This window comes from Columba livia, chromosome 1 (genome assembly GCF_036013475.1).
Source record: "Columba livia isolate bColLiv1 breed racing homer chromosome 1, bColLiv1.pat.W.v2, whole genome shotgun sequence".
Classification (NCBI taxonomy): Eukaryota; Metazoa; Chordata; class Aves; order Columbiformes; family Columbidae; genus Columba; species Columba livia.
The window spans coordinates 189,047,803-189,191,981 of NC_088602.1; positions in this window are offsets into that span (position 1 = coordinate 189,047,803).

The window sequence follows — 144,179 nt, forward strand, 5'->3', positions numbered from 1 at the left end:
CTTCAAGACTAAGGCAGCTCTAGGCAAAGACAAAATGAGCACTTGTCTAGAATGCTATATGACTGAGAGGCAGAACATCACACCTCCACAGACTACCTGTGCTCCTGGAGAAGAAGGTGTTACTCTGGAGGATGGTGGAACAGTGGTACTGGAGTGAGGGCCAGGTGGTATCAACTGCAACTAGCTGCTGCTGCCCCCTTCCTCCATTTACTCATCTTCCCACACCATCTTTGCTCCTTGTCTCTCCACCTCTAGCTTCTCACTCAGTGAAGATGGGTCCAGATGGGATGCATCCGCGGCTGCTGAGGGAGCTGGCTGAAGTCATTGCTGGACCGCTCTCCATCATCTTTGCCAAGTCTTGGGAAATGGGAGAGGTGCCTGAGGATTGGAGGAAAGCAAATGTCACTCCAGTCTTCAAAAAGGGCAAGAAGGAGGACCCGGGTAATTATAGACCGGTCAGCCTCACCTCTGTCCCTGGGAAAATAATGGAACAGCTTATCCTTGGTGCCATCTCAAGGCATATCAAGGATAAGAGGGTTATTAGGGGAAGTCAGCATGGCTTTACCAAGGGTAAGTCATGCTTGACCAACCTCATAGCCTTTTATGAGAATGTAACAAGGTGGATGGATGATGGCAGAGCGGTGGATGTGGTCTACCTTGACTTCAGTAAAGCCTTTGACACAGTCTCCCACAGCATCCTCACAGCTAAGTTGAGGAGGTGTGGTGTAGACAATAGAGTAGTGAGGTGGGTTGCAAACTGGCTTCAGGAGAGAAGCCAGAGAGTGGTAGTCAATGGTGCGGAGTCTAGTTGGAGGCCAGTATTTAGTGGAGTGCCTCAGGGGTCAGTACTGGGGCCAATATTATTCAATATATTCATTAACGATTTAGACGAGGGAATAGAGTGTACTATCAGCAAGTTTGCTGATGACACTAAGCTGGGAGGAGTGGCTGACACGCCAGAAGGCTGTGCTGCCATCCAGCGAGACCTGGACAGGCTGGAGAGTTGGGCGGGGATTAACCTAATGAAATTTAACAAGGGCAAGTGTAGAGTCCCGCATCTGGGCAGGAACAACCCCAGGTTCCAGTATAGGTTGGGAAATTACATATTAGAGAGCAGTGTAGGGGAAAGGGACCTGGGGGTCCTGGTGGACAACAGGATGACCATGAGCCAGCACTGTGCCCTTGTGTCCAGGAAGGCCAATGGCATCCTGGGGTGTATTAGAAGGGAGGTGGCTAGTAGATCGAGAGAGGTCCTCCTTCCACTCTACTCCGCCCTGGTGAGACCCCACCTGGAATATTGTGTCCAGTTCTGGGCCCCTCAGTTCAAGAAGGACAGGGAACTGCTGGAGAGGGTCCAGCGTAGGGCAACAAAGATGATTAAGGGAGTGGAACACCTCCCTTATGAAGAAAGGCTGAGGGAGCTGGGTCTCTTTAGTTTGGAGAAGAGGAGACTAAGGGGGGACCTTATCAATGTTTATGAATATATAAAGGGTGAGTGCCATGAGGATGGAGCCAGCCTCTTCTCGGTGGCAAACAATGATAGGACAAGGGGTAATGGGATCAAGCTGGAACACAAGAGGTTCCACTTAAATTTGAGAAAAAACTTCTTCTCAGTAAGGGTGACAGAGCACTGGAACAGGCTGCCCAGGGAGGTTGTGGAGTCTCCTTCTCTGGAGACATTCAAAACCCGCCTGGACATGTTCCTGTGCGACCTCACCTAGGCGTTCCTGCTCCAGCAGGGGGATTGGACTAGATGATCTTTTGAGGTCCCTTCCAATCCCAAACATACTGTGATACTGTGAAAAGAAAAAGTCATTGTTCTCTACACATCTGAGTAGCCTTGAGCTGTCTCTGTTCATGACTGTGTCATAGATTTAATTTTGTATTGTTTTTCTCTGGGATTTTGGAGCATGCTTGTTTTCAGTTCAAGCTTTGTTCAGCTTCAGTTGATGCAATTAAGTTGCTGATGGAATGAAAACAAAATCCGACTCAGAATAAAATTCTTACTTCTTTGCCAAAAAAGAAGCTGGTGTTGGACTATGTATGTCATCTTCTTTTGTTATTCCGTAGTGTCTGTGCATCCTTTCCATCTGCAGCTGAAAAGAACTAAATAGTCAGTGAAGTAAGGTTTTATCACTTTTAGATATTATAGACATAGATATATAGATATTTACAAAATTATTTATCCCATCTACATACAGACACTGTGTGTTATTTTGATTTGGAAATCTCTCAGAACTGTAAGTGGAGAAGAAACTTTGTGTATACAGAAAATATTATTTTTCAGTCATTACAGCCATTAAATATATCTTACAGTATAATAGTAAAATACAGAGTGTGTTTGTCTAGAACATGTGGCAAAATTTCCCATAGACTTCAAAGAAAACATGGCAAAATGATGGAGCAATAAGAAAAAGATTTTAAGGATATAGGAATAATGTTTCATTATGTCACACTGAACATGTTTGTACTTGCCAAACCGGAAAAGATTTTTTCCCAGTTGTAGGAAATTTTCAAGACTTCAGAATATTTTGTTCTCTGAGTAAGAAATAATGACTACAATTTTGACTTTCCATAAATATATCAAAAAGGGTAGCATTTTTTTCTTAAGTAATCTTATACAACTTAAAACATTTTTTTGGTATAGTGAACAAATATAAGGGCTGTTTATTTATATATACCAAACCAAAAACAGCGTGGCAAGACATACCTATTAATTATCTACAACAGATTTTTACATTATAAGAACATATTCTACCCTGTGTTTCTATGTTATATCGAACTATGCAAATAACAAATTATGTCCAACTGCACAACATAAAACATTTAATAGGGAGATTTTATACTGATGATAGAAACTTCAGAGTTGAAATTTGATTTTTTCGCACCTCACTTTTTTCCAGAAACTTGAGTTAAAATCAAGTTTCCAATCTCCTTCCCTTCCCTGTAAACCTCAACGTACTATACATCTATAATGCGCTTGTTGTAGACACTGAAGAGAAACAAGGCTGTTGCTGATTTAGATATCCTGCTATTTCATCTCATGCAGAAATACATCTTTTGACAAGAACTATGCTATCCATACATTTTACAGTAACCAAAAGGTAAGAGATCTTATGTCTTAACAGTACCTTCGGCTTTTGTAAAGGTCTCAGTGATTTTCTCAGTTAGGAGTAGGATGTATATCATGATCAGCTCTGACAATGAACAGGGTGATCATAATAGGCTTTTTACCTTGTGCTGGGAAGGTGAATTATGTACCTTTCTAGAACTAAAGCTTATACAGCTGGCATTTCTTATTCCCTGCTGCTTATCTTGTTACATTCCAATTCTGTTTTTCAGCAGCTATGCATATCTGGTTTTGTTAAATTTGTTAAAGGAGGTAATATCACATTTGATTGTGATCTAGGGTATGCTGAGAATGAAATACTGTAAATTAAATGAAAAATAATTTAGAATTGGTCAATTAGTTTATGCATATCTCCAAACTAACCACAGTATGTCTTGATATCTCCTTAGTCAAAAAAGCAGGGGACATTAAATACATTTATCATTACATGAGAAAGTTTAGGGGATGTAGTACACAAAGTCAGAGGAAACACATCTTTATTAGTGCCCCTGGATAACAAATACCTGCTCAGAGAAAATTAGAAAACACTAAGATGAACAGATGGAACTAATTACTCCCCCCTTACCAATTGTCAGATGACCACAGCATGAGCATTGCATCCAGTTTTCCTCCCCCTCAGTCAAAGACAGACATTCTCCTATGAAGAAAGGCTGATAGAGTTGGGGTTGTTTATCCTGGAGAAGAGAAAGCTCTGGGGAAAGTTTATTGTGGTCTTTCTGTACTTACTGTGTCTTACATGAAAGACAGAGAGCAACTACCAGGACCTGTAGTGACAAGACAAGGGGTAAAAGTTTTAAGCTAAAAGAGAGTAAATTTAGGTTGAACATTAGGAAGAAATTTTTTATGACAAGGGTGGTGAGACACTGGAACAGGTTGCCTAGAGAAGCTGTGATTGCTCCATCATTGGAAGTTTTGAAAGTCATATCAATCTAGTGGAAGAAGTTTCCGCCCACAACAGGGGGCTGGAACTAGATTATCTTCAGAGGTTCCTTCCAACACAAACTGTTTTGTGATTCCATGATAAATGGCAGCAAGTTCAGGACAGGGTCAAAATGATGTTTGGATGCTGAAGCTCCTGGCCTGTGAGAGGAGGCTGAGTGAGTTAAGCTTGTTCAGCACGGAGTAGAGATGGCTTCTGGTGGACCAAACAGCAGCCCAAAATAACCTATGGGAAGTTTATCAAGAAGTTGGATCCAGCATCTTCACAGTGAGTCATGGCAGAAGGATGTGAGACAATAGACATAAATTGAAACAAGGCAGGTTAGACTGATACAAGGAGAAACTTCTTCCTGATGAGGACAGCCAGGGTGTGTAAAAGGCTGTCCAGAGAGCTGGTGCAGTCTCTCCATTCTTGAAGGTTTTCAAGATGTGAATCAAATCCTGAGAATTCTGGTCTGATCTCATAGCCGACCCTACTTTGGATATGAGCTTGGACTAAAAAACTTCTGATGTCTCTTCCAACCTGACTCGTCCAACGACTCCATGCGTGAATACATTTTTGTTGAGTAGCAGAAGGCAACGTAATTTCTATTGGTTCATCTTTCCTTTTCGACAGTGTTGGACTGACCCGTAAGTCCTGTTGGCTGAGCAGATTAATTTTCCTTTATTGTATACGGTTTCATGCTACTAGAGAAGTAAAATTACTGTCTTCTGTTTGTTCTTTGAAGATGTAGGTAAATGACAGTCAGGTTACCAAATACTCTGAGGAAAAGAACTAAGATCTTAATCTATATGGAATGTTTGTAAAGCTAGTCCAAACAATGGAAGAAAAATTAAATATTTTAGTAATCATATGTGTTAACAAGATATGCCTCAGTAGTCCCTCCTAACTGGATAATTCCCATTCTAAATATTTCATATCCAAGCATCAGTGCAGTCTGGCTGGAAAATGAAGATGGTATTAATAGAGCTGACTATTAATAATGATTGCTTTTAGTAAAAGCATGCTGACATGAAATAAAGGAAAATCCTAACTGGACTGAATCACCACTTTTGGATGCACACTTTACTCTGTACTCAGCATTTATAATTAACGACAAGAATGTTCTCAAGGATACGTACTCAGCTTGAATGAATATATGATCAATTAAATTATTATTATATCAATAAATAATCTATGGTCTAAAGAACATAGGCAATTTACCTTAGAAAAAATGTAATGATGAACTTTTCAAACCCACGGAGTAGAAACAGAGTAGGTTAGAAAAGAACAGGATCTGCTGTTGTTGGAATTTTTTTTTTAAGCTGATTCCCTGAATCTGCAGGATCAATGGGAAATTGTGACAACAACTTCCTCAAAGAAACAGATACAAATGTAGTATATGTTGATCTGTATATTTTTGCTTATGCTACTCTGTAAAATAATTATTATTATAGCACTTCAAACAATTTATATCAGAATATTAATTTGAACATTGTTACAATGTTATCACACTGAGAACTTTGACTATATAATAATTTAATTTCATATTTTGAAGAACATAGCAGTAGGAAAAGAGTTTTCAGTCAGTTTAAATCTGAAAACAGAATGTTTTTCTGAACATCAAATTAATTCAGCTATACAAAAATTATTGTAAATAACAACAACAAAACAAACAAACAAAGATAAAAAATATATTAAGGTCTCAGGAGCAGATAAAACCACAAAGAAATAGAGGCTTTAGGAGAACACAGTACTGGCATTCATAGGATTTTACTTCCTCACTTTGTTTTCTTGGGTTGCTGCTTTATTGAAATACAGCCAGTCACTAACAACATAAAACTTGCTTTACAAGTTGTTTTCTTGCAAAATAGACATTTCTAAAAGAATTACAGATGGAAAAGTATACCTAATGGGATTCCTCCTTCATTATAAAATTATCCTGATCTTAGCATTTTGCAATCACATCATGATGATTGTAGAACACATAGAAAAATCAAGTGTAGCTATTATGATAGCTATCTTTAGTAACATTTGCTCCTTCAGAACAAAGTTGATGGATTATCTCTCTCTATAAGAAGCACTATTATGGAAAGATTTACTGAAGTAAATTATCAGACAGAAATTCTCCTCACTGCCTGTTCCATTTAGTAAAAAATATATTCAGTAGAGTTAGCTGCGCACGGAGACTCCGTAACCTCAGACCTCCTGTCAAATTTAACATTTCAGTTTTGTCAGTGGCAGAACATTCTGGAGGTGAGTAAAGGTAACACAGTGCAAATTCTTCCTCAACCTGCTCTTTGTCCTACCGATTTATATTATACCCATGCAATTCTAGGACTCTACAGATACCATGATCAGTCCTGTAGAGAACAGCGTCAAGCATGTTGGCACTCAAATCTACCAGTCTCTAATGTCTTTACTGTTACACGTAGTTTTCTATCTTCTTACTTTGTCCTCTGTCCCTAGCAGTGCTGGGATATCCAGTCCTTGATGAGGTGAGACAAAATGAAGTACTTTCTCTAGCTGGCTGCCCAACATGAACCCATGTACTGGCAAGGAGGATCACACCAGTGCGCTGAAGTACAGGGGGCTGTGCAATAATGCTATGGGAATGCTAACATCTTCCTGGGTATCACGTTTAACTAATTAACAGCACACCAACAGAAATGCTGCTTCTTGACATCACTGGCTAGATGTAGGATGAGGCAAGTTAATATTACATATAAGCATGCATTCAGTAGATAGGAGTTATCCCTGCAACAATGCAGTTAACCTTTTTATGTTTCAATGTTTTCCTCTCAAGGGTGGTATTCATTTCCAAGCCTTTTTAATAAAATGCAATCTGGTAAAGTCTGATTACATGTAGCTTTTCATAGTCTGAATTGGACAAACACAATGCTCTTGGAAATTACCACTCACCTGTTGAGGTTAGCTAGAAAGAGTTATGTTATGAATTTTACAGAAGCTTAGAAACCCTTATGTTCTCTTAGTGTTATCTGTCAGGTTTATCTGTCTGCCATAAAATAGCTGTGTATCTCAATAATAAGCTTTTGAATCAGATACTGAAAAAAAAGGTCATAGGTAGGCGCTGGGTAGAGACTCGAACTCTTGTGGGTTACTCTGAGCAGTATTTATTGTAGAAGATTCACAGGAACAGCAGCGTTGGGTCACCTCCTCAGAGAGTGACAATCATACGGCAGTATAACTAGTCATTATATAGGGTTCTAACAGGTATTATGCAACTAAACAAAATCTATCACTGTCTATCACTGTCGATATCTATCACTGTCGATATCCTCAGGTTCCTTCCGTTCCAGTGGTCTGCAGGTTCCACTTCTTTCTTGGCAAGTACAGAACAACAGGTCATCAGGTAGCAGGGCTAGCTTCTTTTGAAGTTCCACCTGTCTCATTTGTTATCCATAGTTCACCAGTCTAGCATAGAAATCAGCAACCCTAAGAATAGCATTTATCAATGTCTTAACTAAGGGTACAAAGCAAGCATAAGGTAACCACGCTCGTGGTTCTGGGTAAGGACTGTACAGGGGACAAGCTGAGACTTTCAGCCTTAGCAGCACAGCTTATAACACTGATATAGGCCTAAAATCCTAATTTCCTATTTTCCTACAACAGATACACGATGGAGAGGATCTAGTCTACCATACCTGTAGAAGAGCTGTTTGATGCAAATAATAGAATCATAGAATACAACATTTTTTTTTTTTATTAGGGGACTTCTCAGGTCTACTCACCAAGGTACAGTACAAATCTCCTCTCAGTTCCTGATTCATCCCCAGAATGTAACTCATTAAACAGGGAGATGAGTTATAAAGACAGTCATCTGAGACCTGCAAGGGATATACTGTTGCAGCTACTGCTCACTCTCCAGAACAGTATATGGTCTTTCTCACCAGAAGTTACAGCAAAGTGAAGGACTATCATAATGGTTATAGTCCTTACTAGTTTCTTTGAAAAACTTCAATTCCTTTCTCTGTCATAGACTTTTTTTTTTGTGGCAGCAGCAAATCAATTTACATATTTTGGCCTCAGTTTTCTAGCTAACAATTTGTATATAATAAAAACTGATAAACAGCCAACCAGTATTGTTTTAACAGGTGTATTAAATTGTTGAAGAACTCCAATGTTGTGTTGATGGAAGACCATAAAATAGTCTAAGTAGATGCTTTGTTTTATTGCAATCTGTCTGCACTATCATTTTATGACAGCACTGACTGTGGAAGTCAAGCTCTCAGATGATGTCCGTTTAGTTTGATCAAGTCTAGAGCATTTCTGAAAGTCATTTTGTATAAATGGAGTAATGATGTATTCGTAATCTGGGCACTAGCACTTTCTTTCTTGCTGTGTTTGTAATGGGACAAAAGATTTAATATTTTAAACCTGAATAAGACTTTTAAACCTATGTCATAGACAGTTCAAGTTTTATTGTGGCTTAAAGAATTTAGGGATTCTTTCAGCAGCCTTCCCAATGTCAACACTTCAAAGCTTATTAGTTTCATATTCACATCTCTTTACTCTTGTACAAAATCTTTTATCTTTATTTTTCTTAGCTTTGATTATTCAATAGAGCAGAAACCGAATCGCTGTAATGAAACCTGAAATCATGAGTATGAGGCAGGAAATCAAACTTGACATCACTGTGTAAGGTACATAGGAACTGAAAGCAAATGTTATGCAAGGGGCAATTCCAGACAAGCAATCTTAAACAAAAATTTTACTACTATAGATATGTGTTATTCCGTGCAATACAGATTTACATGGGATTTTTCTTATCTACCCAGAGGTCATCAGGCTTGCTGTTGTAATTGCTACACAAGTACCTTTACCACATGGCAGTGCACGCCTCACGGCAAGGACAGATTGGACCAGAATCCCTGGAACCTGTGCTCCTTTGACTCATTTTACCTCCTCTCAAAACGAGTTGTAAGAGGTATATAAAGCTGTATACCTTAACTGCTTATCTCTTTGAGGCTATGCAGAACTTTTTTACTAAGAGATGCTATTAATAATTAATATGTCATTGTGCATATCTTAGTAACAACAGCAGTAGCCATATATTGTTAAACACTCTATTAAAGCATGGTATAGGACAAATTCTGTATAACTCTGAATATCAATTCTGAATACAAAGGATGGACATTTTTTTTCTATTTTTACAGAAAAGGAAAATGAATACTATAAGATTATATGGTTTACTAGAATCAGAAAAAAAGATGAAAAAAAGTCAAGTCAGTAGGTTTCCAGCCTTTCTCAGATTTCAGTCTTTTACTTAAAGTCTTTTACTTAAAAAACATTTACTTAAATATTGTTCTGTCTTTCTAAACACACATAAGGCAGCAATTTTTTTTTTTTTAACAGACAGTTACATATATGGTATCTATTACAATATTAGTAATTAGTTGGACAACCTTGAACAATTAGCTATTCTCTGTGTGTGGAACACTGCTTTCAACATGAAAATGTAGCTATGGATTGCTATGATTACCATCCATCTAGATGTAAAACAAGTTCATTCAATTTTTTAATTCTGTTTTTAGCATTGTAAAGAATATAACCTGAAAGATTAACAAATTATTCTGTTAGACTATTACATTTCTTCTTCAAAGCCAATTAACTCCTTTTTATTCAATATTCAGGGCCCACAGTTCTTGTTTGTAGATGTGAATGACTGTGTTGTTTTTATCCATAATTCTCTCTCACTGGGTGAACTTATTGCCTTTTTTTATTTGAAATTTTAAATATAATGTTTGTAACTTTCACATGTTTCTACATGACTGACATTAGTTAACTAGGCTATATTGGTTTGTGTGATTGACAGATCACATTGGACTTGTGCAAACTTGGTAAGAATGAGCAGCTGCATACTACAGAGCAATAAAGAAATGCCATGTAAATGAGTAAGTCCCTGGATATTCTCACAGATTTTTGCATTTCTTCTTATTTGAAGAACTCAACAAGAATGTTGGGTTTACTTTGAGCTTGTGGTGGGGCTTTAAAAAAGACAGTCTACTTTTCTCACTCAGCTATTTGCTGTTTATAGAAGCCTCACACTGTTTCATTATAAAATCCTGCTTTCTTATTCAGCTTTGTCACCAGATGCCTTATATTGGATTATTTGTTCCATTGTCAACATCCAGCTGAGTAGCAATCTCAGCTCTTTTGTGACTGATTCCTACGCCCAGTACAGAGATACAGCACAAATACCTAAAGAACTTGAGAAGCACTTCAGTCTGTACCATGACTTCGGGTAATCCCTTCCAAAAACACAGGCTGGGAACTGACTGGCTGGGAAGAAGCTTTGTGGAAAAGGCCCCAGCGGTCTTGGTTGACAGCAAGCTGAGAATGAGCCAGCAGGCAGCATGCCTGCATGCATCCTTCATCTGGCAGCAAGGAAGGTCGATCCAGTGCTGTATTAATAGGAGCATAGCCAGAAGGTCAAGTGAAGGGATTATCCCCTACAAGCAACATCTGTTAAACTGCATCTGGAGTTTTGCACTCTCCTTCCTGCCCCCATACAGCAAAGACATTGATAAACTGGAGCAAGTTCAGTGCAGGATCACCAGGACAGGACAGTCAGGAGCCAGAATGCTTTCACCTATGAAGAGAGATTGAAGGAACTGGGCTTGTTTAGTATAGAGAAGAGCTCAAGGTCCTCCCTTTACAGGAGCAGGCTCCTTACAGTGGTGTACATTGAGAGGGTGAGACACAATGGGCAGAAAAGAAGGTAAGTTTAGTCTAAGGGGAAACTTTTGCCCCATGAAAACAGCCAGACAGTTGGAAGAGAAAATTTGTCCAGCATCTTTCCATCGCTCAGGGTTTTCAAAGACCCAGTTGCACAGCCCTGAACAACCTGTCTGACTTCATAGCTAACTCTGCTTTGAGCAAGCAGTTATCCTAGAGACATCTTCAGGTCCCTTCTGAATTGCCCAGTAGTTTTAGTGTGGAGTAACAACTCCATGGATTGAAAGCAGAGAAGGTAGCTGATGCAGGCTGAACTGTTTCAGTAAAAAGGAACATGTGAGAGATCCTAGAGCTACAGCACTGTGACAAGAACAAAATTCCATCTTCAGTCTGTTTGCATCTGTGTGAGCAGCACATGATTGCTATCTTTGCGCTCAAACCAAATGATTTCAGTCTTGGGAACAATGGAAATTCAACTCGCATCTACCCCAAGATTCTGCAACACTTCAAAAGTGATAGAAGCCATATCAAGTTGTCTCTTTACAACGAATAAGAGTAGGGAAATTCACATAGTTTATTTAAGGTCTTCCTGCCAGTTGTGATACTTCCAAGAATAGATGCATACATGTCAAGTGTTTCTATTGTAATGATACATCACCGAGTAGACCTTTAAATCAAACTATTGACATCAATCAATATCACTGAAGTTCAAACTATTTACATTAAAGTGAAAAAAATAAAAGAGAAAGAGAAGGTCTATAATATATTGTGCCTTTAAAAGAAAATGGCCTTGTTATTATGCATGCAGAAAGCTTGCAAAATGTACTATATGTTAAATATTAAAAAGTAAGTAAACCCCATAACCATATATTCCATTGTCCAGCACTTTGGATATTAACTCACAGTGAGAACAGCAATTTAAACTCTAAAGATCAAGAATAGTGTTAATATTTCTGTAACATGCCTTTTCCAGTGTCTGGGGAATAAAAGATTAATTTTTCATTATTACATTGTTAGATTTTGTCCTTTGAAAACATTTGTATTCCGACAAAAAGAAATTACTTAATGCAACATACACGCATAAATTCAGCATGAGTACTTAGAGCTAATAGGCTAAATAGTGCCTCAAGATGCAGAAAATATTTTTGCCAGTGGACAAAACTTTTTCCAGTTGGAGATCAACCACATAAAGAAGGATTTATTCAAAACATAACTCAAAATGCTCTCTGTCATGCAAATTTAGGAAACAATGTGATTTATTGTTTGCCTTACCTTTTTTCTTTTCTTTTTTTTTAATAAATTAAATGAAATAAACAAAATTATACCAAGTTTAAACTGTTTTGACTTAGAAAAACCACATGGATTCAGATTCCAATTTTTTTTTTACATGTATATGTGCAAATATGTTTAATTAAATCAGGGAAGGAAAGTGATGGTTGGTATGTCCTCTGATTTTATCACTTGTTAAGTTTATTTATTTCAATGCATTTAAAAATGTGGAAGCTAGAACTAGACTGGGATATGAGAGGCCTTTTCTTCACTCTTATTTGATATGAGCTGCTATACAACTGAGAGTGTGCCTTTGAGCATAAAAGAGAGAGGTATACTTTGTGTTAAATTGCTATCTGTTAAAATATACCTATTTGCAGTCTTGCATGCAGATGTAGACGTTAACTCTCCTCCTCTCCTTCATCTGTGTCATGGCTGTAAAATGGGTGCCTAATTGTGTACGGGGGATTCAGGACACACATTTTCTTTCACACATATATTCTTATAGGTTCAATTCTGAAGCTGCATGCTATGGCAAGCTCCACATTTAGAACTGTGAATTGTGTTATTACAACCAAGCTTAGACATTGTTGTCAGTTCCTTTGTCCTGTTTTTGATCAGGTCCTGCAGTGTGTTCTCATTTAAAAAATATTTGTGCTCAGAAAATGTATGGATACTACAAATGCACTGTGGCAAATTTGTCTACTGTTGATACTTTCCAGCATGGAATAATTAACAGTAGTTAAAGAAATAAGCAGTAACTTAAGAAGTACAAATATAACACAATGTTTCCTGCAAGAAATATCTGGATTTTTAGATTTAACTGGGAAATACTTACTACTTGATATATTTCTAAGATCTAGCAACCTTCCTATCTTAGTAAGTTAATAAATAGACTTATATAACTAATCAATATAGCAAGTATTTGGAGTTAGCCATGAAATAGATATCTACTAGTCCCGTCTTCCTAAGAAGTCAATGTGGGGAATAACAGAAAATTTGATTAATTCTGTTATTAAGAAATTTATCTTTTTTTTTTTTCTTGTTCACTGAAACTAGAACAATTATATCTAATTTTCTTCTTTTTTAAGGTACTTTACATATTTGTTCACTTTCCCAGTGTTTTTCTATGGTATATGTACATTTTGGATTTCACATGTGTACTTAAACTATAGTAGTTGTATTTTCTTATTATTTTTAATATATTTATTTGAAGACATGCATAACTAGAAAAAATACATGGAGATCGGAACTGACATCAAATGGATCTGTGATACATATTTTCACTATATAATCAACATAATTAAAATTACAAATATAAACAGGTACGCATATTCTATATACATGCAAATACACATGGTTATGGTTCAAGACGTTGGAAAAGTACACGGAAGTGTATTACATGTTTTAAAATGCAAGAAAATGAAAGATTAGTTGCCTTGTGGAGGATTTAAAGTTAAGTCTGAGAGAAAATAATATTAAGCACACCACCCAATCTGAGTTTGTTGTTTCGGGCAATAGGCTCAATGCTGAAATTAAGATGTACATCTTTCCTTTTGTCCTAAAAAAGCAACTGGTTGTAATAACTCTCACACAAAGGCATTTAAATGTTTCAGATAGCATTATCTCCTCTTCATAAGATACTAGATAAATGTGTCTGTTCTTCACTGGCATACCTATCATGAATTATTACCTCCAGTTCATTCCGTGCTGTATTCACTGATTATTGAATGGATTGAGTATTTTCACATGTTCAATTCCACCACTAAATAATCAGTCCTTCAAGAAATTGCTCCAAATTTAGTAGTCATTCTTAGTCCTGAATATACATTTTTCAAATCAACCTTGCTTCGGTAGTTAAAATAGGTTACGTTCAACCAGCTAGGTGTCCTTACCACGTAACATTTACTTTTTAATTTATGTTCTTGTTGGGTAATGACAGGTAGACATGTTAGCATGGGAAAGAAATTATAATCTGTTGTCTAAGAGCAGGATGTTACACTGTGAGTAAAAGTTGAACTGTTTGTTTCATGCTCAGAGTAAATACAGAAAAAAATTATATATGGGATTTTTTTTTAAAGTAAAATGCTCAAGAATACTTTTAGTGATTCAAAATAAAGGGAAAGTGAATATGTTGTGATAGCAGGCTCGTAGTTCTTTGCTATAATTCCCAACTATAGATCCAAACCATTCCATGAACTACAGCTGAATATTGTCTGGTGAAAGCTCAAGTATTTATGGATATTTGATTATTAATTAATAAGTGCCTGAAAATTATAATAACTGTGTAATTTCTTAACTGTCTGCAAATATAGATATTTAAGCACAAGCATTAAAAGATGTCTAACTGCAAGAAACAGCTTGAACTGGACTTTTCAATCCTACAAAGGACTGAAAATCCTTTCTTCAGCAAATTTGGGCTTTTCTATAAGTAACATCTTTATCTAGTTGGGTTTGAAACTTGTTGGGGTATTGAAGTGTGAAGGGTGTGCGTAATTCTTCTACATGCCTCTTCAAGCTCTGACTACCTGATTTCCAGGAAAGAACCTCCTGTGTCAAAAAAACCAAGCATTTGATCAGGAAAGTTGTGATCTGAAGTCCTTTTGAGAAAACACATTATCCAGCCATTGCTGTTTGTTTCAATTCACCTCAAGATCACCCAATTGTGTAAATATATAACAGTCATGAGTGATGACATTGAAGATTGCTAACTGCAACAGAAAGAACTAAATAAAGCTGTGTTAAAAAAGTATGTTTTAGATATTGCAGGGCATTTCAGTGCTAAAGTGGGAGAACAGGTTATTGACTAGAATGGAATAGAGAGGCATAATTTGAGAAAGATCAATGAACTCATTCAATTCAGTTTAGTTCGTCCTTGAAATGAGTGCGTTTTAATACCACACCCTGAGAAAGTAGATTTGGAGCTTTCTAGATCAGAGGCAGTTGAATCGCGTTGCTGATATCACTGTATCAAAACAGGATGTAAACTCATGTTTAACAAATCAAGAAGATGGCCATTAACAGATGCTGATCTGTGGGAAACTGCAGCGGGTCTGTGGAATCCTTGACAGAAAATATGAGAATAGAAATCAGCCTTGAGATATTAAGATTTATCCTTGAGAAGGATGGGAGTAAAGGAGTATCCGGAGAGAAGAGAGATGTACCCGTGAGAAAGAAGGGGATAGAAGAATAACATGGATGATAGAAAAATTAACCAATGAGATGTTAGTGCTGTAACTTGTAACCAATAGTGAAAAGACACATGAACTGGTAGAATTGTATAAAAATGCACTTGTAGCAATAAATGGCATCCATTGCTTTCATCTTGAAAGAACTTGGTCCATGTCGTTTGTCCATCTCAACCGCGACACTGATCATAGAATAGAATCATAGAATAGTTTGGGTCAGAAGGGACCTTCAATGGTCATAGTTCAAACCCCTTGCAATGAGCAGGAACATCTTCAACTAAGTCAGGTTGCTCAGAGCCCCATCCAGCCTGGCCTTGTATGTTTCCAGGGACGCGGCACCTACCACCTCTATGGGCAACCTGGGCCAGTGTTTTACAACCCTCATTTTACACAATTTCTACCTCATGTCTAGCCTGAATCTCCCCTCTTTTAGTTATTATCTCTTGTCCTATTGCAACAGACCCTGCTAAAAAGTCTGTCTCCATCTTTCTTGTAGACCCCTTTTATGAGCTGAAATATCTAGTATAGGTTGCAAGTAGATTGATCATTGCTCAAATACGTAATTGAATCCTATTATCTAACCTAATAAAACTCTGATAGTGTCAAGTATGTTATCAAGAGGCACAAGAGGAGACAAAAAAAAATGAGCAAGTAGATGAAGTAGATGACACAGATGGATGTCAGAGACAAAAGCTAGCAAATGAGCTGTGGGAACAGATGAAGTGCGAATGGCTGCTGTTATAAGGACTTGCATTCCAAGGAAAATATGAGTAGAAATAAAAACAATGGATTTCACATAAAATTTTACAGCCTGTAAAAAAAGTGCAAAAAGAACAAAGACAGTATAAGAAAAATACAAGAAGAATAAAGTGTTGAACATATGCATAATGACAGGAAAAGCATAATGTCCAACAAGGATGAAAAGGAATTATTTTTCTTGCTAAAGGTTGAGCAGGCTCTGAAGTGCTTTTGGCAGTCTGAACAAGTTGTAGGCATCTTTGTGTCAGCTAGCTGTAATGTGGGAATATGTAGCTGTGGACTTTAATAACGGATTTGTACGGTTTATACCTAGGCTAGAAGTAATTAACCACATCATTAAAAGAAGACATTAAGAATAAATAATGCTAATAGACCTTTTTTTTTGGTTTAACTTGTTGCTGATATTAAATGTACTGAAACTTACTCTCCAGCTTTTCAAGTATCTTTGTGTATTTGACTTTTTTGCTTTAAATAGGTTGATCAAGACAGAGGTTTTCTTTCTTCTGTGTTTTACAGTTTACGTAAATGGATTCTGACCTGATGGGAATCTGTGAATTCCACAATAAATAATATGAAATTCCATGATAAATCACATATGGCGAGTAACAACTACCATCTACCAACAACAATGGGCAGAAATTTAGTTAATAAGTTATTAATACAGTGCAATAAATTCAGAAATGATCTGTTGATAATTTGCTTACTAAGTATCTGATGTGACATCCTGTAAAGCATGTGGTAAATCATGGTCTGTACTAAAAAGTCATTGAGTCCTAAACAATTGTCAGTTTCTAAGGGCAAGAATTCCAAATACGTAATACAAGTAACCAAGAAACCACAAGTGTATGCTGAGCTTTTAGTAGAACTCTAAGGGAGCTCTGATAGGACTTGTAATGACAATTCCATACAATTTTTCAGGTAGTCTTTCAGCAAGATTTTATAAAATGCAATAATACCTCATGGATTAATATTAGATCCACATTCAGATTACAAATATGGTTTTGATATCATTTTTCTCTCTATCGTGACATCACATTGCAAACTGTATCTTTAGTTTATCATCATTGATGAACTCCTTTTTATTGTAACTTGCTATTTTCCAAAACTTCATTCCCCTCTTCATCAACTTTGTTATATCTTGTCTCCCATCTTCAGGATCAGGATTTAACAAGCAATAGTACATTATATTTTCTTAAATGTAATCTATTATTATTTTGATATCTCCAGATCATTTGCAGTGTGGATCTGTCTTATTAGGTATTTGTGGATTTATGTGTACTGATGTCTTTCACATGTTACAATGCAGTTATCATTAACAAAATTGATCAAAGTTGACTATTTACACATGCCTAGATCAATAATAAAAATAATCTGCATTTCAAGATACCAACTTCAGAGAATAACATTTTTTTTCCAGTCTTAGAAATTGTACAGGAATTACCATTCTAATATAAGGGAGTTTTTATTTTTCACTGATATTTTTCTCTGATTCATATTAGTTTACTATGTTAATGGACAACAATATCAGATGACTAGTTACTTTAAAAATATATCTATAGCAAAAAGTATGAACTACAAATAAACCATTTCAGTCTTCACTCTGAAAGTCACTGCCCTTATTGATTACTCATCTGACAAGGTTCACAAAGGACTTACTTCTAACACACTGATAAAAATAAGCCCAAAATATTAATTTGCTGCAATCATTTGAGTAGGAGTTCACATTTTCTGAATTATCGTGCCTTTTTCTTCATTAAACTTGTAAAATTAGATGCCTTACTAGCATTCTTTGCATACTTTATTTTCTCTAGACATAATTCCCTAGGAGGTCTTCGGGTCTATTATGTGAATGCGAATAGCTGAAATAAGCTTGTCATCAATGAATATGGTTAAAATTAATATTATCAGGAGAAGAAGATAATGTGTCTAACCAAGGACACTGTACGCTACATTGAAAAGAAAAGGGGATCAATACTGAGGACTATTTTAAATGGTACAGATCATGTTAAATGGAATGAGATACCAAAACATGTTACAGTGATTATTACATTTTAATAGAAACCTTGAGACATCAGTTTCAGAGGTATTGAAACAAATGACTGAAGCCAAAACAGGTTCATGAAATCTGATCATGATTAAAACAAACAAACAAACAAACAAAATGAGCCAGCAAAGTAGTGGGTATTTAGGACTAAATATTTTGTTGACTGGCCTAGAGATAGCAAAAAATACAATGGAGATGAATTCACCAGGAAAAAAAAAAAAAAAAAAAAAAAGAAAAAAGGCCCACACTGTATTTTACCTGTATTTTATATTATTAAATTGTATGTCATTTGGAGAGAGAAGATGTTTTAGTTACCACAAAAGGCAGGTGCAAACGTAAATTAAAAAAAAAACAAGACTAGGAAAGCATAATAGTATAATGAAGATGGGAATGTCCAAATAATTCTCAGGACATCTTACTTGACACAAAAGGCTACTATCTTAATAGAGGAAAATGCTTTTTGGGGAAAATGAGGTAAAAACAACTGTATTATTTTGTTGATACAAAATCTCCTTTCACCTATGAGTAGCTTTTAACAGAAAGTAACTGATATTGTATTTCTATGTATTCAATAATCTGATATTCATTATTGAAATAACATATATAAAGGAGAAAAAAATAAATAAAATTTAGCTGCATTGCATTTCATTAAATGGAAAACATTTAAATGATCTTCAAGAAGATTGTTATGATAATAAAAATTGTACTTAACTATACAAAGGTATTCCCACCTAACACTTGTAAGAAATACAGTGTGTTCTTAATTTTCATTGCAAACCTGGAATAAAATGTAATTCCTGTACTGTGGCTAGCTTAACTTTTTCCTTTTCCTGTTCCAGAAGATAAAATACTTTCTTATTTTCTTAATCTAAAACCTTCTCCCCTCTGCCACCCCTGAGACCCCCTAAGTATGAGACCGCCTGAGATATTAAAAAAGAAAAAAGAAGGCCAGGCCCTTCTTATGATGATTCACTCTGAAAAAAATGAACATATTTTAAACAGTTCTTCTTAGGAATGAGAATCTCTCACTCTGTAGTACTCTATGTTTACTTGTGTTCTAGAGTTTCAGGTGAAAAATATCAGCAGTTGTGAAATCTTTACAATGGAGTAGGCAGAACTGGGTTTTCAGGTTTTGTGTGTCTCTAGGGGCTTCAGGGTGCAGGGAGAGGATACTTCCCTAAATTACGGTTGTTTTGATATTAATGGAGGAGCAAGATATTTGAATATGCTTTAGTGTTGTGACTTATTGACACTGTTAGGATTTAAAATAAAATAAACACTTCTTCCACTTTGCTCAAACTTTGTCCCCAGTTTATAGTCAAAATCACATTTCTTCTTCTCAGTGAGGGTAACAGAACACTGGAACAGGCTGCCTAGGGAGGTTGTGGAGTCTCCTTCTCTGGAGACATTCAAAACCCAACTGGATATCTTCCTGTGTAACTTCATCTGGGTGTTCCTGCTCTGGCAGGGGAATTGGACTAGATGATCTTTTGAGGTCCCCTCCAATCCCCAACATTCTATGATTCTGTGATTCTGTGATATTTGGGAAGGAGACACACATGACTGAACATATTCTAATTTAATGTATAGTAACACAAATCCAGAATTTTTCTAACTTCAGCATGGTATTTGATTTACTTTTTGCCTTGAGGATATCTTGAGGCCCCATACTGTTAGCACATTGTTTGATCCTAAATATATGTGATAGGTGTTGGAAAAATTACAGCATACTTTTCTTTCCATGTATGATAAAGGTTTTTGTTATATGTCATGTATGCAGCAAATAGGTTTTGTGTCAAGTAGATTATTGGACAGAATACAGAATGAAAGAGCACAGAAAAAATTAAGCTGATGACATATGCCTTTGTTAATGGGATGTGGCTGTTAGTGTTATTAATATTACTATTAATATTACTATTGTTATATTGCTATATTGCTATAACCGTTACTATTACTATATATTATTATTACTAATTAAAATGCAGCTATGTGCTCAAGCAATTAATGTTTCCTAATTTTTTTTTCTTTTTGTTTCTCCTTCTTACTTAAAAAGTTTTGATAATTATTTAAAACTTCAGAGCTGGATTTCAAAACTGCTTAAGCTCCCATTTAATCACTTAAGCAAACAGCTAAGTCTTTGAAAGAACTGCAAAATAGGAACAATGGGAGGAACTGCATCATGCCAAAAACGGTGGTGAGCTCAGGCAGAAGAAAGGATGAGGCCCTCTCTGAAACACCTTTTCAGCCTTATTCTCTATATATTTAGAAAATATATTTAGAAGAGGAAAAAAAAAATTCTGTGTTTTACATATTTTCAAGGAAGCAACAGAATTATGGATTAAAAACTCTAAGAGGAAGGAAAAACTCAGATACCAAGTGATTCAGAAAATGTATTCCAAACCAGCTATTTCACTAAATGTTTCACTATTTCTATACTCACCCAAAGACTGCAATAAAACAAGTACTTTATTTAAAAAATATAAAACTCAATAGAAGTGCAATAAATTATAATTCTGGAGGAATTACCCTAACACATATAGATTTTTTTAAAGCTAACTCTTTCATATGGATGCCTTACAGAACTTTAAAACTAATGTCCCCAGGAACTCAATTCCATAGATTTGTTAAAAACATGAAGCAAAATGGTATAACTCTCTAAGAGACAATATCGAATATTTCAGAAAAAGTTTGTCTATTTTTGAAGATCTTGCTAATATTCTATACCTGTCAGTAATTGTGCCAGTTTTCAGAATAAATGGTCAAATATTTCCTGTCATCAGTCTTTTGAACTGCAGTCTGCTTTTCTTTCCAACAGCTTCATATTATAACATCAAAGGACTAATTTTAAATTATTCCTTTATGTTCAAGATTAAGCTAACTTTTTTAAACAACTTATTTTTGCACACCAGATGCCAGCCAAAAGGAACAATGTTTTTAGGGATATAGGTAGTTTCCTTTAGAAGAAAGTACAAAAATAATTTTAACTCACTTTAATTTCCTCAGTTCTCTAATTCAGGTTTTTGACTGACGATTTTTGAATTATTGTATAATGACATGCAAGCATAGATGTGGCTTCTCTTCTCAGCTAAACCCTAGCTTCATTGTATGATCTTTAAAAAGATTTTGCATTATGTATTAATTTCCTAATCTGTTTGAATTTCTTCGGGAGCTGAAGACAATGAAGAACTGTGTAATGAAAAACATTATTATAATTTAATCAACACATGCTGTAAAAAAGTATTCATACTTGAAATGTTTTTAATATTAAATGAAATAGTAAGTATCTTTAATCCTCTAATCAAATTTATATCAGTGACTAATATTCCATAAATTATCAAGGCTTTCCATTTATTTGCTGATACTTTGGAAGAACTTACTTTGGAAATTCATGTTCCTAATGAGTAATTTCAGGCAGTCTTGTCCTAATACCATCTGAATTATCACAATTTGTGGATCACAGTCTGCTCTCCAGAATTCTTTGTGCCCTCTTGTTAATTTCTTAAAACAAGTTAGGAGCTGATAGATATTGGTTGATACATAAAAAGTGTTTCCACTATACTTGATGGCAGTATTTAATTTATTTCTACACTACAAATTCTTCTAAGTTCGAAACCTGTTCTTTTATGGTATTTGAATCTACTTAAATTTGTCTTGATTTGTATATTAAGATCTCTTGCTTGTTTGATTTTTATGATAAGACTTCTGCATATAGTCATGATTGTACTTGAATGATACAATGAAAGACAGACAAGTGCTCTGTGAGAAACAAAAATTCCTTGGTATATTTTAAATACTGGGAAATGACAAAAGACAATCTTCTGAGACTTCTCACTTTTTAACTAAATTCCATGCTGAAACTTTAGTCAAGAATGTGCTTTTTCAAACTAGATTATGGAACATTTAATCTCAAACCTGTTGTGATTAAAACAGGTGTTAATGCTCTAATTCAAATTAAAAAAAAAAAAAAGAGTATTAGTTTCTTAGAAGAGAAAACACTTCATTGACACAAACCAAATAAAATACTCTTCTAAAGATGAAAGCAGAAACATATGCAGAAAAAGATGAATGTGGGTCTCCAGAATGATTTTGGGAGGAAAAGAAAGCAAAAAAATATTGTTGTGCAGAATTGAAACCCAGGAACAGGAACAAGGAAAGAGCACACCAAGATGCATAAATCATGGCAGTTTTTAAATGGCCTGGAGAGTGTGGATAGGTACTAATACTCAGCTCATAAGCCAAACTCAATAGAGAAAGCTGTGAATCAAATCAACTTAACATTTCAGATGTATGAATTCTAAAGCAAAAAGTCATGAAGTAAGCAGGAACAAGTTTTAGTACATGACTCCAATTATTTACTGTATTTTGTAACTGAGTTGCGGTTGATTCATTCATGTAACTAGAGCACTGATATAGAAGACTGCTGTTTGTTCAAGGAGAATGAAGCGGTAAAAAAACACAAGGTAACTTTTTTCATGGTAAGGGAGGATGATGTGTTCTCATCTGCTGAATGTCTGATGATTATGACAAAAAGAAGAAACAAAATCACAAGCCATGTGTTTTTGCAGTCCACAAGACAAGTTTTATTTAGGATCAATTATTTTCTGAAATATTAGTAGAATCTAGAGCATGGGACTTGGTGAAAAAAGAGATCTCAAATAGGTGGTTATCCATGGAGAAAGGAATAGAGAAATAAAAATACATCCATAAAGTTTTTAGAAAGTTTGGGGATAGGCTTTTAGGTGGAAGAGATGGATAAGCTCTTGTCTTGTTTTCTGTGACTCTAGCAGTCTGCTATTAATTGGCAAGAAATTGAATTAATTTCCCAAAATCAAGCCTGGTTTGCCTATGGCAGTAATTAGTGAGTGATCTCGCTGTCCTTATGTCAACTTGCGAGCTTTTCCATTGTGTTTTCTCCCCTTGTCCTGCTGAGGAGAAGTGATAGAGAACCTTGGTGCATACCTGGCAGCCAACCAAGGTCAACCCACCACACCTGTATTGAACATTACACCAAAGAAACAAAGGCTTTATTTTTACATTAAGGTCAGAAGACAAATAAAGTTGGAAACTGGTTTTCTGAACAAGTTATAAGTTCTTGGATTGTTCTAGTTTCAGTTGTGATCACTGCTATATTAGTGAGACAATGAAATATAATGTTTGATACTAAAACAGTGACATAAGCACTTGCATCTTATAAGGGAAGTTGCAGTCTGCTATATTAATTTTAATTTCATCAAAGTGTAGAAGGAAAAAAAAAATGTATCGTCTTTGACTTGTGAGGCATCATATTTTCTATGCAACTTTCTGCACTGGAACAATTCAGCTTTTTTTCTGCAACATACTTTTACAGAAATGTGTGAATTATTGTAGTAGACCCTAAGCTTGGGAATTGATCAGTAAAGAATTTAATATTAACATTTTACATCTATTTGGCATTTCTAGAAAATGAACTAAAGGATACAAATAATATTTAACAGGGATAAAGGATTTTCCAAGGCCAGGGAAAATACAAACAAAACAAAACCCAACAGATATCTGAAATTAAGGAAAAACATATTTTAGACATTTGGAACGATTTTAACATGATTTCCATCTTTCCATCATCTTGGTTAAAACAAAATATCTGACCAATAAATGTTTCAATGTTTTGCTCCAATGTTATGATTATAATATGAAAAAACCTAATTGTAGTACAAGCATATTTCCATTGCTTCTGCAGCATGTGTGGTGATTGTGTGCATATGCAAGCCAAGCCTGATATCTCTCAGGACTAGAAACAGCTGGGTTTGGGATAGATCAAATTTAGGCTTTGCTTCTCACTAAGGGAAAAAAATTAATTAACTTTTGGACTTAATGTTTTTGAATGAATGTGTAAATTGATTGTGTGACAGTCACATCTGACAGTTTTATATGTAATCTTTGTGAGTGTGGTTTAGGTAAAATGAATCACTGCAGTAAATTTGTTTTCCTGGGTTAACAGAAAAGGTTTTCATTTTAATTCATCCTATAGTCATAACTGAAGTCATGTTCAAAATGATACCTATGTTTTATTACAAGATTTAAAGAAAATTTTAAGTTTACATAAGAAGAGTATGAGAAAAAATGATATATATATATTATTTTTAATGTTAGAGTTTGAGAAAAAGGGATATCAAATTAGTTCTAATTTCACGTAATTCAAATTTAAGAACCTATATTCCAATGGGAATCACTGTTTTTTCTGTTCTCCAACAAAAAATGGATAAACCCAGACTTGATGCCAAGAGAATACTTTAATATACATCTTAAAAAAAAACAGTAAATAAAAATAAGCTTTTTGCCATAAATGTCATAAAGACTCTTCTCAAATAAAGTTCTTCAAAAACTGTAGGTTTCTAAAATTACTTCACACTTGATGAACTGGCATTTTTTTGACATTTTCAGATGAAAAATATTTTGTCCAGTTCTAATTACTGTGCTGCTGCATAAATCAGATTTCTTGGTTTGAGATGCAGCACACCCTGTGAAATTCCTTGTGTTCCACTTCTTCTAGTCAGTGGAGAGTAGAATGTCAATTAAGATTAACAATTATTGTTATATATCTTTTTCAAAGACACTCTATCTTTTCTTGAGAGTTGTTACAATATGATTGCTCTGAGGCACAAAATGCAGGGCTAGTCTCTTTCCTCAGATGTTAAAAAATGCTTTAACATTAAAAATCATTGAGTAAGTCTATTCATAAGACTATCCAACCAGGACCATTTAGTATCTGATGAGGGTTTCAAAAGAAAAAAAAAAAAAAACAACCAAGCAACCAACAAACAAAACAAAACAAAATAAACTCTCAATGTAATGCCTTGACAAATGACAAGGCTCAGACTGTTGACAGGGTGGATATTTATTGTTATCAAGATTTTTTTGCTGGAGATATTTATTTCCATTTTCACCTCTCTACCATGAACAGTGGAAGACAGCTTATGCCTTCTATGACATTTTATTTACAATGCTGATTCATGGTACTCTTGTTCAGAAGCTCTATGAAGACAACACAGAATATCAGAACATTTTGAGTTGGAAAATACTTCTGGAGGCCACCTGGCCCAAATCCCTGCCCAAATCAGGCTAACTTCAAAGTAGGTACAACAGAAGGTTATGAAGGTCAATAATGGGAGGATCTCCATCTGGGACCAGCTTAGTATGCCATTTCATTCTTATCAACACACATATTTCAAAGTTCAAGTATAAACACGAAGACATAAATATATAACACATATAATCAGAATATTTTTCACTGTTCTCAAAGTATAACTTACAGATACAAGATGATTGTCTTTTATTAAATTGTCTCTAATTAAATTGTCTCTAATGGAAAGTTAATTACTAGTGTATTTCAGAGAAACTGGAAGATTTAACAGACTTTTTTTAATCAATATAAGTGTATTTTGTCACTAGATGTGATACAATTACTTGAGGAATGATTCTGCGGCATGTCCAGCAACTAGGGCAGACCACAAACCAGACTGAAAGCAAAAGCAAGATCATCAGTTACTTTAGTGGTTTCACAAAGATGTTTGATTCAGCATGGTAAAATGGTCACAAGTCAGAAACTGTTAATTTTGCTAAAAACCATATACGAATAGTTGGATACAGCAGTCTTGTTCAACAACAACCTGACGATTAATTGAAGCTGATAAGTAGCATGCAGGCAATTCCACTCAGAATACCCTAACACCTGCCTGATTGCTAGCACTGAGAACCTGCTCAATAAAGCTGTGATGGCCATAAGCTTTAGACCACAGGTTAAGAGCAAGCGAGTTAGAGTAGCAACCTTAAAACAATAGTAGACAGAAGAAAATAATTCAGATTCTTACTCTTGTAATCCCCCCAAAATGAGAGGTGTACCCTACAGAAAATCTGAAGTGACACGACAAAGCAGGTCACAGGAAGCTGAAATCTCCCATACATTACAATATAATACAAAGTTAGAAAGAAACATGGTTTTCAGATCACAGAGCAAAAGAAGAAATATCATCATCAACCTATGTAATTCCAGATCATGTTTTAGGAATAGTGCTTCTCTGGTGATTTTTTTCAGATAAATTCTGGTATGTGTTGGTGGATATGAATAACTTATTTTCTTTTTTCTCACTCTGGGAATTTTCTGAAAAATTTTCATGTCAGATCAGAGCCATTCCATGAAAACCTTTTCATGAGGATCCACTTTATTTTGGTGTTCAGAACCCAGTGGCTTCATTTGATTGCCTTTTCTTCTTGTATTGGAAGAGGTGGCAAGCAGATACTCCCTATACACTCTCTTCATCTCTTTCACAACTTACTGTGATGGATTTGAAAGCCAGAAGGCTACTGTTATATCAGGTGCTAAATAAGCATAAACCAAAAAGAAATCCTGTCCTTACACAGAGAAAAATATGCTGTGATACAAATAATGAATATGTTCAAACTCAGATGCATGGGTTAATTTTAATATGAACATTTCTTGTGCTCCAGAAAACAATATAGGGGAGAGACAGGAGGGAGGTAATGCTCTAAAAACCACTAAACTATTATTTAAAGAATTCATGCAGCAGTTTCAAATTGCATATGCTTTTTAACCTAATTAAGCATAAGCTTAAGCAATTATTGATTTGATGTGCTCACTCCAGGGCTCAGAATACAGAAAGTATTTTGTGACACTGGGAAATATGTTGCTATGTAATTCCAGGAAAACTCTGGAGGCAGCTGAGTAGAGTTTATCTTATTAATGTTGTTTGTAAGAGCAGATTCTTTTCTGTCAATTCTACCAAGGGAATCAGTCCAGATACATGAGAGCGTATGTGTAGAATATAGACCAAAGAAAACAAAGATATATAATACTTAACCCATTTCCTAACCTCTGCATAAAACATCTCATACACAGTTGTACTCAATGACAGTTGAATCAATTGACCTCCAACCAAGTAACTCAAACCAAGTACCAGCTATTTTTCACCTAATTTGAGATTCAGTTCCCCTTTGAATTCCCCATTAGGAGTGAAAAAGAAGGTAGGCCTTCTCAGGATCATTTGATTTTTATTCTTTTTGATGAAACATCCTCTTTATCATCTCTGAGAAAGATTTTCAGAGCAAAGGATGTTCCCACAATCATCCTGTAAAGGGCATATTGGAAAGGTGTTTTTTCTTGCTGGACTGTTGAACTGAAACAATTTCTAAATATTTCATCCATCTTTTGAAACAAAGTCTATTTTTTTTCAAACTAAATAACTTATTGCTACAGTTTGACGTATGCAAATAATTTAAGAACATCACATATTGTATGTGCCCAGAAAAGCCAGTCCATTTCTACATGAAAGCACTTGCAAATACTTCATTTTCAGTGGTTAAAATTCCCATATGTTGTACATTATAGTAGCAATAACAATAATAATAATAATCTTGAAGTAAAGGTGATCTCATTTGACTACCAAATTTTAAATGTGACAGTACTAAGAACAAAAGTGTTTTGGAGACTCAGAAATAAAATGTTTACTTCATTTGTGCAGTTTATATTCTGATAATGTGCTATCTTGAATTCCTTGGGATATTTCTTGAGTGCTTGCAAATTTACACCAGTGATACCGTCTGGCACAGCAATTTCATGTCAACTATTATCTGTGAAAATAGATTAAAGCATCCCTGAAGCTTTTTTCCTTCATTTGAAGAGAATTTTCCATCCATTAAAAGCATTCAGAGTAGGCAAAGGAATAGAAAACAAACTATTTTCCAGTTCAAGCATACTCTGGCTCTTGATTATGGACACCATATAGATAATAGCACAGTGTTAATCAGTACTGTTTGGCAAAAATTTACATCAGCATTGAATTTGGAGGTAATGAACATGGAGTGGCATCAACAACAATATCCATTGTTACCAGCATGTCAGAAGGTTATTTTGCAGGTAAGAGAGAAGGTTAAAATAAATACTCAGTAGAGATGGTCATCTCTTCTGGAAACACGTTAAATGTGCTGTGTTCTGATCATGAACAGGGGTCTAAATGGTCTAAGCAGTCTATGTGTTTGTAAGTCAAATACAGAGAAATAAATCTTATTTTACTTAACAATTTCATATTTGTTCTCTATTTTCAGAATGTCTGAATATACAGGTACATAAACAAGTTTCTTCATGATAAAGGTAGGGTGTTAAATTCACATTTGGCATGAAGGAATATTCCCTCCATGATTCTTTAAAAGCATAGACCTTCCAAACAAAATGCAGATTCTGAAGTTGGGCTGATAAGAATTATTGGATTTGAAAAGAGAATTGAAAAAATATGCTTTGGGAGGTCATGAAGGTGCTAGAATCACTGAAGATACCACAAGTATCTGAAAGAAGCAGGAAAGCTGGGGAGGAGAGTGAAAGAGAGTTTGGAAGGCTTGGAAAGGGAGAAGTCTGACAGGTAGTAGGTGTAAGAAGATATGGAAGCATTTTAGGGGAGGATTAGCTCCTGTGGATGAATGCGAGAAAATCCCATGAGTCAGAATCATATGGCACACATGTTTGAAGACAATAGGAAGCAAAAATATACCATTAAACTCCAACAGTGGAATTGTTTAATGTATTTTTCCTTACTTGATAAAGAAACAGAAACTGAACAGTGATTGACTCATGTCTGGGATGAAATACAAGCCAATTAATCAGAATACATGTGGTATGTCTAGAAAGAGGAATATTATTTAGGATTTCAAGAACAGCCTCAGAAAGAAAGAGATATGCTTTGCATCACTAGCCACCTGAAGGAACTTGTCAGGATATTTTGAGATAAAGCAAGGTGTCTGTGAAGGAAACCTTAAGCTCTGAAGTGTTCCAGAATGGTCTAAAATGTCTCTTTAGCCAGCAAAGGAAAAAGTAGGAGTATTTTTTAATTATATAAGCGAAACTCTGAAAGCCCTCTAGCTTTTAAAATTACATATATTTTGCAGACCTAGGTACAGGTTCTCTGAACCTATTGATTTTCAAATATTTTGCCTTAGTAAATGCTGACCAATAACCTTCTTAGGATAGGTATTTCATGGTTTTCAGATAATGTGAGTACATAATGGCTTTTTCAAATGGGTGCAGGTTTTTTTTTTCCTTCTGCCTACCACATTATTAGCAATTTGATGATTCCCATGAGTTAAAACAAGCAGAAGATCCCATGATGACTCACGTCATCTCTTATTTTAGATTTCAAAGACATTTTAGAATCTTCTAAGTCTCCAAATGAAAATCTTCTAAAACTCTTGATCCTCTGGGAAGCTAAAGATATCTGGTTACAAAAAAAGCTTCTTTTCTTAGTAGGTTTTTACTGACTCTGAAAACATTGTATTGCAAACTCATTAGCAGGGGAAGACATTTTGTTATTGGATTCTCACCAAAGCTGTGAACAAAAGAACTTTCTATATTCTCTCTTGATCACTCAAATTGTACCTCTGACAACATCGAGTATGATTGGCTTTTTCTTAAGATCATTATCTGAGCACACAAGAACTTTTATAGCTGAGTCTACTTAGCAACAGTTTTTTTCCCAATGTTGATTTAAAACATTTTGATTTTGTAGACTCTCTGTATCTAATCTCAGAGGCCACACATCAATCTTTTGATTTTTTTTCTACTGTCTTTTAAACTTTTATGTTTAGTGTGCGCTTATGTGTTTCATTTTTTCTAATATTAACTCAAAATATATTACAACTGGTACTCTATAGCATGTATTATTTCAGGCACAGAGTAGGTTTTATCCCTTTAGGGGAAAAACCATGCACACAATTTTGGATTTAGCAGCCTTGCTAGTATCAATAGGAAGAATTATATGTTAACAGGCATCAAGATGTCACTTTCCGTAAATGTTAATGTTATAATTCATAAATAAAAATTAAAGACCTCTAATATGGTCTTGAAATGTACCTATGGCATCTCCTCACCAACTGTATACATAAAATAATGCAAAATCAAGCTAAGTCAATATGAAAGTAACATTGACTTAGTACCTCTAGAATATATTTAATGTAACTGTGCATGCTAAGAAAAAGAAGCAGGTGAAAAAACGTGCACACGTTGTAATGATATATTACCCCCCTGGGCTCTAAATAAGCCCTTACAAGAGACCAAGAACAGTTAAATCCCCCTAAGAATTTTAGAGATGTGGAAATAAGGAATTTAAATAAAGCTACATCTGTGCTACATGGGGAATTAGTCCTTGTGTGGACATTCTTTGAGTGCCAGGTAAATAACCTCCTCTTTGGGAAAGGAAGGAAAAACAGTCCATTAAATTGTCTGTGTGGTAGGGTTTACAGAACTTTTTAAAAAGAAGAATAAAGAGGTAGAATGACTGTGGTTTTTCAAAGTGATTATTGCCAGTGAACCAGTTGCTATTTAACAGCTGTAGGAAGAGGCAGTGTTTTTATTCATTTACTTCCTATTCTCCTTAATGATTTTGCAAATGGCAGTGAGCTGTAAAGAGTCTGTAGATGATACAAAATGTTCAGGATAGTTGAACCTAAAACTTCCAATACTAGCAATAAAATGATGGATGTGACACTGTGAGCAATGCGAAGTAATGTGCAAGGGGGAAAACCAACCTTAACTATGTCTGCACATCCACAGGCTCTAAATTAACTATTACCTCTTGGGAACAAGGTCTTTGAGCCACTGTGAATGCTTCCCTGAAAACATCTGTTCTCTGAACATTAGCAGTTGAAAATGGCAGAGATATTTCAAATTACAAGAAATGGAGACAAATCAGGTTGTTTTATTTTACTGCATAAAAATCCCTGAAGCACCTACAGCAAATGTAATGGTGTGCAGTGCTGGTCAATATTTAAAACCAACTACAACATGTATACATTGTAACTCCCTGTACAGTGAGTGAAGATACCAAGTAAAATAATTAGGGCTCAAGCTCTCATAAAAATGGGAAGACATTACAAGAGAGACGCTCTTGATTTGGTTTATTTTATTGTCTGGAGGTGTTTTTTGTTTGTTTGTTTGGTCAGTTGGTTGGTTTGGTTTGTTTTGTTTGTTTGTGTGTTGCAGACTGCTGTGAAAAGCAAAAGATCAGGAAAAGATGACATACATTCATGCAGGATGGGTTCTTTTATGATCATTTTGAAGATTAACTGTTCAGCACTGCAGTCCTCCTCTATCATAAGATGACAGGAGCCTCAACAGCACTTCGTGCCAACTGGGGTGCCACAGGATCTCACAAAAATAGCCCTGGATTTTTGGATATCTCCTAGGTTTCCTTTACCATCCTTCATTACCAGTGGAGCAAAATAAGAATTTCTGTTTCAGAAGTCTGGTTCAGAGTCTGGTGAATTGCATCCTAAATTATAAGGCTGTGGCAAGAATCTGGATAGATAGTCCTGATGCATATGTCTGCATATACATTCATTACCACAGGACTTTCAGGACTACAGGATGTTTAGAAGGCCAAACATTCAAAAAAGATATTGAATATATGCATCAAAAGTAAACTCCTTAGTGGTTTTCTCAGGTCAACATATCTACGTAGCTGATATTTACTTTGGTTATTATATGATCTAGTAGTGATGTCTGGGTAAATCAAGTAAGAAAACTGATCATATATGGTTGCCATATATCTAGGTAACTGAGGACTGAAGAGAAAATTGGTTTTGAATATATTGCTGTACAGAATTATTGCTTTGTTACTTTCTATTACAGAGGCAGATAACTGACCTGGAAGCATAACACAGTTGTACACAAGACATATATAGAAACACTACTGTGGCAAACTGGGTTGATGACCTTGTGGAAGAGTATTATTTTTACTCAGTAAGAGCAAGTCCTTCAAGGTAGGATCAAAGCTTGAAGGTTTCCTGTTTAAAGAAACCTCAAAACCAACAACAACTCTGTATTTTGAGATACCTACTCTACCTTTTCAATATCCTTCCTTCTCACTGTGCAAACAACTTTCTTATTCATGCAATCCAAGTAATATCTGAGGATCTGTTGCTTTCTGCTTGCTAAATTAGAGGCTCTGTGTCCACTGCAATTCACAAAGCAGACGTGTTCCTCTGGCATACAACAGTCATCCTCTACTACAAATGGCTTTAGTAGGCTCTGATAGAATGATATGTCTTATCCACAGCTTAATGACTTCAATTTGGCTGATAGGACTTCACACTTAAAAATTACCTCATGAATTTTGTATTTTATCTTGCATTACTTCTGGTGTGACACCTTCCAGTACCGCTGAGGTAAGTTTTAAGTTTCTGCTACCAAAATGCTGTCTGTAACATTTGAATGACTCACCTCCAAAAAACTGTCTCAGCTGCTTCTTCCAGCTCCCCCCACCCTAACAGAAGTTTTCACAAGCAGGAGATTTCTTTCATCACTACAGAATTGCCTCACTGGGCTCTGGTCCATTGCGTATTGAAGTAGATTTGTATACTAAATTGAAATCTTAGGAAACAAAATCACTCAGAGTCTCCTTCTTTATAGAATGGGTTACTGACGGACTAAATTTAAACTCACATAAAAACATGTTTCTTTGAAGTTTTCCCAACATCATCACTACCTTGGCACTTTTTTTTTTTTTTTTTTAAGATAATGTATACCATTACATTTTTGGGATTGAGATATAGGGGGAAAGTACTGCTCCTTCCTTTAACTATCCTGCTCCTACAGTCTGGTGTTTGGTTTTTGTTGTGTGTTCATTTGTTTATAAAAGGACAGACTGAGCCCTTAAGGTCAAACCTTGTAATCTTGAAACTGGTGAAAAGTCTGAAAGAACAGGCAGAGAAAAATCCCATTTTCGCATTTTTTGAACATTTACAAAGAATAACTGTTCCTAACAACTGGACGAACTGTAAAAAAATAGTGAGCATGCAAGATCCTGTCAAACTAACAGTATGGTGAATGGAAGAGAATATTGAGAATTTTAAAACATGTATTTTGAAACCTTCCCTCTTTAGACATTTGTTAAATGTTTAAATGGGCTACATCTTGAGACATATTTTTGATTGCTTCCTATTGGCGGTTGATTTGAAAGCTGATCACAAAACCAGATTGCGCTGCAATTAGAAAAACCCTCCACAAATATTTACATAAGCAAACAAAAATATTTGCATAAGTCAAATATATATTCATGTAGTAAATTTTGTCTCAGGCAAAAATCAACTAAAGCAAGTATAATAACAACATTGTATTTAAAATATGATTTAATCACATTATACATATGCAAAGCATCACAAATATACTTTTGAATATTTAAATTTCAAACAAAGCTGCTTTTATTTGGGAAGTCAGTATGATTACGTTACAATTTTTGTGGCTTTTCTATGTACTCTGAATGATAAGATTATTTTCTGTAAGCTGGATTTAATTTGTTTATGTTAATCAGAAACAGCAGTAGAGTGTTATTACTACTTACACAACAAGAAGCTATCAATGAAATCAGATGAAGCCCTCATGATGATTAAATTTGGAGTTCTATTGACATCTAATTTAGATTTAAATTTAATATGCTAATATGTTACAGTGTAATGGGGTAAGATCAAAGTGTTGATGATAATTACTTTGAAAATTTTGGCATCATATTGCATTCATTTGACTAGTTCACATGACTTGTAGATGACACTGGGAGATTTCTTCTTAAACACTTTATAAACGAAACAGTCAACAAGGTTACTTCACTTGTTAAATGAGACTCGGCACAGAATGATGGTATATAGACTGCACATCAAGTGTAAGTGTTATAAGTAGCAAGAAGATGGGCTTCAAACAAACTGAAAATTCTTATTTGGACAATTTTAATTTGGATTATATATTATTGTTCTTCAGTGGGCACCAATAAATAAATTTAAAAAAAACAACCAACAAAAAACAACACATCACCCTTTTTGCTGTGACATGATTTGCTATATAGAAATATAAAACGACATGCAGTCTCTTAAATGCATCTGTAAGTAGCAAATTCTCTCTTATATGTTCCTCACTGTAAAGAGACATCATCAGTGATACAGAGGAAGAGACACTCTGATGTGGCCACCATCTGCTTCCTGAAACAAAATCACAAGGCTTCTATCCCATGGAGTTTATTATCTCAATTTGATAATGCAACAAACAATGTAAAACATAATACAGACATTAGCTGCTTTAGCTGCTTGTAGTGAGCAGCTGAAGAAGAAGAAAAATATTTGAACATGGGAAGTCTGGCTGACGAAATTACATAATTGTTTACATGTAATTAAATCAGGCAGAATCTTCTTGTCTTGTTGCAATATACAGCAAAAATATGTTTTATGAAAAATTTAGCTTGGCTATTTCCTTTGCCTCCAACAGAATTTGTCTTTTAGACTTCTGACAAACTTCACTTTAAGACTGGAATTACTTAGTTTTAATTTCAGAGATGCAATTGCAGGAAATGTATGTATCTGAGGTCCTGTTCCAGTACTTATTGAGTGTTATTCTGATTTGGGTCAGGATTAATTGCCTAGTGAAGTGTCTGCCTCCCTCCTTCCATTAAAACAGGAGCCAGTAACACTCATATTTCTTACTTAAATGACAGGGATGATCCTGGACCTGCAATCAGGGCTACAACTGTCCTTATGACACCATAGATTAAGATGAATTTAGTCAGACCACAGTGTCAAGGAAGAGAGCAGAGAGCAGGATCCATGGGATCTGAGTTTGTCTCAAGGTGGGAGAAAAATTAATAAATCTAACTTTTCTGGTGTGTCAGGTAACTGGTGCAGAAAGTGAAAGAACCCGCTAGTGACATAACCAAAGAGCAGTCTATTTGCAGGTGGTAAGGAATGTCTGTCCTTTCATTACTCACTTGCCAGAGTTTTTGGTTTGGGAGGTAATTAATAATTATGTCTTTTGGGTGTTATAGAATTAAACTGGTGGGCTACAGAACATTTTTAGAAATGGAAATGTGTGAAGTGTTGTCATAAGTGCCATATTGCATCCTCTAAATGCCGTTTTATGTCTTGCCTTCATACACTTTTATAATATGGTGAAAAAGATTGTGCGTAACAAATATGCAGGGCTGTTACTCTTATACTGTATATCTATTCTGTGAAATATAGTGTTTCCTGTTTCAATAATGCTCCTAAGGATATGTCTGTATCAAGAAATAAAGAACTTTTCAAGCCAGACTAATGCTGTATTGAGACCATTCCTTGGTCCTGCAAGCAATAAGACTGTATTAGCACAATATGACACCCAAGTTTTAGCCCAAATACAGCGTAAAATAATTTACTTTCAGTTCCAGTGCTAGTTCAGATACATCCCTTCTATTCTCCATGTGCAGCATAGAAATGTTCTCAGATTTTCTTTCTTTCTTCTGCAGGTACCAATATCTTTCCATATCTTGGTTTCACTGATATATTCATCTCACACCTGGAATGTTTGGATGGCTGAGGCTTGGATAACGGTGTGAAAATGCTTGTTTCATGAATACAGGAAAGGAATATGGGTTAAAAAACATGAAGCAGACTAATATAGTCTGTGTGGAAATCATCAGGGAATGTAGCACGCTGCACTGGTAGAGGGAAATTCAGGTCTCCAAATCATTGAACTCCATTATTTTATGAAGACGGTGACCTTCTTCCTCTTCTGGTGAATCCCTTTCATGGTATAAGAAATCTGAACTCTGCACTTAATAGGGGACAGGGGAAGCATGGTCTGTGGGTTCACCCTCCTTTGGGCAAGCTGTTTACTCTGTACCTCTTTCACTCAGCCAGACTGGATCAGGAATTATGCTGTGTTAAGCTGAGTGAGAATTAACCAATTCATTTTTGCTGGAATGGACTAGGAGACTTCTCACAGGAACAGGTCAGTGAACAGATGTAAGGGGTCAATAGCCCCTGGTAATACAGCAGTGGGAAGCAAGCAGGAGACCGAGAACAACAATCTCTTTCATTGGCGCATTCACAGATGGAAGATATGTCCACAGTTTGAAAGGAAAACCACCCCAATTATCCAGACTTTTTACAACAGGGATCCAAACTGGCAGAAAAGAGCTTGGTATTTGTTTACCCCACATTTTCAAGTGAATATGCCTAACACTGTGATATGGGCATAAAATAATAAAGGTCCTTTAAAAACTCAAAAAACTCATATAATCTTCTTGTTGGTCACATATCCCAAGTCTGTTTTAGTTGCACTCTGTCTAAAGTCTATTAGCAGTGGCTGCCTGGGGTAGCATTGCCTTCTGATCTCCTGCCCAAAAATGTGTTTCCAGGATGCAATGTGGTTAACAACCTATCTCTGATTCTTTCCAGTGCACATCTAAACCATTACAGGAGGGTAGATGTAGTTCAGATCTCATCTAGTAGCGCTTTCAAGTAAGCCTCCCTCATGATAATTATCTGTGCTGCTTTGCCTTTCCAGTGCATACCAGAATCACTAAATCAGGTGGAGCTACATAGATATAGACCTTGTTTTATGTTAGCTGTGCTTTTGGGTGGTTTCATCCTGCGACAAGGTTATTGACTTTTTAATGTATAAAACATTTCAAATGGAAGACTTTAGATACATCAACATATAGAAAACACAAATTGTTGTGTGTGATGCATTCTTGCTCAATCCCAGAAGAACTGTTTTCTCTCCCTCTGTTTTGCTTTAGCAGGGAATGTGACAACTACAACTGAAAAATCCTTACTCTTAGATTCCAGTTCAGCTCAGTTTGTCAGTCCACTGACTTTTGATTTCCCACTTCTGCTTTCCACTCTTTGGTTAGCAGCATACAGAACCCACTTATTTGGTCATATCTGGACCAATTTCGCTGTAATTAGAGTACTTATCCCAAAACAAAAGGTATATTTTATATAACTAAGACAGTTGATTTATTTGATCAGGGCAGGAAATACTACTGGGAAGATGCATAGAACTAGCTTCTCCTCATTTTTTCCTTCAAGCTTTGAAGATATGGTTTAGATACTATCCCTGAATAACTTCATGAATGTGTGCAGAGTAGACATCAAGACACGTGATAGAAAAATACGGATGTCGAATGTCAGATGCCTTGAGAAAGATTAAGTTCTCTATGACAATCTGTGAAGCAGTTTTGTCTTCACAATCAAGTGACACCTTTGCTTGCATATCTTGTAGAATATTCCAAATATTATTAGTGTGTCATCTGTGCTGTTGCCAAACAAAATGCTGATAGAAAATGTGTTACAATGAACAATGTGAAATATACCACATGGCTGTCCATCTGCTTCCAGTCTTACAACTATGAATTGTAATCACTGTTTTTCATTTATAATTTCATACTGAGATTTGAAGTGTCATCTTCATTAATGTTTGCAAAAGCACATATTCATGTATATATGAAATTGTATCTCCTTATGGAAATGTTGTTTTTAAGATTTTAGAGTGCAAGAAAAGTTAAAGAAAAAAATTCTGCTGAAGTTTTGTCAATTTTATGATAAGTTATTTGCTTTTGTTTCATCAACACTGCTTTGTGTCTTAAATATCTCAGAACCATATAAGAATTTAGGTGACAGCACATTTTGCTGTGCAGTCCTAAAATGTGTTTTAACTACTTTGGTAATGTTAGCCTCTAATTGAGGTTCTATAGAATTGTTCATGTGCTGTGGAAGAAGAGGAGCAACAAAGAAAAATGATAGTGAAGAGTGCTGGTTTCATCTGACAAGGACAGAAAAGGCAAGATTCATCAATAAAGGAGGCAGAAGAACACTTAACTGGGAAGCTGAATAAAAGATGTCAAAGGAGAAAGAAGAAAAATTGTAGAGAAATATGAGAGCATATGCATTAGATAGATGTTTAAATTTGAGCTTATATAATTTTAATACACAATATTGAAATTATTTAAAACTATTAGAGGATTAGAATAGTGATGACAAGGTTAGAAATAAAATAGATCATCTGATTTCAAACCTATATAGCAACTACCATTCAGGAAGAAAACTTTCTCAGTTTTCTAGGTAAAAATACCATAAATGACTCACTAAGTATTTATTAATCCTGCTCAATGCATGTGTATTTCTTTTTAAATATTCCTTCTGATGGAACCTTCTGTAGTTTTCTCCTTTCTTCTAAAATTGGTTCCTCTTTATCATTCTCTATCCCACCCTTGGAAGCACACAGAAACACCAAAGCACAAATACTCACAGGATTTTAATTTATTGATATTCTTGTCTTGTGTAGAGTGCTTGGTGTTGAAATGGTCCAAACTATGCCACTAGCATAACCTCATCACAACAGTTGTTTATTCATGGTCATGAGTCCTTTGGCACCAGTCTAAATTGAAACAACAATTTCTAGTCAGGCCTAATTGACATCAATTTTTTTATCATGAACCGTGAAACAAGTCAAGCACCTCATCATATCTTCTCCGTAGTTACAATGTATCATGCAGCATGTCAGCCTACAATGAGGAGAGGTTAATCAGGGGTTCTTTGACAAGATACAGAAATCTAGCTTGTGCCACTGAGATGTTAGCAAGTGGATGTGTGAGATTATGTTCAAAGCTTACTTTAGTGAAAAATCACTGAACTCTGTGGAATTTAAATGAATTTTAACACGATAGTGAAAGTGCATTATATGAGGTTACTGGGATTTTCCTGGGAGTAAATTTCTGCTAATGATTAAAATACTGACTGAAGGACATATTGTGTATCAGGTTGGAACTGATCAATTTGTTTGACTGTTATTTCAAGGCCCATGTTTCTATGCATCAGATTTTTCTTTCCAGTTTCTTTCTCATGCAAAATCTTACCCAGCAAAATGATGCTTAGAATACACACCAAGTTATGCTGACCAATGTCAGTTACAAAATTAATGCTGCAAGTTATTTATTAACTATTATCTGCAAGGCAGAAAAGCTCACTTCACCATGAAAGCATGAGAGCATTCAAGACATCTTCTTCAGGATGGAAACACGGACAGTTCTGGAGTTGAGAGGCTGGACTAACGCTGTAAAACAGTTCCTGAGATGTCAGATTTTCCCCTACATTTGATGAGTTAGCATACAGCAAGCCTCTCCTGTAACCATGCTGTGACACAGTCACTAGCAGCAGAGGAGTAGTAAAGAGCATGTTCTAAAAATGTTTTGGTGCTTTAGGCACCAGTTCAGAGATCCTAGGTACATGTGTATATTCTTTTCCAGCATAAGCCATGAAGTCCAACATGAATCCCAGATACAAGGCTGTAGGGACAGGCAAATATCACTGCTACAGTGTGTTGTCTCTGCTCTGTCAGGATTAATTACATCCGTAGGGAAAGTGCTTGTCACCACTTTGCCATAAGCCAACTCTGCAACAGAGTGAAGGAAAATTTATTCTTTATACAGAGGCTTCAGGGAGGAAAAAGTGAACTATACAACACTGGTAAATAGGAATTCAGCTATCTGCCTTAGCTGAAACAGCTGATTTTCTGGAGAAGACATAACATTGATGCTGGAGGACACTGGTTCTTAGGTGGCATTTGACAGGTAGCAGTGGTGAAGCAGCGAAAATGGCTTTGTCAAACAGGAGACAGTATGAGAAACTTAATTTTAGAACACAGACAAACACATGAATTCAGGCTGCAAATAAATAAGTTTGATTTTAACACTACCACTTCATCTGCTCAGGAATGCTCACATTATCAGTTAACTACTGAGGTGTGGTTCAGGCAGATGTGCCTTGCTGCCTGTCAGCTCTTACTTGGCTGGTCATGTGAAAACTTGGAGTATTCCCGTCCTAAATAGAGATTTATTTCAGTATTTTACTCTGCACAAGAAATGGTATGGGCTTATTTTTGAAAGAAGTGCTTGTGACCACTCTTACTGTACCATCATGGTGCTTGTTCTTCAATAAAACTTGCAGCAAAGTGATTGACAAGACTGTCATAAAGCTGGCAATCTCAAAATCTCAATAAACAATTTCTGAATCTGTAGTGCCCAAAGCAAGCTTCAAAATGCATGACATAGTTTTTCTGGATATTTCTATCTGCATTTTGCAATAGACTTTGGCACCAATACCGGATTAAGCAGATACTACTATTACTACTACTTCCACTGTTACTACTAAAGTACGTATGTCTTTCAATATCCATGTTTTTCTTCTCTATTCATTCCCTGCAACTACTGCCTACTACCTCGACACGCAAGGACTCAGTTGCAATAAGGGCACGAATGTTTTGTAAGACAGGCTGTTCATACCAACCAGTCTTACAACTGGCTACACCTGCTGGCACATACAGATTGTTGAGCTATACTTGGCATAATGAACATGGGAAGGTGAGTTTCAAATTTCTGCCACAAGAGAAAGAAAAATAAAATATGAAGCTCTGCCTGTACCACTTCAAAAACTATCAAACATGGGCAAAATAGCTGAAACTCTATGTAATTTTTGAATTGATAATGTTACTTTACAAAGGCAGGCTAAATATATTATTTCTTTAATAAGGCGTGTGCTTTTTTGTTTTGTTTTGTTTTTTTTTCCCAGTGAAGTAGTGCCAAAATGGGTAACAAAATAATTAAACCAGAGTTAAAATTTGATTAAGCAGAACTGGAGGAGGAGAAGAGGGAAATGAGGATGGCAGTCAGCATTCATAATTAACATTTATCCCTCTAACAACCATACAATTAAGATGTGGCAGGAAGGTTCAGGAAAATCTAATCATTTCCCAAAATGTCAGGATCAGATGAAGCAGTAAATTGCAGATTCTTGTTTGGGATCCAGATGAACACATGGGTTGCATAAACCAAATCCTAAAATGAGTTTTCCTGTCTGTGTGAAGCTCAGCTGGCTGCAAACAAGATTGATGCAGTGACATTCTCATTCATCTTTCTTTTTTTTTAACTTTTTCATTTATTTGCTGCCTTTGATGTTGTGCAGCAGGCTATGTCAGGGAAAATTAGCAGCTTATGCCCATCAATAATGACACTAACTTTCTTGCAAGCTGTACATTATAATCTCTCCTAGGACCAGATCTAAAAAAAAAATAAAAAAAAAAAAAAAATCAGGCTAGTGAATTGACACTTAGGTAGATACTAAGTGCTTAAATCAGAAGCTTTAACCCTGAAAATCCCATTCTAGCTGCTATGTCACCCTAGTACAGGCATCTTATTTTTACTTTCTTAACCCATAAAACTGCTTCTGTGTTTTCAGGAGGCAGATACATAAGGGAGAAAGCACCTCCCAAGTAATCTGCATAACTGTAGTGTGCAAATTTTAACACCTCAACTACCCTTACAGGCTAGCTATGTAAATACTTCACTGCATTCAAAATAATAAAGCTGAAATCCAGAGCTCCTTAAATGAAAACGAATATCACACTACTCCCAGGACAATGAAGTTAATACTCTCAGAATTGAGCAAGTGGTCTGTCCAGTGCTGAACTGTGCCACTGTCTTTTTATAGGGACCTAAGTATCCATAAGAAATTATTGCTTGGGTTGCTGAGTAGAGTGCTTATGATGGGTGTAGAATATGGGCACAGGTGAAATGTACGTAAGTTTGTGAAGAAAGTGGTATGGAACAGTAATAGGGACAAGGGACCTATGTCCCTCAGAAAATGAAAGGAGAGGTTAACCAGCTCATGTTTTTTTCATGTTTAGATGCTCTTGATGAAAAATATGTTTAGAGCCTTATATGATATATTTGAAAACCTACAATTCTGTCCACTTCCCTCCCACATTAGATTTTCACTCGTATGTCTCCAATGGTATGTGTAGAGACAATAAAGCAGGTTTTGTCCATTACGATCCCTGAAAAAGGAACTAGGAGAAGTGCAGTGAAAAGACATGGATTTTATCACACAAGTCACCTCTACATAGCAAAGCTAGGCTAAAAGCCCTTCTTTAGCCTTTGCCTCTCTTTCAGATGAATTTCCTTGTGTTTTAAAGGACTATTACGGCATTTTCCTGCTTTGCACAGGAGCACAGTCTCAATGTATTCAAATGCAGGGTGTGTTCAGGTTCTACAGGTGTGAGGGCCACATGGTTAAATGAGAGGAGTCACAGTACCTGCAATCAAAAAGTACGTTAATTTGAAGACAGTCTATAGCATGAAAGGTTACATGTGAACTCACAAAATCATACAGGATCACACAGAAATGACTGGGTTGGAAAAGACCTGAAGTCCAACCCTTGGTCCAACTCCAGTCCATTTACTAGATGTCCAATCTCAGTTTAAAAACCTCCAGGGATGGTGAGTCCACCACCTCCCTGGGCAGGCCATTCCAATGCCTGACCACTCTCTCTGTAAAGAATTTCTTTCTAATATCCAGCCTAAATTTCTCCTGGCGGATTTTAAGCCCATGCCCCCTTGTCCTATTGCTAACAGCCTGGGAGAAGAGACCAATCCCCACCTGGCTATAACTTCCCTTCAGGTAGTTATAGAGAGTGATGAGGTCACCTCTAAGCCTCCGCTTCTCCAGACTAAACAACCCCAGCTGTCTCAGCCTCTCCCCATAGGTCTTGTGTTCAAGTCCCTTCACCAGTCTTGTTGCTCTTCTCTGGACCCGCTCCAGCACTTCAATATTGTTCCTGAACTGAGGGGCCCAGAACTGAACACAATACTCCGTGTGGTGCCTCACCAATGCAGAGTACAGGGGAAAGAAAGATCACTTCCCTTGTCCTGCTGACCACGCTATTTTTGATACTCTGATAACTTGAGACAAGGAAATTTTGTTGTAGAATGAGAAGCCATTCATTTCACACTGATCCCACTCTTTTCAGCCCTGAATAAAGGGAAGACATTATGTCACAGACTTTTTTGTTGTTGTTGTGGGTTTTTTTTGTGTTTGTTTGTTTGTTTGTTTGTTTTTTGTTTGTTTTTGTTTTTTTTTTTTAAGAGATTATATTTAAAGAGCTGCAAGGCTGCTTCATTTAGCTATAATGGCAGCTATAATTTTAATTCCATAATATTTTGTATGTTTTTCTACATACTCATTTATCCCATTCATTATCTGAAGGTTGTATTTGGTTATTAAAACTTAAATGTGACAAATAAGATGGTATTTTATAGGGAGTTATTTCAAATCAATGAGTCATTTTACTAGGCTTTAGCCTGCTTCAAGAGACTTGATGCCATAAATGTTGAATTATAAACATTTTGGTTGTATGTAATACCAGTCTGATTTACTACTAAGTCCTCCATTTGAGCATATGCTCTTGTTAACTGCTCTTGTACTTTCCCAGTACAAAAATGAGAAACTATTTATAACTAAAAAAGTATTTCAAGAACTTCAGAATGAATACTAATAAAAAACCAACCAACTAACAAAACAAACAAATCCTACGATAATTTTTAAAAAACAAATATTAAAAAACAACAACAACAACAACAAAAAAAACACCAGAGGATATGAAATGACATTTTACATTTCGCAGCCTTTTCAGAAGCGGTATTGGCACTATTACTGAAATTGAGAGCTTTTATGTGTATACTTCCCCACATGCTAAGCAGAAGTTAGCATACAGCAGAATAGCATATACTTGATTTGTTCCCATTACTTCCATATTCCATATCCCATAAAAGCTAATTCACTATCAATTAGCAGTGTATTATGTTTCATTATTAAAATGATTTGTATCATTGTTTTAACATCAAATAATTGCATTATACAACATGTTTCTCATGTCATCATGGTCTGTTAAAAGTCTTGCTGTCTGTTTGCAAAGGCTCATAAAAGCTACTGGACACAGGGGAGCAGTTTTGTGGCTTCTGAAGTACAATTTTCACTAAGTTCTTCTACACTGCCTTTAGTGCTCTTATAGCAATATCACTTGTCTGTAAGTGGGTGAAAATAAGCCTTGTTGACGACTAAATGTGCCACGGAATTGCGTATGCACGAATGCCTGTTGTCATGCAAACTAAGAGAAAAAATCAAGTATAAAATATGGCAATGTATAAGAGCCAGCAGAAGTATTTGATGTGAAAACTGAGCACTAAAAGTACTTCAGTTCTTCCTCTCCCTCATGGGTAAACATGTTGTTTGTCTAGGTGCTCTTAAAATCTGGCAGTATACAGAGTTAAACAGCAGAGTTTCTTTTCTTTGTGCTACATTATATAGATGTCATTGTTTTACAGTAATTTTGTTAGATCGTAACCTTACTTGTTCTTCATTCCCAACTACAATAGTTTAAGATTATTTTTCAACAAGGTAAATTCAACATTCAAGATATATGTATGCTGGCTATCTATAAATCATAATATACAGAGCAACCAAAATCCATCAGCTGCATATATCAATGAAACTCTTCTGTTTGAATTAGTTCCAGTTCTGTGAAGTTTGTTGCTCACTTCTCAGCAGAGAATAAATCAGGACAGTTTCATGAGATTTACTTTGTTTCTCCTGACATTATGGTTTTAGGACAAATGTTCTCAGTGTTTGTGCAAATGTACCTATACATTTCCCTGGGCTGTAGGAACATATGGGAGAATTTGGAAATGTGTTTCTAAATAATTTTCAAATATTTTCTACAACAATTTATGACATTGGTCTTGGACCAATGGTCTGCAGATCACTAGATAAGGGAGAATCAGAGGGGAGAAAGATGGAAAAAACTTTATACATTGAAACAAAAGGTGTTTTCTTCTCTGTTGTCTGGCAGTTTTTCAAGTCGTCTACCACTCTTTAGTCTAAAACAAGCGGGAACGAATTACTAATGTTTGCAATCTAAATAGTTTACTCAAAAAAGACCCTGCACAAACAGAAAAGGTACAATTTTATAGATTTGTATTCCTCCTTTTCTGACTGGGGATGAGACTGATGTGCTACTGGGAGTATATAAGTAGTCCAAAAGGCAGATCCTTTTATGAGTCTCCAAGCAGATGATTCTGTAATACTTGAGCACATCAACATGTGTGCTGTAAACTGTAAATTTGTCCTCAAACGAATTATTTATAAATTCAAGGTTAGGCTCTATATCTTAAGATTTTTTTCAGCTTCATCCCTACTTTTCCTCCTTTCACCTATATACAAATAACTACCTTGATATTTTGGTCAATTTATCAGATTTTATCTGATAAAACAAAGTGGTCACTGTCATCTAGTCCAACCGCCTAAACAACTCAGGGCTGAGCAAATGTTAAAGCATGTTATTAAGGGCATCATCCAAATGCCTCTTAAACAGCATCAGGCCTGGGACATCAACCACCTCTCTAGAAAGCCTGTTCCAGTAACCACCGTTTCAGTAAATAAATGCTTCCTGACGTCCAGTCTAAACCTCCTGTGTTGCAGCTTTGAACCATTTCTATGTGTCTTATCCCTGAATACCAGGGAGAAGAGATCAGCACCTTCCTCCCCACTTTCCTCCTCAGGAAGCTGTAGAGAGCCATGAGGTGGCACCTCGGCCTCCTTTGTTCAAAACTAGACAAGCCCAAAGTCCTCAGCCACTCCACACAGGACATTCCTTCCAGCCTTTTCACCAGCTCTGTCGCCCTCCTCTGGGCACACTCAAGGACCGTCACATCCTTCTTAAATTATGGGAACCAGAACTGGACACAGTGCTCAAGATGAGGCCACACCAACACTGCATGGAATGGAATAATCACCTATTTTGACCAGCTAGTTGTGCTGTGTTTGATGCACCCCAGGATGCAGTTTGCCCTCTTGGCTACCATGGCCAACACTGCTGACTCACATTGAGCTGCAGTCAACCAGCCTCCCCAGGTGCCTTCCTACAGGGCTGCTCTCCAGACACTCTTCTCTCTGTTTACACTTGTGCTCAGTGTTAGCATGTCGTAAGTGCAGAATCCAACATTTGAACTTGTTAAATTTCATCCCATTGATCATAACCCAATGGTCCAATCTATCTAGATCCCTCTGCAAGGCATCTTGTCCCTCAAGAGAGTCAACAGCACCTCCAAGTTTGGTTCAGGTCCAGCATCCAGATAGTTCATAAATATATAGAACAGAACTGGCCCTAGAATTGAACCCTAAGAAACATCTCTGGTGTCCAGGTGCCAGTCAGATGCAGCTTCATTCACTAACCCTTTGAGCTCTGCCGTTTAGCCAGTTAAACCAAAACCATTCTGTGATTCTATGATTCTGTGAAACATTCACAGCATTTTTGGGTCCCTACTTCTGTTACTATTTAACAAGCATCCCACTATAATTTGCTTCTTGAGTTCATCCTGCTGTTTGAGGATTTAGACATGGTGACCATGAAGTTCACATTATGATCAGTTTTTCTTCCTGTTTGTGATGTAAATATTCTCTAGCCAAGCTATATGTGAATCCTGAGACGTCTAGGCTGCCATCATGAGATATCTAGGCCCAAAATCTTTATAAAGCTTAGAAGCATATTTGTTAAACAAATTAAGAAAGAAATTAGATCAAATACCAGCATTGCTTTGCTATATGGAGTATGAAGTTCTTTAAGCTTGTATACATTAGCTTGTTCAAACATAGTTTTAATTACCAGGAGGCAGCTGCATCTTATCAGATATCAGTGTAAATCCAGAGCATTTTTACATAATTTCCTCACTGTCTTTTACAACGTTCCTCCATGTAATTGTAGAAGAATGTTTTCTTTTATCTTCTTGTTATAGCTAGTTATAGCTAGTGAGGCAAAGAAAGTTTGGTTTCCCCGGCTGTGTATACAGTTGCTGTTCAGAAGATCCTAGTTCACAAAATAAATTGAGTACCACAGAATACATATAAACATGGAAAATACTACTTTTGTTTTCATGGTCACCATGCATAAAAGAAACCAAATTTTGATGTCATATATGTGCACGATATTCCTACTGAAAACAAGTGAAACAGGATCCAATAAACTCTCTACTGTAAATAAGAAGACGTTTAAACCACTAGAAGATCTATTCCTGCTTTTCTTTAGCAATGCTCAGCAGCAGTGTATAATCTGAGGTATATTTCTAGTTTGGCACTTTCGCATTATTTGTCATTAACCCACAACAATCACTTATTTCAGCCTGAATTTGTATTTTAGTTCACTGTTAATTTGCATATTTAAGATCTCTGTCCCGGATTTTCATTTGGGTCCTGAAGTACTATAGATAACAAGTATCAGGAAAAACTGATATGTCAGAGCAAGGCAGTGTGAAAGATAATGTTCTCAGTCCTTTCCTACAAGCTGAGAGTGATGATAACCAGTGAATGCTTCTCCTCGTCTCAATGCAAAAATCTTGAAAATCAGCTGAAACCACAGGCATTAAGACAACCTATTTGACTTTGGGTTTTAAAAAAAGATAGTAAAATACTCACACAAATGGCTGAGACACATAGTGTTAATTAGTATGTTAAGACCAGTACTGCTTGTGAAACTTTCTCTGTTCCCAGTCAAAACTAAATGGTTTAGCTTTACTCCTCTTATTAGCTAAATTGTCAGGTGGGTATAACAATGCCTCTCACTTCACATTGGGAATGACTGTGGAGAAGCAGCGATGGTGTGGTCTCAGAAGCTAAATGGTGAATCACTTGCCAGCTGATGATACTCTTGCATCTGTATGTCCTAATTTTGTTAGGAGTCTGTCTAGGTCAAAGTCCTACATTACAGTCTAAAGGACACATGCTGTATGTTAGAATCAGATCTGATCTATCCAGTGCAGGTACCAAACTAAGCACTGCACTCAATGAGAATGCTGTGAAAATGACTTATATGCGTACTTCGGTGTTGTGGGCTTTTTTGTAAGTGAACATTTACTTTGTGATATTATACTTGAAAGAGTGACCCATTAATGTAGGAAAGTGATTTCCTACATTAAAATCCAGAAGAAGAATCATTAAATGTGGAAAGCTCAACAACTTATTGGAACTTAGCACTTTCAATTCTATGGAGGTTAGTTCAGGCTGAATAAAATATATGCAGGACCAATGTCTGGAAAACAATGAACTCATAAGGACTAAGCATTTGATTTTGTAAAATATTTTAATTATGTTGTGATTTTTGACATTAAATGCATATATTATTTCTTTAATATTGTGATGAACTGGTTGGACACACTGAATTAGATTTAATTTCTTAGTATATGTTGATCTTAGAAGATCACCTGCCATTTTAGCAACTTATTGCCTTTGTACTTTCCCTTTCAGATTTTTCTTTATACAGATGCTTTTGTGGATCTTCATAGAGTAGCTCTTGCAAGGATTCTATAGTTGCTTTCCAAAAATTTCCTTGGCTACAGAGACCATAAAGCAGTCAGGTTTAAAATCTTTGCTAATGGGTGGAAAAATTCCAGCAAGACCTTGCCACTAGATATGAGGAGAGCAGACTTCAGGCTTCTCAGAGAAGTACTTTGTAAGATTCCCTGGGAAGAAACTTTTGAAGGTGTTTGGATCCATCAGTGTCGGTAGTTTTTTAAGTACCACCTACTAAAATCACAGGACGAGGCAATTCTAAAATGCTGAAAATCTAGCAGGTGAGGCAAAAAGCCAGCTTGGTTGAGCAAGGATCTTATTCTTGAAATACAGTGAAAAAATAAATTACATGGCTAGTGGAAGCACAGTGAGGCAACATGGGAGGACTACAGAGTTGCTGCTCACTGCTATAGGGAGGAAATTCATGCTGCCAAAGTTCAATTAGAATTGAAGCTAGCCAGCGGTGTGAAGGACAATAAAAAAAAGGCTTTTTAAAATATATTAATGGCAAAAGGCAGACTAGAAATAACACTGACCCATTACTTTATGGGCATGGTCACCTTATTAACACGGACATAGAAAAAGCCGGGACATTTAAGCCTTTCTTCACCTCAGTCTTCAGTGCTGATGATGGACCTGGGGGCCCCCATAACCCTGCATTAGAAAACCATGGCTGCGAGAACCATAAACTCTCTATAAATCCTGAACTTGTACAGGATTCACTACTCCAGCTAGACCCCTATAAGTCGATGGGGCCTGGTGGGATTCATCCAAGGGTGCTTAAAGAGCTGGTTGATGTCATAGCAAGACCTCTCTCCATGATTTTTCAATGGTCTAGGGAATCTGGAGAGGTTCCAGAGACTGAAAGTTGGCAAATGTTGTCCCAATCTACAAGAAAGGCAACAGGGATGATGCTGGCAATTACAGGCCTGTCAGTCTCTCTTCTGTTCCTGGCAAAATCACAGAGAAGATCATTCTGGAAGTTATTGAAAAACATCTGAACGACAACACAGTCATTGGTCCCAGCCAGCATGGGTTCATGAGGGGAAAGTCTTGCTTGACAAACCTAATTTCATTCTGTGACAAGGTTATCCACCTAGTTGACCAAGAGAAGCCTATTGATGTGATTTTTTTGGATTTCAGTAAAGTCTTCGATACTGTCATTCACAGTAGCCTCCTAGACAGGATATGCAGCATACAGCTGGATAAACACACAGTGCAATGGGTGAGCAATTGGCTGATGGGCCAGGGTCAAAGGGTTCTAGTAAATGGGGCTATGTTGGGCTGGAAACCAGTCACTAGCAGGACTCCATAGGGATTCATCTTAGGGCCAGCACTCTTCTGTGTCTTTATAAATCACTTAGGACGTGAGGGACTGCATAGTAAATTTGCTGATGACACAAAACTGGGAGTGGCTGTTGACACTCTTGAGGGCAGAGAAGCCCTGCAGAGGGTTCTGGACGAATTGGAGAACTGGGCAATCACCAACCTCATGAAGTTCAACGAGGGCGAGTGCCGGATTTTGCTCCTGGGACACGGCAATCCTGGCTGTACATACAGACTGGGGAACGAGATGCTGGAAACCAGCTCTGCAGAGAGGGATCTGGGGGTTCTGGTCGATGACAAGTTGAACATGAGCCAATAGTGTCCCTGGCAGCCAAGGGGGCAACTGTGTCCTGGGGTGCATCAAGCACAGCATTGCTAGCCAGGCGAGGGAGGGGATTGTCCTGCTCTACTCTGCACTGGTGTGGCCTCACTGTGTGCAGTTCTGGGCACCACTGTATAAAAAAGGTATTAAGCTACTAGAGAGTGTCCAGAATAGGGCTACAAAGATGGTGAAGGATTTGGAGGGGAAGCCATATGAGGAGCAGCTAAAGTCACTTGCTTTGTTCAGCCTAGAGAGACTGAGGGGAGACCTCATTGCAGCCTACAGTTTCCTCACAAAGGGAGGAGGCGGGGAAGGTGCTGAACTCTTCAGTGACCAATGACAGAACCTAAAGGAATGTCAGGAACATGTGCCAGGGGAGATTCAGGCTAGACATTAGGAAAAGATTCTTCACCCAGAGGGTAGTGGAGCACCAGAACAGGCTCTCCAGGTAGGCAGTCACAGCCCTAAGCCTGATAGTATTGATAAAGAGACTGGACAACACCCTCCGACACATGGTGTGAACTATGGAGTTGTCATATGCAGGGACAGGAGTTGGACTCAATCACCCTTATGGGTTCGTTTCAACTCACAACATTCTATGGTTCTATGATTCTATGTGTTAAGGCAGAGTCATGATGTTTCTAACTGCCTTATTCTAAATAACATAGTTCTATTCTAAATAAATGTAAAGAAACACCACCATTGATTTATTTGTTTTTGTGCCTTGTGGCCTGAATAGCTGTTTGAAAAGACTTTGTATAGTGTCTAAAATATATTGCCTTAGACATTTTAGCCATTAGGTTTGTTGTTGCTGGACTCTTATTCACCAGTATTCTTAATAGGATGTTTAGGTTGATAGCTTTGATACTGTGATTTTTTTCCTTTTAATTTCCTTTGCTCTTCAGAGTCACTAAGGCTTAAGCATTCATATGCTTATCGAACCTCTAGATGCTCAATCACTATCTGGGTCTTGGTGGGAAACTGATTTGGTGCAAATAAACAGAGTAATAAATCATTTCATCCTCTTCCTTGAAACCCTTTTGAGATATATATATATACATTATCTTTAAGCATAGGTCTTGATCAGCTTTAAAAAAAATGGTAAGACCACAATCAGAGCTCTCCACAGGCTTCCTAGGTCCTTGAACATTGGAGTGTAAATGATCAGATCATCTTATTTCAGTGCTCAGTTGCTAATACACTGTTCTAAAGGACAGTGAATACTGAAAATTTTGAATTATTGACAGAAAGAAAATGTTTACAGGTACATGATAATGTCCACCTATTTAAATAAGGTGTTTTGATGAAATTGTAAAGCTCTTGAAGAAATGCTATAAAGAAGTAAAGATTTTTTTGCTGTCACTCTGTGGGCTTAAGGAACTTGGATTGTCTGAAATCCAAAAACTGGAAAAAAACTAAAACAAAATTATATGTATATTGTAAAAATAAAAGAAGGGAGGAATTAATCTTCCTCAAGTCTAGCTATCTAAAATGTTATATTCTCATAGGAGTTATATGACTAGGCTCTCTACAGACAAGAGAGACTTTTGGAAGAGTGTCTAATATTTGTGGGAGCAATAATTTTCCAAATGCACCTATTTTTATCCTTTGATTGAAGAGGACATCAAGATGGTTAGGTTATACTAGGCATTGAACTTACAAAAGAATATACAAAAATCACTCAAAAAGATAATGATGTTACATTACACCATAAATAAACTTGGGTGCAGATTACGTTTATTTTATAACTCCTCAGAAAAGAAAGATGTATGTGTATGTGAAAAAGTGTTCCCAAAATACAAGGTTATCTCCAGGGATAAAATTATGCCAAGATCCATACTTTTCTGTACTCTCTCTCTCCTACTGTCTGGCTGTTCTCAGCTGCTAGATATTGTAGATGAAGTCATTAAACTACATGCAGACATATCTGATGAGGACATGAACCACCACTCATGTGCACCCTGCAGGTCTCCCAGGCAAACAGAAATGAATGGGCACTTCAGGATTGTGAACCACTTCATTCTAAAGCAGATTTCTAGAATAAACTGGATCTGTTACTATATTTCTCTACATTTGACTACAAAGACAGTGTCAGGTAGCTAGTTCAAATGCAGACATTTACAGTATAGGCATTTAAAGTTAGGCAATATTATTCATCTCCAGTGAGACATTATTTCTGATAAACGGTTTATTTATGATATACTAAAGATTTCTTTATATCTTCTCTTGGTGTATCAAAGACAGGTTTAACCTGGTTGTGTGAAATACTAATAGCTGTGTTCCCATGGCAAAGATCTCAGCAGAAAGCTGTTTTCCCAACTTCTAAGTTTGGCTTTGAACCTGAGGTCTGCTGTGCTAGCTGTCAATGCTGTTTACTAAAAAGTTAGTCTCAGGAGTTTTAATCTTGTCTTAGGCTGCATGCACACATAAAGCATTAAAGTTTACCAGTGCTCTGGGCAACATTCATTTCAGCAATTCTTGTTTCATGTGAACTTTCTAATAACAAACCATTTTTAATCTCCTCCATCCAGGTGATTTGGCTTGAGGAGTGCCTAAGGCCTACCAGGGTTAGCAATTTTTTTTTGCTGGAGCATTCTTTAGAAATTGAAGTGAAAAATACTTTGTAAAGAAGTGAATCTGAGACTTCATGTAGAAAGTGTTTCTGCTGAGCTTCGAGACTGCAAAAGTTTTCTTACTCTGTGGACTTTGAACATTTGTAACCATCTAACTATTTAACAGAGTTTTTATTTTTTTTTCAGAACACCAAAATGAAGTATTCCAGTAAGAAGTTGAATTTAAAAAGTAATTTTATGTATTTGAATAAATCATCCGAAACAGAATCTTAAATTCAACTTTATGTGTAACGTATTCAAGATAATTACTCCTTTACAGTAGTGTAATACATTTGTAAGCCTCAAAGAATTTATTTCTGAAAGAAACAAAACCTACCATGTCACTTAAAATACCACTGTATCAAAGTCAAAAATCCAAGCAAACTCAGAAAAATCAATGGAAAAATAAATGATCTTGCCTTATGCTGTGACAGTGTTTCCAGTGTCTGCAGGTGCTCTTCTGTCTATTCTGAGGTGGAGAGAGTACCACAGGAATGTAGCTTATTTCCTGTGTGGTGCAAGGAACACCACTAATGGAGGAAAAACTTCAGTGAACCTTTCCAGATAGTCAGCCTAAAGCTTGAATAGATATTGTCCTTATTGATTGCTTTCATTTGTGCCACCAACCTTCCATTCATCTGTCATCATGGAAGACAGGCAGGAAGCTTCTGCAACTCTGAATAAGTATAGAGTTTTTATGAGCAAATGACAATGCTGTGATTTGTATTATAGACTCATATTCTGTCCATAGAGCTCTGAACATCTCTTTGTGGGTTTAAATGACTGTTTTGAAAATAATTATCTCATTTAATGCCTATTTGCACAGGTCTTGTCTGCAGAGGCAAAAAAATATATACACACTAAACTGAAAAAATAAACCTCAGAAATTATCATAAGGATCAAATCCCAAATCCATCTAGTCCAAAATAGTAATTTTGCAGTGACAACAACCATTATCAGATCATGCAGAAAGGCACAAGCCTCTGGCTGTAATGACTAGAGATTGGTTTATGCCACAGAGCACAAGATCTTATCCTTTTTTACTTTTTTTTCTTTTTTTTCCTTTTTTTTTAATGTAAGCTATGACTGTCTGCTGTCTGTTGATGATTCACCTTTTGACAAATGCTGCACTTTAATCCAATGTGGTCTGAGAGAAAGTCTTTCCTTTTAGTCATGAATTTAATATTATTCACAACTGAAAGGAAATTGGTTTAGAAATTGAATTTATAAATCAGCTGGTCAAACCACCTAAAATCAACTTGTTCAAAAGTAGAGTGTTATTATTAAAATAAGTATCTACCCTATTTTCTTTCTCAATACTATAAGTTTAAGAAGGAACAAAATTGAACTCCTCTGTTTCTTTTTTTTTCTAGTGTGCCCACTTGAATAACCTGCTAGGAAAGTAGTTTCAGAGCAGTCATGTTCATTCTTCCCTGTGAAAAATAAATTTTAGTTTGTTTTTTTTTTTTTTTCCTGTCTTGGAAAGGCAATGCCTTTCCTCAGCCTACAAAAACTGGAGTTTTCAAAAGGATGTTTTTTGGTAGGATAGAGGACACCTAGCGAAAAATCCAGTGACCTCTATTTCAGCTCCTCTCTGCATCGTTTATAATTCCTCTATTTCTTTAACTTGTCTGTTGTGTGTCACTGTAATGCCTTGATGTTAAAATACCTTATATTGGGAACCTCAGAGAACTGACTTTCCCAACAAACTAGCTAACCATGAATCAATCACAAATGTGTTAAAACATAAACCATGAAACCATACATAGGTGACCGGAATTCTCTGTTCTACAGCGAGGTGATTGAATTGAGGTGAAAGTCTGAAATTAAAAGTGACCTTAAGGGAAGGTGTGAAAAGCTCATGTGTGTGAGTAGTTGAGTTGGCTATGAGGCTTTTTTGAGGATGTTCAGTAGAAAATTTTTCCGCTCCTTTGGGAAATGCAACATTAATTACTTTTACTAGCATCACACTAGTCATCTTTGTAAAGGATAGGTTTCCCACTTATCCTACTTTGCTCAGATGTGATCCCTTGAGATCCTCAGGCCATTTGTTATCTTATTAATATCCTACTCCTTACATTCAAAAATCAGAAGCATCAAGTGCTCTGGATTGCTTCTATTTTAATTGGTGCTCAGTTTGCAGGAGTTATTTTTTCTTTAACACAACAGTTTTGCAAAGAAAAGCTAGGAATGAAAAACAGGAGTGACTAAGTTAGTTGTTGAAAAATGAATATGATTCTAGGATTTTGTTTTTATAGAAGTATTATCTTTACTTATAGAATCAAGTTACAATGAATGCAAAACATATTATATGAAATGAGGAGTGATTACTACGTATATGATCACAATTACTATATGGGAAATTATACAGGAATTAAAACTGACCCATTTCTCAGATATCTCAGTGTAATAATTTTGGAAGTGTATAACTTCATAATCTATCAGACCAATAAAGAAGTTGAGATTATGATGTTGCCATGGAAAGGCACAGTGTGCTGATACACGTGAATACTGACAAGTTCTCTTCACAAACCTGAGGGAAAATAGCTGAGTATAAAGGGAGGTATCACAGCACTCAATAGATAACAAATTTTTGTCTGGAGCCTTTGTTTTCCCTGCCTGTGATTTCAATAAATGACTTCCTCCAAAGACTCTGGAACTCAGTGACTCCCACTGACTTCACAGGAGTTGATTAATCTCTGAACAAATCAAATGGCAGTTGTCCTGTTGTGTTTGGCTGGAGCAGGGAAAAAAGAAGCTGGACCTGTGCTAAATTGCAGTGAATACATTGCTGATTGACAGTCAATTTGCTTTTGTACTTCACAATTGATTTAAGTTTCTATGTGTGCAGCTCCCACTCCTATATGATGTAGCCATCAAAGGTCTCTTACACTACTGTTAGGTGTCAATCACTTTATAACTCTCCTTTCTCCTGTACTGTTCATAATCAAAAATATAGAAAAACTAGCTATTATCAATTCATGTTTCCTTGCAGATGTTTTAATGATCAGTGATCTCCGCTCCACCTGATGAACAGTAGCCAAGAGGGAGAGGGAAAGGGCACAAACGTACTAGTACAGACCTAGAGGTTGTTTCCCCTTTCACCCTCCTGCCATGTCCAATCCAAGCCTTTTCCACATGAGTAGTTCAGGGCATTTCTTACCTCTCGTGATTGTGTCCATGAATCATTTCCCTCCCACCTATATTGCACCTTTTTCTCCATCTCTCCCTTTTTCCAGTTCTTCTTATAGCTTTTTAGTCCTTCCTTAGTCCTTCTCTGGGCAATTTTTTGCGGCAAATACCAAGACCCGGTGAATTACATTTTGCCTGAGAGCCAGCAGAATCCACAACACAGTACAAACAGCTCTACATTTTCATTGTGTGCCTTCATTAATATTCCATTTACTCTCTTCAGTCGTTGATGGAGATGTCAAATAAGGCTTGGGACTGATCTCCAGGCCTGCTGCAACACACGCAAAACTCCCATCATGTGTACTGCAGTTGACTATTACCCTACAGGCTTTCTTAAGGTTTATAGTCCACTGGACAGCAGCTTTTGTGGAACTAAGCTTTTCAACTAAGACGTCATGTGACAATGTGTCATGCTGAAGCTCATGAACAATTTAGCTTTTTCTAAAAACTATTTATTGAAAGTTGAAACATTGCAAGACACATTTTGTTTTCAGAGAAACCTATCTGAAGTGCTGCAGTAGAACACCCACTTGTTTATCATCTTTGTACATATGCATGTTGGCAAGTACTGAAATTTCTTCTCATAATCAGCCAAATTTCCTTACTTCTTTGTTTTGTTGTGCTTGTTGTTTTTTTTTTTTTTTTCCTTCCCCTTTCTTCCAGCTCTTGAGAGCACAGACAGGAAATTCAATGCTACAGCAGTGCTTATCCAAAGTAGCTCTTCAATTTTAAGTGAAGCAGGAAAGGTTATGGCTAATGTTTGTCATTTGTGGAAACTCTGGAAACTCTCAGTTTAGTTCTGGAGTTATTAATGTTGTTCTGAAGATAACCCAAATCATTAGGTTAAATTTCATCTAAAAGAAGATCCAAAGTGTGAGAGAAAAACCTTAATTCTCACAGGATTTCAGTGTATTTCATTTGTAGCCAGAACTATTCTACTTCAGACTCATAAAATCAACTAATGGCAGTTTGGAACATGAACTGCATCATTTTACTGTTACAGGCATTGAATAGCAAAAATGAATGTATTAATAACAAATTGTATATTTCAAGTTTAGGCTTTGTATGTTCATTCCCCTTTTGCTACTACTAGGTCAAATATAATGTTCTAAATCCCTCACCACTTGATCCAAAGAAAAGGTTTGTTATTTTTTCCATTCTTATGTATTTCTTTTAAATTATTCAACACTGTTTGCTGCAAGAATATTGTATGGCTGCACATATAAACAGGATTTTACTTTCCTTTTGAAATCATTCTCTATTTTGACCAAATGATTACATTGAAATGCTTTTTATTCCCACAGAGATGTACAAAAGTGTATGAAAACAAGATAAAGAGTAACTCAGAAATTGTCTGGGTATAACAAACTCTACATAAAAATTTTTGGTTAGAACACTCACTCTAATACAAAAACTGAGAGCTGCATAGGCCAGCCCTTCTCAAGGGGGAGGTTTTAAGATGTTTAGCACAATACTTGGAATAAATGCAATAAAGAAGTTAGAATATGGGGCTGGGTAGGGTTGGGAGTTTACTGAAAAATGCTTACCTGTTTTTTCCTTGTAAAAGAATGGCTTTTTTTCTTCCAGATTACAGGAAGAAAACAGTGTAGGATGGTAGAATAAAGTCAATGTCCTTTAACTTTATTCACAGACTGAAAAAAAAAAAAACAAAAACACCAAAAAATTTCAACAGTGTTAACAGCTGTAAAAGAGCTAGTTTGGCTGGGATACAATTGGTTTCCCAGAGTCATCCTGGAGCGTAAAACATACCCTGGTCCTGTTACACTGCATGCCAGCAAGTAGCAGCTGCCCTAAACTGAGATAGTATTTTCCATCTTTCTCCTTGTCCCATTGCCTGGATGGCCTTGGTGCCAGCATCAGCTGGCTTCAGCTTTTCCCTGCTGTGACTTTCCCTCATCTGTTCAGGGATGAGGTTGGAATTGGCTGCTGCAGAAACTGAGAAAAACATTCACTAGGGAGCAGGGAAAGCGGCAGATGAGCTGGAAAGGAGCCTGCATGAGGCTGACATGCCATTCCCTGAAGGCCAGAAGCAGCTGTGGGGAGGAGGAAAGGAAAGAACATTCCTCCGACTTCATCTTAGATGAATACAGGCATGTCTGAATATTGGTGACAATGTGAAAATTCAGGGTGCATCTCCTCTGTCAGTTCCTACCATTCTTCCATGCAATAGTCTCCATGTTGAACTGTTGACTCAAGAGACAAGGAAGTGAACAGGGAGTTTGTACAGCTTAAAGGCTGCAGCATCCAAAGATGATGGTGGAGGAAGAGAAAGCATTGGGCTCAACTTATGACAATGTCTCCACTACAAAATGAAGTCTCCCAGAGAGGTCTCTTTTCTAGGGAGAATAACACAGTTGGGAAACAGCAAGGGTTCCTGGGACCTGCTACTCAGCCCTCCAGAGCTACCCTGACTAGAAGTTTAATAGTATTGCAATAGTTGTGGATATGATCCTTCCTCTTGCTATTGTGAAAGTTTAAAATAATAATTGTCATCACTAATATCTCAAGTAAAAGAAATCTTTTTCTAGATAGCAACTGGGAGAACACAATCCTGGTTCAAATATGAAAGGCTGTACAGCTACAGTGGGAATATATTTTGCTCGCTAACCTATTTTTATTACTCTATGACATTTAAAAATGCTGTCAGGTGTGCATTGCAGCAAATTTTTTTTTTTTTTTTTTTTGTGGTTCTATGTGGGGCAGTATATGAAGCTATCAACTATGGAAGAATCAAGACTAAACAATAACTTGTGTTGACTACTTGTCATACTAGCATCTTCTAATGCCTTTAGTCAGTTGGTGCATTTCCATTGTCAAGGTTTGGAAAGAGGCTGACCCCTGCAATTCTTTGTCATTTGCTCTGATCTTTCACTTTGGCTCTGGTCACAGTTTCCAACCAGATGTGGAAACAAAAATCCCCCTTGTCTTCAAAATTTATGTTTCCTTTCTAGTTAAGCTGTAAGAACATATTGGGAATACAGGAGAAACACCACCTTTGATTAGCTTTTTTTTTCTGGAGTGATTTAATATGAAGATATTTGAGAAAAAACAGGGGTTTTATTTTTGCTCCATACGCCCATAACAAAATCATAGTAGTTATTCCTTTCCAACAGTGAGACTGCTGTCAAAATCTAACTCTATTTCAAAAGGACAAAAGGCTTGCTTATATTTTTAATAACCCCCTGTACTTTACCTGCTATGTTGTAAATGACAACAGGAGACTTAAGAAAATAATAAAAAGTCTAAAGGTTTTTATTTGCAACACCATTTTTTAAATCTCCTTGTTCATGTCGCCGAGGTGATGATAGAAGAGGGATTCTTGTAGCATTCTTTACATTAAAACCATGCCAGCTTCAAGCTCTGCTCTTTTATATGGTAGCTAAATATATTCTGAACTGCTTGTATTGTTCTGCCATCCTTGCACATTTTTAATGCCTCTTTAGATGCTTGATTTATCTCCAAACCCACAGATTGCCTTTATAAGAATTCCCATTGACTGAAGTGATACTTATTCATGTGAACAGAGATGATAAACTGCAGGCCTCACCGTTGCTGAATGCAGAGCTGTGCTGATTATGATACTACAGATTTTGTTTTCTTTCAGTAGGCAAAATAGGTTTAGAAACACGTTTTCACTTTATCCCTCAAAGGAACTTATAGCAGAGTGGCTGAGATCCAAAAACTGGCTTTTCAGATGACAGTAAATCATTCTGAATGGTTCCTACTTCACCTGACATATCTTGATCTAGAAATCCTTTGTCACAATAATAGATATTTTCAACCCAGAGAGACTTAAGCATCAAGCTCTTGTCCTTTTTGTGTAATGTTTATTGCACTATTCCCCATCTACCTGAATGGGCTCCCTGAACCACACTGGGAAAGCATTTATAGAAAAATAAATGCATTGTATAACTTATATGATCTCTTTAGTATTAAAAACACAACAGATAATTTCACTGAAGATTTAAATATATGCAAGCAACCAAAAAGCTTGATATAAATCTCAATCTCCTCCGTCAAAGGCATAATTCATTTGCAACAGGATTCAGGGGCAGAGGCAAGAAAAGAAACACACTTTATTCAGCTGTTACTATAGCAGTGTCATCATATCATGACTCTCCAGCAGATGGACCTCAAAAAGAAACTACGGTTCCCCATGCAAAATAAACACCTGTCTGCCTCCTGTTTTTGCTTCCTCCTCCACACACAAAGATGTCTGTCTCCACGTTATTCTTTTTTTTTTACACAAAACCTAAACCTGTACTAGATGGCTTGGTTAATTAGCAAAATAAACAGAAAACAAGGAAAGATCTTGAACAGCAAGTCCCAATATCTCTTCTACATCTTTTCAAACAGCTGTTAGAGAAGGTGAAATAAATATAAATGCTGATCTTTGTCTAGGATATTTAATATACCTAGGAAATGGAGAATAAGAAGAACAAATGAGGTCCTATTTGCCTGAAGAAAACAAACAGAATTAAATGTGTTTAACATTTACATGCCTTAAATGAAACAGAGATATATGGGCATAGGATTTGATTTTCAACAATGGGTTCCTAAATCGCTTCATATAACTCTCATATGGCAATGAAGTGCAAAAGAGTATTTTGATGACTTCGTTGACAAAACGGTAAAGCAGTACCCTGGAAGAGTAGCCTATTAAATGGATTTCACTGTTGTTTACTAACTGGACTTATATCTTATGTTTAACTGGGGAGACATGACTGTAAAGGAGAAAAGTCTTCCTTTTAAAAAGTAAGCTTCATTCTTTGAATATTTTTTTCTTAGTTATAGTCTTACCTCCTAATTTATTTTTTTTTTTTAAGTCTCCTTATAAAATTTTAGGAATGAAGGAAGAGGATAGATCTCACATGGTAGTCATGAACTCATACAAAGTCTCTGTTTTCTGGGCTACATGTGTTTATTCACAGGTATTATATAATCTTTTGAGAAATATGTGATTAGCATGATTTGACATAGAACTTCCTTTAGGTAGGTTTTCCTTCCTCTGGAAAACATCTTCACTGGTTTTATTTTAATCCTGATAACATTACCCCCCAGAGAAATATATAACTTGAAAGGATGGATAATAGTTTTTTTTTACAAAAGCTACCACTATGATCACCCTGTCAGTCTACTGGATAAACAAGGTATGTTGATTGATTAGCATTTTACAGAAAATGAAGAGTCTGAACTCAGAGCAAGTTCACATGACTAAAAAAATTCACAAGTCTTTTTAGAAATTATGCACCAAACAGACATGATGACTTCTTGAGAATACAGCTTTCCTTCCAGGTAACCATAAAAATTAAACTTCCTCCAAGTTCCTAATAAGTACAATAAGATGCATCAATGTAGGCTTTCTAAATGCAGACAACTGTAATTTGTGATATCGTTTACAAACATAGTGTTTATTGCAGTTAAAATAGTGTTTAATTCTGTGTGGCCATTAGAACGTATAAATAGAGCATGATGACCAAAACAGTATCTTTCATGCTAAGTGATTATATTCAGGTCTAATTAAAGCTCAGATTCAAATTTTACATTACCCTTACTTTTTTTTTCCAGCTAATTGAATAATAATGTAAACCAGTTTTATTTATGAATATTTCAAAAATCTAGAAATACCTGCTTTATGCTATGTGTTGTGTGTCTGAACGCTTTGATTTTATTGCTGTTGCAAATGCATTTGATTCAGACACTTGTTGATAAAATCCTTGAAAGACATTGCTTACCACATTTTGTGAAAGATGTCAAAATAAAAAGCTGCTTACTAGTTTGTCAAGCTTTCAAATGTTCTTCTGTTAAAATGTCTTCCTTTTGCAAATCATTGGGAAACGTGTACAGATTTCTTGATTCTATTTGCTTCTTAAGTCCACTGAGAAAAAGAAAGAAAAACTTTGGGGAATTTATAAGTCAATTTATACATATACCTGTTTCTTCTTCACTTAAATAAGAGAGTCTTCTCTGGCCTCTTGATTAAGAGTAAATTCAGTATCTCTTAGTTCAGTGATAATTCCTCAGTCATGGCCTACGGATCTGATCCTGCACATTCTTACTACTTGGCTCAGCTTTATTAAATTGTGGATAATAAGTAATCTACATGACTTAGCAAGAAGGAATTTTACATTAAAGTTTGCAACTGTTCTAGAAATTCTTATAATAGCTCTTCTTCATTCACCTTCTGTCAAGCAAGTTCACAATGATTATCACAAAGATTAATCCCTCTTATTAAAAAAAACAAAACAAACAAACAAACAAACAAAACCAAAAACAAACAAAAAAAAACCCAACACATGAGAGAGGTTTTTTTAAGCTATACTTTCTAATTGTCAATTATTTAACAACCAAAAAGCAGTGTAGAAAGACAAAAGGGCGTTCTGTTTCCCTCCCACCTATCTGGAAAGCATTTCATAGTATCACAGTATGTTTGGCATTGGAAGGGACCTCAGAAGATCATCTAGTCCAATCCCCCTGCTGGAGCAGGAACGCCTAGGTGAGGTTGCACAGGAACATGTCCAGGCGGGCTTTGAATGTCTCCAGAGAAGGAGACTCCACAACCTCCCCGGGCAGCCTGTTCCAGTGCTCTGTCACCCTCACTGAGAAGAAGTTTTTTCTCAAATTTAAGTGGAACCTCTTGTGTTCCAGCTTGATCCCATTACCTCTTGTCCTATCAATGTTTGCCACAGAGAAGAGGCTGGCTCCATCCTCATGGCACTCACCCTTTATATATTTATAAACATTGATAAGGTCCCCCCTTAGTCTCCTCTTCTCCAAACTAAAGAGACCCAGCTCCCTCAGCCTTTCTTCATAAGGGAGGTGCTCCACTCCCTTAATCATCTTCCTTGCCCTACGCTGGACCCTCTCCAGCAGTTCCCTGTCCTTCTTGAACTGAGGGGCCCAGAACTGGACACAATATTCCAGATGGGGTCTCACCAGGGCGGAGTAGAGAGGAAGGAGGACCTCTCTCGAACTACTAACCACCCCCCTTCTAATACACCCCAGGATGCCATTGGCCTTCCTGGACACAAGGGCACAGTGCTGGCTCATGGTCATCCTGTTGTCCACCAGGACCCCAGGTCCCTTTCCCCTACACTGCTCTCTAATATGTAATTTCCCAACTTATACTGGAACCTGGGGTTGTTCCTGCCCAGATGCAGGACTCTACACTTTCCCTTGTTAAATTTCATTAGGTTATTCCCCGCCCAACTCTCCAGCCTGTCCAGGTCCCGCTGGATGGCAGCACAGCCTTCTGGCGTGTCAGCCACTCCTCCCAGCTTAGTGTCATCAGCAAACTTGCTGATAGTACACTCTATTCCCTCGTCTAAATCGTTAATGAATATATTGAATAATATTGGCCCCAGTACTGACCCCTGAGGCACTCCACTAAATACTGGCCTCCAACTAGACTCCGCACCATTGACTACCACTCTCTGGCTTCTCTCCTTAAGCCAGTTTGCAACCCACCTCACTACTCTATTGTCTAGACCACACCTCCTCAACTTAGCTGTGAGGATGCTGTGGGAGACTGTGTCAAAGGCTTTACTGAAGTCAAGGTAGACCACATCCACCGCTCTGCCATCATCCATCCACCTTGTTACATTCTCATAAAAGGCTATGAGGTTGGTCAAGCATGACTTACCCTTGGTAAAGCCATGCTGACTTCCCCTAATAACCCTCTTATCCTTGATATGCCTTGAGATGGCACCAAGGATAGATGAGGAGATTAAGTCCTAGGTACTAGATTAACCCTTTGGTACTCAGAGAGACTTTGAAGAAATCCAGTATCTCCAAAGAATGGCTTAACCAGTAAGTGAGAAGCAACACCCATTCATTTACTGACTGTGGAAATTCCAAGACACTGTGCAACTAAAATTAGCCCTTCAGTTAAGTTAAAGGCATAAATTACATGGAATAAATCAAACTGTTTTTTTATCATCTTTCTTGCTGAAACTGAAATTACATTTCCCACATTCCAGTGAGACTGACCCAAACAGTATGAAAAGTCAGTTTTCAATGAATACTTTTTAAACACTTAGATGCAAATTGACCTCCTTAAACCTTATGACATGCACGTCAGGAGATAATTTTGTTAATTTTCAAAATGTGTGGAAAAATCCTGACAAGAGTGAAAGACTTCTGTATATTAATCACTATGAAGATGTCACATATTTTTAAGTCACCTCTTTTCAGTGGTAAAAAATGCTGAAGTGTTTCTACGTTACTTATACGATCCAAAAATGAACCATGTTAACACTGAAGATTTTAACTGTCTGGAAATTTTGATATTTCAAAATTTTATTTTCTTCTTTTCAAGGACAATAACAGAAACTTTACAAATATTCTATAACTCAACAATTTCAAACAATTAAATTATGAGGTGTGTATGTTTTCAAAATATGATTTTGTATTTTAATTAAAGCTAAGTGTCATGTTTCAATTTATGTTGCATTAGTGTTTTTATATTATTTCATAACTTGTTAGCATAGTAGTACATTATAATACTGTAAACTATACAGAAATATATATTTGCTTAAATGTAATAATATTTTAAAATAATGAAAGGCCAGTAACTATTTGATGTCAACTTAAACGTCTTTCTTGTTTTAAACAATTTTCAGCTTGTTGTACGAAAAATATGGTAATTAAAGAAAACAAAAATATTTTTTCTTGTTTGTTAAACAGCGGTATTGTTTCACTATATCAAATGGTAAAAGCTGTCTGATGTAGGAAACCTAATGTGTCCAATCATTACCCAGCAGAAGTTGCTCTTTATTATTTCTTCTGCTTATTTGAACAAATATATGTATAGAATATACTTAGTGATATATTGTGAGATATCACAAATATAGGAATACTATAGAAAAATATGTAAATAAACATGTATGCAAAGGAAGAAATCAAGACATTGTCATTCTTAGGTTAAATTTAACAAAAATTTTTTGGATTAAAAAAATATATTTTTCTACTATGCCCATTATGGTTTTATAGTATCTTACTATGAAGTGGTACGCAATCAACAATATTGCTTCCCTTCCACCACTCCTCCCCAAAGAGTTGCATATCCCTACAAATATCACTGATTAAAGTATGAAAGTGTTAGAATCAGTTTTTTTCATTCATAAATGCTTCTGATGAAAGTTTTTGCTTGGGTCAAAGAATCTTGCATGTGAATTAGCTTAAATATGACAGGACGCATTTTAGCAAGTGCCATATTTATTAGGGCACTGCAATTCAGTTCAGGCTGGTCAGCAAGGCCAAATACAGCTTCAAAAAATATGGAGGAGGTCACTATACCTGTATGAATAACTAGGTAGCATGAACAGATACAGAAAAGTTATGAATACAAAACTGTTAAATACTGGAACTGGTTTATTCTCTGTAGTTAGGAGTAATTTTTCATAAATATCTCTGTTTTCAGGTTCTTTATGTTAATATTAATCTCACCTAATTTTAGAAACCTAGACATTTTAAATGACTCAGCTGTTTGGGCTCTTTAACAGTTAATAAAAAGAAACACAACTTTTCAAATGGCTCTTCCATGTCTGCTTTGAGAGAAGTCGCTTCCCAAACATAGGCATTTTGCTCTTTGACCATAAAGATGACTGGTTCAGATGCAGATATCCAAATGTTAAATGTCTAAGTAAGGACAGATGACTTCTACTTTTAATGTTTACCAGTCAGTTTTTAATCAAATTTTATTTTATATGGATTGCAAATTCCATTTTTGGTGGTTTGCCTTCTAGACATAACATTTACAAAGGAGAATCAAAAATCTATGACCTGTGTTTCCCTAATGTGCACAGTTAAGAGTTATTTCAAGCAGCTCGAAGTCACAGCAATTCCTAGACCCCTTAAATAAAATAAAATAATCTGACTGAAGAAGTGGAGCAGTTAAAATGTCTGACAAGGTTATGACATGGGTGACATGAGATATCATTACTGGGTTATACAAAATTAAGTGTAGGTGAAAAAGAACTTGAGAAACACTAGAATAAAACTCATAAAGAATGGATAATGTAATGGGGAAAATTCAAAATATTGTAAGAAAAAATATGGTCAGTGTGAATAGGTATCAAATTAAAGATCAAGTTAGGAAAGTATGTCAGATAGCCTGCTCCATGGCAAGAAACATAAGAGCAAAGATGAGAGGAATGTAAATTGACTGGAAACACCAATAGAAGGTAGACTAAGGCAACACTGTAAGTTCATATCAGGCTTTTTAATGTGTGTGTCTGATCTGGAGAACAAGCTTGAGGATGACTGCACATCCTATGGGTTAGGCCACTCACCTAGGATGTAGAACATCCAGATTCTACCTTCTCTCTCTCTTGTCCCTTTCATGACAGTTCTTTCATTACTCTGAAGTTCTTTGTGCAAGGAGAGTAGGGTCAGCAAAGGAGAATGACCCAAACTATGACTTTTAAACTGAAATATTCTCCAGTTATAAGGTTGTCAGGTAATTCACTTGGTTAGAAGTTGGTGGCATAACTGATTCTTTACTGGCTCCCTAGAAATAATAAAAAAATAAAGGTTAATGGAGAAGTTCAAATTTGTGATTCAAATCAAGTAGAGAGTGACTTTTTAATAGAATTTCTGATTTTTTTTGTTTTGTAATTAATCTCTTGGGTAAGTGGGCCAGTGCCCAAAATATATCTCCTTCCTGTAATGCACTTCGGCATTTTTACCACTCAGAAGAAAAAGGAAAGAAAGTAAGAAAATGGAAAGACGTCTCAAACGGGTTTCACAGTTTTCCATCAGTCATCTGCCACAGAATGGTTAACACGATATTGTCATGTTCTAGACCTAATCTCATGTATTTTTTTTAAGCTGCATCAAAATCTACTCACTTCAGCTGCCTTTATCTCCCTTCCTACAGTTGTAAATGGTGAGTCACATTTGCAAAATACTGTGGATTTCAGTAATCACTCATTCCATAGCATCAAGATTTATTTTTTTTCAAACAAATATGGAAAAGAAAGAGGAAAATCTTGCCTGAGTTTGTTAACTATTCACAATGATGAAAATTAAACATAAACATGGCAGCACTAGGATGAGAAAGCAGAATTTATATTGATTTAAAATAAATTCTGTTAACATATTTTTGTCACAAAGTACTGTTTATGGTGACCTAACTTAAATTTAAAAATGTAGACTCCAAGCCAATCATTACCTCTGGTAATTTAAAATAAATATTGGCAAGGATTGGTTACATATATATCCATGTATGTTTATATAGATATAGATATAGATATATATGACATACGACAATGATATATAATAATGATGCTTCTAAGCATTTTCTAGTATTCACACCTATAATACACATATTTATATTACAAAAATACTATATTATTAAAAAATACTTAGGAACACTATAACATTTAAATATTTAATCTCTTTTAAATAATGGAAATAAAAGCAGGGGAAAAAACTAGAGGTTACAATCTAAGCAGTAATATTTAAAGTTGAGATGGAGGCATTACCAGTTAGCCAAAAATTTATCAATGTGAATGGCATTTTCACATGGTTAAAAGGCAAACAGAAGCTGACCTTTAATCTTCTCCTTTGCATAAGATCATCGTAGCATGTGACTTAGTCACTGATCCTTGTTACACTTTGGCAGCAGAATTAAATATTGATAGGCTGAGATAAGCCAAAAATCAGTATTAAAAATGGAGATTAAAAATGAATGAAAGCAAAACAAGAAGGAACAATAAGGAAAAACTAAAAATAAGCTGTGATAATTAAATAGAAATACTCCACAAAAAAAAAGAGACAGAATTATAAAAGACTTGCATGGTATATGTGATTTGCATAGCAGATAGTGGTAAATCAAAAGTATATTTAAGGAGGGGATAGACAATGCGTTATGTGCAGTGTCAACAGAACTCAGTTCTGTAAGGAGAATCTTTGCTTAAGTATGGTGTCACAAGTAGTAGACATCTTTTCTGAGGTGCCCATTACTTTTCCTGACTGTTATTGATGTTCTGAAATGATATTGTATCCTTCAGAAAATTTTTAAATTCATACTGCTGCATAAACTCATCAACTAATTTACCTTTGGTCCTTATTTTTGCTTTGAAGCAGAAACCAATGGAAGTTGACAGTGTGGTGGAGTTTTTATATTTTTCTTGAAAAAAAATAGTATTCCCTGTAGTATTTTTGAAAATTATAGGATCATTAATGAGTATTCTGAATCTAACCACTAGTAAAACATTTTATTTTCATGCAATAAATTTAAACTATACACAGTAACTGTTATTTCTGTTATTTCAGCCACAGTTTTAAAGTTTACTCCTTGCAAGACACAAAACTATCTTCTAATTCATTTTCATTTCAAGTTTAAATTTTATGTTGTTGTCAGGGTTTTTTAACAAAATATGTTAAATAGAAATCTGTTATCATTAAAATTCATTTTAACAGCCTATTTGCATACTCAGAAATAATACGAGATATCAAATCCCAGTGAACTGAACTGAGGATTTCTATCTAGAAAATTGCTTTTTTGAATCGATTTTTGCAACTCTTCAGCCAAGAACCAGTCACTGAAAGTACCAACGCTACTATTCATGTTACTTAATCTACAATCAAACTTTAGGCCTTTTTCAGAGATGTGTGAGCCTATGTATGCACACCCTGTTATTGGGAATGACGTACAAATAGCTTCTCTTGATCCCATTTTCACAGCACTATGCACTAAAGTAACAGTTCACCATGCTGATTAACAGGCTTAATCTAAGCTTCTAATTAGTATTTATTCCATTAAATATATCTAAAGAATAGGCAATGCCTATTTGATAATGTGAGACTTTTCGTAGTGCAGTCTTTTTATTGCTGAAGTTTTATTTTTCATAAATTACTACTCTTATTGTTATTTCTGTTATATTTCATACTGTTTGGAAGAAAATATTTTAACTGTCCTGAATTTGATTATAAAATGTCTCAGGTGATGCAAAGTAAAATTTCAGTCTTCCTAAGCATTTGATTATATCACAGTAAATTTTCCCAAAAGCTTACTTGATAGGAAAAGAAAAAAAAAAAAAAAAAAGGAATAATAATTTACTGAAATTATCAAAATACAAAAATATTACCAATAATTATAGAAAGTATCCCCTTCACATGGGGTAACAGTTTTAATTCCCTTCACGGTTTCACAGAAAATAGGTTTCAGAACAATAGGAATGAAAATTAAATACAACCAATGTAAACAACTACAAATCATCAAGTTACCTACATATACACACTCTGAAATTCTCAGATTTAAACAGAGGGAATTTTATCACATCTTTGTCATTTGCTCATATAGGTCTGCTCTCATACTGCTTAGAATAAACTTAAAATTAATACTGCTGTTTATAGTGTACATAAAAATTCATAATTACTATGTAATTCTTTGCTTGAAGGAGGAGAATTGAACAATTGAACACACTTCATCCCTTTTTACTCTTTTCTGCTGTAAAAGAAATGGCTTATTTCGTGTGGTGCAAAATAAGAAAAATCACTAAACTGACGCTGCTGTTAGATTCTAAAAATTTTTGTTACTCACCTTGTAACCTCTTATTAGGAGTTATTCTTGACTATGCAGTTATTTTTGTCTTACGTATTCTTAAGTTTTTGCACAGAAAACCTATTTTTCCTTCTTCAAATGTAGAGAGTATTTCTTGACCTCTGTAGATTATGTTCATAACTTTCAAATGAGACATTCATGCTGGTTTCAAGCAAGCATTATTGATTTTTTTTTTTTCTTTTAGAGTACATGTTACTCTGTATGGCCAAATAAAAGCTGTTTTCTACATGGCATGCCATTGATTCTCATTTGTTAAACATGCAGAAAAAACAGCAAGACCTCTCAATGCATACATTATGTAAACTACCTATTTTAGCTGCTGTTTCAACAACTTTCTGTATCAAAACAAGTTGCTATTAATCCTGATTACTTATTTATATTAGAATAACCCAACATATTTATAAGTTAACTGCTGATGGTGAACAGATAAAAGACTATATGATAACAAATCAACATAGTTAAAAAACCCCACTATCTGCTCTGCTAAAATTATTTTCATAGATTTCTGAATGTGCATTGCATTTCTTTAGATATTTGTGATGCAAACATTCCCTGAAAAACTTCACTTACAAATTCAGCTGTAATCTTTTAAATGTCTCAGATGAATCTTTTATCTGAAACTACCTAGACTAATCAGATTTCATGGCTTCCCATCTCAGTAACTTCAGGTGTTTCTCCTGCAGCCAGGTGAAGAGCAGAAAATAAATGTCCAATTTGAGAGTGAACTTAGCTTTCTGTTCATTATGATGAGGGCCAAAGGATCATCTCTATCACTCCATCTTATTTTATTCCATTATAACTTATGTAACAAATGTGAAACTAGAAGAGAAAAAAATGTTTCTATGGAATATTAAGACAGAGACCTGTCTTAGTCTGCTGCACATTACTTTTCATCTTGAAGCTGTTGCCTCTTCAGATGAAGTCTTAATTAGATCCTAAAAAAGAGATTAAATCAATGATTAATTAGCACAGAGGCTTCCTTTTACTTCCTTTAATGGAGAAATTTCCTTTTTAGTTTGCATTTGTCCTCTGGCCGATATAACAAGGAGCTGATTCTTAATGGGTTACTATAATGAAGATGAATCATTACAGCAATGGTCTGGTTCTACAATGCTGTAAATTCATCAGTTTCATTAGGATGGCAGAGGTATAAACTGGATTAACACAATGATGAGTCACATGCATTGATCTTGTCTTTGTCAAAAACAGGAAGCTGACAAAACCATTGATTCCTGGGTATATGAGAAAAATGTGCTCTATTTACTAGCTTTTCCTCCTTTTTTAGACTTCAACTGGTTTCCTGTGAAAACTGGCTGTTGACAAAACTTAATAGAAAGAATGTTAAGACTGACCAAAAGAAAGTGAACAAAAACCAAACCAGCAACAAAAACCTATCAGTTTCAACAGGGTGCATCAGTAACTAGTGTTGAATAATATGATTTTTCATACTGTTGTATTTTATTTGGAGTATAATGCTAACATACAATATTCCAGGCAAAGATGCAGGAATCTTTGCTTATCACATTAGCAAAGCAGAGGAGAAACTTTTGTAGGCACAATGAAACAAACACCAGTTTTATGAAGATGAAAAAGGTATTGCCCATCAGGTGAGATGCCAAGACAACCACATCCCAGCTCCTGCTGTGGTTCTGTAGGCCAAGTTGTCACTCTTTTGGAGAGGCGGTAACCAACCTTTAGGTGCTGAGCTTCCCTGTGTTTCCAGGCTAAGGCAATGAGAGCTCCTGCATTGAGCCTTTTCCCTTGTGCAAACCAGTGGTTCTTCCACAGCAGGAGCATTCATAAAATATGTGATATTTATAAACAGTGAATTAAAAATAATTTCTTGCTAGGAAAGTGTTGAACTATAACAGGATATGTGATAGCACCAGTAAGATTCATCTCACTTAACTAAGACATCCGCACTATAGTCAATTGAGCGAAATAACTAACTTTTGGGCGTAATTGACTGAACTTCTTCTAATTGGGTGAGAACAATCACTTTGCAGAAGGGTTTCCCTGTTGTCAACTTGGATGACTAAGTCAGATGTAAACATGGACATTTTATCAAATATACTGGTATCTCCAGCTGCCTACTTCAAATATTGTATGATGAAGATGGCTACTATTACCTAATTTTGTAATGACTTAGTAGTCTTAAACGATTGGCAAGCAAATGGCATGTCCGTATCGTGCAAAGCCCCTGCAGAACTGGTACTGTTGGCAGGTAATCTGTGGGGGCCCTGTAGTGTTTTGATGAGGTTGCAGATGGGACTTTGACAATTCAGGTCATAGATAAACCTACTGAAAGCACATTTTGTGAGTCACTCACAAAGGTGTTTCAGAGTTTTAGAGAATCATCACTGGTATAAACCTTGCCATCACTCTCTGTATAGAAGAAAAGGAGAGTATCAGTCTTTCTAATTCTAATTACAACACCATTAATGAATATTGCAAAACCTGGTTGAGTTTACTCATCTCTTCTCAGAATGTTTTGATTAACAACCCTTTATTAGTTGCAGTTAAAAACCACTGAAAACAAATGGCAGTCCTGGCTATGCAGTATACAGCACACTTCAACCAAACAAGCTGATTACTTCTGATTACAGGCATAGTAGCAAATAATGTAAAACAAAGAGTGGAACATGGGTTTGCAACAAAACTGTTTTTTTCTAATTAGTTGTGATGACTGTTAAATTTATTTTTGTCTTCCATGTTATTATGGATTCCACAGCAAGACTCTGTAGGTGAGGCTGAAAATTATTTATCTCCTTTTACTTCAGCAGTCAACTTTTACTCTCTAATAAAAAATGTCTTTTGGGAAAGTTTCCAATATTTAGCTATACTTTTGTTATACTCAAGAAGTTAAGAAAAGATGTAGCATCAAACTTCATAATTTTTCTCCCTGATGAATTAGCTGTCAATAAAAGAACCCAGTAGATCTGTATCAGCAAGTTCTTTAGGTTAACAATTAACCTTACTTAAAAAGGCAGACAAGCTATGAAGATCCATCAAAAAAATTCCACCATTTACTAGTTCATCTTCATGTGGCAAAAAAAATACATACATGATAAGTCACTCTTTGTATGTATCTTTATACTGCAGAACGGAGCGTAGTAGAGATGTTTAGCCCTTAGGCCATGTTTTCATTCTAAAACATTTGAAATAATGTTAAAACAATAATTGCCTAAAGTATGGTTGTGTTTCCCTTTTGGTGTAAGTGATTTAAATAAACATTGCTATCAAACTCCTTGTAAGTGAAATCAAAATCTCAGGGCAATAACAATAATGTCCCTGTTCTTATATCTTAGATATTGCAATGAACTGCTAATTTGGACAGATTTGAGATATGATTCTTTGCAACCTGTATGAATGTAGGTTCCAACACATCATTCAAATGCCTACACCAGCTAATATTTAGTTTGTATTTACCATGTGAGAATTAAAGTTACAGTGCTACCCCAAAATAACCAGCACTAGTGATTCCAGCAAGGACACTATTTTCAAAGTATTTTAGGCTTTATTTCAAATGGTTTGGTTTGCAACTGAAAATATTCTAGTTTCATAAAAGAATGAAATTTTCCACCAGAAGGAAACATTTCTTAATGGAAAAACTAATCTAATTGAAAAATCTTATGCCTTTTTGAAAAAAAAAGCCACATAGATCTCTCCTTACTATTACAATGAAGTCATGGCATTTCTGAAAAAACTCTCTGATTCTTCTGAAAAATCAACAGACTGACTTGTCTACTGATTCTTGTGCCAGATCAGGCAGAGAATTGTAATGGACAAGAGTTACAAAAAAAATTATCACAAATCTCCTCTCTGGAGACATGGAAACTTTTGTACTCCTGGAAAAAAAATCATATCTGCAATTTTGATGTCTAAAAGTTTGAAAGCAGTTGATCTTCTGTTTTATATTAACAAACTGATTACAACTGAGCAGTTTTCAAAAGGGCAAGTGGCTTCTCTTTCCTCAGCAGGTTGTGATTTAGACAATGTTTGAAGCGTTACTGATGGCAGAGCTCGGTGTAACCTTCTGCAGTGAATTAGATGTGACTGCCAGTGTGATTTTAGGATAGGTGTTCAGGATGGTATATTTGCAGCATGACAGGTTGAATTAATGGAAGTGACTGCTCTTTCATAAATCACTCAGGTTATAAGCCTTTGTATAGTATGTCCATGCCCAGGTCCTGGGCCTGGGGGCTGTGGGGCCTCTGTGAGGAGAGGCTGGGGCTGCCCCATGCCAGACACAGGCGGTTCCAACCACCCACCGCAGGGCATGGCTGAGCCCCACAGACACCATGGGGGTGCCTCTGGGAAACTGTGTTTGAGAAAGGGCAAAAAAAATATCACAGAGAAAGAGAGAGAAAAGAGGAGGAGGGAACAAAAAGAGGGAGAAAAAGCAAAGAGAAAACCAAGGTCAGAGGAGGAGAAGGCTCCAGGTGCCAGAACAGATATTCACTGCAGTTCATGAAGGGCCAGCTGCTGGAGCAGAAGAATTCACTGCGCGCTGACCATATGTGCTGGGTGGTAAAGGACTCTGGAGTGAAGAAACAAAGTTGAAATGGTGAAAAGGAAATGTATTGTTTTAATGTTTATCTTGTTGTTTCTCTTCATCTGAATCACTATCTATTTTAATTGCCAATATATTATTTTTCCGCAAGTGTAGTCTATTTTACCCACGATGGTAAATGGTCCACAATCTCCCTGTCTCTTCCTCCACCCATGAACTTTCGCACTCCTGATCTCCTGTTTTCTCCACCTACGCTGCAGGGAATGGGGGAGTGAGTGAACAGGTGGGTGAGAGTTTGCTGTCTTAATCCACCACAGATATCAGGGGTTTTTTAGTTACCTGAGAATCGTTTTGTAGGGGTGCTGCACAAGCAAGGTGCTCCACAGTAAGTCTATTCCTAATTTCTTTTGTTTTTAAAAGTCCTGGAATTATTTCTGCATGTTCATGCAAGCTCTGTAGAATATCCTCATAAAGATCTTCTGAAGTGTTTGCAGAAGCTTTATATCTTGTCCTCTACTATAGTTTTTATGCTAAGTTTTGTTCTTCTATTTTATACCTTAGCTATGAACTTTGTTGGATAATTGGCATTGTTGCTCTACTCTGACTGGATGCAAATGAAATATGCGTATTTTTACATGAAGTTGCACAAATATTTATGTGTGCTAGGTTAACAGGCTAAGGAGCTGTCTTGATAATTGCTCTCTTAAAAATTTTTTTTTTTTTTTTTTTAAATGCAGAATTCATGGGATGAATGTACCCTTCATTCTTTATAAACAGATAAAAGTGAAATGTAACATTGTCAACATCATATAGCTGAGCATGACAAAAGGTTTTTAATCTACAGTTTCCAATGTTTTCATATTCACTTAGTTTCATTCTTGTCATATGTTTGCAACTCCTTAACTGTTTTATTCATAGAATAAGTTTTGGATTTTCATTGCAGAGATTGAGCAGTTCTGCTACTGTCAAATCCAGAGAAGTTCATTGTGCTTTTTCTTCTACTTTTGTTGTCAGTAGCAACAATTTATCCAGATGTTAACTAGCTTATGTCCAGGTAACATATATATGGGCTGTACAGACCTATCTGGAAAAGGTGTTTAAAAGTAATTATTAGAGTATTTTGAGCAACCACACAAAGAAAAATTGCACATGTGCATCTCATTCATTATTTACAAGGCTCATGAATTTATTTGAAGTGGTGAACTATGACCTTTACTCATTTTGCCCCTAAAATAAAGAAACAAACAAAGAAACAAACAAACTACCAGTACATCAATACATAAATAAATCAGCTAATTGAATTACAAATTCTGTAAGTTCTCTCCACTTTCCAGGTCTAAGCCAAAGCCAAGACCATAGTTACATCTGGTTGCAATTCCAAGAATCATAATTTTGTTCATCATAGAGTAATGAGAAGTGGTTTACCTCTCATGAGACTTTATTCCATTATGACTCAAGTCATGATTTAATTCCACTTCTTTTTTTTTTTTTTTCCTTCTTCTTTTTTTAGGTGTAACAACATTCCTCACTCTCTCGGGCAAACAAAAACATTTACTTTATTAATTCCAAAGCAATTTAATTTATTGTTTTTATCTTCCCTAAAAATAACAGCTGTTTTCATACAGTCATATGATCCAAAACCAAAACTGTTTTATATCACACTTTATCAAACAAATGTGATGGGATGTTTCAGCATGTCAAAACTGATTTAAGAACAAAATTGAAATGGAAATTTCACAAAAATAAATCTTCCCTCACATATGACTTGGTTTTTGACAAATTGACATTTTCAGAGGAAAAATAAATCATACTGAAAACTTCCTGACCTTTTTCAATCCCCTTTACTGCACTTACTGGTGTGTGTTAGTGTAGTGCGACTATATGTCTGTTCAGAGGAAGTTTATTTCCTTGCTTATTCTGGCATCTTGACACTAAATTGGTGGGCAGCCAGTTCTTCACTTTGCTTATCATCCCCTTGTATAGACACCCACAGTACTCATAGTACTCTAATTGTGAATTCCAAGATTATTTTTTGGTCCCATAAAGTTTTTCCGATAAGGAGAGGCTGAGAGAGTTGGAGTATTTTAGCCTGGAGAAGAGAAGGCTCTGGGGAGACTTTATTGTGGCCTTCTAATACTTAAAGGGGGCTTGTAAGAAAGACAGAGACTTTACCAATGTCCATAGTGATAAGACAAGGGGCAGTGGTTCTCAACGGAAAGAGGGTAGGCTTAGATTGGACATATGGAAGAAAGTTTTTATGAAGAGGGTGGTGAGACATTGGAACAGGCTGCCCAGAGAAGCTGTGGAGGCACAATCCCTGGAAGTGTTCAAGGCCAGCTTGGAAGGGGTTTCAGCAACCTGGTCTAGTGAAAGATGTCCCTGTTTATGGCAGGGTGGTTGGAAAAGATAAGCTTTAGAGGTCTCTTCCAACCATATGTATTCCATGATGCCATGATTTTTGAGAAGTGTTGGCCTGAGGAAGCCATGGCAGGAAGCTACAAGATTTAATTCCTTCCTTTTTCCTCCAGAAGGTACTTAATTAGGATACATTTGCACACTATTAAATGCATCAGAATTATCTACAGGCTGGGAAATGTTGTTATCAGTCCCCAGACATATATTTTCAAGATTGTCTACTAGATAGCACAAAAGAGGATTCACATTTGTATACAGTCATATGGATGAAAACCATTCAGTGTTCATTCAGACCCTGAGTCAGATCTGCTGTTTTAACCTAATTCAGTTCTATTAATAGATTTTTTTATCTGCTCTAAATAAAATTTAGTTGTTTGGTTGTTTTGTTTGTTTGTTTGTTTTCAGATCTCTTTATTTTTGGGGTCATGATCAGGAAGGAAATCAGGATTTTATTTTTACTGAAATGCATTCAGTGACTAGTTTGTCTCTGCTTCCAATTCTGTCCATGTCAAACTGATTCTGATTACCAGCTTTTGTAATCACTGTCTCAAGAGATTTGCTATGTTACTGTATGTTATGTTACTATTTCCTCCCTTCCTACCTTTTGGTCTGGCTGCTGTCTCAAAGGAAGCCAAACTTGCTCTAAATCAGATTTACAGAGGTGTTTATCATCACTGGCATGAAGCAAAAGAACAGAAAGACACTGGGTCTGATACCAACCATTGCCTTATATAATGCTGTGCATTCAGAACAGATTCAGCTAAATCACAACCCAACTAAACTCATCGTTCATGCTACCATATTACTAAATTCTTACTGTTGTATATCCAAAGGCCTGTTGATTCGGTTCCCTAGTCATTTTTATCCTTCAGAACAGGTCATAGCTGCATTTTTTTTTTCCTGAATCAAGGAATCATTCATCACTTTCTCTAAAATTTTGAAAAGTCAGAATAAAAATGTTTCACTATTTTTTACAGTAGTAGTTCAAGTCTATTATATATGGACTTAAGTTCTAATCCAGAAAATTAGGATCCTAGAATTCTCATTATGAAAGCTGTGAATATAGATGTATTTAATACCTTGTTAAATATACAAGATAAGCTTTCCTACTTCTATTTGTGCATGTAACAGTATGTAAAATGTGTATTTAAATAAATCCATCAATGATTTCTTTTTTATTTCCTTTTTTCTGTCAAAATTCTTTGATAATTCATTTGCATGTAAAATAGATAATAAAAATGTACATCTTTCTTCGGAACACCAGAAGAGAGTTCAGTTCTCTGCCAGTTTCCTGGGAGCAAATTTGTTAGCAAATTTAATCCAGGAATGCAACTGACTCCAACCTTTTCACTGACATCTATTCCTTGTGTTGATTCCAGACCATAAACTGAGAAATCCTTAAGATGGAGATCAATAAGAAGCTCTTGTAGATACCATTTTTTTGGAAGACTTATCTGTTGCTGAAGTGTTGTAATTATGCAATAGACAAACCCAGGATGTTCTACAAGAATCTCCAATGCAGATAAGAAAAAGCCAATGCCTTTGTTCTTTAAACAACCTATTATAAGATATTTTCTGGAGCATTATTTGTTTTCCTGGTTATCATGATCATTCACTCAAGCAGATGTATGTTCTTTTTGAGTGATACAGGCAATGAAGAGCTTTTTGTGACATAGATGATACTGGTCTTTCCAGTCTACAAAAGTTAATGCTGTGAAGATAATTATTTTTGTGTATATGTTTATAGTCAAAGATTAATGTTGTATTTAAATGTAAATTAAATAAATACCAGCAAAAGGGTAGAAGTATATAAAATGATGATGCACAAATTTATTCAAGGATGGTGAAAAAAATCTTTTAATTTCTAAAGCAGAGAGAATCCATACCAGCATTTCAGCAGGAAAAACAAAACAAAAAACAAAACAAAAACCAAACCAAACCAAACCAAACCAAACCAAACCAAACCAAAACAAAACAAAACAAAACAAAACAAAACAAAACACAATACTTCCAAGGGGAAGCACCAGCCATTTATAACGGAAATTACATAATACGGTGTTAGAAGTAAGAAAAATAATAGAATTCAGTGATCCAGAAGGTCTTTCACCTTTATAGTTCCTGACACTAAATACTTTTCAGGCAGGTGTAGGCTGGTGATCATTCCAAGCCATGATGACTTTTTCTTATCTTCATATATTTACACCTCAATGGAGCAGCGCAGATGATCTTTAAGATGAGAGCAGAGACTGCACAGGAATAAAGACTATTTTAAAAAATTTCTTAATCTCCACCTATTCTATATAGTGTATATTTCAATTTATAATTTCTGAGAACCTAAAAAAAGATAGTTATTTCTAGTTTATATTGCTCAATAATGATTTGGCCATCATGAATAAATTCTTTGTCTTTATTATGTTCAACTTTTGCTCCTTTAAAGGATTTCCTGCTTTGTTTTGATCCTTCTCTAATTGCTGACCATCAGGATTCTGTTTTAAAACTTATCAGTTACAAAATCTTGTGATCTGATATGTGCTTCAGTTGTCATGACAGTGATGTTATAATGCTGTAGTATTTCAACATTAAGTGTTATATCCTGCTACTGACTATCTAGTTCCTGAAAAATCTGGTCTACATGTATCATGGTGTTTATCATATTGACAAGGCACAGTAGTAGCATTGTAGTCAAAAAGTGACAAGTGATCCCAATAATATTGTGCAATCTTGCTAATAAAGTCAACCTGTAGCCCTTCCATATACAGCACCATAAACACTGTTCATCATGCTATTAGATTTTAAATCAATTCATTTCAAGAAAAATATCATATAAAAAATAATCTGCACTCAGCTCAAAAGTAGTGAGCTGAGTGTTCAAGTGTGAAAAGAAGACAGTAAAGGCATCCAATTTAGAAAACTAACCTTTTATTGGAATAAAGTAACACACTGGGATAAGATAACTCCCTAAGTCTTTAATTTCTCAGGTTGTTAAAATAAAAGGTTTTCCTGATGGTAGAAAAGGAAAGATAATTTTTTCCCATCTTCAGTGTCCTGAAGAGCAAAATCTTTTTTCCAGCCTTGTTGTCCAGTCTGCTATTTTCAAAAGTTTCCAGGGCTGACCGAATTCCTTATAGACTGCCCTGGGTGACTGTTCCATTATTATTACTATTATTATTATTATTATTATTACTATTATTATTATTATTATTATTATTATTATTATTATTATTATTATTATTATTATCATCATCTTTTCTACCTATTGTAAGTTTTAGATCTGTCTACTCTGTATTTCAGTATAGATGTGACAATCTATATCTTTAAATATACTAATGATTACTTCTGGAAAAATGAGGAGGGTCAATGTATACCATCTTTAAGTTCATTTGTTACAGAAGAAGCTCTTGAAACAATCTCTGTGATTGAGAACATGAACCTTAATTCCTGTGTGAAGAGAAGCAATGAATTTGTCATGGTTCTTATAATCCAATTTGGGAAGAAGTACCCTTGAAATATTTTGACTTACTAAGCTCTAATGAGATCAAAACCCACTCTATATAGGTCTTCATTATACTTACAACATTTTTCTTGGATACGCAGAAATGCAGAAAAATCACTCCAATTGTACTATGCTCAGAATGAAATCACATTACTTTCTGTGTAAGGCATTTTCTGCAAATTCATCAGTTTAGCAATTGAGCATATGTCTGACAACTGCCTTCCTAGATGTAGTTGAGAGCAAACTGTGGCAATAATTGTTCCAAAAAGAATGATTTCAATTTTCTTTTGACAGAGGTGTTTTGCAGATGCTGAACACTTGCATATGTCAGAAGTAGGCTTGTCCCACCATCGTTCAAGCAAAACTTTTTGATTTTTTTTTTTGTTTTTCTTCAGGGAAACAAGAACTACTGTTTGTGTGTTCTAAGTGCCTCCATAAAGTGATAGTTTGACTCAACCTCTACAACATGAAACTATGGTAAATTAGGAAGCTTTTTAAATTAGATAGATAATTTGAAATTAAAAGTTAGATACAACTGTAAACCCACATTTTATACTCAGACTTTTTAGAGGTTGATAATGTAAACACTATTGTGGTCGAGAAAGTAGTCTCATGGGGGAAATATATACTGTGTGTATTCTGATGTACAAATAACATGTCAGTGACTTGATCATTGTTTTAACCATATAGTTTCTTATTTCTTTGTTAGTTCGTATTAAGGATTAATAATCACATGATTAAAATATATATTTATATATATACACAAAATTTCTATTTACATTCTTCTTTCCCACAATATGTTATTAAGAAGCAATTTTGTGCTACCTTTTCCAAAGGTCACATCTGCTTGCACTGTAATCCAAAATTTAACAAGATCATTTGCAGGAACCATTTTTACTCTTTTATCTAGGTTTTCCTAATTCTAAATTCTCTGTATATATCACTGTGGATGACTATGTAATACAGTGACAATGGATTTATAACAGGCAGGCCTAAACTAAATAAAAGGTTATGAGTTACATTTCCCCCAGCAGGCAGTTGACATTTGAACTGCAAACCCAAGTCTAATGTTTTTCTGCCAAACCAGTGAAAAATGTATCTAGCGCCATCTTTCTTCACACTGAATTTTCTTGGAAAGAATGTTCCACTGTCTCTATACATTTACAATATTTTGCAAATTCTTTTCACCAAGTACCTTGTCCATCTATGTACCACCAGAGTCAGGAAAAGGTACAGTTGTTCCACAAAGCTGTATCTAATGAAAAGTTTGTATAACATTTTTTTTTTTTTAATGAACATTTTTCATTAACATCATTGATCTAGCAAATCAACTATATAGTTACTTGTGTTTAATCCTGTTTGTCCCCCTTCCTCTAGTCAGGTGAGGAGTTCTGTACCTTAAACTGGTTGCTGTGGTACAAACAAAGAATATGTGCTGAGGTTTTGATGCAGTTCTGCACACAGACTCAGCACAACCACATACCAGTGACACATTTCACCACGTATCTAGAATAAGACTGGCCTTGCAGGGTGCAGTGTTCCTCATTGGCCTTCCAAGAGAAAATGCTGGCAGCAGAAAGTCTTCCTTGAACTAGCAAGGATACCAGGAAGAGTGAGCTCGCTCCTGATTGTTTTTTGAGAGGGGGATGGGACTTGAAGAGGAGAAAGGTTTTATGCATTTGTTTTAAAGTTAAGACTATTTTATTTTTATTTTTAAATTTAACTTTGAAATCTGATTCAGTCATCTACTCTTCTTTACTATGCCTTAAGTCCAAAAATGGTAAAACTCTATCCTAGATTGTGACAAACTATATCTTGGAGAGATGGAAGTGATTTGAGACCAAATATTCCCCTGAAACTTCCTCAAAATAAGATTTAATGTATTACTTAAATGTTCCTTAATAAAAAAGTCCTCTAATGGCTTTTGGAGGGCATTAAAATTTTAAGCCTATTTGTAAGAAAAGCACAGAATGTGCATGGCATTATTGTGTATTATACACTCACAGTGTAAAAGAAATAAAGACAAAAAAAGCCTGTTTTGAAATGCAGGACCAAACAATACAGTTGATTTAGTGTCTACCAAAAGGCTTTTTATAGCTCCTTGGTGGGTAAAGTGTGTATCAGTTACACCAAACAATTGAAACATAAATTAATAATTGAAAAGGATGGTATTCCTTGGGTGGGAAACTTAACCACCACTTTCAACACTTTCCTGAAAGCTGAATTGCACCAAGGCCATTAGAACACAGTGGGTTTTTCTGTTCTTATTGCAGATCCCTCTTCCTCTGTGCAAGTAACTTATTGGCAATTAAATAATCCAGAAATTAAAAACAGTCTCATAAATGCATCATTAAAAATTTCATATACTACTTAGAAGATTAAATGTATGGAAACACAGACGTATGGATTTTTTTTTTACCTCTGTGTCCCCCACCATTTATTTTTTATGTGTAGAAATGATTCTTACAACAAAATCTTTCATGGAAAATGTTAAAGCAGAATACTCAGAGCAAGAGTTTTTCTCGCATCACGAACCCTGCAATCTTATTATTCAAATCAGTCCGATCACGTTATTTCATTATCACATTGTAAGCTCAGTGACACAGAAGTTATTCTGCTCCTTGCTTTTTCTTGGGGGGTTTGCAAAAACACCAGTAGTGTTGGACTTTTTTTGTAGCAGTAATATGGGGGAAATTTGCTAAACATTTCTGAAATGCCATATCATTCTAAAAGTGAACTAATGAATGATAAAGATAGTTCACTGTATTTAAATAGCATTAGACCAAAGGGTAATTATTGGAACTCAACAGCTGTTCCTCCTTATTAAATCAATATATCATCACAATAATCTATAGTAATGTTTTGTAGCACACTGTTTAACATTCATTTCTGGCAGCTTAAAAATTCAATGGTGATTTCTTCTGACACACAATATGTTACCTTGGGCTTGCTGTTATAAAGGATTATGCTGCAGGTACTGTTGAATATTTTCCACTTCTTGTACGCAGCTGCACTGAATTCTTGTGATGCTCTTTGGGAAAGGAGCATGGCTACAGTACAGAGTTCTCTCTTTCCACACTCCTTATACTCAATCTCTAGTGCAAGGATTTCAGACTACATTAAAAATGTATCGCTTTCCACCTCTCACAAAGAAGTGCTATACACATAAACCGGCATATCTATGTCAAAGTGAGACTCAAGAAATATGGTGAAAGAAAAAGGGGATGTATTCAAGCAGAATACTTTAGACAGCTTGTTTTAACACCTGTGAAGGCTGTATTAGAAATGTTGATTGCTTATTTTAAATACTCCAAGATTAAAGTAGTAGTTTATTTAGCTTTATAAAAGTTTTAAGTGTCCAAAACCATTTATTAAAACATTACTTAATTTTATATTTACACTAAAATTCTACTACTACTGCACTAACATACCCTCAACTTGGAGAAAAATAGCAGGAATAGGAGAAATGCATTCTAAAGATTCACAAGCCCAAAGGTAGATAAATTACAATGTTTTATATACAAATAAGACACACTGTTTCTCTACGATTTCTACCAAGAAGAACTGACATCAATTTGTGAGTAATTAGGTCAGACAAGGTTTACTTGGAAAGGTTTGAACTGTCCAATGGAATTTCTGCAATAAATAGTAAAGGTAATCCAGCTGTGTTTTATAGATCTTTTCTTGACCCTATGGCAGATGTTCTCATGGTTTCCACTCTCTAGGAACTGGTGTGATCATGGGTTATCCTGCATCCATTTTCTGATCTGTTGTAGAAAAGAATCAACATTCCATGAAGGAGAGAAAATAACTTGAAATACCAATAGCTGATGTTTCTGATCCCTGGGTGTGGTATCACTGGTGTCTCAGAGACTCAAACGGATATCAGTTTCTCTTCCTCTATCTCTTTGGATGTCTACATAAGAAAAGTCTTCAGTGAGCCAAAGGAAAAGGAGAAATAGCCATGAATGTGATTTTAGTAAACCAATACATTTTTACCAATGAGCTTAATAATCTTTGTCCTTCAGCACTAGTTGACATCTTTCCCTACCCCTATTGTCTGTAGTATAAGAAGTATGTTAGATATTAAGAACATAAGTTTTCATCTTGCTGTTCTTCTGAACTCTTTGCCTTACTCACTCAGTAAGAAGTGATGAAATATACTGATTATACTAAATAAATTATTCTTTAATTCACCTGAATTCACCTTCCTTTAAACAGTCCACAATTTTTACCAGTCTGATTGATCACTGCAAGAGTGTTACACAGCACAATTTCATTGAACATCAAAGGGAGTTGCTGAAATGAATACCAGGGGAGAAAAGAGAAAACACAGACCTTTGTCTGTTACCAGTTTAACATGAGTAAATCTTGCGGGAAACCACAATTTAAAGTATGTTAGTAGACTGCTGCATGGTGTGGTTTACAAATAATTAATTAAAAATAATTTAAAAGCCAATCTGCAAATAAGAAGTTATCTATTTCAGTCCTGAAGATCTGCATCAACTTCAGCCAACAATCAACAATCTCATGGGATGCAGATGCCTCTTTCATATCTGTTTCCTTCATTTACTGTAGTTTTCATTCACTGCCTTACTTGGATTTACATATTCAAGCTTGGCCAAAAGAAGGTTTCTCTGTCTCTTTTCTGACAAACAGACATATATGGTGGGTAATATTTAAGATTTTTGGCCTCTTGCTATGTGGTAACGTGACACTGTCTGCACAGTATCCTGTAATAAACAACAATTTCATTGTTATTACCACTGTCAACATTTGTCTACCTATTTCAGCCTTCTCTTCAGAAATAGCTTAAACACGGTGTGTAATAAAAAAGTTATGGAGTGAAATTCAGAATTTTCCACTCTATGAAAAATTCCCAAACTGAAATACGTTTAGTCTAGATGTGTCTTGGTTTTGGTTGAAACAGGACCAATTCTCTTTTAGTGAATTTTCCCTTCAGTTATGTTTCTTTTAAGTGACTTCACTTTTCTGAAGTTGGCTGCTCCAAAGCTGCTAACACCTGCTGCTCACAGTTTTACTGAGCTAGTGGTAGGAATGGTATGCAAAGAAAAGGCAGGGAGGGGTGGACAGGACAGGTGACCCAAATTGACCAACAAAGTATTTCATCCCATACTTATCAGACTCAGTTTAAAGCTGAGGTCTCATGAAAGTCTTGCTCTGTTTGCTCATGGCCAGCTCCTGAAGAGGGCCCTGCTTATTGTCCTGCCTGTAATCCTGATCCCAATTCCAGTCTGTGCATCCCTGAATCTGGTTTCCATCTACTGCTGGGTCCAGTCAGAAATTCCTGGTGTCTGCCCCGGAGCCACAGGTGCAATGCCAGGCCCTGTGGCATGCAATTCTGTGATCATCCAGGAAATTCAATATTTGTTTTGTAAATTTTTGCATTATTTCTATTCTTATAAGTATTATCAGTAAAGCTGTTTTAGTTTTCCAACTCATAAATCTTTCTCCCTTTTAGTTCTTCTCCCTTTGCTTGGTGAGGGGGAGCAGGGGTTAATAGAGAGCAGTTGTCTCTCCATTTATTGTTGCCTGCTCTAAACAGTGACAGGATGTAAAACCGATGTCCATAAATTCCTTAGAATCAGTGTCCTGGTTTTATTGATAAGTTTTCCCACATTCTGTCATGAGAGGGGCATGTTTATGGACAGTTGGATGGAACAGGTGACTTAAATTGACCAAATGAGTATTCCATCCCATAATCGTCATACCCGCTATATAAGAGGGTCATCACGAGGGTCAAGTTCTCTTCGACCATGGCCAGCATCTAGAGAGGACCCTGTCTGTCTGCCTGTGATCTACAGGCCTCAGGCCCTGTGATCCTTGCAACCAGTTTACAGTGAAATCTTGCTGTTTGCTGTGAAGTGCCGCCCATGACTTGGGGGCCCTGAGCTGCAGCTGCTGGAGCCGCCAGCTCCGCACACCCGGCTCCTGCTGCTGGAGTGATGCCAACTCCACATCCAGCACTCAAAATTGGTTTGTATATTTTGCATATATATTCTATTTATTAGTAGCATTGGTAAAAACCTTTAAAACCTTCCAACTTGAAATCTAAGTCTCACTTCCTTCCCTCTTATTTTCCTGTCATCTTTCTGATCTAGAGGAAGGGGTGGTGGGAGGTAGGGGGGTAACAGGGAGCGTCTGCCACGGTTTATTGCTGCCTTGCCTTAAACCTTGACAATCAGAAACTGAAAAAAAAAGAGTTCTTCAGTTTGGAATCTAAGCACACAAAAATGGTTGTAGTGGTTCAGATGAAGGTACTTCTCGACAAGACTTTTTCCTTCAACCATGTTCGTTATCAATTGTCTAGGGAATAATAAGAATATAGATTATATTTAGCCCTCAGATTTTCTAGGCTTCAATTATTTTCTGCTCTGGAGATTTTCTGACCATGATTTCATTTGTTACTTAGTAGTTCCACAATGAGTCTTTTGGACAAATATTTTTCCAGTACTCCTGCAGACTCTTGTAAAAATTCCGGTAACCATAATGTCTTTCTAAATCATTAGAAGAAAAGCCTTCTTTGTTTTCTTTGAATCTGCCTCAAATTGTAGTTTTGGGGCCTCTATTTCCATATCAAAATACACTGTCATTAGCTGATTCTTATTCTTGATCTCCAAGCACTCATGCCCTGCCCTAACACTTACCGAATTTACCTACTGTAGATGTATTTAATTGAATATGTAACTAGGAAAGAATTGTACATTTCCACCAGTAAGCAACTGACAGAAATAAGAAAAAAAATGTGTTGCTTCTTTTAACTAAATGAAAGGTGACAGTCGTAGGAAAATTGTAAGATATTCAATCATTTCACTGTGTCTACTTACTGTAGAATCTGACAGACAACAACAGAGAGGACATCCTCTTTCCTAAAAATGCCACGTGTTGTACGATGCACAGATCTGAGAGCAGCAGCATACCTGCAAATATGCAGAAATTACATTGAATTTCTTACTTTTATTAGTATAAAATTTTGTACTAGAGTGTATGGTTTCATTGGTTCTACTGCAAATTCAAACTTTCATCATTTTAAGCAGAAGACAACAGTAAATCCAGGTGTTATAATCACTGTCTGTTTTAGTGAAACAGAGATTATTATGACTAAAGTCATAGCTAAATATATAACTTGCTGTAGTTTGATCTCCAGACACTATAATTCAGGCTTGAAAAAGATCTATATTCTCTGGGAAGTGGATCTAGACAAAAACATATAATGTAAAGGGACCACAGAGTTACATACATGATTTTTAAAGGTCTGAATTTCTATTACCTTAGTCTTAGGGGACACTGAATAAAAGATGATCATTAATGGTATTCTATTTTAGCAGTGATTCGTACTTTTCTTGTTATAAACTGTAGACCAATGAATAACATAACCTAGATATTTCTCTGTCATTCTCAAGTTCTGTTAACACATATCTCATACTCAATGTTTATTGGCTAACACATAACTGGAAGTGGATTTGATCAACCATTCCATCTCATTTTTTATGTAAGAAATCTCCTACCAAAAAGTAATTTTGCCAAAATTTGTAGCAATTAAGAATTAAGGCTTATCACAAAAATGTTTCTTTAGCCCAGCACTGGTTTGCACTGTTAGAGCTGTGGCTATATGGGCTTGTTGTTCAGGGAGAATATCCTCAAAACAAACTGTTTCTGATCGTTGTAATATTTTACTTGGATTATAATTGGAAAAAAAAAAGTCAAAATTATGTTTCCCAAAACAATATTAACCTGGAGATAGGTTGCATTTGATTTATTTTGTGGCTACAGAAAGGGAAAGGAAAAATTAATTTTAATTAACATCAAATGTATGAACTTGTATTCAAACCCACATGTAAGAGAGAAAACTCCCAGTGATACAGTTAGGACATTTTGATAACAATTTATGCCATGTGGTAAGAATGCTCAAGTGAGTGTTTCTACATCTGTTAATTATATGATCATGAAGAGTACTGGTATTTTTAGGTACAGAAGTCTCAATATGCAACAGGATGACTAATGGTTCAAGTGTTTTATTGGTTATATGAAGAAACATGTAGTGACCTTGTTTCTCACCTTTTCATTTTTATTTTACTTAAAAAATAAACCATAATCTTCAGTGCTGGAAGAACTTCACAACTGGAACATTTCAGGAAAAACAATAATGATTATACAAACCTATTGATAGAATCATAGAAAAGGAAGGCTCCTCAAAAGATTGTCTAGTCCAATATTTTGTGGGAAAGGGACTCTACCACATCCCTGGGGAGGTTGTTCCAGTGAATGATTGTTTTTACTGCATAAATATTTTTTGTTATGTTGACATGAAACCTCTCCCATTGTTACTTGTACCTGTTGCCCTTGTCTTGTCTACATAGCTCCTTGTGAATAGAAACCCTCCTCTTTGTAACCACCCTTTAAGTACTGGAAATCTGTGATGATCTTCCCCATGAACCTTCTCTTTTCCAGTGAGAAAAGACCTCCTTCAGTCTTTCTTCACAGGGCAGGTTTGTGACTCCCCTTTGGATCATCTCCAGTATGTCAGCATCTTTCTTGAATTGTGGGGACCACAACTGGACACAGTACGCCAGGTGTGGCCTTGCTAGTGTTGAGTAGATTAGAAGATCACAACTTTATCTCTGCTAGTAGTGTCCCTGCAGATGAAGCCCAGGATGTGATTTGTTGATCTAACCTATCCATATTAGACCCCAAAAATTAAAAAAAAAAAAATCAACTAACTCATTTCTTCTCTTTATCTAACACTAGAAATAAGTTATAGAGCTATCTATTTTAGTCCACCTACTTTTCTTACTACACTTACTTCTATGCCTTTCATTAGTCCAAGAAATTCAATTTTTTATAAATAAGGGTTCCATCATTATGCTATAAGGTCTAGGCAGCTCTTCTGTATTATGATTATTCTTACATTATTAAACCTGGCTGGAAGAGCTGTGACTAAGTACTTTTACCAAAGCCAGAATTTTTCCTGAGAGGCATATTGGTTTCAAACAAATTTTCAAAGGAAAGTTTTCTGCAGTCCAGAGCTCTCTGGTCACCTCTAATGAGAAAGAGAGAGAAAAAGAAATTAATTAAAAACCTCAGGTATTATATTGAAAAAAAAAATATCAATTTTTTGGCCATTCTAATATAGAACAGAAACAAAGTTTAAGTTTTTGAAAGTTCTTTCTCTGCCAAGCTCTCTACTGCATGTAATGATTCTTACTGAGAACCATCATTTTCAGAATACTATATCAGTTTATGGTTCAGTGAAACCAGTTTCTTATGCTGTAGATTGCCTCCTGACACACAGAATTATCTATGTTTTGATACCTGTAACCAGGAACTAGAAAATAACAGAAAGTGAATACAGAACATAAACTATGAATTTCATATCACAGGTTCTTAATATCCTGTGTGTTAGAAAGGAAAATAGTATAATAATCATCAGTCAGTGCTCCATTCTGGGGTTCATTTCCAGCTCTAATGTAAAAGAACTGGCAAAACTTCACAGGTCAGGATTTATGTCCACTGTTACCTAGAAAAATGATATAATTTAACATTCCTCAGAAAATATTCCAAAGGATATTTTCATTTTAATGTTATAGTAACTGTTTTTGATGGCAAGATTCATGTGGGCCCTTACAGGTACATGGGATTTGATGGGCTGCATCCAAGTAAACTGAGGGAAGTGAATAAAGTCCTTGCAAAATCACTGTATAGTTTTTGTATGAAATGAGTGTGGAGACTGGGTAGGCATCTGCTGACTGGAGAAAACTGTCCAATTTGGGAAAACAGGGGTGGGTCAGTTTTATTTAATTCCCTGGGAAAATTATGGATTTTCCAGCAGTGAATTGCATCTGATGAGCCTGATTGCCTTCTCCGATAAACAGAATGGAACAGTGATTGAAGGGAGAGCAGGGAATGTCATTTATCTCAACTTTATAAGTCAGTGCTGGCTGCTACAATATTTCAACTTTATAAGTCCTTCAGCACTGGATCCTACAATGTTCTTGTATCCAAGTTAGGATAGCCCATTCAAGGTCTAGATTGATGGACCAGATGGATAGTGAGATTCATCTGTTTTGATGATTGGACTCAGAGGGTAATTGTTAATGAGTTTTACTCTACCCTGAGACCAGTAATAAGTGGAGTAATGCAGGGGTCTACCCTGGGAGACCAGTCTGGTTTAACAGCTTCATAATTGATGGGGTGATGGAGTATACTCTCACCAAGTTTGCAGATGACATCAAACTGGAGGGTAGGAGAGAAGGATGCAGAAGGGCTAAAAGAATGGGACAACAGGAACTTCACAAAAGGGGCAAATCAAACTCTCTGCATCTGTGAAGGAAGTGCTTCTTGCAGTTATATAGATGGAGGACTAAGGGCTGGAGAGCAGCTCTGCAGTAAAGACTCTGTGGCTCTGGCAGACAGCAAGCCAAACAGGAGCCAACAGTCCTCTAATAGCAAGGACAGCCAGCAGCCTCCTGGGCTGTATCAACAGGATCAGAGCCAGAACACAGAGGGATGACATCCAGTTTTTAATCAGTCTAATGGAGGCAAGATACTGTTAAAAAGGAAGAAGCTTAAAGGAAGACCAAAGTCCAAAGGACCTGCATCTCATGAAGTTTCAGAAAGAGCCAGAGGGTAATCTGCACTACATGTCCAGCCAGTCAGTACGAGGGATAAAACCAAGTTGTGCCTGACTTGCTCTACTATTCCATACTCACCACATTATAGTGGGAGTGTAAGACCCCAAGACTGATAAGGTTGAAATTGTTCCATAAAAATTATACTACTGAAAAAGCTAACTTTGTCTGGGAAATGGCACTAATGGGACTAATGAAGGAAATTATTGTGAGAAGCTATTTGTGCTCTTATTTCTAGTAGGAAACTGGAAGTTGAGTGAGGCTTGTTGCAGCACTGTACAGACTCACCACCGCTACCACTTGGAAGTGTGTCACAGCTCTCCTCCAGCACGGGGGCTGCAGGGCAATCTGCAGGGAGTCAGATACTGGCACAGCAGGAACAGCCAGTCCCACAGCCAGGCACTGGAGGAAGGAAGAGAGGAAGGATTCTTCTGCAAACACTACTCTAAAGATCATCCTTTGAACTAAAATTGTTTTGATGTGAGGTGCAGGGAATGAAAAGGACTAGCCGTAAGCAAAATGCATACTGCCAGTGTAGTTCAACTTTATGTAAGACAGTGAGAAATTAATGAAAAACAAAAACAACATGAAAACTTATTATAGCATAATTACGTTAATGCATAACTTCAAAGGCCTGTTTGGAAGTTTGTGGAGAATGGTTATGAAGTACACAAAAATAAAAGGGAAGTTAGCTCTTTCTCCCTCTTTTCTGTGAATATGCTTGCTTCATTATCAATGTTTTTTTCCTCTCCACAGCACATTTTATAGGCAAAGTGTCATTGCATTAAGAATTTTAACCTCATTTGCATAATGTTAATAGCACAAAGGCAGGTTTGCTTAACTACCCATACAGGAATGGGATTGCAGCAGTCCTGGAAGAAATGTATCTACTTGCTAAGAAAAAAAAAAAAAAGTAGCTAATACTAGACTGTCAGCCCGAAACTGATTTCACTGCTAATGCAAAGAGTTTTATTATCTCAACTAAGCAGACATGTGTCATTAACTGCAAAGAAAACATCCTAACAATTCTCTAACTCACGATTCTCATATTGTGCAGTGCTTTGTGGGCTGCTTGTTGAAGTAATATAAAGGGACTTAAGTTAACAGGAGACAAAAAAACCCCAGTTAGAACTCACTATATGGCATTCTTATTTTTTTTCCTTGTTGAAGAAGAAATAAAAAAATCTTCTTCACCTGCCTCCGAATAGTTTCAAACCCTTGTCTATTAAGATTAAGCCAGAAGAAGTACACCATGCTTGCAATATCCTTATTGCTGTAAGTGGGAATTCAGGGAACAGGGTGAGGGAACAAAGATTTTCTTAATGTTATTGTAGCAGGATCTTTTCAGCAGGTCCAAATGGTTAAAGCACTTCTAACCGTGCTGGTTGACATCAGCTGTGGAGACTGTTGACGAGAATTTTAATATTTTTAAGTTACGTAGATTGGCTTCTTTTTAAACAAGCGAGAAATCAAGACAACAAACAAATAAAAAAGAGTCCTTCAACGAAACTATGAAATGGTTCTATTTACTAGAAAAAGCATCCAAAATTTTCTGGAAATTTTCTGACTTTATGGTAGTGATATAAACTATAAGAGACAAAAGAGATATTTAACCAGATTAGGTACCTGGTACATAGTTTTTAGTAAGTACTTGATGTTTGTAAACATAAATGGGATCAACATCAATAAGTTAGTACAGAGCTCTATAAAACATAAAATGCTATATTTATCATTAGGAAAGTTATAGTCATTGTACAGATGTCTTTTGAATATTCTTCCATTTTCTCTAGTTGGTGTTTGTAGTTCCTAATAACATTTTAGAAAAAGAAAACAGTTAAAACCAAACCAAAATAAAAACTCACTTTTGGTTCTTAGAAGAGAGAGAGAAGGAAAACTAAGATATCAGAGAGAGAGAGAGTGTGTAAGATATCACTCCACAGGTACATCGGTCCCACAACAACCTCTGGAGGGGGGGACACGTTGAAGGTTTACATGCCACTGATTCATATCATGCAAGAGGCTGTTTTATAACCCAGTTCATTTACCTGTGAGATAGGAGAGGGTGGTTTGTCTCCTCCCTCTGTTCACTCTTCATGCTAATTAGGAAGACTCTTCTGGAAATGGATCTGGGCTCTTCAAACTAGGGGAAAATTCACATTACTGACCAGGAGTTGTTTTGTCTGTTGGGGTAGCTGTTGGTTCATGGCTTCTTCTGGTAGTTGGCTCTCCAACAGATGGTTCATCTCTATCATCCCAATTAGGCCATGAGGCTTTTAACAGCAACACTGTTTATTGACCTAATCTTACAAGGTGTCTGCCTCCATGGCCATAAAACCTTGGGAAAGATAAGACAAGGTGTCATCTATCTTTTCCTCCCAAAGTAACAAAAAACAGTCGTTTAAGGCATTACATAGCCCTTTGTTCTGCTAAGGATGGGGAGAGCACTTCAAGGTTGTCACACTCCCCATTTCATAGCCAAACATAAATCACTTATCTGATTTTTGATCTGAACAGAGATGCAATTACATTTTATAACTGTTTGGAATACAGAGGACTGTAAGTCAAAGAAGGGTTTTTCTAAGAAATATGTTAAGGGACATCTTCAGTAGTCAATGTATTATTTGCTGCAGGCAAATTTTCCAGGGAATAAGTATCCATAGCTACTTATTCCGTAACTACTTATGGAGCTCTTTGTCCCAAATTCACCTTTTCTAAATGTAGATGTTTAACTGCAAAAATTATCAAAGAGGCTAGTCATCAGGGGGAAGAGACAACACGTTTCAAATTTCAGGTGACCTAAATCTCCTCTAGATTGCTTCTTTTGCAGGCTGACTAGCCTTTTAACTTAAAGGTGTGGTTAGACTTCTAAAGCCAGATAGAGTGAATTCAACCCTGTTCCATCACTTGGTCTACAGCAAGGAAGTTAAAAAGATGTACAGAGAGTACAATCAGTTAAACTGGAATTCTCTGATTTTCATTAGACTTTTTAATTTATGGGAACAATGGTCTATGAGTACAGTACCATTTATCTTTTCAAAAGGATTTTGTTTTGTTTGTGATTGTTTTATACTTGCTATTGTTATTTTATCATTTCAGTAGTTTTATGAAGCCTTTAATTTAATAAGAGTTAAATAACAATAGGCATTGAAAGCTGCCAACTTCACCCACAGCTGACCTCATAAAAAATACATCCATACAAACACAGGGTAATCTTCACTGCCATATTGTGAAAGAATTTTGCATAGCAGAAAGTTTGGCAAATGAAATAAAGGACTTGTGTTATTTAGCTGTCAACTATGACTAAATATCCATGTAGAATATTACTGTCAATCTCAGTTATAACACAATAAATATAGATAACTATTACATTGTAAGTACAATGTTCTGAAATTACATCCTCAGCAGGTGGTCTTTAGTTAACTAATATTAAACATATAACAGGTTTTATTATTATTTTATTAAGTTATTTGTATTTCACTTTGAAATAACTATGTAATCTCCAAAAAATATAGGGGGCATTTTGCCGTATTTACAGATCTCAAAATTGTTTAGATTTTCTAAAAAACATAGTATTTTCAAGATAGTATTCTAAAGGACACAGAGGCCAAACCAACATTCATTAAACAGGAAACAAAAAAGGAAGTCTCTAATATCTATTGTAAAATTAATTTTAAGCAGAATTTCATTGCCTTGCTGAAGTACTCCATATACTGTCTAATTCTGGATGAAACTAAGTTCCACAGGCACTGCAGCTTTCAATATTTCAGTCACTCAGCCACTAAGTTCTGCTACTATGCACAGTCAGAGGAGTAATCTAGGTAGGCGTTCTCCAAGCATGACTAAGAGATTGTTCTCTGCACAGAATTCAGTAAGAGATTCTAGTTTGTTTGTTTGCTTGTTTATTTGTTTGTTTTCAGGATAAATGAAACAATCTCTTGTTTTCTTTCTCAATATCTCAAATCTTAGAGTGATTGGCCAGGATATTGGAAACCCAGATCCTTTCTCTATGTCAGAGTCTTGAAACCATGTGGTTTTATTTTACAGAAGTGTCCAAGCTAAACTCTCCTCCCAAGAGAGTCAGTCTAAGTGCATGTAGTCTCAATAATTTTTTTTTGAGCTATGATCTTTCTTCTGGTCTGTCAGTGATTAATATAAAATATGTAACAGTCCTGAGAGCTGGAACTAGCTCTAAAGTCTTCTTCCCATCAAGTAAGTATTGCAAGTAGGATTCACGTTTATCTGTAGTCCCAACTGGACCACCACAGTAAATCAGCCCAGAGAAACCTTGTAGATCCTGGGAAGGAAACAGGGTGGATGAGGCAGATGGGTGCTGTCAGTTGCAGCCCCCGTGGCTGAGGAGAGTGGGGGTGTGTGTATGTGTGCCCATGTGTGTTTGAGAACTCTTTGGGATTGTTGAGGAAAGTGTGTTTAAAAATTTGCAGGTGTATATCAAAGTTACCAAAGTCCAGTATTTTAGTTCACATTTTGATTTTTTTAAACATTTTCTTGTAAATTCATAGTTCTCTGATTAACTATTACCTGTTGATTAGGGGTCATTAATAAATCAATACAACTCTTCAGTTCAGAAGGATTAAAGAATGTGAACTGAACATTTTTTCTCTGCAAGAACCAACCTCTACAGCCTAGAGCCACTAGTAAGGACAGTGAAGTACTGATTTCCTGTGCTGTGGGTCAGTGCTCTAAACACATGTATATTCAGGAAAAATGCTTAGAGTTAGTCTTATTTTAAAGAAAACAGTGAACCTTGCCTCACTTTTGAAAGAAAGTAGGCACACACTAGTAGAATAATACTGTAGACTTTGAGCCCTGAGAGATTTTGAGCATGCAATCCTATCTCAACATGACAGGATTTCCTTTTTGCTTATATCCAGCTCTACCTTCCCAAACATGAGCTGGGTTATTTGGACTTTAGTTTTGAGGCATCTTCTTTTTTCCCTTAAAATCTTGATGCTTAATGCATTGATATGCACTGTGGAGATAAACATTTCAATGGTGAGATCACATCTTGTTTCTAGTCCTACTTATCTCACAAATGACCAAATTTAATAGAGTATCAAAAAAACTGTCACATTTCCCAAGATCTAGAACAGCTTTAAAAATAGGACATCTATCCTCTGTACCTCATTGTAGTAGCTTAGCCATTCCTATGTTTGTTCTGTGCACATTTTATTTGTATTCTATTTCCAGCAGACTTTGTCTAAGTCTTTATTAAATATTTGTGCTGAATAACCATTTTAAAAATGCAGATGCAGTGACTAGCAAGTTGAAAAAAATACTATGAAAATATAACTTACTGTTTTTCACATGCCTAGAAACAAGGCATGCTGAGTGGACCTTTAGTCAATCGAACTGACCTTCAGTCGAGTCAGCCAAATATCACCTACATAAAGAAGACAAATCTTTAAATTGTGCTCAGTTGAAAACAGAGGTATCTCATTTATATTTTCATTTTACAACATAAGTGCTCTTTCAATGGTATTCCAAGTCTTTCCTAGGCACTTCAAGTATGTAATTGAACTACAGTTTATTTTTCCTATATTTAGAGAAATAAATTATTCTCCCTTCAGTTTAACAAGTTTCTGACAAACTATTACTCAGAAAAGTTTGTGGCTTTTATTTTTACAAGGACTTCTAACAAAGCACCAAAATCATATAAAGAACTTCAGATGACAACACTCTGTCAGTCTTCTCTAAGTCTGAATATCCAAGTGCACAGAGATCAATAGCAAAGAAAACATGTATTGTTTGAACTCTATTATTAGAACTCCAGTTTCTAAGCATTAAACAGCTGGTGTTCATGCATCTTTTCAGCCTAAATGCAAAGTGTGCTTGAAGGAAAAAAAATAATATAATGCAGAAAATTGAAAGTCTGTGTCATCAACTCTGCAATCTTACAAAAGCTAACTTGTTTCTAGAATCTGCTTCACAAATATTTTTCTCATTGATGATACAATTGAGAGTCCATATGAAGGGCTTTTTGGTCTTTTAATCGCTTACCATTCAATGAACAGACTTTCATCCCTTCACAACTTACCATGCTTATTGCAACTAAGCTTATTATGTCTAACTGGTTCATTAGCTGTATTGTATGAAAATTTTAGCAGTATTTAGGTCCACTGTTGAGATATCCATCCTAAGAACATTATCTCTAGAGGATCCTCAAGTAAAATTTTTGTCTTAACTGGTCACCAGCAATTCAAGCCAAGATTTCACCTGCAGTTTGTAAAGTGTCATTTGATATTAATGACAGGCTGATCTAATATACGTGCTCTGATTTTAAATCTAAATCCAAGGTTTATACATTTTTCAAGCAAGAGAAGTATACAAATTATTTTATTCTTATAAAAGCTCTAGGTAATATTTTGGTGATACATATAGCAGCAGTGATCAGATGATTTAAGACTGCCTGGGAAAGAGGGTTTGTTTGTTTGTTTTATGTAAATAATATACATTTTCAAAATTAAAAATAAAAGAAAAATGTATTCAGTTGGTGAAGAGGGACAGGAGCTTTGTTTGATGTCCTTCAAATTTTGTTATATGGAATACAATACAAAGGAAAAAAAAAATGATACTGTACTATTGTATTGCAATTCATGAAAAAAAAAAAAAAAAGGCAAAAAGGGAGAATCTAGAGATAGCATTCCCCCAAAAAGCTGGAATTATTATTTTTTCTTTTTTCTATTTATCATATTTTTAGGCAGTTTTATTTTCTGAAAGGTATAAACTCAAAATCTCTGCACTATGTAAAAGTGAGCGTTTTTGATGAATCATCTCTTTCTGATCAGAAAAGAATTCTCTCTGGACTGTTCTTTGGGTCATTTTTACCCCTGCTGTGCCCATCATGCCCACAGTGGTTTTCACCCTCTTACCTCTCTTGTCTTACTTCTGTCCTAGTTTCCCTATTGGCAGGGCTAATGTTTTGCATCTCTTGGATGATGGTTTCTTTTCAGAGCATCATTGGTGAAAAATCTTCATTTTGATCAGTCCTACATGTGTACACATCTCCATGTTGTCAGAGTCTCACCTCTTTTCTCAACATCCAACCACAATATAACATCTTACCTCATATTACAGTGATGGTACATAGTGACTCAGAATGAAGGATTTTCCCTTCTGCAGTTGTTAATTTCAGTACTCCTGATGTTTAGAGATAGCTTGTTTTCACGCAGCTCTTTTTTTTTTTTCCCCACAAAATACACAAAGTCAGTATACAAAGGGAACGTATGAGCAGCAGTTTTAACAGAAAAAAAAAAAAATTACACACAGCTTTGCTATTGTCATTGAAATACACCAATTTATGCAACTCTCAGCTTTCTGAAGGGTAAAAGAGTAAACTATAAAAACCCCACAAACTTCAGCTTACATGACCAGGAATATTTCCTGAAGTCCTTGGCTAGGGTAGGTAACTTAATAACCATGTTATCAAGATCATGATACAGTTTTCTGCTGTTTTCATAGTGTTTGCTGAAAATATTTTACCTTTTCATCCAACGAAGTAATGTTCTTTCTGATAGCATTCAGATGCAATTTCATGCTGATTTATTGGAGTATCTCCTGAATTAAAATGCTTACTTAAGTCATTAAGGAAATGAGATTATGATAAACTAAGTTACTTGTGACATGGATCATTGTGTTAATGATCAATACCTTAGTCCTGTAGAATTTGCCACTCCTACAGAAGGCATTTGTATACATCAGTTACAACCTATTAAGGTGTCATTTTAAGCTAGTTTATTGCAAATTCAGTAATATTAGACATTTCAGAGATTTTAGTGTATGAAGACAAATACAAAAATTTCAAAAAGTGCAATACTGAATCATGAGAGAAATAACATGCATGAAGCATAGTGTTAAAAAAAATTAGCAACTACATCTTTTTACTTATGGTAAAACAACAATTTTTATGAAAGTCAGAAGGTGTAAGTAACATGGTTAACAAGAATACATATACATAAGGTACATTAAGTTTGTAGACAGAGATAAAAAGATGAGCTTCTAAAGTGAAAATTTCTTTCCCTTTCATAGGTCTAATTAGCATGCTTCTATGCTTTGCAGAAAGAAGGTCATGTTGTGACAAAAATCAGTTATCAGATTAGGTAGTGGAAGCATCTGTGACAGCTGAGTTTAGCATATGTGACTATTACAGAAAAAACTAATGAGTTTTATAAACTTGAGAAATACTTTCATAAGGTCATGCTGTGATGCTGTTTTCCTTCCTTTATAACGGACATAAAATAATATTGTTGAAGTGCAGATGTGTAGAATTGACTATATTAACAACAATGAGGCATGTTGTACCAAAACTTTCATTTATTTCCCTTCAGAACAATATAATATGACCATGAACAGCAGACAGAGACAACTTATCACTTTGCACAGAACTAACACTTATTTTTTTAAGCAATGAAAATTTATATTTTAAAACTGAAGACTTTGCTATTCAAACATAGCAGGAAATAGAATTAATTAGGTCGTGACTGAATTAAAAAAAAAAAATTAATCCTTTTAAATTAATATTTTTCATTTAATACCAATTTTAATATATTAAATCCATATGGCCATCCATACATCCCCATATCCACCATATCCAGCCAGATATTTTAATTACTATTCTTATTTTATCCTTTTTCTTTTACTACTTAAATGCAATTATTGTCCTGGCAAGTCACTCACAGACCTGTTAGTTGAGAGAATAGTGCTCACAGCAAAATAGTTATCCATTCACTGGTTGTGTTTTTGCAATATTAAGATTAAAGACCTCAGAAAGATTTAAGTGTTAATATTTATAGGAGATAGAACTGAGGTAAAAGGAAACCAAAACAAAACATATACACAGTGCAGGCTGAGACACAATACTTTGATTTTGGAGAACAGAGACAGTCAATAAAAAATTGTTGACCAATCAGAGTTTTACCATGTTACATTCTTGTCTCCAAGTTATTCTGCAAGTGGATTTCACATTTTTATACAGTGCCTTTATGGCTTAGTATGCATTACCCCTGTTGGAACAACTTTTTCACACACATGCAGATATGTCTTGACATTAGTATCTCTCAAAAGTCCTCTGTAAAGTCTTCTGTAATTTCTGGAAGCTGCTTCTATTTACTTCAGAAATCTTCAAACTCACCTTCTTATAGGCATAATTTGACCTGCAGCTTCCCTTTAATTTTACCCTAAGGCTAAGCTATATTTCTTGGGTTGGTTTTATTTATTTTATTTTAAGGCTTCTTAGGATATTTGCATATCTAAACAATTATTGTATAGTATTGAAAAATTAAAACTAGATACTAGTGCAGCCTTTTTTTACTTTATCCCTGTTTTGTTCTCTGTTTTTTTTCTGGCATTAATTCCTCAAATTACTACTTCTGGCTAAATAACAAATACCTGCTTCAACATTTCTGAGTCAGATAGGTACAGAAAAATGCACAGGACTGCAGATTACAGAGCAAGTATAAATTCCAGTTGCCCTAAGGTGGGTTGAGAAAAAGGAATCCATCAGTGATTGAGAGAGAATCTGCAATGCAGACTTAAGAAGTGTTTTCATGCTCATTGCTCTTTCTTATCTTCTTTTAATTCTGTGTTTTTTCCTCATTTATAAATTAGCAGTTTTGCCATGCAGAATACCAATAAAACAGATTTTTAATGAAATCTCAGAGGTCTTTGAAAGTGATGCATCGCCAGCCTGGGTTACTCCATTACAAATGCTGGCCCCAAAATGTAGAGACTGAGACCTAAAATTAGAGAGTACAGCTGTTCAACTTCAGTCCTGTTAAATGTATCCTTTTTTCTCACTATCTTCTATACAACTAGTGTAAATTAATGAAGTAACTCAAGTTCAAGAGTGTATTAAGGAGCAACTTAAAGAACCATTCATAAAGATGTAGTTCTCCATCTAAATGCTTTCTTCACACACTATGCTTTCCAAAACACCTAAAGGTTTAACAAGGAGTTTACCTGAGCATACTGCCATTCCATCCATAAATATTCCTTCTCAAATGCTACAGATCTGGTTCTTGTAGTTCAAACTGACTGTTTCATTGTGTTGGATACCTGAATTGTAGGAAATAATGCTGATGCTCAGTTATTTCTGTTGAGTTGTAAAGGATTATGGGAGTGTCTCCATGACGCTTCCTAAATGTAATGTGAAATTTTCTAACAAGTTATGAGTAGTAAATAGAGAATAAATCAGTTCAATCATTAAAGATGCCAGAGTAGGTAACTAAAAAATTCCAGTGGTAGGTTACCACATCAAGGCATAAGTCTATTAAGTAGATAAAGCTAAAATAGCTATGAGATATCAGTAAAATCCTGTTTTAAGAAGTGACTAAAGCACACAAAATTTGAAGACATATAAATGGGTACTGTATACACGTTAAGTCTGTTGTCATAGAATCATAGCACGGTTTGGGTTGAAAGGGATCTTTGAAGATCATCTAGTCCAACCCTGCCATGAGCATCTTGTCCTAGAACAGGTTGCTCAAAACCCCATCCAACCTTGAACACTTCCAATGATGGGGCATCTACAGCTGCTCTGGACAACCTGTTCCAGTGACTCACCAGTCTCATCTTAAAAAATTATCTAAGCCTGCTATAAACCATTGGCCGTTGTCCTGTCACTACAGGCACTGATAAAAAGTCTTTCTCTGTCTTTCTTATAAGCCCCCTTTATACATCGAAAAGTTGAAAAAAGCTCTCCCTGGAGCCTTATCTTGTCCAGGTTGAACACCTCTAACTCTCTTAGTCTTTCTTTATTGGATATGTGATCCAGTTCTTTGAATCATGCCCCTTCATTCCAGCCCTCTAATCACTTCACTTTGTTCAGGTGTATATTTTGCAGTCACCTGGCTCGTTAGAGTGTCTTTGAAGAGAGTTCTTTGCTGGTGTAAAGTGCCACCATGCTTTTCCAGACAGGAACCTGCGAACTACAACGATTTATTTTGGTAATAATCATCTGTCTCAGTTTGTATTTGACCTTCCAATAGTTCTTTTCTAGTGATAAAGTCTGAAAAAAAATGTGGAGGCGTACTGTCTATCCGTCTTTCCAGAAATGTCCTCTGAATCTCACAAACTCCTCCTGGTTGTACTACATACATGATTGTTTCAGTTTCTGTTTGTACCATGTGCATGCTCATTTCAATTTGGAAGCATCTAGAAACATCCTAATGACAACCTACATAAAACGCTGGCACTCAAAAGCAGAACTGAGCTGGAGAAGACAGGCTTTCCTCCTCAGTAGTTTTTGTTTCCTTTTACTTTTCTTTAATAGGTTTCAGTTTGGGGCAGTGAAGCAATTGCGGCAATTTCATCAACAGTCATTTTACTGTGCCTTTCTCTATATTTATTTGTGATACCATTCTGTTGAACAGTGTACAGTACTACTGCTGCCTCTAATTCTCTTGTTCTTTTTTCCATTCAATCCAGAACACAACATTGTAACCTAACGGTATTTTCCCCAATATACTATTTTCTCACATTTCTCATATGAGGACTTAAACCTCGCAAATGCTTGCCTTACTGCGAATGAAAGGGCTTTTTCCTGTTTTGTATTGCCCTTGAAAAGGGGACAAGGCCCTGCTGTGGACTTGTAACAGCAGAGAGCTGCACCCTCTTTGAAAACTGTAATGTGACAGCCTCTCTCTGAGCTTGAAGGAGGTGAGAAGAGGAAGTACAGTGCTATACTGGGAATGCACATAGATGAATATGATGCCATAGCTGGAAGTAAAAGAGTAAAACTTGTTTTCTTCCTTTCTTTTTCCACTGTCGCTACCTTTCCTACTGAATATATACCTGCAGTTAGGTCTATATGTGCAGGCACTTTTCCCAACATAGAGAGAATTCAGCCCTGCCTGAAAACAAAGGAGGATGAAGTTGGGTAACTTACACTTTGTGGATGGAGGAGGGAAATGCAAAGGACAGAGATGTTAGGTTATAACAGTAGGGCATGAGGCTTCTGGGATGTTTTAGTTTAGTTTGTTCACTGTTTTACTCAGAGACTTGCCTCCTTTGGATGTTTTAGGTTGGTACCATTTGTACAGAGAACAGTTAATGTAGACCAGGATCTGTTTGGGGTATGGGTTGTCATGCAGACCCTTGAGGACTTTATGCTTGTTGTCTGAAAAACAAGGTATTTCAGGAGCACTATTCCTATTGTAAACCTGTCTGTAGTACCTATATGAACTATAGCTCTGGTTGCCCCAAATTACTGAATTTAAGATGGAAATATTAAGATCTGAAAACAGCCTATTGAAGATGGAGGTCTTTTTCTATAATCTGTATCTCAACTTCAATTCTGAACCCTCTCTAAACTCAGGCCTAGGCAGATATGAGGTTAGGTCAAATAATCTTTAATTTACATAGAAAAGAGATATCTACTGTCTATTTTCTGTATGGCCTTGTTTTAACATTTAAAGATGAGACTTTATTTTAAAGGTCTGTATGACAGCCCTAGTATTCTACAGTATAACACTATAATTTTGATTAGGTGGAAGTACTGTATGGAAGAACATAATTAGAGTAATTTTCTTGTTTAAGTGTTACTTGGATCTATTTATTTAGTTACTTATTTATAAGACAGCTGCATTTTACAGTATGTCTGCTGATGAGTAACTGAGGGGTGAAAGTAAATGTTATTTTATTTTTATATTAAAGGAAGATTACTAAATAGTGCCTGTGTAAGACAGATCAACACAACACAAATATAATCACAGAAAGGAAGAGAATAGCACAAATCAGTTTCTGATAAATCATGAAAACTTGATAACAAAACTCTTAAGAGACGAGCATGCACCTTCAAAACATATGGTAGTGGATCCCTGAGGAATTTTGACTATCTCAGGTGCAATATTTGTTTGAAGGACCTTTGCTGTCTTCTGAGGCAATATAAGTAACAGCTGGTGTATGTGCCTGTCTGCCACAGAAACAACATAACACAGCAAAGCTGCTAGGGTAAATGTAGATGTGACATAAACAAGGCGGGGATGGAAGGAGAAGGGGTAACCAGATTATCCTGTCAGAAAAAAAAAAAAACAAACAAAAAACAAAACAAAACAAAACCAGTTAGTCTACGAAAAATATTATTTTAAAACATATCTTCTTGTTTTGAAGAAGAGAAGCCCTTTTTGCTAAGTCACAAATAAAGGGAAGAAATAAGAAAAAAAAAAAAAAAAAGAAGAAAATTATTATTCATCATCAAGAGAATGATTTTTACCTCTAATTATTTTGTGTTATGAAATTATACATCCAGAAAGCTAACTTGCTGGTTTACCTCCGCAAAACAGTTGCTCTTTTCTTCTGTTATGTATTAGTCTGACCTTTCTTATTTCTCTGTTTCTGTTTTTCTTTTACTTTCTGCTTATCAGTCCTTCATGTTTAGATGAATATTTTGGGGATTAAGAAACAGTATTTTTTCTTTGTTTTTGTAGAGTACCTAACATGATACATTCTAGTTCTAGGCAGCAGACTATTATTAACATCCGACTGACCAACCTATGGAGCAGTGATATCTTACTTTTCTTCTGATATCTTAATCTACCACTTTTATTTTCCCCCTCTCTCTCTCTTTCTAACTTGGTTCTGGGCACATAAGATTAATTTTGTTGCCAGTTCTGCTGTCGAAGTGTTGCTAAGTTTTATTATATAGTTCCAAAATTTTGCCAAGTCACTATTCACGGTAATTCCACTGAGTGTTTTTAGTAAATTCATTATTTAATTGAACCTCTTAGGTGACTGTCATCATTTTGTGTTACTGCACAGAATATTCAAGTTAACCTTTGCCCTCAACCCAGCCCAGTTGCAACAGGACATCTGGGCCTTTAAGCACTATTTCTATTTGAATAATAAATATATATCTGGAGGAGGTTACATCTGATTGATTATTTTAGAGCAGGCTGTCAGACTTGCTATTTCTTGAGAAGGCATATTCTTAACAGAGGCAAGAATGCACTGACATAGAACAACTTGTCTTCTGGAAAAAAGATGTCAAAAATAAGAGACAAGAAGATGATAGATATGATACGGCTGTCTCTTATGTTAATTCTTCTGTCTGATAAGGGTAGAAGGAAGCAAGGAAGTAAACTGGCAAACAGGAGTATTCCAGGAAGACTGATGAGGGGCAAACCCAACTACAGCTTCAAATCATTGAAGAGAATAAAACAATAAAGAGAATCAAAACACAGGAAAAAATAGAGGAACAAAACCAAAGGGAAGGGGGGAGAAAGCAAACAAACAAACCTCCAAAAATAAACCACAAAAAAACTCACAACAAACATGGCTTAAAGAAGAAAAAGGATGCTGGAGGAAGAGAAGTGGGGAAAAAAGGACCGGACATGAACAAGAGAAAGAAGCAAGAGGAGAAATGCCAGCGTGGCTCACAGAGCAACAGCCAGCCAAAAAGCTTAAGTTTTGCATACTGTGTTTGGACAAGATATTCACAGAAAATAACAGAGTGAAAGAGAGGAGTACAAATTAGTGTCCTAGAAATGGTGGAAACTAAGAATGAAAAATAAAGTTAGGAGGTTCCCAGAGGAGCTTTTTCTTGCTCAGGCACATGAAATGGAGGAGGCGGCAGTTGTTATCAACTTTGAGGCTCCATGTGGCGAAGAGGGGTTGTGTTAGCACTTTGCTTACAAATGCTTAAACACTGATAGAAAGGAAAATTCATTATCTTTGACTAGGCAGGTGATTCAAAGCCCACAGACATTTACTATTCTGGTTTACAGATTTTTAGTCTCTTTTTCAGGTAAGTTTTGCTGGACTACTTGATAAAAATTCTGCTTAAAGGAGGTCATCCTTAAATATTAAGCAGATTTCCTGGGCACCTCTTCCCTACAAGGTCTTACCCCATTGGAATATTCCAAGCAGTTTTTCCTATTTTTTTGAGAAGTATTTCATTCATTTTTTGGATTGCTCCCAAGAAATCTTTCATCTTTTTCATTATTTCATTCTGTTGAAACAACCAGAGAAATTATAAATACATTGCAATTTTCAAAATCTCATTTATGTCTTGCTAAGTTGACTTCTAATTGTCTTCTTAGCAGGGAATTCTGCAAGACTTTTTTGTTGTTGTTTTGTAGGGGTTTTGTATTGGTCAATGTGTTGGTTTGACTGAAATAGAGTTAATTTTCTTCATGCAGATAGAAAATTCTCTTCTTTGTAGCTAACACGGTCCTTTGTTTTGGATTAAGTATGAGAATATTGTGATAACATGCTAGGCTTCCTGAGTTTTCCTTTTTAAGGGCTAATTCATTTTCTCTGTTTAACTTCCTAGTGTTTGGATTTTGGTCCGAAGAGAATGCATGAACTTACTGGTATTTCAACTGTTGTCAGGGAGTCCAAAATTGTTGTAGGCTTTCTATCTGCAGGTGCAAGGCAGTTAAAAAGGGACAGACCTTGACTGACGTCAAGGTTGATCAGTGAAATATTCCCTGACATTCAGCATCGTGCTCCATATATAATTAGAGCTGCTCTTCCTAGCTAGTCAGTTCAGTTTAGTTCCATTTTGTTCTGTTCTGTTTGGAAGTTTCATTTGCTTATGAGTTCAGTGTTAGTTCGGTCTTTCACTGTTCTGCTGTTTTGCTGTTGGCCTTTGGGCCTTTCTGCCTTTTGCTTGTTTGCTCTCTCACTGGGATCAGCTGTTTGGGACCAAGGTGCTCTCCTCTCTGGGTCTCGCTGTTCGGTGACATAGGAGTTTCATGAGAGATCATACTGAGTATAATTTACTTTATTATATATTATTATTATTTTGTCTTATGAAACTGTTTTATCTCAACCCATTAATTTCTCCCTTCTTTTTCAATACTCTACTTCAGAGGAGGAAAGGAGGAGAGTGAGCGAGCATCTATAGTGGTTTTGATTGCTAGCTGGAGTTAAACCATGAGAGTGTTTTTGTTTGGTTTGGGTTTCATTTTTTTTTTGGTTTTGGTTTGGGGTTTTTTTGTTTGTTTGTTAATTTGTTGGGTTTTTTCCTTATTACCCATGTGTTACTAGTTTATGTGCAACATTTAAACTAATTTAGTCTGAATGTGTTACTAGTATATGTTTGTCTGTCATGACCTATTTTCAATTTCCCATAAATCTAACTAGTGTATAAGTTTCAGAGATAACCATTCCCACAGATTTCATAAAAGGGAGCAGCTAGCTAGAAATAAAAGATTATATTAACATTTCCATGAGAAACAGTCCAACAAACTCAGCTGTTATTCCTTATTAGGCTGATGGTCAGTGATCTTTGCCAGAATACTAGCTGACCAGTTAGCTCACATAAGTCTCCACAGGAGCTGTACCACATTTCTTTGCTTCTTTGCTGAAACAGAGACATGGAACTGAATGAAATTATAGGACTCAGGAACACAGGAGGACGAGAAATTAAGTTGAAGAAAAGTGTGGAAATACCATGTAAGAATAAGTCAGGTTTAGAAAAAATCTTGGAGGAAGGAGCAGGTGGATATTGGGATCCAATGAGATGGAAAAAGACATACTTTAATAAATAATTTTGGCTTTACTAGTTCCAGTACCTGTAGAAAACTTTCTCTACCAAACAAAATTGTATTCTAAAATCAGTAATCGGACATTGGCCGTTGGGAAAATTCACATCCACGCAGAATAAATTCAGATTTATATAGGACAAAACCATTTTAGTGGTGATGACATTAACATTTTATCCAAAATGTTAATGACTTACTTAATGAAAGTCTAAAAGTTAAAAGTAGTTTTCAGTAGATTCTGGTACTAGTGTTTGCATTATAATAACATTATGTTCCTCTATGAAGAGACTGGAAAGCTGTAGAAAATGAGGGCATAATGGGGGTATGAAATGTCTCTTCATCAAGTTCATTACAGTTGCTACTTACTTAAAGAATTGCCTGTGCAGAGGAGGGGAGATAAATCTTTCCTGTTGAAATCTTCACTTTGTTTGAATAACCTAGATATCTATAGATAGAACTCAAACCTTGGAATTGAAATAGACTTCTCTTCATTGAGCTTTATCTTTGTTTGTTCCAAAGAAAATTAGTTTTCATATGTCCTAGCTAAAAACCTCCGAAAATCAGAAAGCAAGGATACTAATTTCATTTTAACTGGGCTTATAATTTACATCCTGACAAAAAGGTTCTTTTTGCTTTCTTTTGGCACCATTACTCTTTAAATAATGATGATGTTTACTCTGTAGAGTAACTTGGCTTCAACAGGAGTTGTGATGAAGGACACTCCATACCTTCATCACAGAGTGAAGTAGGACTCATAGTTCTGTGACCAAGGAACTAGACTGCATCAGAGGTAGAATCATGTCTTGTTAAAAACAGAAACTTCCTGATTTAGGGGAAATCATTCGATGAGATGTATCACAATTAATGAATAACGTCTAAAAATAAGGCATCTAATCAAAATTGTCTAGAGTCAATGGAAAGTGAAAAGCATCTGAAAAAGAGTGATTCGTTATTTTTGTCTTAAATGTTGTAATTTTTCTCTCAACTTTACCTCAAATAATTTAAATATTAATTATAATTCTGCCATTTTTCTGCCTCTTGTCTTCTTTTACAAGCTAGATTTTTAAACTTTGGGGGAAGATAACTGCTGACATTTTTTTAATGCCTTATACTTCATGTCATCAAACCTAGTAAATATGAAGAAGTCATAAAGTAAATGTACCCTTTAGTCTTCTATAGGATCAGTTCAGGAGATTAGGAAAGTACAAAAACTCAATTTCAGAAAATGCACTGCATGACTATTTCATTTGAGAAATGGCATCTTGTGATATAATTGCAGTACATGTTTAACATAATGCATTCTATTGTCTACTGCATCACCTGACAAAATATGTGTAGTCATTTCATGAGAAATCAGAATATCATGTATTCTAAATTATTAATTTTCTAAATAGTACACAAAACAACAAAACAGTTTCTCTTACATGTACAGTTTTAGAAATGAGATTTATAGACTGGTTTATTGATCAAGTCTTTAAGTAATATTTTGTAAAAATGTAGATGTCATTTCTTCCTATTTTTTGTAGTCTAGTTATCATCAATGTATACAATTAAGCAGCACTGTCTACTTGACCTATGCTGGTTCCTTTGATATCAATAGCTTACAATCATGACTTGTTGTCTTACATGATGCTTAAAAAGTTAAAACAAAATTGTATTTTCCTGTTGCTCACAATGGAGTCCAAAAGTTCAAAAGATAATAGGAACTTCTCACTATTAAAGAATTATAAAATGTATTTGCAAATATGGAACAGAAACAATCAGTTTCAAATACAATTCACAGTTTAATCATGCTGAGAAACACTTCTGAACTTTAAGAATCCAGACTAAATAATATGTGTACAGTTTCCTATTAAAGAGCATGAAAAATACTGGAGGAAGTTTAATTGCTACAGATTAAATGAGTGTATAGTGTTTATGTCTCATTCATGAGTTTATAAACTCCAACTCCTCAAGAGAGTATCAAGTATTGATATAATGACCCCAACCCCTGGGATTTTCACTTAGAGAGCCTTAATTAAATAGAAAAATGGAAGACATGTAAAATGCTTTGTATTTTGGTTTACTTTCATAGCTTCAGCTGGTTTGTGAGTCAACTAGTAACTGGTCAGACAAAAATTATCATCTAAATCAGTGTTCATGATGTTAAGGATTCTATGACACAGTGCAACCATTGATTTTTGTCCTTATCCAGAATCCTGGTTTCATCAAAAGACAAAAAAAAAGGGGGGGGCTCGGGCGGAGTGGAGTTCTCATTTTCATTCGCAAAATGCAATTAAGGAATGTTACTAACAGCAAGTGGAGATGGAAGAGTGATGTTGGCGACTGGAGACATTCTGAGATGAATGTGTAAAATGGGAGAGGGCGTATTTAGTAGTAAACAGTCAGGTGATGGAATGATGGACCCACTATTGATAGGAACAAACACAAAAGTAAGAGAAGAAAAATAAAAAGAGCAATGCATTGCATGCAATTAAACCCAGTCAATAGTTGAACGATGAACTGCACAGAAAATAGTAATAACAGAGATTTATATGACATATATTGCTTGACTGTAATGTATAGGAGATATTTATAATATGGGCATGTGGGAGAGTGTTCCCTAAAATATTAAGGTTTTCTTCTTGCCTTTAATGATTGAAACCATCAGGTCATGATGCCAGTGATTTCTTTAAAGGATATTTTTCCCTTTTTCAGAGCCGTCTCTCCCATGTGCTTCAGCACAGCATTTTACCCTTTCCTAAATATCTACCAATTAAAGACTTGGTGAGAATGGGTCCATCTTGGAGCTGGCTGAAACCATCTCTGTCCAACATGGGGGCAGCTTCTGGTGTATTCTCACAGAAGTCATCCGCGCAGTCCCTCCACTACCAAACCTTTGCCACATAAACCCAACAGGTATATGAAAAGTTATAGAATTCAAAAACAAGTTCAGGGACCACAAAATGAACAACAGGATAAAAGACAGACTCCACCATGTAGAATTTAAGGAGTTTACCCTATTCCACTTACTGAAGAAAAGAAAGAAAATAGAACTGATCGTTGCAACTACTCATATGGTACTTGAAATGGAGAAAACATATTGACAATGGAAATAAGGCTATCTAGGAGGCAATTCATTTGGGGACCAAAGGTGTTCACGTAGTGCAGTTCCAAGAAAATTTATCTACTCAGCCTACAGTTTCCTCTCCTCTTTCCAGCTTGTCTGATCATTTGTATATCCACTTTGGATTGATTTGCCTGCTGAGGCTTACATAGGTGTGGGAACGGCAGTATGTGAGGTTCCAGTTAAAGGGCCTTGGAAATGTTATACAGAAGTATGTTTTTATGAGTGTAAGGAATGATAGGCCAGTGAGAATGATGTCTCGGGCCAGAAAACTGCCCCTGTATGTATGATGTGTGAATGTTGGGCCTGGCTGTGTGAATGAGTGGGTCAGAACACTGCCCCCAAGGTATGGGAATATGACTGAAAACAGATACAACATGAGTATGTTGTATTTGGAATAACAAATATTGAAAAAACATCCTGTCTAACCTCTTGGTCCAGGCCCGTATCTGTAAACCTATAAATGCAGAACTGTTAATAAAAGCTCAGCTCTCACTGCAAACAAGAACTTTGTGTGTGTGCATCTCTGTCTGCATCTGTATGCGTCGTTCCTCATCACCACACATAGGGAACAGGGGGAAAGGACTTTCAGCAGAAAAATACAAGGGGAAGCAGATATGTAACATGGGGAAGAAAAAGGAGGATTTGAGATGTGAAGAGGACCACAGATTTTATGTTTAGTTTGGGTCAGATGGCAGCTCTTTGTTCATTTTCAGTTCTACTGAAAAAAAATTACAAATAAAATTTCAGGGACTAGTAAAAGAGCCTAGAAATATTTAACTTCTAAACAAAATGTAACTTCCTAGAAAGAAGACTGGTTAAACACTGAAATAACATATCAAGATAGATTGCTTAGAAATATCCTTTCTAAACATAAAGTAATTTGGACCAACTTTTGGAATAAATTTTTGAATCTCTTTGTGTAATGGAGAGGATTATGAAAGCTGACTCACAATCTCTCTGAATTCCCCTATGTATTCTCTTGCCTTTTGGGCCTGGCTGTACGAATAACAAAACTGTCTCCAAATTCTGTGTTTAAGTAATACCACCTTAGGGCTTCAGCTGGTCACACAGAGGTTTAGGGAGACTTTCTTCACTGTATAGTTTAGTTTTGATTTCTCTGTTATTACTGTTTTACTTCTTCCAAAAGAGGGAATATATTATGTATGTAGAAATACACTATTGAGAAGGTCACTCTAGAAGGTGTCAGTGAACTCCTTCGGGTTTCTGGTGCTAATGTCTTGCTAACTAAAATTAAATCTGAAAGAGCACCGAGACCAAAAGAAGATACAAAGAAAGCACTAGTATGCACCTTGTTTACACTATCTCAGACCTGGTTTAGCTTTCTAACAATCTTCTGAATCATATGCTGTCTTATTATGTCACACACTGAACTGAAAAGATATACAAAAGACACAGGTAAATTGACTTATATGTTCACAGACAATTCATAAAAAAAATCTTCCTGGCAAAGTTCTTTCCTCAAAAGCACAAAATCAACTAGCACAAAACTCAGAGGGAGTTATATATCTCAGAGCACAACCTGCTTCTGGTGTACCTTTAAAATTTTGACAAGTTAATTCCTGCTGTGGCCAGTTCCATCTCACTAACAGGATTGATGAGACAAGTCAATGACAATACTCATTTACTTAGGAGTCATAATGTAGAATAGAAACGTAGAGAATTCATCTGTCATCAAAAATCTACATCATCCATCAACTTCATATTTCCTTAGGCAGTCTGAGCACTTGACAGACTGTTATGAATGTAGATGTTTATTATTTGTTTTAGTAGACTTCACTCATTTTGCATGTGTGTAACTACAAAAGTATTGAAAACACAGCTGGTACCATCACTTCCTTTGATATTATGTTTGTTCCAGTATGTGGATCTGCTGGCACAGACCGAATGACTTATCCAGGACTCTGTTAACAGCAGGTCTTAGTTCCACTTGGAAGTATATTTCTATTAACATTTTATACGGTTTAATATATTTCCCCCTGATCTTTTAAGACAAAATGTACATTATCCTGACTGTATAGGTCTAAATCTAATACAAAAAATTACAAAAACTTCCCTAACGTTGCACAAGAAGCTTGAGATTCATATCTTCTAACTTTAGTTATAAGGTTATTGATGCCACTCTAAAATAGATATGTTTGTAACAAAAAGAAATCTTTTTTGCCTGTATTTAAAGCCTAGACAGTTTGCGAGACTACACACCTAACTTTTAGATGCCTGAAGCTAGATGAGATTAATCTTTTGGAAGGTTGTGCTTTAGCTCTTGGATTGTCTTGTCATCCTTTCCTAGTTGTTGTTTGCTCTCACAGGGGCACAAATGAGTCAGTATTTTTGTTCCATTTATATATATTATTTTACAATGTTTGCCTTTGTTTTCATTATCAAATAATTACTTGGAAATAATAATTGTTATCATAGGACAACAGTCCTCCAGGACATCTACATCTTCTTTATCTGTGGGGCATCTTTTAGGAGTGAATTTCATGGATTAAAAAAATAACTCAGTAACATCATAAGACTAAGCTATTCTTGCCAATACTAAATTAAATTACTCTTATGATCTTTAAAAACAAATAAGAATAATTGCTTATATAATGCATATACTTAACTTTTGTTGGGTTATTTAGGCAGCATAAGAGATTTGAAATTGTTGGTTATATAATTAGGTGTCTTTCATGTTGACTGTTAGATTATTCAAATGAAAATAATAATACTTTACAACTAAAAAAGAGAAGCAGATGTTTCAGGTTTAGCCACATGCTATTTAACTTCAAATCTGCTTTATATTTGGGGCTAATGGTTCATTCTCATCCCCAAATCATCATCCTAAACTCCTTTTTTCAGTCCCGTCTTCATGAAATAAGAGGAGGACCAGAAGAAGTTTAGGCCAATAAATTTCATCTCAGTCCTTTAGAAAACAACAGAGCAAATTCACCTGGAAGCCACTTTTAAGTAGTATATAGTAAGTAGAAAAAGGTGATTTGAGGTAGTTATCATAGATTTACAAAAGGGAAATCATGCTTGACCAACCTGGTAGCTTTCTACAACAAAATTACTCTTTCAGCAGAAGAGGCAAGAGATGTAGGTATTGTTTATCTATCTTGACCTCAGCCAGGCTTTTCGTACTGTTATCCATAACATCCTCATGGACAAACTGATGAAGTACAGGCTAGAGTAGTGTACATTGAGGTGGACTGAAAATGGGCTGAACTACCAGTGTGAAAGTGTTATGATCAGGAGCACAGAGCCCACCTGAAAGCTAGTCACTAATGGTGTACCTTCAGAGTCAATACAGGGTCCAGTCATGTTTGACATCTTCATTAATGAACTCTCTACTTCATGGTGGGACAAAGTATCCCTACAGAAGCTTTGCAAATGATACAAAACTGGAAGAAGTGGTTGATGGACCACATGGTTGTGTTGCTATTTGGATGGACCCTGACAGGCTGGAGAAGTGGACGGATAGGGACCTCAAGAAGCGGAACAAAGTTCTGCACTTGCAGAGGGGTTGAACAAGATAATGACCAGAGGTCCTTTCAAGACTCAAATATGTTGTGATTCTGTGATTCATTTAGGTTCTTTTCTGAGTGAGGTACTTGCCAAAGCGTATAAATATGACCAGCACTTTTTTTTTTTTAGTTATTATTAATTTGTTTTGAGTTTTCACTGCAGTTAAAAGAGATTTGAGTAGTTTTCAAAGATGAATATAGCAGTTAAGAGTTCACATGTAAGGCATGATTAAACTGAGCATTGGAGTGCAATGCATAGAACCTTTTTTTTATTATTTTAACTTCAGGCTGAGAGAGAAGTCTGTGTGATTTGTCATAGCCTTCCTAGCATGATTTCAATGCTCAAATACAATGATGTTCTAATACAGTTAGGCTGCTTTCAGTCCCAAGGTGCTTTATATGAACACATTACTCTCATTACTCTGCAATCAACTTCCATTGCTGGGTCAAGCTCACATATTGCCGAGGTGGGAGTTGTCTGTGTCAACAGCATAGACCAGGAGTCAGTCACCTTCAATGAAAGTGAGTTTGACACCCCTGGCACAGACATCAACACATCAAAATTAGGCTGAAATCTGATCTCCATTTGAATTGGTAAGACATTTGTTATTAATTTCAGCAGGGTAAAGATGTTAATCGTAACTTCATGAGGGCACAGTAGCACACATTAAAAGTGAAGCTTTTTAAAGCCACTCTTTCCCATTGTTTTCTGGACACATTCATTAATCTCACATACCTCATCCTTGCCTTCTTACCACAGTCAAAAGTTCATGCTTATTTTTGCACACTATTATCTTTCTTTGAGTCAAGCACTTTCCACTCCAGTGCAATAATTATCATCACTAGTTTGCAATTTCTTTCCTAAAATCTACTGGTAGTGAAAGATTCTCTAAAGCAGCAGAATTATAAAACAAACAAACAAACAAACAAACAAAAAACAGAAAAAAGTTTACAACACTTAAAAAAGACAAAACATCAAAATAAAATCCATCCTAAAATCTGGAATGCTTTCTTTTCTTTTAGAAACTAAAATTAGCTCCTTAGATTCAAATATTTAATGTAATAATTTACATCACGTTATTTAAAAGAGGTGAGAAGGCTCCATTAAAGTATTTATTGAAATAAAGCATTTTACTTTAATGTTTTCCAATATCATATTTTCCATAGTTCAGGCTGTGATTCTGGTCAGTCTCATTCTAGTTTCTACAGGAAGTCACACAAAGAGAAAAAAAAAAAAAAAAGGTATTTCTGTATCTTAAATTAAAAAAAAAAAAAATGCAAGCAAAATCCTGTTATCAACTTATTAGCAGTGTCAGAGCTCCTTTTTTTTTTTTTTTTTGTCTTGGCCAAATAAAACACTTAACAGATTTTAAAAGGAACATTTTCTGTAAGGCTCTAAAGAGGAATTGCTTTATATACCCTGTTGTAATCTTCATCACCTAATCCATATCTTCATCTAGGTTTGTCTCAGAAAAGGGTACCTTTGTATCTTATACATTGGACTGTACATATTAGGTCAGACCAAAGTTCCAGTTGACATAATATCCTCTCTTCATCCGTAATTAATCTATGGTGCTTATAAAAACAGTTTAAGAAAAGCACAAGCAGATAGTGATACTTCTCTGGTATAACCTCCCAGCTTTAAGCTGTCTGACTTCTTGAGTCAGAAATGATATCTCCATGCTTAATAGCCCTTGATATATTTGTCTTTCATGAATTCATCTAATTTACATCACTTCCATATCTACATCCATCTTTAGGATCACAATGCCTTCATAAATCTCTTGTCAAATATTTTTCAGTGCCACGATGACCTTAAAAATATTCAGTCACAATCATTGGTGTCAAAGAAACACAACCTCATAAATATTTTATCAAAATCTCCTTATCACTGGCTGTCAAAACAGCATTATTACTTAGCAGATTCACATCCTAATCCAATAAATTCACATATGACAAAGACCTGTTTTTTTTCTGATAGAATGAGTATAATTTGCTGTTGCTAGTTTTACAACTTTCTTCCCTCTCTTTTTCTTAACAGTGTGTTTTACAGTTTAGACATTCAGATTATTAAATCCTTCAATTATTAAATTAAAGGACATGAAAGTAAAATTAAATATTCAACACAGATATTAAAGTAATATATGTCCCAGTGTGTGATAGGGCACCAATGATCAGTCTCCCTGAAGCTGTCTTCTCCAGGCTGAACAAGCCCAGCTCCCTCAGCCTCTCCTCATGGGACAAATGCTCCAACACCAAGCCATTGTGGTGGCACTGAACAGAAGCCTGGGAGACCTTGTTGGTGAAGACAGAGGCAAAAGCAAGGAGTACATCAGACTTGTTTGTGTCTGTTGTCAATGTGTCTATTCTGAAGCTGCCCTGTTTTCACCTCAGAATTAAAAAAGGATCTTGAAATCTGTTACATCTGAGATTACCTTCTTTCAACTGCCTAATGTTGTATCATTTGCAGGTCATTCAGCCCATATATCAAATTATTTTAAAACTATTTGTAACACATATGTTAATAATGAAGCTCTATGTTTTCATTTCCAACACTAGATATTCCTGATTTATTTAGGAGTGAAGTATATTCAGACTTTAAAAAACTTACAGATTAATAATGAAATACGGCATCTATTTAGGAAAGAATTAATAGTTTTTCATAGGAGAGGTTGGGTTTTTTTTGTTGTTTTTTTTTTTTGTTTGTTTGTTTTTTCTTTTGTGAAGGTTTTGGTGTAATTTATTGTCTATTGAACAAACTTTTTGAGAAGCAATTCAGAATTCACCCATGTTCACTTGGCATTTAGTGTTTTGTAGCTACAAAAATCAGTATTCTCATATAATTTCTTCCGGGTGCAAGGTTGCAATAATTTTTTTCCACTCATGTCAGCAGCCCCAGCATATAACAGGTTTCTTCAGTTTGTTCAGGTTTCTTCTACCTTCCTTATTAATTTCAGAGTTAGGGGATAGGTACTGTTTGTCCTCTGTGCTATCCAATCTGGTAAACTCATTTTCCCAATCACCCCAGTAATATCGTTATCTTTAGGTTATTCTCAGGGTTTTGTGCTCTAATGCAATAGACCCTAGTAAACCACCCATTAAAGCCCACAGGTTTACGTCTTTACAGTTAAAAGTTCTGTAATCAGAAAAATGTGGAACATTCTCGAATAAGTGTGAAACCAGAACTTCATGACGGATTTTGACATTTAGCCCTCAGCTTTCAACTTTCTAGTTCTGACTGTGCTCTGCTTTTAGTGTGTCACAATGTGGGAGGCAAGGATATAAAGTACCATTTTAGGCAGGTCTGTACCTAAATGAACCCTTGTACTCATAATAAATGAGAAGCGTATAGGAATACCTCTGCCACTATAAGGATTCACCCGAGGGGCTGACTTACAGTGAAGTCTCTATACCAGCTTTTTGTAAACCATTTAGAGTTATTATCACCCTCTGTTGGACTGCTTTTGCAGATCCCTGGAAGAAAATTCAGAAGATGATCTTCTGAAAGAAATCTGTCTATATGATTTTTGGGATCTTCTACTGGAGTGATGGATCTCTACTTTTCCCTTTTACTAGAGTCATGTGTTAAGGGCCCAGTATAGTTACTAAAAGACAGTTTAGAGAAATAAAATAATTTATGGGTGAAGAGCATCAAATTATCTGTTCAATCTGAAAATGGAAACCTGTCAGCAAGAGGGAAGGAAGTGGGACCAGATCAAGGGTTGGATCAGTAAAGGCAGGTTAAGGTAGTAACTGGGTTGAACCTCCTCATCTGTGTGGCTGGACCTCACAGCTCATGTGGTAGTGAAGACTGGTAGTGGTTTGGGTAATCAGAAGGCTTTGGAACCTCAGGTTATAGCAAAAACAAATCAACAAAAAAGAAGCAAGTAGGGCCCACAGTTAGTAAAATATGTAATAACAAATTAATCAGATGAAGAAGAGAAAAAAAATATGGAGACAATAAAAAATAAAACCACTAAGGTATTATTAGTAAGATGAAAAAAAATGAGAGTTTTGTGAAGTAATGTTAAGTATGCCAGAAGACTTTTCCTTTAACAGAGCTTGTACTTTGACATATGTATCTAATATCCAATCTGAGATTGCCTTTCAACAGTTCAAGCCCATTACTCCTTTTCAGTTCTCTGATTAATGACTCTTTCTTGAGATGTCCCTGTACATATTTCCAGGAAGCGGTATCACATCTTCTGTCACTTATCATTTTGGCAGAATTTTCTTTGTTTTCTTATTCTTTCTACTTCAAAGTTTTTATATTCTAAAACTCTTACCTATTTTTTCCCCCTATACAGACATGCTGGTTGCTGATTCAATGCATTGTTTCACTTCAGGGCTGAAGTAGAGCAGGATAATTGTCTTCTGTACTTTATATTAACTTCTATTAAGACTAGTCATTGTGGCAGGTTTTTCTTCTGCAATAGTTGCACAACTAATTTATACTTGGTCCTTAATTTGCTTTAATTTCCACTGGCTGAAACACTTGCATCTTCTTCATGAACCAATTGCATTCTGAAAAAGAAGTCACTGAACTTGTCTGTATGTCATTACCTTACTGAAGAAAAAATAAAGACAAAAAGATTATTATGAAACTTTTGTAAGGAATAGGACCACTGATCTTTCCTCCATTTTGATATTGCTGATCCATGCTTTCATGGCTCTTGAGATGTCTATATAAAAGACCCTTCTGTCTCACCGTTACTCCTCTTTGTAATTGAGCTCATTCAGAGGCTGAATTTATCTCTCTACTGTTGCTTCCCATGTTGTATTATTTTCCCAACAGCTGTTGAGGCAACAAAGACACACAGAGTTGGAAATAATACTACTGCAGATCTCCACCCATATTGAGCAACTTTGCCATCTCAGAGAGCAGCAGTCTTCCTTTCTGTAGCTCCTACCTGGAATGGTTTTCCCATCTCTCTGCCTTGCCGAATTTTTCTGCCCCATGAGCTTGTGGCAGAGATGCAGTCTGCACCCATGCTGTGCCAGGATCCTAATCCAACTGTCTTACCAACCTTCACAAAAGCCTTAGTTTTATTTAAGGGCCCCAGCTAGACTCTGTTTCCTTTTCCATTGTAATGTACTTTCCACACTTCCACACCAATCGCTGAGTCAGGGGTCAACCCACAACTGCTTTAATTGTGACGATAAGTGTTGCACCAGTTAGAATGTGATACAGCAACAAGGCAATCCATGAGAAGGAAAGAGGTAATTTTTGAAAATTCTTGAAGCACAGTTATTCCCGAAGTTTTTGTAATATGCTGCAATAGATCAATGTATTATTAATATTTTCAATCTGTTGCTAACTTTGGGTGTATAGCCATGATTATTGCTTGTCAGTAGGACATGGGAAGTTTGCCTCACAATTTCCTTCTTACTCAAGGTATGGAGCTCAAACTTCCCACCCTCCTGAGTGATGTAACTATGTTCAGTTCAGCTTCAGGTGCTGCTGTGCTTAGTTGTAAGTGAGCCACATACAGGGACAGAAGACTCCTAATCTATTTGTCCACATGGTTATCCCAAGATGAGGAACAATCTAGGTTTAAAATTTGAGGCACTATTGCTTGAGTCATGCTTGAGTTCAGCCTCACTAATAAAGCTGAGTGTGTAACTCTGAGATAAAACATTAATAAATTATTTGCAACTGTGTGAAACAAATAGGTGACAATGAAACTTGGGCAGATTCAGAGTGTATAGACAATATAGCTTTTTATTAACTACAAACTCCAACATCCTCTTTGGAAAAGTACAAGCAAAATGCTACAAATCTCTTGAATTTAAGCCAGCAGCAACATTAAAAGACAAAGGAATGAAGTTTGATGCAGAAATCCATGTAATCACTAATTAGCTTTCATGTGCAAAGACAGCGCTTTAAATTCATGAAGTTAATTAGCTGTTTTGTGTTTCCATAATGTTTTGTGTGTTTATTAGGCCCATAGACAAGTCTCTTTATTAGAAATTGATGGATGTTGAAACTGTTGCATACCAGAAGCAGATCACACCAGAAAAGTGTGGCCCTGTGTCATAGCTACAGCTAATCCAAGTATGCGGGCAAGTCTTCATCATAAGACTAATTCATTTTCAGAACATCATAACTGTTAAAAAACAGTCTGACAAAAGTAAATGAATGGAATCACTATTAATGAGTGTAACACAATGGTTAAAAAAAATTAAAACGCCACAAACTGAAAGTTGAATACTTATGCACTTAATGATTCATAAATCCTATTTTGAATGTGAATTCATACCATATTTTAAATGAAAACCAGATTATTTTCTATTTACAAGTGTATCTCCATGCTATTTGTTAATCTGCTCCTAAACATTCATTAAATGTCTATATACTGAAGTGTCTGTCAAATTGTTTTAGTTTAGCAGTCCTTCCAAATGAATATTGATAAAATTAGGCCACTGATGAAATGCACTGTAGTTGTTCTTCCTGAATTTTACAGTAAGTGACCACCAGATACACATCAGAAGTAACTGTGGTAGCAGAGACAAGAAGCAGGACTCCACTTTGCCACTGAAAACCCAAGCTAGGGAATTATGCTCTTGCTGATGCTCTTTCCTTTTGGTCCATGAATCATACATTCCTTTCTAAACAGCACAGCAATTTAACAAGAAGGCTATGCAGCATGTTGTGCTCTTGTACGATGTTAGGATGCTCTCTTCCCCACACCCAGGAAGGACGTATTGACCATGAGGATGAGAAGGACTCGGAATCCTAGTCTCTGAGTCCATGAGAAAAGTTGCATAGACCTGGTACTTAATACAAGAGTGGAAAGAATGCACTCACATAATTTCTTCTAATTATCCCTTAGAAGGAAACCATTAGCCTTGATTAGTCTTTTAGAAATGTAGTTGCTAGAAAAATTCTCAGTTTCAGTACAAAATTTTTAGTGTAATGTAGATGTAAGATATCATTGCAGCTCTAAAACACAGTGGGTAGGGTTGCAACATCCAGTGTTTTGTTTGGAGTTTATAATCATTGAAGCCCTTTATCGAATTTGTGTGCACTTAAATATATCTCAAAACCAAGCACATTTATTTTAACAATATCCTTAGAAATCTTTTGTGCAACCAGCAATTGACAGTAAACAAAACACGAGGCAGCTGTAAGAGTAAAGTTCTGATGCCTGTATATTTCCTTCTTTCGTAGTTGCAGAGCAATGTGAAAGATTCTTAACACAAGCCTAAGTAAGCACAGCAAAATTGGCAACTCATCCTGGTCCAGTCTCTTAAACACAATTGTGATACTCAAAATTCATGTTTAGTATGGCCCTACATGCACCAGAACAGGTGTTCTTTGTGCTACTGAAATAGCTCAAAGAGCACTTAAAATTACTTCCTACAGGCAGCTGATTGTACTTTTATATTTTTTCTTTAAAGAAACAGGTGTGTCCCTCCCACAGAGAAAAAGAATCGCTAGTGGCTCAGAGCTATCTTAACATTACTTTTCATTTTCTGTCAAAGGATGTGTATCCCAAAGTCAGGCTGCATAGTCAGGGGCTGAGCCAACACTGGTTGACCTTGCCAGGTGTGTTGTAATTCAAACATCCCTGATTCAAAGCTAAGGAGAGAGAGATTGCTATCACGTTGCAGTTTGTTATATTGAAGATTATAACTGAGTATGGATACTTCCTTTCTGCAGTGGCAGCTGTAAGGAGTCCAGTTAAGATATCCAAGGAAATCTAGAATCTGTACTCCTGCATTTCCACTGAGAGTAAACAAGGCGGGGGGGGGGGGGGGCGGAAATCTATCTGCATCTATGAAAATACTGTGGTTTTCAATATGTCAAGTCATTATATATATGAGATGTCACTAATTCACTATGAGACTCAAAGATCTCTTTGATAAAAGCACTATATGCTACAGGTTGAAATAAAATTGATTTTTATACCCAACTTACGTTACACTGTAATACTCCTTTTTTGTTTTCCAGCAGACAAGAAATATCTGCTGACAGCACCTACCATAACTGTAGAGTCTTTAAAAATCTCACACTCTGCACATGTTAAGCCTTGGTGCAAAATATTAACTTTATGCCCAGGAGTCTTGACTCATGACTTATTGGGGAATGAGTATGTCAGCTCCTTCCTTGTTTAAGAATTTCTGAACATGAAAGTATATTAATAGCAGATTAGTTGAGATAGCAGTTACTAAAAAGTGTGTTTTCCTTCTGTCTACAGTTTTGCAGCATAGTAGATATGGACAGAGATGCGTAGACAATAAAATGGAAAGATACTAAGGTACCATTACAAATTTTAGTAAGCAAGACATGTCACTGTCACATGTGAAAAATTCCTTACATAGCTTCCTTTAACGTTTCTTGTTAAAAAATTTCGGATTAGAATCAGTGCTTTTTATTTCTCAAATGATATTTGTTTGTGTATGTGACTAAATACAGGCATTACATGTGGGTGTGTATATACATATCAATAGATAGAATCAGAAATAGATGCATATGTACACCCACACATATTCTCACATTCTTCTTATATGCTGTTATTATATCTGAACTTCTGCTTCTGCTTTTTGTATCTTTCATATCAAAACAAGAGGTGGCCACCTGTATCCTTCAGCTTTAGTAAAGTACTTAAAGTGCTGTACTTGTTTACTTACAAATAAGAAAAAAGCTGCCTCTTTCAGCATGAAAGTCTGTTTCCCTAACACATTTGAGAGAACAGGCCTCCTTGATACAACTGTAGTTCAGCTTAATTAGATAAAATTGTCACTCAGTCCAGAACAGGAGTCAGGCATCATTTATGTAGAATCAGGAGATTTAAAGGGATGTTCATTGTGACTATTTCTTCACTCCTTATAGGTTCAAGCACTGCCTTCCTACTCACGTCTAGTTCAAAAAAAAGTGCAATCCAAACAAAATATCAGGATCACAGAAGTGTGCAGAAATACACATTTTGGAGCAATATGATATGCTTTCTCTTTTACCATTTCAAGATGTAACATTTCCTTTGGTCATTTTTTATACATTTTTATGTGCTTGGGTGCAAAATTAAAAACCTAGTAGCTGTGAGATAAAATAATTAACCTTCATATTAGAAAAGAACCTTTATAGCCTTTCTAAAATAAATATTTATACAGTATGTGTCATATATATTGTACATCATTGTGCCAGATAATGTTTTCATTGGCACTTGTTTCATACCTAAACGCAGAACTGACCAAATTTCTATTGTATGGTTATTTACTACTCACTAACTATTTATAGATGCACTATGCTTATTTAGAGTATTTCCTGTCTGTTTTCTATGTTTATGTACTATGAATATACATCACATGTGGTAAGTATAAAAGTTCAACTGACACAGACAAGCAAAACACACTTTTTTTAAGAGGACAGGAAGTCCACAAGTAATAAGCACTTGATGCAATGAGAAAGGAAAGATTGTGTCATGTATGAGGAAGACAGAGCCTGGCAATTCCTGTGCCCATGTTCTATGTCAGGTATTACTTCAGTTGAGAAACAAGATAATCCCTACTTAGGCACCATTTGCCTGGGCTTCCTCTGAAGTTTAGATGTTTTTGTGACTTATAGATTGGTGTCAGTGCCTGGGAGGATCATTTAGAACCAAGAGAGTAGAAACATTATGGTCTGAATCCTTTCACAGAAACACATCCTCAGTCAGCCAAAGACTTCACATGTTTTATAATACTGAAGTACTTAGGTACACTAGCAGAATCCCAAACTTTGAACTTGCTGTCTTGGTAATGCCAGAGAAGGATAAGGTGCTTAAAAACCAAAAATCTATATAAAGAATGTTGTCCTTGTGTGAAGAATCCTAGAACTAACCAAAAGACATGTATTAAAATTTAAGTGTTAAGTACAGAAGCTTTTCAATAAGGTTGCAAGCAATTGTCTCTATGCACATGACAGCAATATCCATAATCTTTCCTCAAAATAAGCCATTTTACCATTTTGCTGAGCAGCTACATGCAGCTCATGCTTTCCATCTGTATTCACAGATGAGGGAAGCAGTGCCAGTTTTTACATAGTGTCTTAGCTGTTAGAGAATTCCAGATATAGTTCTTCCATTGTAAGAGAATTAAAACATATAGATTTTACTTTTCTGTGAAAAAAAACCAAAAAACAAACACCACAGATTGTTCTATGTGATAGGACCCTTCCTATGTCCTGTTGACTGTGGGCCACACTCCAGAAATAATTTAATATGTAATGAGTTCCAAAAAGTACTCTAGAGGAAATTATTCTAAAATTTAATGATTAAGGCAGTTAAAGGAAGTCAGAATTTTTCATTTCTCCAAATGGCTTATATTTCTCTGTATATTACATCTATATTTTACACAGTGATTTTATTTAACATAGAATTAATTAAAATGCTCTAAACAAAGAAAAAAACACGATAAAGGTGTGTTTTATCTTCAAGATAATGGTGACAATTATAGGTATCAATAATTTTTTTCTTTGTCATTCTGTTTTGACAACAACATGCAGTGACAACATAATGCAATAGATATTTAAGGAAACAAGATTGTTTTAAACAAGTATTGCATATGTTATTCATTATCCAGATAACACTAGCAACATGAGAATAGTCAGCCTATGAAATTTGTAAAAAATTATTTTGACCTTGTAACATTTGCTAACCTTTTGCCATCATCTTAAATTGCCACATGCCTGTTGGAAATACTTATCAAAATCCCCTCTGAATTACAGCTTGTTAGAAGGTATAGTTTGCAACAAATTTCCATAGTTTTTTGTTCATTTGTTTGTTTGTTGTGGGTTTTTTGTTTATTTGTTTGTTTGGGTTTTGTTTTGCTTTGTTTTTACTAACACATGAATGCATTGCAGGGTTCTGGTGAGCTCCTAGGCTTGTGCAGTAGCCCTCTATGGTGATTTTACCAGCTGTCACCAAGAGTATGACTACGCGTGAGAACGCACGCAAGTGTAAAACAATACATCCACATATGTCTATTACAAAATTATCTGCAGAGATCTCTACCAGTTAAAAAGCACTAGAGGTGCCAATGCTCAACTGTATTAGTGCCTAAATAAACCATGAGCCTAGCAGCAAAGGTGCTTATTTAGGAGAAAAGTGTTTTAATATTAAACCTGGCTCTCCCATTCACAGGCAAAACAAGCAGAAAAGTAAGTTTGTGAGGAGTGATAAAGCAGACTTTCAGGGTGTTTTAAAAGGAAGCAGCACTGCCAATGTCCTTGCTAGCATTAATCTCAGTAGTGTGTCTTTAGCTTGCTTTAACAATTTATTAATAAATAAAATTAGAATCAAGCCAGATGAGCCACGGGAGAGCAACACCTACATCTTGGGCTAAGCTTGTTATTATTGAGTTTCTCAGTGTGTCAAGGCTGGTGCAGTTCTGATCATATGCAAAGGTCTGCCTCTAAGAGCAACAAATTGAAAAAATAACTCAGATGTTTTTGCAGAAATCACAGAATACTTGATGTTGGCAAGGACCTCTGGAGATTGTATAGTCCAGCCTCTCTGTTCAGAGTAGGGTCACCTAGAGTAGGTTGCTGAAATATGTATCCAGTTGGGCTTTGAATAGCTGCAAGAATGGAGACTCCCAAACATCTCAGAGAAACCTATTACAATGTTAAGCCACCCTTAGAGTAAAACTTTTTTACCCCTTGCCTCTTGTTCTTTCACGAGACACCATGGAGAAAAGTCTCACTCCACCTTCTTTGCTGGCCCCTGATCAGACATCATACTGATGGATAAGTCAACGCTGCTGCTGTTGTTGTTGCAACCCCCTTGCAACCTCCACCCCCTTGTCTTCTTGAGAGTAAACAACTCTGCTTTAAGAACTTCAGTTGCTTATCTGATTTAGCCATTTATTTTTTCACCATGCACGATATTTATTTATAAAACTATTTTTGTTGCCTCAAAACTTAACATTAGTTGTCTGTACTGAAGATCAAATAGAAGAATGGCTAGGTAAAGAAAAATCCTTCTCTGGTATCCAGTGATAAAATTATTTTCTATATATGCACTTATGTGACACACACACATATGAGGCATGTTGTTTCTTTACTTCCCTCATGAAAGGTAAAAACAACATATTATGATTGAGCAAAACTGCCTTTATTTGCAGAGTAAAGGTTTTTTCCTATTCTTGTTTGTCCACATGAACTACTGCTCTGCTTTCAAAACCTCTTGATTTTTGAGTAAATGTTTCTGTATATTTCATTTGTGAAACCAGTGTAGCCTATTCGTCCACCTCAATTTGAGAAGCTCAATAATCCTTCAAATTCAGACCAGTGAAATTTCTCCTGTGTTTTAGCAATGCATTAAAAAAATAGGGAAAAAAAAATAAAATCTGTTTCAGCATGCTCAGGTCATATCAGGTCTATACAAGGAAGCTAGGCAGCTGCTGTAAAAAACATTGACAGAAATACCAACTGCATAAAGTTCAGTCCCAGAATGGGCTTCAGCAAATTCCAATTTTGTCACTAGATATGAAATTATTTCACATCATTTCCATGAAAAGCATTTCTATCAGAAATACTGATTGGAGGAATAAAAACTTTTCTTCATTTAATTTTGCATTTATACAAAGACATAAAATGTATTGCATATATTGAATCTCTTTACATAATCTTATGGTTGAGTTTTTAAAAGAGATAGCAGTGTGACGAAATATTATGTGACAGCAGACTGCTAGTCTCAAAATTTGACATATAATAATAGGAAACTGAGCTGAACTGAAAACCTCAAATAAAGGAAATATCTTAAGCTAAGTAGTTGATACAGACAGTAACAGGTGTTAATGCCATGAAAAGAATAAAAACATTGACAAGTCTAGAAGTGTTAGAATTCCTCTGGAGTCTAACTTCATTGTAAAGTGTATGAAAAAAGTTTGGAGTCAAGCTATTATGCCCTCTTAGCATAAGCTGTTAGTCTGCAGTATTGTAACATATAGTACCACTGAAACAACATTGCCAAAACCTCAGAGGGGTTATACGCACCTATCAATGTGCTGGGGAGGACATCCACAGCTTTGCATCTGCTTCCTGTGTGGGTTTACCACACACTTCATGTTGTTCTAGACTGATTTTCCTGGATCATTCAAATCTCCTCATGCCACTGGTAATTCTGGGACTAGAAGCTCTGGTTCAGGTCAAGTTCGGATGTTGAACAAGCAGAGAGTGCCTGTTATTGTTTGGAAATATTATAAATGTAATATCCTACTGCAGTGTGATATAGGAGATAAAAAACTCTTCAAATGTTACCTTGTGATAAGGTAATATAACTGTGGTTTGTCTTTCTCAAATGAATTTTACTTTTATTGGAACTGCCTGGAAACCATACAACAAAGCAGATATTCTCTGAAATTGTAACTTTTCATGAAAATGAAATTGTTTCAACTGAATTTTCCCATCTCCACAACAAACTTAAGCACAAAAGAGTAGAAGTCCATCCTTTGCCAGTTCAGAAAAGAACTGAGCTTTCTGGCTCCCAGCACCTTCCCAAGCTGCCAGACTAAAGTTACAGCAGTTCTTATTACTTCTTCAGAAGCCAGGAAGATCTCTGTTTGCTCCAAAGTGATGGTCAAGCTGCAGTTAGCTCAGCATGCTGGTAACCTAAATTCCTCTTGCAATTTTGATTTATGCATTATTCACCGGCTCCCATTTCTATAACTCGTTGTATAACACTCTTACTCAAAAAGTACCTGAGTACATCTTAGCAGGATGAACTGGATCTTACTAACCACAGCAATATATAAATCCAGGATGGATATTTCTGACTAAAAAGGTAATTTCAAACCTTTCCCAATATTTTTCAAAAGGATTATGGAATTTACTGTCGTTAAAGCATGTAAGTTCTTGTGTTTCTTTGAGATGTGTGACAAACTGGTCTTCAGCAAGGTCTTTCCTCTGAGAATAATACCTTCCAGGAATATTACTGTTTCTAGGGATTCCTTGTCAAAACCAGTGTCCACTCATCTTCCACCCTCATAACAGAAGGAGATTGTGATTTGTGGAGACTTGGCACTGTCTCTTTCAGTAGCTCCTATCTAGAAGAGTAACTGAAGACTAGCGGGTGCTCTGATTTAGGTTTCCTCTAATCTGGGTTTTGTTGTCTGCATAGTTTGTTTGGGTTTTTTTATTCCCACACCTGAGAGAAAACTCCCGTACATCTCCATGGTATACAAGATCAGGGCCTGAATGAAACATTTATCTTCCTATACTTCTGTTGCTAATTCTACAGAAGATACAATCAAATATCCTTGAGATATTTTAGATAGAAGTATTTTTCACTGAACAAATGCAGTTTCCTCTGTAGAAATGTCTAACAGGAACATAGTTCTGTAATTTTTTTTCGATGGGGTAAATCTGAGTGTATTATTTTAATAATAATTAGACTAATTTTATTCAGATACTTACAGTGTATAAATATGAAAAAATCAAAGTAAAATTAGTATTATGCATGTATTTATTCTATACTTTTAACATATCATGCATATTTTATTTTTCAATATATGCAAAATTTACTCAGGAAATTTTGAATTCTTCAAAGCGTGTTTTTTTTTTTTAATTTTCAAAATGTTGTGATTTACTTCAAAATGTTGACTAGTTTTCTGTTGTTGGTTGGTTGGTTTGGTTTGTTTGTTTTCAAAATATGGGTATTTCTTATGAAATTAATTTCAATTTACTGGTAAAATGTGGAAGCAGAAGAAGAGGGATGGATTAGTATTTTTATTTGTGAATGAATTATAAATATTCCCAAACACAATAAAACTTGTTCTTAAAATATAGATAATAGCCATAAGAGCATTGCCTGAATTTTAGCATTACTTTCTGCCTACTTGTAAGTAACTAAGTCTAGAGCTGTAGTTGAAAAGTATTTTCTTTCCAGCAAAGGGACTGTTAGAGCTAAATGTGATTGTGTTAATTGAATTATCTCCATGAAAATAACAGCCGATCTCATTTAAAAATAACTATAAAGGTCACTGAATTAAAACATGCAGAGAGTAGAACAGGTACTTGCGAATTTTTTGGCCTTAGCTAACAAAGCAAATAAGGTAACAACAATGAGGACATTCAGAGACTGCTTTGTGTTATTTTGGGCAGTGAAAAGGTAAGCTCTTGTGAACTTTACTTAAAATATTGCCACGATAATGCCAAGTGCTCAGTGCTTTCTGTGTAAACAGAAGGCCATATACACTGTAAAATAAGTGACATTGCAACGATTCACCTTGTTTTAAAGTGAAAATGTTTTTTACACAAACCTGATTATTAAATAACAACAAGATGGTTGGTTCAGAAAGATCTGAACATTCACATAAGCATATAAGTCAGTAGAACAACACAATCTACTCCATTTACTTCAATAGACACTTCTGCAGAGAAGGTGCTGTGTCTTGATTCCTTTCTCCCTTCTGGGAATATCTTCCTCCTTGGTGATATCTCCAGAGAAAGCAGTCTCTGTGTTCAAAAATGATAGCAATAGCAAAGGGTTTTTCCTTCCATTCATACTACTAGGCAATTTCATTTTCTTTTAGGTCTTCATAAATGCAGGACTTTCAGTGCTCATTGGAGTAAAATTAGATAGACGTAAGGTACAAACATTTTTATTCAAACCATGGAAACTAAGACTTCAGTTTTGCATAGCTAGTCATTATTTTCACATTGTTTTATATGAGAAGGCCTTTCTTCCTCTTAGACCTATGTAAAATCATGGCATGCTAAATAAGAAATGTAGCAATCTTCTTGAAACTTTATGACTACATTTTTTCATACCCAAGTACACTGAGATAAATACTCATGTGCCCTGAGTATCTCAAGACAGCAGGGAACCAAGACCTTCGGATTTGTTTACACCACTTAGAAACCTGCTGCAAATAGAAGAAAAAAAAAAAAAAAAAAAGAAAAAAGGAAAAAATAGAGACACTTTCATCCTCACAGGGAGAGAAAAGAGCATTTCTTTGTATTGTGCCTCGATCAAGAACACTGCATCCAGCTGAGCCTAATCAAATCGAGAGAAATACATGGCACTGTTTGTGTGCAGAACACACACACTACAATACACAGTATGAGACGTAATGCCTGCTGTCAGACTTTATCCTCTCTGCAGTGTATTATTTTTTAAAACCCATTTTATTGCATATGGATTTTGTTGGTGTTTTTTTGTTGTTGTTGTTGCTGGGGTTTTTTTGTTTTTTTTGTACTGAATGCATCTAGTCATGTTTTAGAGATCTATTTAACAGGCCATGCTTGCTTTCTGTCTCAGGGATGAAGCACAAGGATGACAGCCAGGAGACAGTTATTTCTTTTCCCTATCTCTGATGTTGAGTGACTGTGTCACCTTGGAGGATTTGCCTCCTCCCTCTGGAACTTAGTTTCTAACATCAAAACCTGAAGAAACACCAGGACCACAACATGGCTATTGGCAGGCATTTACGAGAGATGTTGAAAAGAACGTGAAAACACAACTGGGTTATACCACTGCCTCCTGCAGTTTCCAGTGATGAGCAATGCTTAGTAACAGGAGATAGGTAAGCCTGTTCTGAACAGGACAGAAATGTTATTTTAATACTCCTCAGTTGTTTTTCTTTGATTCTATGAATTCACACAATCCATGTTTGAACCCATGTAAGTTCTGTGCCAGGGACATATGCTGAATGAAGAAATTGTTCCTATAGTACCTTCTTATCTTTCTGGACTTTCTTTAGTTCTTATAATATTAATCTCCTATGCATTTTCTTCTTGACTTACATGACTTTATACATCTTTCTGGAACCCACTCACTTCTTATCTGGGTCGGAAAGTTGTAAGCTATTCAGTAGTTCCTTCTACTGTTCACTGCTGTTAAACTTTTGTATCACACATCTCCAGGCCTTTTCCAGTTCTAGTATAATATTTTCACCCATAAGAACTGTACACAGTATGTACCATGGATTTCTACAAAAAATGCATAATGAAGTTCTGTATTTTTCCATTACTTTCATAATAATCTCTAGAATTACATTTGTTTTCTCGACTGCTGCTGCACTGACCTGATGTTTTCATAGAGCTATCTGTTATGAACCAGAGATTTCATTTCTCAGTAATGACTGTCAACTGTCAACGCGTCACTGTATACACAAAGATTTGTCATTGTTTTTCACAAATCATGTTAAAGTTCCAGTTGTGTCTGATCCATAATCTCTGAAAAGGTCCCAAGATTCTTCTATGCCCAGTGGCTTTCCTAATTCTGATGTATATTTTATTGTATTCATTATTCCCCATGACTGCTGTTGAAGCCATTCCATTCTGTATAAACAATTCACTGAGGGAAAGACAAGTATTCAAGGCAGCCCCTCCATGTTACCCTGGAAATGGCTAATTATTTGTACAAAGTGAAAGAATTACAAAGGAAACAAGACAGACTAAAAGGAGATTAATTTTCATAGGATTCCTCTGTATTCAAGAGAAAGAATTTTGTGGCAAGGACTACCTGAGGTGCCTTAAATTTTTCTGCAATGGCTATTAAGGACACTTTGCCTCTTGTATGAACACCTTTTTGAGTCAGTTCAATGAACAGAGCATTCATCTGAGCATTTATGTAACGTAAGGATTTGAACAAGGCTATGCATCATTCAAGGTAAATTTCCTCACTGCTGAAAAGGTCCCTCTTTTAAGGAAAGGCTTGATCTTTCTCTGCTTTGGACAAAATATTCTTTGCTGAATCCAATAAACTTTTCTTGATTAAATTTATAGGATATTAAATTAATATGCACTACCACAGAAAGGTGAGTACAGAATAGTAAGAAAGTAAATGAGCAGATGAAAAATAATTCCTCAGCACTTAAAAGTAAAATAAATAAGTTATAATTATGAAAATTTAAAGTATTAAGACAAACCAAGCTCAGAGTTCTGTCTGAAATTTAGAGATTACTTACAGGCACTAATTAGGCAAAATCAGCCTTAAATCTGATTTTTTTGCTTTTAATGTCTGTGGTTTAGGTTGTATTCACAGTGAAGTCTTTGTAGTAAATGCAGCCCCAGGACAGGACATGGGGTACCTCCCTGGGTCCTCAGGCTGAGATGTTGGCCCACAGATGGTTGTGGGTCAGCAGGACCCATGACCAGGCACATGGCTTCAGGGAGAAGGAGCCTTAGCTGGAGCTCTGACAGGACCAAAATGAGACCCTCAACTGAAAGTGCCTCCCCAGGCCAGAGTTCAGCCCCATGGCACCTGGGAGCCTCTCCTCAAGGTCACCACTGGGAAGACGCATTGGCTCTGAGCTGGCCCAGAGCCCTTCCAGCAAAAAACTCTAGGAGCCCCTGTGGATGCTTTCATGGCCCTTACAAGATCTGCTCCAAAATTTTCTATATTGATAGCAGAGGTCACTGTCATTGTGTTTGATACGGACTGTAGTGTATGCTTCACCATAAGGTGAAGCTCATTAAATGTAATGGACAAGGACGAACTAGTTTCTAAGTAGTCACTGGGCATAGACATGGATTCGTAATGGATCTATTTAAACCTGCCCAAATTGAAGTATATCTTGGCATCCTCACAAACAGAACTTCACATATGAAGGAAATTCTAACTTTGAAAATGTAAAGGATGAAAGATTTTTGTTGGTTTGGAATGAAGCAGTCGATGAGACAGAATGGGAATAGTGTCATTACTGAGAAATAAAATACTTGAATTTCACTTCAGGCATTTGAGGTACCTCATTCATCTTCCGGATGACATTTTTTTGGATCCTGATGAAAAAGATGAGCTGCAGTTAGTCTTACATGCAACATCGTATCTGTGAGATTTGTCTCTTCCTGCAACACTATTTGCACATTTTGTGTAATTTCTGGATAAAACCCTAGATTAATGCTGGCAATAGGGATCCTTCCCCTGAACTCATAGAATGTTGCTTATTTGCTTGATTTTTATCATCAGCAAAGCTGTGTTCTTTGTTGTGTGATGACAGATTTCATGAGCTTAAGAAAGAAATGTGGATGTTCCCAGACCCAGCTGCACAGCCGCTGATGTTTGTTGACAGGCAGGAGTGCTGCTAGGCTGAGATGGGTATTGAGACATGGTTGCTCAGCATCTTGGTGAGGTCCATGACACTTTTATTATGGGCAATGTCCTCCTCTCATGACTGTATAACAAAAAAGAAACTGATTACAATTGCTTTTTATGATAAGCCCAGTCACATCTGTTTAGATGGAATTTACCTTGCCCAACTTCAGGCACATAAGGTTTTATCACAGATAAGACAGAGTAATCAACCATCATCAGTGCGGCTGGATACTGGGAATTATTTAAGAACCTTCAATACTAGAGTTTTGACCCTGTTTATCTCTAATATTCACTTGCTCTACAAAGCACCATGTTCACTAGGCCTCAACCTCCTTTCCCCACAGGGAGGTCTCTGCTGCCCAGAAAGGTCAGGCAGGAAGTTGTGCCAGTTCGTGCTGCAGAGCCTCCTGCAGCTGACACTTCCAGAAAAAGTCCCTGGGCATCCCCCAGCATTTAACGCCACTCAGCTCTTTATCTCCAGGATCATTCTTCGTTTCCAGTAACATTACTCCAGTCAAGATATCTACCACCTTCTTTTCAGACCCTTTTTTCCTACCTGAGACCTCTTATCAGGAGACCTTATTTTGAACACTAGCTTTCTCCCCAGAAATCCAAACCCACGTTTCCAACATAGATAGTGCATGTGTACATGTTTAGCTTCCTAACTGGTGGTTCTCTCTCATGGCTCTCTATTAATTGTAGCATTCAGGATATGTCACTTTTGTTCAGTCCAAGTATTATCAGAATTTACAACCACGCCATACTTGTTGCAGCTAACAAATATCAAGTTTCTGCTTGAAAATACAAAACGTCTATTTCAAACATTGGCCCATACACACACACACACATCCAATTAACTGCTGACTGTTAGCATTTACAGTTTAAGCTATTTTTGTCACCTACAACAGGTGTAGACAGCTGCATCTATACTAATCATGGCAGAGTGCCTTTAAAGGCTGCAGAGAAAAGTACCTTTTTAGGGTATCTTATCTACTTTAAAAGTGCTGTTTGAAGAAGTCATGGACTGAGCCATTGAAATAACAGTTGTCTTCATCTGTAAAATACACGAAACACTGGGGCCTGACCTCCAACTCACTTGGTCAGGTGGCTTCTACTTTTCACAGTTGACTATAATTTAAAGGTACAAATATTATTCTGTCTAGTTTTTAAGCAGGTCTGAACACAGTGCAGTATTGCGGATGCCGAGAGACTGCTGAGGAAAGATAGGAGCTTCATGGGTGTCTTGGGCTTCTTCAGTCAGGCAATGGCTGAGAGAGATTGTTCTGGATCTCAGTTTTACATTTTGCGTGTAGATAAGATCCTTACTTAATCCTTCTTTGTCCTTAAATCACTTTTCAAAACTGGTTTACCTGTCATTTTTCTGGTTTATTTTTCTTTCTTGTTCTATATCTTGTTCTTTAATAGGAAAAAAAAATGACAACAGAATTTAAACAAGAAAAACCCAACTTTTTCTATTCTCTTTAATTAGGCCCTGAACTCATGACTGTTATATTCATGCCTAACTATTTTGTTATATTTATGTTTGTAAGTTGAAGATTTTATTTTCTTCTAAACTTTCACAAGAGTAGACAGTGAATAATTTGTGTTATATTTTACGCATGAAAGGCAGCATAGGGAACTAGAGAGTTAAAAAAACAATCTTTTTTAACACAATAGGTTTATACAAATAATTTCATCTATGCCTTTGATAGGAATTTTTATGTATAGAGAGATAAGGAGACATACACTCCAGTACAGGTATTTTGTTATTCTTGTTGACATTCATATCAGACATTAAAGCCGCTTGTAATCAGACTGAACTTTTCTATTTGTTTTAGGGAATGGCATATGTAATTTTTTTTTCCTCCTTTTCTTCTTTGGCTACTACTCAAATGTCTATTTATTAAAATTCAAGGTGCATTTACTAATTATTGCCAGAGGCACTGTAATCTTAATAGGTCATACATGTCATACTGTTTTATATGCAGCCAGGAATCTCATTACAGTACATAAAAATGAGATTAATGAGGGTTTTTTGTATGTCAGATTTGATAACAGGTAAAATTGTTTATACCTAAGACTTAAAAATTAGAACATGTGTCACATGGAAACTCTATGTGAGCCTGCTAGTATAATGGATTCAGGTCTCTAATAGCAACCCCAAGGGAACAGCTTAGTATTCTCTTCCCTATGGTTAGTATATGTAGTAAATCAACTTCAGTATGTTTAAACAGGGATTTTGTATCTGAGATTTTATTTTTCTGAATGTCTTTTGGATGGCACAGCTTTAGAATATAGGAAACAATAAGAAAAAAAAAAAGACAAAATGATACTTATTCTAGATGCTCTAAAAATTTAACTTGGGATGGAGGAATCAGAAAGCACAGTGCCACACAATTTTTGTACTACAGGAATGTATTAATCTTCCTCAGTTACTAGCATAAGACACAGTAGCTCTTCATGTGCAAATATTAATGGTCTCTTACTGGAAGATATGGAGAAGTCTGACTCTCACTTTAGCACTACTGGCGCAAAATGAGTACTCTAAGTCAGCTGAAGGGAAATGACAGTGCTCCTTCCCCTAAGACTCTATTCACATGCTTAATGCATAAACATTTGTGAGTTTGGGAGGTAGAATATTTGTGAATTTAAGATCAAAGACTCCTGATGCAGAGTAACATGTGCCAAGGTTGTGGCTTGAGCCTTCTTATTCCTTGCTCCTTTGTGTGAATGGCGCCTCTTTCAAGGAAGGAAAGCCATGGCGTTCCTGTGGGTAGTAGGGGGTTCCTGAGAAGTAAGCACATGAGAACTGCAGTTTTTCAAAAGTTTATAATCTGGCTATATAAAGACAGATTGTATCTGTCTGGCAAAATATTCATTACTTTGCAAAGGTGACCTCTCTGTCAAATTGTCCTGGCAGCACCTGAGAGACAGGGCTCTTCAAAGAAAAGATCTCTGCATTCATTTTAACATGGGTAACACCACATTCCTCTGGGTTTTGTTGCTAAAGTACTTACGTTGGTTAAAATGTTTCAGAAATGTACTCTGACTCTAGGTCTGTAAACCATTAATGTGTGCATTAGAAAACTCTACACATCAGAGACAACTTTATTTTGCCATTTTGTAGAATTCTTAGAAGAGACAAGCCATGTTAGGTCATCCAGAAAAATATTTCTTCCAAAGCAGGAATTCTTCCACTGAGATTTCTGACTTCAACTGTACTCTACTTCCACTCTTGTTTTAAATGCTTCAAGAGGTAGTTCCTATTTACATTCTTATCTATCTCACATTATCGCTTCAACTTTCTATGGCAGTATGCAGTGAAGAGAAACCCCACAAAGATCTAAAATAATTAGTCCTTTCATGGGAGAGAATAAATGAAGTTTTCCATAATTCACTATTGAGTATATTGGCTTAGTGAAAAGGGCATATTTCAAAGCCGATTTTTAAAGGAAACTGGAAAATTCCATCTTTAATGGAAAATTCCACTCTCAAAGATTAAAAACCTAGGTAATCTACTCTGTTATCTAATGGAAAAAGCATTAAAGGAAAAACAAAGATAAATTTATAGCAGAAACTAAAGAAAGAAAAAGATTGAAATACCTAAGGGGATGCTTTTGAAATGTTTTGGCTTACTGTTTTACAAAAAAGAAAACTGTTCTGAATTTAATTTACCTGCAACTACTGATACCTGTTTCACTGCCCCATACTTTGGAACAGAAATAGGTGCAGAATCTGCTTATTACAGTAAAGCAGACTTCTGCTGCTCTGGGATGTTCAGCTTTCCTGAACTAGAAGTCTACATGGTTTCTTTTTTCTCACACAAACTCTGCAGTGTGGTTTTGTTGAGCAGAGGCTTCTCCTCATCATGCATTAAAAAAAAAAAAAAAAAAAAAAAATCATCATTTTACAAGTTTAAACACTTTTATTACCCCTTCACAGCTATGAGACTAAATTACATGCCCAGCTATGCAAGTGTAACTAGCTTCAGCTCAGCAAGTAATCAACATTGTGCTTGTGCAAATGAGAGTAGATTTTGGCCAAATCACTTCAAAGAAATTGGACTGATAAAAAAGTGTCTTTATAACTAATTAAAATGGCTTTTGCCTGCTGCTAATATACTTTATCCACCACTATAGTTACAATCTACCATTGCTTCAATGGCTGTCTTCCCTTGATTTTTGAAGTTACAATGCTGATCTGAATCTATACTTCCAGTCCTTCCTTAAAACTCTATAGTGTTGCTGTCTTAAATCTGGAAATTCACCCATTTTTATATCCATTCTGGACATGACAGTGAGTGGTTTAAATCATTCTATTATTTGTATTAATGTTATATATGTCAATTAACATTATTAAGATGGAATGGGTTCCAATTAGAATTCTTTACACCAATTTAAATTTATGCTGTATTACCATAGTAAAAAAAAAAAAAAATCCTAAAAAACTTCAGTTTGAAATAATCTTACTGTTTTGATACCTGTGTCATTAGGATTTGTTCCTTTTTTCAGAGTGAGGCAATATTTTGCAATTACTAAAAGTTTGTTAAATATTTGGAACTATTCTGTGGACAAATAGCTAGCAGACTACACTAGTCTATCGGGAACAGACTAGCAGATGTTCTCTGAAATGCTGGTCAGATAATCTGACTCCATAGCATTGTTTCTGGGTTAAGAAGACAGACATAAAACTGGGATTTTCTTCATCTCCTTTATGACTTCAAGATCAATAATTGTGAGTATTCTCATTTCATCTGGCTTGACACCTGACAAGATCTTTTTATAATTTTCATTCTTTTCCATTGCATATAGGAAGTAGTTCTAAAGTTAGTTCAAGTTTCTATTACTACACAAGTGAACACTTGCCATTGGGAATAACAAATTTTATTCAAGTTACATCCCAAAGCCTTATGGGACCCTGGACATTATGCTCAGTATTGGCTGGAAACTTTTAAGACATTATTTTGGCCACATGTACCATTTCCTGATATGGTGTATAATATACGTTGGCTGCATATAGCTTTTGTAAATACTTTAAAAATGTTAATATTTATCTGCAAAATCCTATATGATTGAGGACCTAGTTGGCTTACATGTTTTATGTTTAATAAATAAGTCAAAATAGTGCACTGCATATATAACAAAATAATAGTAAACGACTGCCTTTTTCCCCACTTTTCTAGTAAATTAGAGGTAGAACAAAATGCTATGAGAATCATTAGTCAGTCCAGTTTTAATTCTTATCTCATGCAGAACACAGCATCAAACCTGACTTGTGATCTTTATTCAAAGTACTACATTCAGCAAGTTTCTTACAAAAGACCTACCTAGAGACCCTAGGTCCTGTTGATCTCTGTGAGACTACCTCTTCTACAGACCTGAACCAGGTAGCTAAAATTGTCTCAGTATGGCTCTGTTTCTTCCATTCTGAGAGGTTTTCATCAAATGTTTCTGAATGACTAATTCAAATGCATTGGGTGTGTTTGCATTCAAAAACCAAACCAAACCAAAACAAAACCATACTGCAGCTCTGATCAACAGTTTGAATGGATCACTAAAAGAACTGCCAAAAATACTTGACCTTGTGAATTGTGTGGACAATTAAATTATTCAACTTATTAACCTCAGTTGAATTAGTAAAGAATCAAGTAATCAAAATAGGCCCTTAATAAAACCTGGAATTAAATTCTTTAGAACATATGTATTTTGCAATCAAGGGAACAGAAAAGATCATTTAACCTCTCAGAGATCTAGCAAAGCAAGCCAGTAAGTTCTTATGAGGCGACACAGTTTTTAGAAAAATTCCTATTCCCAAGGTTTCCCATAGCAGAGAATCAGGCATAGATTCTAGAAAATCTTCTAAAGTAAATTATTTGCAAGGCACAGCAAAGAGCTGCTTGAGCTGAGCGCCTTCTGGAGAGAGACACTCAGCAGGAAAAAACTTAGCCAATTATAGCCCCACGATCCAAGCCTCCATGCCTCGTGTGTCACTCCTGGCCAGCTCAAAACTCAGAGTCTGGGGTCTCCCCATTCTTCATTGAATCTCTCCATTTTCATCAGATGGGCTGTCAATTAAGCTCTGACCTTCAGTTTCTCTTCTGCACCTGCATCTGTAGAAAATAAGTTCCTAACAGTCGCTAAAACATTCTTCTGTTTTGTCTTCTGTTAGGTGCAGTTCTGTTCCTTTACTTGTCTCCAGGAACACAGCTCTCCTTATCTTCTAGCTTTGAGACTATGTACCTTTTTTTACTTAATGACTGAGAAAGTTCAAAGGTTCAGAGCTTGCAGAAGTTATGCTAAGCTAACTTATTTATGCTAAGTGAATTCTATATAAGTAGTTTCTAAATAAGTTCTGTAAGAAGCAGTATAGCCAAAAAAATCAATAAGCTAAGGCAGTCTATTTTCTAACAATAGTCTTCTGCAAGAGTAAAGCTCAAATGTAAGGCTAGAATGGTAGAGGGTTTCTTAACTGCACCAAGCTGTTTCTGGATATACACTGATATACAACTGACTCTTCATGTCCCTACATTATGTTCACTGATTATTCTAGTCCTACATATAATTTGGGAGTAGCCAATAAAAGTATCTCATCATGTGTCATGCAAAGCAGATTAATGATAGGAGGAACTGTACACATTTGGTGCATTAAATTTTATTGTACAAGATCAGACTCCAAAGCATCCACATCAGTGGAAAAAGAAATCATCTTGCCTGCTTTAAGGGATCTACAAGATTGTAAGGACAATCTGAGGTCAGACTGTGAAAGCTGTCTACTTTGTCAATGCATAATACCAGGTTTCACTTAGAAAGGTGTCACAGACTATTCTGTCTAATACTGGCCATACAATATTTTGCAGTATTACATAATGGTAGATGAGAGACACAAGCCTTTTGTAAGCAGAGTCCAGGGTCTATCTGAGAAAGATCTTGTTATTTTCCTATATTATTACCAACCACTCTCTGAGAGTGACTTCTGTTTGCACAGCATGTACTGGGTGAAATTTAGACTCATTTGGGGTCCTGGCCTTTGTTAAAAGTACAATGCAGAATCAGCTTGGTGCTCTGCAGTCCAGTACATCATGGGAGCACGGAGCAGAGCAGTCACTGCAGAGAACAATGATGGAGCCTTTGCAACAGGTAATTACAATATCAAGTTTGTCTTCATAAATCATAAGTTTTAAAACTTTTTGGAGTCCTGACTGTATAGGATTTACAGCTATTGTTATTGTTCTGGACTGAATTTTTAAGATAACAAACACTTTGACATTCATATATGATGTTTCCCTCTGTTTCCCCATTATTCTCAAGCGTACTTTAGAATTGTATGTACATGGTCCTTAACTGTATGTGATAGTTCCTTCCATAAAGGCACAATCCTTACATCTCTCTTCCATCTTTTTCTGTCTGTCTCCCCTAGGCAATTTCTTGAAGCTTTGGTTGGTCCTGCTTTTTTTCAGAAATCTTCCTTTTCTCCATAAGGAAACAAATTTTAAATAAGAACACAGTAAGAGAGAACATGACAACATAAACATAAGGATAGTGACTAAAAATCACATTATAAGTTCATAGATTCTGTAAAACATCACAGGTGGAATAATCAAGTTCCTTAAAAAGGACTGCCTAATTGACTATCCTTTACATTAAAATATAAATATTTGACCCCTCATTATAAAATTAATCTTTTGTTAGTAATGATATTAATTTGTATTATTTTTCTTACTTTTCATTACTTTGTTTAGCTTTTGAAAAAAATTTTGTTCTATGTCAGTGACACAGATTCCTCTATATTGTGATTAAAAGGCCTGGTTAAATAATTTCTACATGTACTTGACTTTCATTTTATTTTCTTCTTTTGCTTAAGAAAATTTAAAAATCAACCTCCTGTGTAAACCTCTTTCCTCCAGCCATTTTATTTCTTAATCATTCCCTGCATGCTTTTTTTTAAAAACTAAATGTAAAAAATCTCTTTAGTTTCTTGTCATATAAAAATACATATATGTCTCCAAACCTGAGGGTTTTAAGTCCATGTTGCACCTTTGAAGGCAGTGAATCAAGTGAGTAATAGGTCCCTCCGCACTCGAGATCTCTGAATTTTAAACAGTGTGATTAGCATAAGCCTCAAAACAGATGGCCATTAAACATTACCATGGATAAAGGCATGAAGGGTCATAATCTGCTAATTTAATACATTTGCTGAATTAATAGTTCTGTTGAGCTGCAGTTAGTGGTGTAACTAAAATCACCTAATTCATTCAGAGGGCCTGTTTAAGATCTTATTATTTGGGTTAAGTATAACAGTAATTTTATTCTCACTATAATTTATATAATGAAGGTGCCTAAAATTTGAGAACAAAATCTTTTGGTGCTTAAAGCTATTCAAACACAAAGTGATGGATTATCTGTATCCTAAAGATCCTGTGTTCTAAGTAGATTATAAGGGTAAAGTGAAAAGAGTATGCCATAAAACCCAAAGAAGAAAATAATAATGGTTTCAAAATGGACTTTTGATAAGGGCTGATCTGCACAGGTATTTTATTGACTTAACTGTACTGGTATAGAAAGTGTTGTTGAAAACTCTTTGCAGCCCCATACCACAGATGGCATTTAAAAATGTTTTTGCCAAGACAAGTACACCTAATACAGGTTTCACAAAATCTGGAGCAGGCCCTCAACAAATAAATTATAGTGATCATTTCATAACAATTTTTCTGTACTTATTTTGTGTCTCAACATTATTTTTCCCTTTCATCCATCCATCCTTTCCTCCAAACAGTCTAGAATAAGAAAGTTTTCTTGCAGCTTGAATGGACACAAAAATGATTGTGGCAGTGTACCTGCTAGATTATTTATCTTCTAGATCTCAAAAATGTGTGCATACTGACTCTTTTGGTTGTGCCAAGATGATTCAAGCTGATGTAAACATTGTAATATTAGGAGTTCCTTACATAGATAATTCTGATGGAACAAAATTAGGAAAAACTCTTCATTTTTGCATATGTGGGAGAATAGTAGCTTCTGTCATCAAGGCATGGTTGAGCAGTTGTCAATGTGTTGAGCAGCCAAGACAGCTAGGCAGAGAGTAGCTTAAAACGACAGGAAATTTCTGAATGAAAAAACAGACAACTGAAAGGAGAAGTAGTTAACTTCATTCTGGAGCAATCACATTTTGGTAGCACTAAAGATTCTTTAAACACAGCTCAAATTATTTTGCCTTGATATTTTCTTAAAAACAGGACAATTTAATTGATTTCTACTAAGACTGCCATTTTCTTCCAAGTAATAGACTAAGGAAGAATCATGGCAATGGGAGATCCACTCAGTCAAGTACCCTGTCCCAGACAGTGACCAACATTGAACGTCTTGTGAGAGAGCATAACAGATAAGCATGCAGTAACAGCTTCCTAGCTTCTAGCAATCCCTGATTCAGAGACAAAGAGCTACTTTTATCACTATGTTTAGCCTGTGGTGGAATTCTGTTTTACTAATATGCATCATTCCTGAGTCCATTTGTGCTTTTGGCATTCACAAATATCCCAAGGAAAAGACTTCCACAGCTTAAGCACATACTTACCTTGAGTCTGAACAAAAAAGTCTCATTTGATGATTTCTTAATCATTGTGAGAAACTATGAATAAACACTGTATATTCACCTTCTTCTTGTTAACCATGATTTTTTTACTGTTACCACTTGATTCATCATTCATCCTTTTTTGAAAGTAAAAAATATTAATCAATTTCTTCAACATATATATTAATCTACAGCAATTACTTTTTTTAACCATTTTTTCCATGCCTTTCTCTGTTTCTACCAAAGTTTTCAGATGGAGAAAGAAGAAATGTACATTGCATTTAAGATGCAGATGTTCTAGAGATTTATAAAGTGTCATGCTTTCTGCTTTATGATTTATTTTGTTGTTAATCACAGAATCACAGAATGTTAGGGATTGGAAGAGACCTCAAAAGACCATCTTGTCCAATCCCCCTGCCTAGATGAGGTTACACAGAAAGGCTTCCACGTGGGTTTTGAATGTCTCTATAGAAGGAGACTCCACACCCACCTTGGGCAGCCTGTTTCAGTGCTCCATCACCCTCGCTGTGAAGTTTCTTCTCAAATTTAAATGGAACCTCCATTGTTCCAGTTTATACCCATTGCCCCTTGTCTTATCATTTGTTGTCACCAAGAAGAGCCTGGCTCCATCCTTGTGACACTCAGCCTTTACATACTTATAAACGTTAATGAGGTCACCCTTCAGTCTCCTCTTCTCCATGCTAAAGAGATCCAGATGCTTCAGCCTTTCCTCATAAGTGAGATGTTCCACTCCCTAATCTTAAGATTTCTGCTGAAAATTGATAAGTTTGTCATTAAACTGTCAAAAATTAGTCAAAGAAAATCCTTCTAACTGGAATAGCTTCATTTAGAGTGCATCACAAAGTGAAATATTTAGGATTGCTTTGTGGTTTACTTTGGTTTGTTTTTCCCCTATTGCACTCTTCACATTTTAGATATCTGGATTTTTTTTTTTTCTGGTCACTGTTATTCACAGCTACAAAAATTATACTCTTCCCATTTTTTTGTGAATGTGTTGAATATCACAAATGTCACAGAAAGGTATGGTGGGATTTATTCCTTGTATTTATTAACTGACAAACGCTATTCTAGATTTTTTGCTTTATATTTTCAAATATGCTGATGGCAGTTACCCAGAAAGTCTGATTTCCCAGCAGTTTATGGTATGATTAACATTAAATTGAAAGGGATGAGTAATAGATTAAGACACAGAAATTCACAGACCTACATGAGACAAGTGTGAGATCTTCCATTATAGTAAGTGAAGAGCAAATCCCAAGGTATGAAGGACTTTCCATCTCACCTTAAACTAGACACTTATGGATGAACTTATGTATGATTCCACAATAATGGGATCGTTTTTGTTTGCAAAGCATTGTGTCTTTCAGAGGAAGTTAGGAATTTTATTTTTTTTTAATCATATTTATCCATGTTCCAGCTTCTTTCATTCTTTATTATATTTTGTGCTGATTTCCCTAACATAGAAGGCCAACTTACTGGTCTGTAGTTTTCCAGATTCCACTGGGTCCTGTAAAAAAGTAAATATTGTATTTGCCACATTTCATTCTACTGATAATAAGTATGATTAAGTGATAGGTTATGGGATTAGTAATTTGACAATTTCATTTTTCAGTTCTTTCTGGGTGATGGATGAATACTTGACAATTTCTTACTATTCATCTGGCTATTTTGTTCTAAAATACCTTCTAGTGACATGATAGTCTGCAATAGTTTCTTCAAGTTACCTCATTTAAACAAAATTTCTGGGAAGAACCCCGTGTAGCTCCTTTGTGGTGAACACCAATGCAAATAATGTGTTAGTTCTCTATTCTCTTCTTACATTTCTTGAACATTCCTGTTACAACTTCCTCATCTCTTGACCTTACAGACTTTCTATCAATTTTCCTGTTTCTGTTCTGTTTGAAAAACAAAGTTTTATTAGTACTTTTCCTGCATTTAGCAAGCTGTTTTTTGAAACATTTCTTGGTCTGCCTTTTCATCATTTTATATTTAACCTGCCAGAATTTATACTATTTTAAATTCTGTTAATTTTTAAATTATTTCAATTTTTTTAAAAAGGAAGTAATTTTAATTATAACAATATGCTTTAATGTGGCTTAGTTAAGAAGCATTTTGGAGAGTTAAACTGATTGTCAGTTTTAAGTCCATTTTAGTTTGTTATGTTTATGTATGCTGTGTAATTTTGGACAGCATTCAGAGTGATTTAAAAACTATTATTCAATTATCTTTCTCATTCATTGTATACTTCTTTCTGGAGTTAAGAATTACAGCGTGGAATTTTCTGAAATTCTCTTT